This window comes from Cygnus olor, chromosome 14, assembly GCF_009769625.2.
Source record: "Cygnus olor isolate bCygOlo1 chromosome 14, bCygOlo1.pri.v2, whole genome shotgun sequence".
Taxonomy (NCBI): Eukaryota; Metazoa; Chordata; class Aves; order Anseriformes; family Anatidae; genus Cygnus; species Cygnus olor.
In genome coordinates this window covers 3,772,683-3,916,861 of record NC_049182.1, presented here as the reverse complement: position 1 = coordinate 3,916,861, position 144,179 = coordinate 3,772,683, and the positions used below count along the sequence as shown (strand labels likewise).

At 44.4% G+C, this 144,179-nt stretch overlaps 3 protein-coding genes and 1 long non-coding RNA gene across 6 annotated transcripts in view; 1 reads left to right on the top strand and 3 right to left on the bottom strand.

Annotated features, from left to right (window-relative positions):
- LOC121078141 overlaps window positions 1–1,770 on the bottom strand; it is a 9,455-nt gene extending 7,685 nt beyond the window's left edge. The window contains exons 1-3 of the long non-coding RNA XR_005824459.1: window positions 1,607–1,770; window positions 752–1,076; window positions 266–313 (exon numbers count right to left, since the gene is read on the bottom strand). This is a non-coding gene — a long non-coding RNA (uncharacterized LOC121078141). The remainder of the gene's footprint in view (window positions 1–265; window positions 314–751; window positions 1,077–1,606) is intronic.
- Window positions 1,771–16,999: 15,229 nt separating this feature from the next.
- On the top strand, window positions 17,000–20,008 carry SMIM32 (small integral membrane protein 32). The gene has a single exon (XM_040573935.1). The coding sequence runs from the start codon at window positions 17,865–17,867 to the stop codon at window positions 18,183–18,185; it is 321 nt and encodes a 106-aa protein (XP_040429869.1). The 5' UTR covers window positions 17,000–17,864; the 3' UTR covers window positions 18,186–20,008.
- A 7,095-nt stretch (window positions 20,009–27,103) lies between these two features.
- On the bottom strand, window positions 27,104–109,839 carry SMAD5 (SMAD family member 5). 3 transcript variants are annotated; one of them, XM_040573225.1, is made up of 10 exons: window positions 109,711–109,839; window positions 69,545–69,651; window positions 68,939–69,022; window positions 67,999–68,607; window positions 38,814–39,440; window positions 37,370–37,621; window positions 36,029–36,148; window positions 35,174–35,395; window positions 32,405–32,661; window positions 27,104–31,133 (listed from the first exon to the last, which is right to left on the bottom strand). In XM_040573225.1, the coding sequence occupies exons 5-10, from the start codon at window positions 39,214–39,216 to the stop codon at window positions 30,990–30,992; spliced, it is 1,398 nt and encodes a 465-aa protein (XP_040429159.1). In that variant the 5' UTR covers window positions 39,217–39,440; window positions 67,999–68,607; window positions 68,939–69,022; window positions 69,545–69,651; window positions 109,711–109,839; the 3' UTR covers window positions 27,104–30,989. The 3 variants fall into 3 exon arrangements, with proteins under 3 accessions (XP_040429159.1, XP_040429158.1, XP_040429160.1); XM_040573224.1 differs by lacking the exons at window positions 67,999–68,607; window positions 68,939–69,022; window positions 69,545–69,651; window positions 109,711–109,839 and adding an exon at window positions 48,787–48,949; XM_040573226.1 differs by lacking the exons at window positions 67,999–68,607; window positions 68,939–69,022; window positions 69,545–69,651; window positions 109,711–109,839 and adding an exon at window positions 46,167–48,016.
- A 636-nt stretch (window positions 109,840–110,475) lies between these two features.
- TGFBI (transforming growth factor beta induced) lies at window positions 110,476–132,641 on the bottom strand. Its single transcript, XM_040573340.1, has 17 exons — window positions 132,349–132,641; window positions 128,369–128,467; window positions 121,659–121,723; window positions 120,784–120,941; window positions 119,818–119,982; window positions 119,180–119,326; window positions 118,362–118,503; window positions 117,588–117,800; window positions 117,276–117,413; window positions 116,882–117,027; window positions 116,405–116,541; window positions 115,731–115,861; window positions 113,751–113,875; window positions 112,691–112,793; window positions 112,245–112,324; window positions 111,649–111,673; window positions 110,476–111,501 (listed from the first exon to the last, which is right to left on the bottom strand). The coding sequence occupies exons 1-17, from the start codon at window positions 132,468–132,470 to the stop codon at window positions 111,446–111,448; spliced, it is 2,052 nt and encodes a 683-aa protein (XP_040429274.1). The 5' UTR covers window positions 132,471–132,641; the 3' UTR covers window positions 110,476–111,445.
- Window positions 132,642–144,179: the final 11,538 nt, after the last annotated feature.

The window sequence follows — 144,179 nt, the reverse complement described above, 5'->3', positions numbered from 1 at the left end:
TATTTGCTCACTAGTTGTAAATGGGCTGAGACTGACAAAGACCTTTCATACACGTATAACCACCATATGTTAATTTGCAAACAAGTTATACCAATTTATTTCTCATGAAGCTTAAAAGGCAGCTTAGAAACATCCTGGCAGCGCTGCCAAGAGCTTCCTATCATATCTGCTGCAAAAGTACAAGTTGAGTTGTTCTCTTCTTTTCTTGAATCTCAAACACAAAGCATTTAAAGTAGCTCTCCAAAGCCCAAGAGCCATCACCTACCTGTCGCCAGCAGGTCCTGCGGATTGCCCTGGGCTTGCATCCCACCGCCTGGATGAAAACATGAAGATAGTCAGGGAAGCTCTGATACTTAATTTTTGTATCTCTCTAACCACGTCCCTTCCCACCAAAAAAAAACTATTTAAGAGAAGCAGAAAAGAATAAAGCATCAGGGAGCTAATGTGTCTGATTCACGGTAGTGTTTCTCCAGATTCAGGTAATTCCTCTCAAAACTCTGCTTCATAAATGCAGAAAAACTGAATATAGAGACCAGCAGTATCTCCAGGGAAATGAGTCTCCAGGGAAATGGATTGAGGAACTGAGTTCTCAAGGACAGTGAAAAAAATGCCAACAGATGCCTAGCCCTTCTTAGGTCCTGCACTAGGTCTAGTGCATCCTAAGCACTAGAGATGCTTGGGGAAGCAAGGAGGTGAGGCTACCGGGGTGACCTACATGGGCACAGGTATTGAGGGGATATTCTGGACTCACCTTCCTGGGGGTGGAGGGAAGGGCAGGCAGCATGCCCCCAGGCTCATTCCTCATTTGCAGGTCATCAGTGCCCAGGGGTAAATAAATAATGCTTTGGTAGCTGCTTAGCTATGTCTTTCCTGCTGGAGAAGTCAAAGTGCATTGCAGGTCCTGTGGGACTTTCAGCGAGGGGCAAGGCAGTACGCAGGAGGAGGTGGATGAGTGGGAGCTGAGATGCCCTCAGGGGCAGGAGGGACCAAAACTGGAGCTAGCTGGATAACTGGGGTGCTTCTCTGGCTCTTCATGCATACAAACCCTTGTGGTGAGGGTGGACCAGTTGCAGAGACTGAAACAGATGGACATTTATGGTTAATGAGCTTTCTGTCTGAGGATTAAAAAAGATCTTTGAACAGCAAAAGGGGCAGGAAGGATGGCAGAGACACCTTCCTGAGGAAGAACAGCACAGTACAAAGTAACTTTGTTTTCACGTCAAGAGAGGCAGAGAATTATCCAGCTTGAGGGTCCCACCGTACCTGCGGGTATTTCCAAAGGAGCTGAAGAAATATGGCCTCATTTCTTTGCACAGCCAGGGGATTACTTGTTCTGACTTTGCAGCAGGGATGAAACAGCTGTGTACAGAAGTATTTTCTCTACTTTTCCAAATGTTCTCACTAACTCTCCACTGCAATTCGAGGGCTGCATACTGAACCCTTCAGGTATGTTGCTGCCCAACTGTACACACTCCAAATGACCCATAGGTCAGGACGGTGTTAGAGAGGGTAGCAAAGAATCCAGTCTAGCATCTCATGAGCTTTATGATAAATGCTTTTAATAAGGGTTAGACAGAGGCTCTGTACAACACCGCACATAGCTTACCTGAAGCAGGAGTCGGGAGGGGACAGGAGATGGGACATCCTGGAGGGTCCATGCTTGAGGCAGCTCTGGGACAGTTCACACAGACTCTTGCATCAGTAGAAATGTGGGGAAAAGAATTTGGTTATCAAAACACCAAACCAAAGCAAGAAATCCACCGTATGTTACCTGAGCTGACTCCTGTCTCTGATTTTAGCCTTTTAGTAAGAAAGCCCCCAATTTCTCAAAAAGAACCTGAAGATGAGGAATTCAGCAATAATAAATGATAAATAGAAAACAAGTAACCTGCTTGGTGTTAAGTACATTAACTACAATCCAAATAACAGCACTAAAATGAAGGTAAGGAAAACGTGGCAGATCCCACGTGTTCTCCAGGAGCTACGTGCATAAAATGGTTCCTTTGTTTACATAAACAGTTTTTCCAAAATTTTTTGACATTTTTCAAATACATACTGTGGTCACCCGACACACTTTCTTATTCCTGTGACTTGGTCATGACAAGAGGAACTGCTCTGACTCTGCCTTCCATTGATCCACAGCAGCCATGCGATTCCAGCTGCCAAACATCGCTTGGGAGTTAGAAGAGTTTATTGTTGAGGAAACACAAACATATACATGGTTGGTTCATTAGGACTCACAAGCTAGAAAATGCTTTCAAAACACCCTGAATAGAAATATAGATTAGAAGAAGAAATGTCATAAAATGCCTCTTTGAACAATGCTGTCAATGACCCAGTAGAACAAATACTTTTATGATATGTTTGTTTGTGAAAGAGACTGTGAAAGTCATTATTCTGCAAAATTCTTCTGCAAGACAGTATTACACAGAGGTATGAATACAGGCCCAGGAATAGGAGCAACCCAGATTATCCTGAATATCAAAATGTGCAATTGTGCAGTGCCTGCAAAGGAAATAAGGATAACTTGTTATTGCATAACTATAGCCTTATTATCATCATGACTCATTTATTATTTTTACAGCATAGCTTCTTCTAGTGTCAGACCCACAGTTATCTCCAAATAAGAGGCTTATATTCAAGTTCTTGTAAATCAAACTTGGAACAAAGAAAATTTTGCAAAATACATTTTGTTGACCTTTTGCTGGTGCCTCTGTGTAGTCTGTCCTAGCCAAATCCCTACGTGCCTTCTTGGACAAACAACCAAGCTCCTTCCCCAAAAATTACACACTCATTTTGCAGACTCTTTGTTTTTAGTTATTCCATTAGAAAGCAACAACAACAACGTAAGACTTAGCTGAACAGTGACCCCAAAACATGAGAAACTTGCAACCTCTTCTCATACAGCCTATGAACTGAAAAAGGGTTCAGTTACTTGGCTAACAGAAATATTTACCCAGCTCTAGGGAGAACACTCAGCTGAGGACCCACAGATTGTTATCTAATAACTCCTCTGGTGATAGCTTAATATGGAATTTGGATGCAAAAGCATAGCTGAATTTCAACAAAAACAAAACAGAACAGAAAAAAAAAAAACAAACAAACATTGAAAACCACTTCCTTCTGGCCTAGAGATACTTTCCTTGTTTATGGTATAATATTCTCTCAGTGTATACAAGATTACTCATATTTTATGTGTTTATAGACATAGGTCCCAACACATACACAGGTATTGTGTGCACTGCTGAGATGCAGAAGAAAAATATCTGAGATTTTGGCATCCTGGGAGAAGTTTTACCCAGCTCCCAAATGTCACATGGCAGTTAAAATGGAACTACACTCATGTTTTTATTCAAATAACTACTCTAAAATTACAAAAGATAACTACTACCTTTCAGCATGAATAAACTTGAATACATACTAAAAATAATCTTGCATTAACTCCTGAAGTTACTGCCTTCTGGAAGGTGTAAATGGGTAGAGTTTGCTATTACATGCTTTACATAACCATATGTCAAAAAAATCAATAGAATGAAAATTGCATATCCAAAAAGGGGATAAGTGGATGTGCAGCATTTTGAGAGGCATTTACACACACACACACACACAATTTAACTCTCAAGTCTTCTAGCTAAGCCCAAGCTTTATGACACAATTTATATATTCTTTTTTCTCTTATCAGTCATCATAATTTTAGGGAAAGACAAAGCGGTCTTTTAGGGATTAGGATATGGTCTTCTCCCCTTTAATTACAACAGTTTGCACACAAGAGAGCAAGTAACCTTGGTGAAATCAGTGCACACGTTTGTGGAGTAAGGCAAGAAGAATCTGACCACTAGTGACAAATGAACTCTAGTGGCAGACCATGGTTTGAACTATGACCCAGTGACAGGATCCTTTTAAAATCTTTTCTTTTTTTTTTTTTTTTTTTTTTCATATCACTCCTGTTTTTTTTTTTCCCTGGGCCAGCTGTATGATGGATGAACTATTTCCTTGAGCACCTCTGGGTGAAGTTGGCCCTGGGCGGTGCAAAGAAGAGGTTCCCCAGCCACCACACCCCCTCCTCTGGCACCCTCCTCACACCTCGCAGCTGGTCCTGGGAAGCCAGGAGCAGCAAGAGCAGGAGGGGTCTGGTTCTCGTCCCCCCACCCCCATGCCACAGTGATACCTCCCGGTCGAGGAGCTCCATATTATTCCTCACTTAGAACAGCAAAGGACGTCCCCGTCTGTCTCTGCTGGCATGGAAGATGCTGAAGCTCCTGCAAGTTCAGAGAGGATTTATTTATTACATGCCACTTATTTATTTTATATTAAGTTCTCTCAACACAAAGTGTGGCAACAGGAAGAAGTACAGAGCATTGAAGGAGAGATGCACCCCGCACCTGACACTTCAGCAGTTTCTTGGGGGTTCCCTGAGGAAGAGGAGAGCTGGCTCGCTTTTCTTTCTCAGAACTCAGAAGCAAATTTTCATTCTTGAATCACGCATTATTTTCAAAAAGTACAGCTGCTGAGATTCAACAGGAGAATATTTGAAACTGTGAATAATAAAATATTTATTGAAAACAGTACAGCAGAGTAGAGCCTTTTATTCCTAGAAGATACCATGCAGACAGCTTCTTCCTACATGCAAAGACGAGTTCTGTAGATCCAAGTAAAGCAGTATTGCAAGAAGGCAAAGTGTAATACAAAAAGAAATCATAAGTACTAAGAGTCTGAGCATTGTTGCAAAGGGTGACTTCAGATCATTTAAAGCATGGAAGACTGTACCTTACTGTAACAGAATACTTAAGGATTTGGGGGGGGGATATATATTTTTAAAAATGCTCTAAAAATAACTTGACCTTAATCATGCCATTTCTGTACACCTCTTTAATTACAAAGACACGTGTTATTTATTTATTTATTTTTAATAATGGTATATATCATTATACAATATTTCTACTCCCCAAAGATATAGGCAGTGGTATCCGAACTTTCAAGGGCTTTCCCTGACAGAGAGAAATGTCTGTGATCCAACCTCCTGAGTGTCACAGGTGATGACACCCAGCCTTCTGTATGAGATAAGATGGATGTTAAGTTTGGTGCAAAATCACATCCTGAAAAGCATCCAGTTGTAACTAAATGAAAACAAGACCTAAGGACCATTTTCTTAGTAGTTTGTTCCAGTTGCTAATTCCCCAGGTTTTAAGGATTTGGAACTTGGAAAAGGCCATTAGCTCTGGCAGGTACTTCTTCTGGCAGGTGGAGAAGCCCTTCAGTATGCAGCACGTCTCCCATGAAGGTGTACCTAGAATCACCTCCCAAGCTTCTTTTTGCTAACGAACCAGATCAAGCTCTGAAACATTTTTCTAGCTGACAAAACATTTATTTAGCTTCTGACTGTAATGATTCTTTGTGGCATTAAAACCTAACCATTTGCACCAAATAATAAGCCTGAGCATTGTCTCAGCAGGTGACAACGCTATGTCTATGTGCTGTGATCAGTACCTTTGGTTATGAGTCAGAAATGCAAAACCTGATGGACAAACTCAGCTTTTACGTGTGGGAGCTGTGACGCTTAACTAAGACAAGTACCATAATATCTCCAGTACAAAAAGCCAAGGGATGCTGCCTTTGCCATATAACAAACTTGAATTTAACAAGTTGTTAGATTGCTCAACAGTTTAAAGGGTTGTGCAGCATTGGAATAGGCAGCCCAGGGAAGTGGTTGAGTCACCATCATGGGACGTCTTCAAGAAACACTTAGACGTAGAACTTAATAGCACGATTTAGTGGTGGACTTCAGTACTAGGTTAAACATTGGACTAGGTGATCTTAGAGGTCTTTTCCAACCTGAATGATTCTATGATAAGTAGACTGTATGCAATTAGTTGAAGAGCCAAAAAAACATGGTACAGTTAAGGACCTTTATCACTGGGAGCAGTCGCCATCACTATCCAATTCTCTCCACTCACTTGTCTTAGCAAAGCAGTATGAGTTTATGTCTTATAAAATATAGACTGGATAATTATCATATGTTCCATATGTTGTAGGTCATTCCCACAGCTGTTGATGCTTAATCTCGTGTCTCCTCTTTCTCCATGAAGAGGCATCCTACCAATTTTTGATGCATATCATATATTGTGTAGAGGAAAAGGATTCCTTTACTATAGTAAAAAATACAAATATATATATATAAATAAATAAATAAATTAAGAGAGAAAGAGAGAGAGAGAGGGAAAAAAAAAAACACATTTTGAACAGCACAGCAAAACATTTTAATTGAGTTAATCCAAAAATAAGCGCAGTCAAAAAAAGTACCAAATTCTCTCATGAAATGGCAAAATTCATCCAGCTCTGAATTTGTGGGGTGTACGCTGAAGCAGAGATAAGAAATGATACAAACAGAAGCAGTATGAGAAGGGAGGGTATTTACAGGAGATGTGATAAGCAGCACAGTGCCTGCCAGACTGCTTCATGAGGAAACCATTGCAGGATCCTTCGGCACTGACTGCGACTTCACAATTTCAAACCCAAGGTGACAAATTCCTGGGGCTTCGACAGCCTCATGTTTGGGGGAAGGTAACAAGAGCATTTTGTTAGCAAAGTAGGTCACAGTTCGGTGGGAGAGGCACGTTGTCACATTAAACTGTGAAGATTCATAGCTTCCAAGAGGGTTTCAATTTTTTTTTTTCCCTGATGTTATTTCATTTAGCAAAGTAGAATCCATATTTTAAGCAAAACAAGATGGTTGCAATTTATGGGTCAGCCCATTGTTCTTGCAATGGCTTTGTGAAAGAAGGAAGATTGCACTGTCTTGTTACAAAAGACAGTGATTTTGGTAAGTAAGCTCAATGTCTGAACAATATTCTGCAAATGAGTGTAAAAAAATATATCAGAGAATAAAGTGTGAGTCATGCAGAATTACTCAATAAGAAGCAGTAAGTCAACTTTCATAGGATTTGGGTAATGTGGATATCTCTTGAAATTATGCCTAACTGCAGCAACAGTCATGATGGAAACAAGACCCAGAAAACAATAAAAATATCCAGTAGTTTCAAGAGTAACAAGTGGAAAACTTCAGGTGACAAAACAAAACAAAACAAAACTCAGCCAGGTCATATTTCGGATAGCTCACATGAACTCTGCAAAGGGAGCACAGAAATTACCCAAAGAGGACTGAGGAACTGTGGTGCTTTGCCCCTATCCCGTCAGGAACAAGAGACTAATGACAGGAGTGATTGAGGCTGGATTTTGACACTTGAAAGTACATAGAGTAGGTGTAGAAAAGATTTCAGTTATGCACACAGATGGAAGAAGTAGATCACTGGAGAACTGAAGTGTGACAGTATTACGACAGATAAAGTAATTTATTTTATAGGAAAATGATTATACAGTTTAGATTTTTTTTTTTTTTCTTTCCCAGCAGAGTGACAAGGAGAGCATATCTGATTTTCTTTCACATGATCCACAAGATGTGTCATGTGCTTCTGAAGGTGTCAGAGAGAAAGAAAATGGTTTAGTGAGTGGGCGCACATTTGGATTTCTACCTGATTGACAACGTGCAAGGCAGGGAATTGGCCCAGCATCAATGAGTGTCTAATTAATTTTGGCAGTAAATGCCACCAACACTGATGGAAAATGGTCATGGAACAGTTTCAGAATCGATACATTACCTTATATTTAAAAAGCCACCACTGAAATTAATAATACATTTACTAATTTCCTGTCCCAGGCTTCCTCTTGTCACATCTGGAGCTTCTTCTAGGCTTAGGAGTGATTTTTTTTCCAGTGTTTCTCAAGGGTCCATTCGATCTAGTGATGAAAATAAAAACCAAAATGCTGGGGGTCGCCCTCTGGGAGTTACCCAGATCTCAGTGCGAACATCCTCCCAGATCTGGGAAAATATGCTGTTTGGCTCTGAATTTCACAATTTTGTATTACTTTCCAGCAGTCGCGCTATGCATAGACCAGAAAATATTCTGCATTAGAGTACTAATGCTTCTCTCTTTTGCACCAAGTGAAAGCACAAATAAAGCAGGATGGATTTCAGTTTTCTAAATCAGAATGACTTGTAACCTGGCACACCAAGGGCAAATACTCTCTTGTAGCCAATCCAGGAGTTTCACATAAATAAAAGATCAGATCTGAAATTTTACTAGAAAAGGATGGAAGAAAAATCTTTATAGATAAGAATTACCGGGAGGTGGCTCAAAATTATTTCAGGAATTAATTGCCTTTGAATTGGCAATTAGATTTAGCCACCAGGTAAGCAATTCCTTCTTTTATAAAGTAAGAGCTCAAAGGTATTTGTACTTTAAAAATGGAGGGGAGAATACTTGTTCAAAATACATATTTTTTTCCTGCTAATCTTCCATATTGTTATCTCTAAAACACATGCAGACAGCACAAAGCTATCAGAGCCCTTCACATTCTTTTGTATATTCTTCCTCCGCACACCTCTGTGGGATAGAGAAATTAGGAGCAGAACAAATCATCAAAAGAAATGTATGTGCCTAAATTCCCTTCATTTTAGTAGTCTACGTATTTTCTGAGGATCTAAGTCCAGAGACAGCAGATGGTCGTTTTTCTCAGATATTTAGGCACCTACACATGCAAATAGGTGCCCAGGGGTATTTTCAAGCAAGTCCAAACACTTCGCTCTCTAAATAACCATTAAGAATATTGGTGCAACATTTTCATCCTACAAGATTTTTCTTAAATATCAAAGGGAAAAAATGACTCCGTGGAAATTTGTCAGAAATTGAAAGGATGTGTGCCTCCGGGCTAGAAATAGGGCGCCACATAGATTTGTGATGTTGTAGCCAGATGGCAATATGAGACAGGGCAAATCAATGGCCGTGGCTCTAGGAATAACCTGGCACTGAAAGAATTAAAAATCTACGTGAAACTGCTTTTAAGAAATTCTGGAAGTTCAGCTGAAATTTCCCCTATAAACGTTCAGCCATGAACCATCTACAAAAAGAAAAGACCGAGGCATCTCAGAAGGGAGAAGACCAGACAAAATAACTGTTAAAGAAAAATAGCAATGTTTACCCCCCCCTCCCATGAGCTTGCAGTGTGTGTACTCTTACTCCGGCAGAGCTCTCTACTCAACCTAGCAGGCTGTGCTGTGTTGTACTAAGCTGCATTTGCTTTTTGTGAGCCTTCCTTTCACGATCTTGAGTTGCCACAGGGTGCTGCACAAAAGGAGCATCTGCACCTTATGGCCACTACAAAGAGTTTGGTGCTGCCCACCTTGGCACGTAGTGAGCGTCCCAGCCTAGGGAGGAGGCCAGAGGTACAGCATCAAGGAGCTTCCCAACCAGTCACAGTATATATTAAAATAAATATGTCTTTTTCACTTGTGAACAGCATGCTTAACATTCCTGCACTCTCACATAAGTACTGGAAAACAAGACCAAAGGCAGCCCTCAGCTTCAGAGGTGTTTGCTGGGGACAAGGAGGAGTAGGGCGTTACTTTTATTCTTCAGAAGGATGTGTGCTTTTAAAGCTGCTCCTGCAAGAGACAGTTTTAAACTTAGAGATTTTTTTAGCCTCCTGATAGTTCAGCAAATTAGTTTACAGCAGAATACAAAGGGAGATTAGCTTGGGGAACAATTAGAGTTTTAAAATGAAACAAAAAGTTACAGGGAAAAGTCTCTTAACTATAATTCATATTTCTGTCTCAAAGGGAATTAACAGAATTTTATGACTTTGATCTTCTGAAAAATGGGTTTCCTAACTATATTAGTCATTTTTTCTCAATTTTAGATATGGATTCGATGAGAGATAAAACCTCAGCAATTTAAAAGGGACAGTTCCGCCTATATTTGTCACAATTTCCCTACTGAAAAACTCAAAAGTTCAGTAAAAGAGATTTTATGGCAGACAATCTGTTATAATTAATGAGTATTCATAATTAATGGCTGGCCTGATGTAGCCTTTGAGAATGATCACAACCTTTCTCTCTCCTTAAAAATTTAGCAACGGGTTAAATGATAGCAAGAGTTGGATAATTCCACCATTAATCAAAGTTAATAGCTTGCAGTTCTCTCAGACTGCACTAACTGTACTAATTATTATAAAGCATGAATTTTAATAACAGTACTGTGCTGTATTTCTCACAAGCATAGGTTCAAAACTAATTAAATACAACTGGAATGTATTTGCCTCTATATAGGCAAGGTACATGACTGAGGAACATCATCTTACTGCTTCGTCTCCAAAAGGAATAACTTGATAACTCTGCTTTCCTCTGCAAAGTTAAATGTCAGGTGAAGTTTTATTTTACCAACCGTGGTATAAAAGATGCAAATATTTCAAGGGTCTAAGATTTGAGGTATTTCTGTTAGCTTTATATTTCACGCACTTTTCCTTTTATGACCGCTGTTATCAATGTGAAAAGGATAATATTGTTATCCTAAATAATTTTGGTTATTGAGCTTGTCAAATGCATTTCCGTGAAGTTATAGCAATTGAATTAAAACCAATTTGTTTGCTCCGTGAAAGAGCAGATATTCCAGAAGCAACAAGATTTTAGATGATTAAAGTAATCTCTGTTACGGGCTGATGGGTTTTCTTTTTAAGTGTATTCAGTAAGCATATTTGTCCAGCCGTCTTTGCTGCATTTTGCATTTTACGTCTTTGGGGCATTTGACAGCTCCCCTGGGTGCTGGTCAGTGAACACCAGGCTGCCCTGTGCTCGAGTGCTGCACAGAGGAGCCACCGCCCCACAACGGAGCAGCTCTCCCAGCTGCTCTTTGAAAGCTGCTCAGCATGGCCACATGGAAAACAGCATTTAAAGCACCCCTGCCCTTGTATTACAAGCCTGGTGGCCAGAGCCACCTGGGCTCTGGACGTGAGGTGAGGACATGCAGGTTTTGCTACCAGCACAGCCTGCGTGTTGCTGCTGGGGGTGGCTGACCAGCTCTGCTGCTCCCCTTCTCGGTTCGAGCTACAGCCTCCCAAAGCAAGGGCTTGTGCCCAGCTCGGTGCCGCCCTGCCCCGTTTCACAGCTGGGGGCAGCTAGCTTGCCTTGACTAATAATAATTACAGTTTTAGGCAATGATTGCTGAGAGCCAATGACACCAAGCCAGGAAGCCACCGGAGTAAACAAAGAGGGTGAGGAGCCAGGCCCAACACGGCTAAGCCCAGCGGACAGGAAAACCAAGACAAATTTGAGTGCTTTCTTTCCCCTCCAGCAGACCTTGCTGGCTGGGCTCTGCTCTCACAGACCTCCGTTCCCACCTCTGCCTAGCAGCCAGGCTTTCCCCTCTCTCCTGGCTTATAAAAACCCATCAATAACCTAAACCAAACCTCAATTCCCATAAAGGCCTGACCAATAACCACCCACAGAAACAAGGAGACGGTGGTCCTAGGTTTAAATGGGAGCCTCATAAATCTGCAACATGAGGAAAGGGCCCAATTTCATCAGATTCAAAGCTGGGCCTGCTGCAGGCCAGGACATTTCATAGGCACTTATAATAAATTAACCTAAATATGGAACTCTGATAATGTACATCAAGTCCACCAAAAGGTGGCAAAAACAGACACAGAAACCTGGCCTACAAGGCTATGAGCCTTTGTCCTGCTTTTGGGGCAAATACATCCAGTGAACAATGCAAACATTTCAGCTCTGCTGTAGAAATTGAAACTACAACTTTACCCTCAAATCTTCCATCAGTCCTTCTCTTGTACATCTGTAAGTCTTTTTGGGAAGGGAAGAAGGAAAGGGGTTGTTTTTCTTACTGATTTCATTAAAAATAAAATAAAAATTGAAACAAATCCTTTTGTTTTGCCACCATCCAGGTGACTTCAGTCGGGGAGACAAGAGTTCATCTGATGGAAACCATGGGTGTGGAGTGGACAAGGCAGCCCCATCCCTGCTGCTGCCAGAGATGCTCTCGGTGCGCTGCAGAAGGCTTCTGCTTAACTCTGAGAAGATCTCAGAGCTACAAAGAACCAGCAATGTGATCTGTTGAGTCAGACCGTTATGAATGATAAATTAGAAATTATAAAACTGTTCTTCTTTATCAAGCAGCACACAAACAATTAAACATCAGTGCTCTTCCCTGGCCTGCTGAGGAACACTGTGTTCAGTTTTCTGTTCATTTTTTGCAGTCAGAGATGGAAATGTGCCTTAAAGCAGTAGCCACACAGAGTTTGGTACTTGCCAAACTAAAGTTTATCTAAACCTCTGAAGTTTATGCCTGCTCCGAGAAGGCTGATGTGCTGCTCTTACATTCGATTTAATTCCTGCCTCCAAAGGGCACCCAAGAACCCATGAGCGAGCACCATTTATGTGAACAATATTTCTCTGAGCTAACACGGTAAGCAGGCTTAGCTCACACCAAGACCAACAACAAAGAGTCGACCTTGAGCAATCCATTTGCTTTACTACCTTGCACAAGCAGGGAAACACTCACACCACAAGCCCTAACAGTGCTCAGAGGGAGAATTTCCTACGTGGGGCAGGGAAGCTGTGCTAGCTGGTTTGTTACTCCTTTTTTCCTGCATCAGAGCACCTTGCCACCTTCCGTGATCAGTGCTCAGGACCTCTGCAGGGTGAGGAAGTATTATCAAGCCCATTTTTCAACCTGGGATGTGGGCTGCAAAATGGACCACTTGTATAGAACCTGATCAGAGTGATAAGAGGCTTGGCGTGTGCGCAGGGAGGCTAGGCCGCCCCTTGGCTATAAAGGAAACTTTCATATTTCTCTCTGGGGATCACCCAGCTTTCAAAACTCACCCTCACTACTTGGGGTTGGCTCCTCTCAAAATTTAGTCATCGAGGACCTTAAAAAACAAACCAAAAATCAATAACTCGAGAAGAAAGAGAAACCCCATCTACCCAACCTGTCATTTACTGTCTGACAGAAACTGCCACAGCTTCCCATCACTGACAGATCATGCCCAGATGTCTGCAAAAAAGGAGGAACCGTTTCTGACACCAGACAAGCAAGAAGCAATGAATAAAAACAAGCTCCAATAATAAAACACCCCATGATGATCTGTGAAGCTTTCCTAGCAATCCTTGTCTCATTCCAAAAACCTAATGCTCGCAAGAGTAAGGTAGGGAAAAATAGGGTGATGCCAGAGAAAGAGGGTTTCTAGCTGGGAGTTCAACACTTTCTCAAAAGCTGGTGGGCACACGCAGTCCTGCCTGATCAGAATTCCCTACATGAAGCCAATGTTATGGTGAAATGGGAAGTTTTACAACGTACAGGTGGGATATGCAGAAGGAGGGCTACATGCAGGTGGGACGTGGTTTGTGCAGCAGCCTGGAGAGAGGCTTGGTCTATTCCATTTGAGAAGAGAGAGGTATAGAAGAAAAGAGATGAAAAATGCTGTTCCCCACAGCCTCCCCAAATACATGGGATGAATGAAGGATTTGGGCAGAGCCCTGATAAGATGCACACAAGCTCCCATCTCCTCTGGGTCCACAGACTTCTTTGGACACCTTCTAAATGCTTCTGTTTCAGCTGGTGAAAACTCACCCTGAGAAACATAATGTTAGAGCTCAGTTTTAAATATGAGACAAAAGTTCCTAAAAAAATAAATAAATAATATTTTCAGGCTTCTCAGCACTTGGGCCAATTTCTTCAGGCATCCAGACAGATCTGTGTTTAAGCACCAAAGGCAGCATCCCCTCATTAGGTGTCTGGTGATTAGCTTTAAGACCCTGCCTTTGAACATATGGTCCTCAATATTTGATTCCCAGGCACTTGGAAATAAGTGTTTTACTTCAGAGGGATTAAAAAAGGAAACAACCTCTGTATATTATTTTTATTTCCTCTCCTCTTTAAGGCTTTAAGGCTGCTTCTAAGTGACACTGGAAAATTACAGCCCATGATTTGTGATTTCTGGTCTGCTAACAGAAACAATCCCCCCGACTCCCACTTACTCCTCAGAGCAGAAGAATCGTAACGCAGATTGTAAATGGTTGCATTACCGAGAAAGATAATGCCTCTTTCCACTCTCATTTCCCTCGGTTGATATTTATCATGGTAGGGGTTGCGTAAGCGTGGAAGAGACAGATCATGCATTATTTACTGCTTTGGAAATGGGGAAAGGCTCCAGCCTTCCACCGCACAACCAAACCCCAAGCACTGGTCACCCTCTAAGATTTGCATCCTGTTTGTTTGCAGCTTGGCTGAGTGTTTGTTAAAGCAAACACGATGGCCCAGGCCACCCAGAGAGCTCCAGCAAATGGTGCTGAGGTTCACAGACACTGGTTTCCCTTCTTTCAGCCCTAGGGATTTTATGCCAGGTTTTGTATCAGGCTATGGCAAGACTGGGCCAAGCTTAGGCCGCAGCTGCCACCATGTCACCATGACCCTAAATAAATGGCCTGGGCTTAGCCGGAGGGACAACATCCAGGTGGGACACCCCAGGCTGAGCACCCAGAATGGATGAGCAGCCCCTCAAGGTTCTGAGCAAGGGGCTGAGGGGCTGGGCAGCCCCTCAAGGGGCTGAGCAGCCCTTTTACTTGGGCAGAACTGACTGCAGCAGAAGGAGCTGCTGGGCACGGGCACCCAAATGAAGAATTTGTGTCTCTCACAACACAGAAATGGTGCTCAGCCCTTCTTCATGACAGCAAGGGCCCACAGGGCCCCAAGGCTCATCCCAGTGATGCCACCAGGGATGAGGACGCTGGCCCAGCTTCCAGGCGTGCCAGGAAGCCACAGCGCTGAGGGGTTTATTGCTGCTAAACTCCAGCCACCACCAGAGCCTCGATGTGTGTCCTCACAGCACCACTTCCAGCGCACATTAAAACCTTACCAAAACAGGTCATTACGTGCTGGAAACCTTAAACAAAGAGAAATAGAAAACAAGAAACAATAACAAAGGTACTAAGTAAGAAGTAAGTTAATGAGGAAAAATTACAAGGAACTGAAGACTTTAAATGAGCTTCCAAATTAAGGGAAACAGAGGGAAAGGATCAGCTCTTATTTTCTGCAATTAAAGTATTATTTATGGCAATTTAGGTTTTTTGAGATTAAGCCCGGATATGGTGCTGTTGAAAACACATTGATTTACTCCCAGGGCTTCTCATCTGTTTCTCTATCAGCCTCAGACAGACAGCCAAAAAAACAGGAGGAGTTTTACACACTCCAGAGCCTACACGCACACAGGGCGCTTGTAAAACACCAGAGGATTTATTCCAGCACTGGCTGCCAGGTGCTTGGACCGTGACCATTAGCAACAGTCCTCAGCCCAAAGCGATGGTACTGGTGCTGCACAATTGCATCCTCAGGGCAGAAAACAAATATTTCAAGAGCACGAGATAACATTTTGTTGGAGCAAAAGGGAAAATATTCTAGCTCTGTGTCCGCGTTTGCAACCTGCATGCAAACAGGAGGGAAAGGGGAGGCTCAGAGCCCTCCTGGCAGTGCCACCTGCCTCTGGGGACACCTCTGGTGGCTCCCAGGAGCGTCCCCTGATGTGCCACTTTTCCCCCTGTATTTCAGAATTGGTAACGTTTGCAGACAAGCCTTTTTAATAAACTTTGTGCTAAAGTGGAACACGTAGACTCTCCTTGCTATTTATAGCGCTCAGCCCCCAGCTGCCTTTCTGCTTTTCCTCGGACTAACAAACTCAACAAAATAAATAAGCAAAGAAAGGACGCAAAGTTTGGTTAAACTGGACAGAAGTTCAGGGAGGAAGAGGGGAGGGTGCTGGAAAGACATGCAGACCTCCAGCCATCCACGTCCCGCTGCTGCTCCAAACCTCCCTGACTGCAAGGAGACATGATAGGTAAAACAGTTGCAAACTATATTAGCTTTTTTATGACTCTGTTGACTTTTCCAGCCCCTGTGCTGGCTGCCTGCCTCTCTGTCCTGTTCTTTGAACCCATGCAGAGTAAATATGTGTAACCACGGTTGCTCTGCAGGCAAGAGAAATGTCCCCAGGAGGAGCCGTGCCTCCTACTCCAGTGTTAAACAGACAGGGAAAGGAACCCGGGCTCTTCGGAGAGCAGCATGTGGGAGTCAGCTCGCTTTGGCTGAAAAGAGGAAAAAAAAGAAAAATAAAATAAAATAAAATAAAATAAAATAAAATAAAATAAAATAAAATAAAAACAGCAGAAACTGTAGAGGAACTTCTCCCTTTGAATTCAATTCTTGACTCAAGGCTTGGAGGCAAACACATGGGTAGTGGCAGGTCCAGAAGCAGGAGGACGTGGGCATGGGGCCATAGGGACACAGGAGCCATCCCCTGCCTCTGAGACGGGCTGGAGGCCCGCAGGACTCCCCCAGGCACTCACAGATTGCCAGAAGGTCAGGAAGATGCTGCACAAGGCCTTGGAGAGCGTTGCCTTTGAGCAGAGACTTTGTTTTCTTTGATTTAAGTCTGCTTGACCTGGGGATTTCTCCTCTTTTCATTCGCTCTCTCGTGGCGGAAACATTTATTATGCTAATTGAAATGTTTAACCTCCCTGGACCGTCAGCTGCAATGGCTCATCATAAGCAGCATTAATGTTTGCTGGGACTGGTACCCTGGGGATGGAGAGCGTGTTTGACACTTTCTTCTGTCAAGTTCCCAAGCTCTCCTCTCTTCCCTGCTCCTCTTCAGCCCCCTTTGCCCCCTTCCCAAGTGGCACTGAGCTAAACCAAAGTATTAACCGGGCTTATCTGATGCACGGGAGTGAGAGTGCGAGAGGGAGCTGGCGAGCAGCCAGCAGCTAATAGCAGCATAAAAGCAATTTGATGAAAAAAAAAAATTAACATGCTAATTGTCAGGCTGGAGAGGGTGCTGTGGCCCAAGTGAAAAAAAAAAAAAAAAAAAAAAAGAAGAAAAGGAGGAAAAAAGACATCTTCTATTTATGCTAGAGAGAGCAATTTTAACAATAGAGGTCTGAGGAAGAAAGAGATTTTGAAGCAATTTTCTTTCTGTCCCATCCCATGTTACCCTCCCCCGGCTCAGAACCCCTCAGCAGCGCCCCGGGCTCTCGCAGGGCTTTATCGGCGGATCTCTTCCCTTAGCATCATGTCACTGCCAGACACGGCAGACTTCAGAGCCCGCCGGCACCACCGTGCAATTCCTCCCTTCCCCCGGTAGCAAGTGACGCTGCAGTGGAGCCTCTGTCGGGAGGAAAAGTCCCGTTTGACACAATTCTGCACAGTCCCACTTCGCAGCGCCGTGAGGCAAGGGCAGAGAAGGGGTTTCCAAACTGCCACCCCCTCCAATTTCTGGGGAGGCTTTTTGCTCTTTCTTTTTTAAACGAAGGGACCTTGGTCTTGGATTTTTTTTATTTATTTTTATTTTTTGTCTCTCAAAGAAGCCAAAAGGAATGCCTAGAAGGCTAAAGCAGCAAGCTCATCTGAACGTTGGCTACTCGGTGTGCCGCTAACTGGGATTAAGGAAGTCCACCAATGCTTCCCAGCACTGGGATTTCGGCAGCGAGCAGGATCCCGGGGGAGCAACCGGCAACGGCAAGCCCAGCGGGATGCCAAAGCGGCAGCTGCCTCTCTCCACAGATCCCGTTTAACCCCGGATTTGCGTGCATCCCACTTCGGAAAAGCACCTGGAAGCCCGCTGTGCCTGCCCCTTGACAGAGAGCGAGCGACGCCCGCCGAAGCCCCGCTGCCCCCTGAGCGCTCCCATGCACACCCCGTGGCCCCGGAGCCCCCACGCCGCAGGACCGAGGTACCCGCACCGGTTTTCCTTCCTAGCCGGGGATGAATGCTGTAACTAGGAGCCACAGAGATTTAAAAGAAACTCCCTAAGCCGTGAGAGGGAATTAATTTGCTTTTACTCATAGACAAAATGTGGCTCGCTCTCAGCCTTTTACGAGCAGCAGCGTTATTCCCTTCCTATGCCAAAGAGTGACCGTGTGTGCTCTCCTTCTTTACTTCTACCGTGGAGGAAATTTAAGCAAGAACATGTATAGTGAATTGCTAAATTCAACCAGTGCCACTGAATCTCACCTCATCATTCAGACCAACACGCCCTACCTAAGCAGCACCCAGAGACCCGTGAGCTCCTCGGCGCTGTACATGTCGACAGCCAGGGTGTTAAAAGAAGGGGAAATAAATAAGCCCGACCTGGTGACTTACATCATTCTGTTTTTCTTTCTGCTCTTGACTGTGACGCTCATTGTGCTCTTCATAAACTGCCAGCTGAAAAATTCTTTTTTTGCTACTCTTCCTTATGACAGATCCCTCCGAGAAGCAAGGAGCCCGTGGAGGACACAAGCTGTCTGACACGAGAGAGAAACAATGTCTTACCACAGTAGCGGGAACCAGAAACCCTGTGCAATAAGACATTTATTATTTTTTTTTTCCGTATGTCAGTGAGTGGATTCAACCCTCTTTAAAATAATAGGCTGCATCGCAGGAAAAGATTGCTGAAAAAATATGCCATATGCAAATCAGAATAGCTGTAAATAAAAAGCTCTACTATGAACTAAAGAGGTGATGCTTTAGCAAATTTATACGGTTTCATGCAAAAAAAAAAAAAAATGCCCCTTGTTTCCAGTTTAAACTCTATATGTATGCAAATGTCATCATCACCCCATTCAGTGCCCATACAAGGATATTTGCATTAACAACAATCCCTGATTTGTGCATCTGGTGGAGCTTGTTACCCACGTTTATGAAGCCATAGCATTGAATGTAAAACACGGTGTATTTACCTAACGGCTCCACACCGAGCATGAGAGTTTACTTTCCAGACCTGTTTCTCTCAACTGCTGCTGAAAACGCTTGGTAATGTAATGGGAGTCACGCCTGGCAGCGGGAGAAAACTAAAAAGGTTTATTTAGGTTTTTGATCGTGATTCTGCTAAGGGTGGTTTTTTGATGTTTTACTGCATCTTCAAGGAGGTTTTAAGTCACTACTAGTTATGTGAACCACTAAATAAATATCTAGGTAACTTGTTTTCAACTTTCTTAAGCTACAAAGGAAATTATTCACCATGGCACAAAACCAAAAAAAAATCAGGATGGAGAGAGGGAAGGAGAGAAAATAAACATCATTAATCGTATGTAAACTAATGAAAGGAGAGAACAGAGTGCTCTGAGTTCAGTATAGAAAGCAGATAACTTCTGAAACCACAAAGCAGTTTTATAGGAGCAGTTGCTTTCGTGCACGGTATCTCCACTCCTTGCTCTTTCTAAAAGTCTAGAACAATTAGAATCATGCTTTATCTGTAGGGCAACGGCATGACTGATTCAATATTCGTTACTGGTAACACACTGTTTTAGATTAATTAGCAATCTGGTTTTGTACTAAAAGCTATAGTTCTGCTTCACCCTGTTAGCAGACATGCTATTTTATAGATAACATTTTTTAATAAACTTGCACTTACAGTGCCATAATTCTAGATCATGCAGCACAAATCCCAGAACAGTATTCATGTTTCCCACAGTGGGCAAAGGGCTTTTAAATAATAAAAAAAATAAATAAAACCACAGTGTCTCAACATACAGCTGAACTGGAGATAGCCTGAAACTCTCTTAAAAGAATTTTTTACTCCAATTTTTTCTAGTGAATCACCTATCAAAATAAAGGAGTTCAAGTGGTGTTAGAAGCTGTGCCCCTAAATGCATTGTTAACATGCAGAATACGGCAGAAGTGCTGTGTGTATATATGTACATAATGTATGTAATCCAAACAAGAAGATTGTACAGTGCAATTATGCATACATGCAGGCTTCACTCAAATACAAAACGTGGATAGCTGGGAGTCTGTCTGTAAACTCTTTTACATGGAAAGAAATTGCACAGTTGGTATACTTCCATGTCATTGTCTTGGTTACCATGTTTTATTATGCTCAAAAAAGTTAGTCTACTAGACAGCAGGCTTAAATATTTTATTCCTTGACAGGTGGCTGATTTTTAACTCATCTGAACCAAACTTAACTGGTGTAATTCCAAATAATTACTCTAATGTTGAAAGAGAGAATAAATTTGAGTGTGTTTATCTCAGCCCATTTTGAATAAATTGAGTTTTTATCAAATCAGGCATTTCTTTTATTTTTAAGTAATGACAGCTTTTTTTCAGCCACCAGCCATAATGAGCTTGGTCTAAGAATTTCTGCTGGCAAAAGCCTCAGAACCTGATGAAGCACGTGTAACATTGCACCACAGTGCACATTTCCTTTTACTAAAATGCTCTAGAATAACCCCAGAATAATCCCATCCACACCCCCCCAGCCTGAGATTTGGAATAGCACCCCCAGAAGAAGCTGCCATGCTCAGGGTGCTGATGTCCTGGGCAAGCTTTTAGGCGCACAGCCTGCGGTGCTTTCCTCGATACCCAGAGCCACTGCAGAAGAAAGCTCTACCAATGTCATTTTAACCTATGCATGAAATACACGCTAAGAAAACATTAGATATTTTCCCTTTTACCAGGCCCCAATTTCAAGCTGACCATAAAATCCACTTCCCGACCACTGGCATGCCAGGAGAGGCACCAAGAAGCGTTTGTTCCCTTATTGTAACCACATTATCGGGTGCATGACACCCACAGGGTCCCTAATGTACCTTTCATCCCTTCCCCTTGCCTGCTGCCTGTCCCATGCTTGCCCCGACCCAAACACAGCATTCACCGGGCCTTTACAGTGAGACCCCCTTCCCCACGTGCCTCTCAACGAAGCCTCTCCGTGCTCAGAGCCTTGCGAGGGCCCCCCCCCCGTGACGGCTCCGCTGCGAGGCGGACTGGAAGGCGACGAGCTCCCACAAGAAGGACAAGTGATACGCCACAAGTCCAGGGCACGCTGCTTTGGGAAGCGATGCGGCCCCATGCCAGAGAGGCTCTTCGTTCTGTGTTTTGCTTCTGAGGGACAAGTGGCTCCCATAAGGCTTGGAGAGCATCCGTACCCTTCAATACCCAGCCACACGCTCTGCTGCACTAGGACCCATGCTGATGGACGTTGCACCACTTCTTCCTCCGACCAGGGAATTGCTTCCATCCAGCAGAAGTGACACCTTTTGCATCTGATGCCACTCTTCCTATAGGTTATTATTCTCATTAGTTTTCAGTCTGCTGGTTTTAACCCTTCAGACCACGGATGGCTTGGAACCCAGTTGCCCAAGCTGGTGGCACAGATGCTCTCCGAGATGCGCTCCCCACCAGGGCTGAGCAGACACCGCCAGAACGATGCTCCGCTGCTGAGCACCCACTGCTCTGCCTGAACGCCAGCTGGGGCAGGCCAGCAAGACCCATCCTTCTTGTTTTTCCTAGGTGCAAAGGGGTTGGGGTGGGCGTTCACCTCCTGCTCTTCCCTTTCCCCCAAGCACTAACCAGAGATTGAGCATTTTCTACACCATGCCCAATGGCCATCAGGGCTGACACCTGGAAAGGACTCATCAGTAGGACACACAAGGCTGTCATAACAGTAAAGTATGCAGCAGGGCAACAGGCAAAGAATAAAATTCGTAAGCTAAATATTTAGTTTCCATTCAGAACGCCTCAGGTTGGTGCTGGATGCAGCGCTGTCTGCACGGCCGCACCATCCACGTGGTGTCAAACCACAGAGCCCCAGCAGTTTGTAACGGCACTTGCTCTAATGAGCCTGCTTCTAGTAACATCTTAGAAAGAATTGAAGAGCCCTTATCCCAGGACACCACTTGAGAACAGGAATCACCACGACAAGGGCTCCTCCACAGCTCAGCTCTCAGCAAGAGGAGGAAGGAGGGAGGCTGGCACTGGCACGAAGCTGTCAGCAAACGCTGAGAGCAGCGAGCGGTCAGTCACTCTGGAGTTACGCCCTGCAGAGGGGTTTTCTGGCCTTCTGAGCTCACAAAGATGAATGTCAAGGAACAGCTGGGTAGGGCATGATCCCAACTGCCCAGGGACGAGCGGTCCTGCTGGCCTGGCCATGTACATGGCAGCGTGAGGCCTGACACGACACCAGCGGATGGGTTCAGTGACGTTTGGTTCTGCTCTGTTCTGCGCTGCTCTGACCACGGTCTGTGTTCTCCTAACCCTTCTGAGAACCAGGAGCTTTTTCCACCTGGTGTTTGGATCATTTAAAACTTCAGCAACGAGATCAGATCGAGAAGAGGAAAGGAAGGCCCGTGGGGCTGTGCTCGCCGCACATGTGGCTGCAGCAGTTTGCTCTCTTCCTAGCCTGAGCTCACCAGGCCCCGAGCAAATACACAAACCAGAGGCTGAAGCAAAAAAGTTCTGTTTAAATCTGTTAATCCATATAGAACGTCTCCTGGGCAGCAAGTTACACAGCCATGTTTTTGCAAGTTCTTTTTCTCCCCTTTCTCATTTTCACCCTCCTGACAACATCACATCCCCCCTCTGGGGCCAAGCCTTTGCCCAGGGACCGAGCGGCATACCCCAGTGAATAATCTCTGTGGACACAACCTGTTCACTCCTGATTTCCAGGACCGAGACACTAATCTCCAGCAGAAAATTAGAGATTTCTTTCTCCAGACTTCTTTCAGAGCGAGACTGTTCAGAGACCTGAAATCTCTCCGGTCTCAGGACACAGGGCTCTAGCTGGCTCTCACAGAGAAGCTTCTATTTTGTCTTGCACTGTCTCTAAAATTTCTCCGCTCCAGCTGAAGTCTAACTCGCCCACACTGCTCTGAGCTTTCTCAAGAGGCTGATGAGTTTGCTGAGAGTCAGCTCGAGATTTAAGAGACTTCAGAAAATGCGATTTCACAGGAATGACTGGATTACACAGCACTTTGTATTTAGTCCTGGAAATAACAGTGCTGCTTACAATAGATGTACAACTTCAAAAAAAGAATGGAAAAAGCTTGTTTGTACAGAAGCACACCTGTCCTTAGAACAAAAGAGCTGTCAATTTTAAAAGTTTTTCTTTTTTAATGTTTTATGGAAATAAGGAGGAGACAGCAGCTACCTGCCCTGCCTTTTTTTTTTTTTTTTTTTACAGAACTGATCAAGCAGGGACCAGCTACTCTGCACCTACAGCTGCTCTGCCTTATCAGCAGTTTCCCTGTCACATACATTTAAGGGAAACATCAGGGCTAGCAAACAAAATATGTTGGATATAGGAGAACTGAATGTTGCACTTCTCATACGATTTATTTTTTTAATAGATCTGTCTTCACTTCTTGTGGTACAACGAATACTTCTAGGGTCCTAGAGCAGATGTTGGTGCAGAACTGCCTGCTGTAGGACTGCCCAGCTAGACCCGGTGTAACCATCTCACCCAGAAAACAGGACGCAGGACAGCTGCGATGCTGATTTCTTGCCTTCTTTAGAAGAGCAGCTGATTATCAACACAGCACAAATTTAAGGTAGCAGGGAAAAAAAAAGGAAAGTTTGGTGCCTGGCATACTCTACTGGGCTCTGGATTTCTTGCCTTCAGCTTATTAAATTAAAAGTTAATTTAATTTTATTTTTTTTTTGGTCAAGTTCAATGTTATGTGCTGGCTATGGCTGCTATTTTCCTTTTAACCAGACCCCAGATACCCTACAGCAGCATTTACCAGCCAGCAACGCCGCAGCCTCAGACACACCTTGGGAAGCAGAGAACTTAAGGACTAAGAGGATTGCAAGCCAGACCAGCCCTTGTGCTCGCACCCAACTAGAGCCTAAAAAATGTTGTTTACAAAAGTATTCATACAGCACACTTGACCATGTGGCCCTATAAGGCAGTTAACAAGAACAATATATTCAAAAAGAATTTGACGCAAACTGCCTGGAAATTGTAAAATGCTGCAGCACCCATCACATGGGCATTTTATGCATTTGCACTTCGGCCAAGTTTTCTTTCATTAAGGCTTGCTCCCTATTTTTAAATGCAAAAGCACCAAGAGAAGACAATCAGCTGAGGCTTCTTTCTTACCAGTGATCTTCAGGTCTAGTCCTTAGACTGTGCTGGACTCCAGAGGTCTCTGAATGGTTTTAGACGAAAATATTGATAAATGCAAAAATTTAGGACAGAGGAAAAACCAGCCTGCGTGTTTCAGTCTACCTGCAAAAACCAGCTGGCACATCCTCAATGCACAATGGGCTGTTTTCCCCAGCACATCAGAAAACCTGGGCAAGCAGTAGCTGCAAAAAAAATTCTGCAGAGAATTAAGGTTTCCTACACACTCCCCATGCACAGGTAGGTGGCCATGGCTCCAGTTCCCTTCATTTGGGTAGGGGAAAGCACACATAAAAGGAGGAAAAAAGCATTTTTATTTATTTATGGCTAAAGGACACTTGTTCTTTTTTATAACTTTCCAACTCCTACAAGTCACACCTGATCTGAACAGCTGGGAGCAGCAGTGAGACATTAGGGCTCAGAGTGTATTTTGGTGGATTTAGCGATAGCTTCACACTGTGGGGATAAATAATTTCCCAAATTTTAGTTTCTGTTTTGAAATCTGCTGTTCCTGCCGCACAATGAGAGGCCTGGAGACGGATACAAGTCCAATGACACGAGTCTTGTACCTCCAACTCTATACCATGTGCGTGTAGGCTGCATTTTTCAGTCCAGGTAAGCTACGTGCCAGCATACAGTTTCCTTCTGCGTTGCTATTACATTTGCCAGTGGCTGGAGTGCGAACCCAGAGTACAGAGCTACAGCCAACCACCTTCACTATGCCTGTATAAAAACGCACAGGATGACATTTCTTTACTTAGAAGTTTCTACACAGATACCCAAAACTTCAGGGGAATGATTACTTGTGCTGAATGTTATTAACCTAAATTGCTAATGCTGGCTGCCTACCAAACACGAGTCAGCACAAACTAACTCTCTTGCCAATACTCATCAAGCAGTAAGATGATGCAGTATCTAAAAATGTACATTTAACCGAGGGGCTGGTAATTTACAGGTACTTTGGGATTACTACAAATGCCTTAGTGCACACAGAATATAGCAGGCTCTGCATCCCAAATCAGAAGATAAACTGTTTAAGAATTTAGGATTAAAGCCAGTGCCATCAGTGAGCATGGTCCAATGATTTTTTTTATTATTATTTTTTAATGCTGGCAGTATTTGGAAAGCACACCAGGTATACACAGTGGAGCTTTCTAGTAACAGCAGGTGGAACAGATTCTGCTCTGACTCGTCTCACCCCTTGTCACACCATCAGCTGTCACAACACACAACCAAATACACCTCCTTTCCCCTCCAGCCCTCAGCTCACTAGTGTTCAGTGCAAAATTCAGTGATACAGGCATGTAATTAAAGAGGTGAGCTCCCTAGACAAAATTCATTGATTTCCTGTTATTTAGCTTCTGTGTAAAACTTCCTGAATGCTGATCAAGCAGGGGGAAAGTAAATATCCTGTAAATATTTGTCAACTGAGCTCTAAATTGCATAGGCCTATCCTGAATTTGGAAGTCAAACGGAATCAGCATTTCCACAACGCCAAGTGCTTCAGGAAAGCTGCCTGGAACATCCCCATTCTGTACACCAACTCCAGACCATCACCAGCATCCTGCTGCATGGATCCACAAATGGACAGGACCAATCTAACTAGAATATCTCACTTCCCAAATTTTCCTAACTTCTTTGGAACAGCTTTTCTATATAAGTAGAATTTCTTGGGATGGAGTCAGCCAAGGCAGGGATGACTGCACTAGACGAGGCAGGCAGATCTCTCTTGGCACAACACATAGGCCACCCAACATCTTATTACTCTAAACACCAGTTACATGTTTGCCTTTCTCTGTACACAGTGAACAGAAGCGGCCTCTGACTCACTTAACATACACCGCAGGTTGGGGTGGGGTGGGTGAGGTGGCGTTTGCCCAAAGCTTTTTCTTTTCTAAAAAATAATTTAAAAAAAAAAAACACCCAAATAAAACAATAATCCATTTCGGAGATTACTTTGGCTAGCTACTCACAAGGATGTAACCATCAACTGTTAAAATACTTCTAAATTTCCCAGACAGAGTAATAGGATTAACGTAACCTCTTAAATTCTATTAAATGTTTTAAAGCTATTAATAACCAAGATTTTTTTCTTACTTTATAGAAAGCTATTAACACAGATCCAAGTTTCTGGAAAACCAACAAGCCACTGCAACGTGTAATTTGAGAAGTTACTAACCTGCAAAAAAGCCTCTATCATGTGGGTAGTACTATCACAGTGAATCTTTTGTCAGCTTTTCACGGCCATTATTCTCTTGGAAGAGCATCAAAATGGGATGAGAAAAAAAAATTCCCCTTTCTCCATTACATCTCCCAATCTCAGTGGAAATCTCTCCTACCTGACTGGGTGCTCCTTAGTACAGTGCAGATGCACATTCATAGGAAAACCAAACCAAAATAAACCAAACAATTACTGAGGAGACTGAGAACTTCGTGGAATGTATCTGGAAGGTGGTGGTCTGCTAGCAAAACGAAGCCCCGAAACAGGAAGCACAAAGAAGAATCAGTACTGGTTTTGATTTGTCCTTTCTGTAGATCTTACATGGAATGGCAGACCCGCGTGGAATTGGGGTTCAGTATTTTTGCACTCATTCTACTAAAAAGAGGACTTCTTTTGACTCACGCACACCCTCAATTACTATTTCATCCTCTGTTTCCGTAGTATCTTGATAAACAAGCGAAATGTTTTCTTCTCCTCAGTCTTCAAAAGTTAGTCTAATACACAGTAAAAGAAAGTTTGCTAAAATGCTCCTAAATTTCTATTTTATTAGAACAGTAGTTGAATTTCAGGAGATATTCAAACAGCTTTCTTTTCAATGAAAAGGCTATCGGTCATCAGTCTAAAGCAATTCAGACATGATGAGTGGCTGTTTAAAAAGGTTATGGTCAGCCACAATGGTAGAAACTAAAAAAAACCCCAACCATTAACCACCCCCAAAACACACTAATCAGAACGTTACTTACAGATACACATTGTTGTACTACCGATGCAACTATTTTTATAAATATCAGCAAGTCAATATAACTCCTGCAACCAGAATTTTTGGCTGGCTGTATTCTACAAGCCCCACAAAAAAAAAAAAAAAGAGCTCTTAAATACGTGAACAAAATAATTTAGCGCTTCTGAGGGAACTGCAGCAAAAAGCTATAGGAAAACACTTTTTAAATTACAAGATCACATTTGTATTAGGAGGAACACGTACATGGTAAGGCATCAGCACTGAGTTGCAAGAACTCAATATAAGGCAACCCTTGTAAATAAGTATTTCAGCACATACTGAGATACAGATAAAGGAGATCAGAAAAATCTGTAGGTTTTTTTCCATTTGTTTATTGAAATATGAGCAGCAGTATGCAAAAAATATCTTTAAAACATAACATAGCAAAACCTAGTAATTTTAAAATTAACAAAATAAAAAGATGTTTAGAGTTAAATGAAAAACTCATTGCTAGAACTGTGTTTCCTACAATGTAAACAAAAGCATAAAGGTTATGCTTGCAACAAACACAGAAGCAGGTTTATGGAGCAGCACAATAAAGCAAATTTATGTTGTAATCTGATGGTTTGGTCTACTGATTTCAATTCAGAATGGGTTTCCTTCCTAAACAGAAACTTCGCAACTACAAGAAGTTAGTCACATTTTTGTCTTTTGATGCAAAACATTTAGCAAATGTTTTGTTGGTTTCTCTAAAGACCATCACTAGCAACACTTTGGGCAACTAAAACAATACACTGGAAAAAAATATTTTAAACTAAAGAAAAAAGCTTGACACATTTCAGTGTTTGTCTAGACTTCCACTACAAGAGTAGCTGTCCAAGAACTGACAACTTTCACACTGTAATACTGTGGGGAAAAAAAAAAGTCATAGCTTCAGGCAAAATCCAGAAGAATTCCAATATTTTAAACAGTTCCACACTGAATCGTGATGTGTAGGCTGTTTCATCACTGTTTTGACTAAAGGGCTGTTTTGTTAGGCTTGTCTCTCATCGGTCAGCCACACTAGAAGTTTCATTTTGGTTTCCTTTGGTCCTACAGATTTTATAACCCAATGTCAACTCTTCGTGTATAACTGCTTCATGCCTAACGCAATTAAATTAATGTAATACTTACACAAGGCACTGGATTGACTGCCAGCAAGACTGAAGTTCTTAGAGAAGGAATATCCAAGCTACTATCTTATCTTAGTGACTATAGAAGCAAACCCTGAAAACTTCAGCATATGCCTGTTTCAGGCTCTTTACTGGTATTGCCAAAGCTGTTAATTAATGCTGTGGTTGGCTGTAAAGTAGAAACATGACCCAAAAGGAGAAAATACTTACACTTACAAAAGCCAAAAGAGTTTTGACTGAAGAGTAACGTTCAGTCTAAGCTGGGTTATACTGGAAAGGCCCCATCTTCCACTACCACACTACTGGCTCATTCAATTTCTCCATCTAGGATGAGTGACTTATACACAAGTACGCTGCAAGAGAAGCAGCAACTCTGCTATCACTGCACTTGAAACATAATTAGTGTCACCCAGTTCTCATCCAACCCATCCATGCACTGATACCTGAATTTTGTATCAGCAGCATAAACTAAGCAGGATTAGGACCGCCATGAACCAGTAGCGCACACAATTTGCTAAGAGAAGCTCTCAAAAAAGTCCTACTTAAAAGGAACAGAGAAGCAGAATACAGGCAAATCTTTGTTGGTCTGCCCTTGCAAGCCTGCCCTGGCAAAATCAGCAGCCACAAGGATATCCCCAGCACTGCATATATTACAGATCACGAATATGTACACAAGCACAGAAACGCCAGAGTACTTTAGCACTTAATGACAGCATCAGAAGTGGGTTAACTAGAGAGTATTGCAGAAATTATGGTTCATTGCATGGGTAGCCAATCTAACCACAACACTAGCACTAAGCAGCAGCTCTGACTCACAAACTCCCACTTCAGCACCCATTCTTGACTCATTTAGTTGGCCACATCCAAAGAAGTGAACAGAGATGAAGCCAGGTGAAAAACATTTTGGATAAAGCAAGATCTTGTACCTACAACTGAGATCTTTCCTTAATCCAACGTGCCATGACATTTATTATAAAAGCTAATCCAGAAAAAAAAAAAATCTGTAGTGTCAGATATACATATTCGGCAACTTGACAAAAGCCAGGTCTGGGGAGTGGAAAATGCAAGTCTGATCCTGTGGCCAACTGACTTCGCATCTTATTCAATCAGCAGAACCATCTGCGGGCTGCAATCCCGAAGAATGAAAGAGAAGGCCCCAAAGATGAGTGGCAAATATTGTTTGATTTTTTTCCCCTTCTCCTGAGGATGCACTTGTCTGCTTTTAAACACACTGGAGAAACTGCTTTAAAAAAAAAAGAGCAAAAACACCAAGTAATATAGAAATTCCTGTACAAGAGAACATTAGGGTTCTGCAGAAGTGTTACAGTTTATCTTTATTCCTTTAAGGCATTTCATAAGAAACATTTTAATGACACGTAAACAACTTTATTCCTTTAAGATGATCTGTTACTTAGGTACCATATGATGCATGATTTCCACATTTGAGCAGAAACTGACATTCAATAGAAGACAAAAGAACTTGTGTAAGCAATCGATGTCTCAGGATTGCAGTAGTTAACTGCAGCGCATCTTTTAGTGAGTATTTGCATTTTTAAAGTTTTCAGTCTCTCCCCCAAACACTGAACTCTTTCCTGAAGAGGAGTTAGGGAAAGAGTAAAAAAGAAAATGAGGAGTTCTGCATGCAAAGGCATTTTGTACATAATTAACTTCTAATTCTCTTAGAATGTTTCTTTCAACCTCATTTTTTTTTTTAATTATTTTAAAGGGGAAAACTATGCATATGTTACTTAACTGATTTCTTTTAGTGTTTAGCACAGTGTTTAAATTGAGTAATACAACAGTACAGGCAACAGGATTCCTTACATGACAGAGAAATTTCATCATCATATTAATGCAGTCCTTGAATTCCATAAAGCTGCCAATTACAGTTTTGAGCCTTCTGACTGAACACCTGCCTTTAAGGTCAGGCTCAAGACCACTTTTCATGTAGGCTACAAAGAAGTGATTACTTTTGGTCATTACCAACAGGTCTGTATTAAATTACGTGATCTGGAAGCAAAAGCTTCTGCATTCAGTTACTGATTTGCTAAGCCACTCACAGTCTTCAAAGAGACTCAAACTCATACTGAAAGTGAATTAAATAGTGTAATCACTAATACTGCATAATGTCTACCGAGAGATTAAAAAGCTTAACACAGATCAATTCCAGACAGGTAAAATAAACAGCTAGAACACCGAAAAGAAAACAAAAAACTTATTCCTTCAAAAAAGTAGTAAGCACTGCCATTTACAAATTGTAGTGTTTATGTTAAAATAGAGAAAGGTACCTAAAAAGAAATAGGCCTTGGCAACCACATCCAAACGGCATGAGTGTAAATCAAAGCAAAACAAGAATTACTACTCCAGAAACGTGCAAGATGTTTATCTTGTATCAATTACTATTTAAAATGGTGGTTAAAAGCAATATTACAAAACTGAAGTGGGAAAAGGCTAAGAACTGCTACTCTGCATTAATATACAGTGTGTTTATGACAGCATTTTCCAATAGACAAGTGTTTTTACACCACTCCAATATTTGTAAAAAGTATATTTCATGTGTACACTTAAAAAAATCATTGTTCAATCTGAGGCAAATTAGCCATAATAGTCTAATTTTGCTTATGACAGATGTCAACCTTAATTTGTTAAGCAACTACACTAAAAATACAGCTTGCAAGCTGGAGCTGCACATGTTCAAACAGTTTTATAAACGTTTAAAAAAAATCCCAAACTATGATATGTATTTATTTTTCTGAAGTCAGTCTTCATAATTCTTGTCCCTACAGGACAAAGAGAAAAAAAAATTTCCAGTTAAGACATATGCCTGTTTAAGTTCTACTCCAAGTAGGGGAAAAGTGTTCTGAATTTTTCAATAGACTTTTTTCCCTTAGGGCTCAACTGTCACTTAAGCATCACAAGAACAAATTGAAATGTAAAACTGATCAGCTATACACAATGGAATTGGTCACAAAGGGATTTAAAAAAAAAAAAGTTAAACCGTAAGATCCATTCTCCATACAGCTCACAGTATCCATACTGGAAGTTTCTCTAGAGTTGGAGCAAGTTCACTAAAAATAATGCTGAAGATAGAATTTCAGCACTATGAAACAGATGAGATGGGATTAAGAGGAGAACCCATTTGTGTAAGTACTTTATCCAGCCACTGGAGGGGCCCATGAAGATGAATTTCTATCCAGCATGGGGTGCTCGTGACATCTTGTCGATGATATTCAGCTCCCCAGCCCTATAAAAATGAACAAAATGTTATCAATCAAGTTGAGAATATAATCACATTTTGAAATAACTGTACTAACAAGCGCTAGAAAGTAATCTAAGATATTTATCTGAAGGTAACTCACAATCTAACAACAAATTTTATCATCTTTAGATAAGAAAAAAACTCAGGTTTGGAAGGAGTGGTAGGGAGGCTGTGCTCAGAAGCCTTAATCAAGACCTGGAGTCATCACGTGAGCTCCAGAGGGACTCCTCGCTATAGCTGCATCTCTTTTCTGTTTCTCCCTCCTGCTCCCTGTCCTCCACACTCTCAAACTGAACATTGTTTATCACCATTGGCAAAACAAACAATTGTAAGATTTTGAGAAACGTGTCTCATCCTGTGCTTATGCAGTATTTAACTAGCTGGAGTTCATTTGGGTCTGTAGGCACCACTATGACATATACCTAAAGAGTAGGACAACGTATAACATATATAATGATATATCTGGTTAGCTTGAAGGAAGCAGGAGCCCTACCATGTTTACTAACTCAGGCCAAATAGCAAGTGCAACAGGTACAAAAAGATCCTTGAGGCAAGATCCGCAGAATTCCATTGGTTTTAACAAGTCAATTTATAAGTGGTACAAAGATTTCCTACTGCATTTCATTTTAACCTTGAATACATCGTATCGAGCTTTCTTTTTGGACAAAATGTGACAAAAGCTGGAGAGACAATCAATTCTGAGGAAACACGACTGTGAGAATAACAGGACAGTTTGATTTCATGAATTTAAATTATTTAATTTCCATATTACCAAATACGTAATTATGTAACTGTATTTAAAGTGTTAAACTATTTGAAGGAGTTGCACATTTTTTTATTCAATCACTTACGCTCCTCTCCACTCACATTCTTGTAATGCTCTTGTAGTTCATTTTGCTCAGATTTTGAGCACAAGCTCAAATCTCTTTTAATAACTTTAGAGTAACTACAATGATTAAAACCCTGTCCAGAATACTTAAGTAACTAAATACACAGCCAATATGCAACAGGCAAGCTGTGCTTAACTTTTCATGCACCGATATCCTAATTTCCTTCATTTCTCTCTCCTAATTCAGAATTTTCAACGTATTTAAAATCAAAATAAAAAAATAAAATATAAAAATAAATCAAAATAAAAAAAAGGAATCAAATCAGGTTCAGAACTGCTTTGCTACATCGCTACGGTGCTACTGTAAACTACTGCTGAGTACCCAAATCCACAGTAAGTTTAAACGCCCCCCAAATAATTTCTTTACCTTCACAAAACTCATTCGAATGGTGCACATTTTGGTGAGTTCATACACTGCTTCAAATCCGTGGTTGACAGACTGAGCTAAAAGCTGAGCAAACTCCTGATTGTTAAAAATTTTCAGACTGCATCCACTAGGAATCTTGCATACAGTTGTTGGATGAAAGCCGTGGTGGTAGTTGCAGTTCCTGCTCTGTACAAATATGCTGCTATCGCTTAAACACTCAGCATAGACTTCCCCACCAACATAGTAGAGATGAACACCTTGAAAAAAAGTTAAGAGAAAAATGTTTCTTTTTTTTTTCCAAAAAATACAGTACTTAACCCCCTCGAAATCAGAGACAACTATGTAAATTTTCTGTTTAACAAGCTTTTTGAAAAAGCTGTTTTGTCCCAACCGTCTTATGCCCACAGTATAACACATTTTCATTTCAAAATACAACAGGCTTCGTTATACATCAACCACTAGATGTCCTTCTCTCGTCAACTACAGAACAGAATAAAAAAACTACTTCCCATGTCAACAGCTATTTCAAGCTAGTTTCCTAGAGAACTTATGCAGATTTTAAAACTGCATTTTTAAAAAACTGTTGGCTTCCGCCCATGGGAATTCCAAAGGAAATAAAAGAGTCTTCGGTGCAGGGGTAGTGATAGACATGAATGAGAAAGTATATCCCTAGTCTGCTCAGATTTTCAGCCTATTTTTTCAAGCAAAGGGAGATGTGATTCCCATTATCTGTACAACTTAAATAACATCAGGTATTACAGACTTTACAAATCAAGGTAGACCCTAGATTTATTACAACTACCTGGTTTCAGCTACGCACATAAATAATTCCCTCTCTTTATATTCTGAAGCTCCTACTAAAACACTACACCTGACTCAAAATTTAAACATAAAAGCCATTAATCCTTTCAGTGCCTGACCATGGATTCCCACTGCCACTTTTCTGCCAGATCTTCTCCCTTTCCCCCACCCGCCACTGCCATCCAGTTGTGTTTTAGTTCAGTCTGGTTAAGTCTTGCTTGAAAGGCTCTAAGAATCAACTGCTGACTATCCCATCGTTTACCAGGTGAGGCTGTGGCAAGCCAACAGATGCAAGCTGATCTTTTAGACAGCAACTACGTTGTGAACATTGCTAGATCCACTAGGAACTAAGGTAGAATGAGGTTTACACAGAGGAACCCTTGGCTTGATCAACTATAAACAGCTGGCAGAAAATCTGGGTGAGCAAGAATACATCTTCACTACACAATCCTATTTATGGCACGGAGACCACCACCACTTGCTAGCTGAATTATTTTCGGTAAAGGCCTACTGAGGGATATAAAAAGAAGGGAGCTGTATAATGTAACAGTCTGAGAAGAACACTGATACTTCAAAAATAATCCAATGCACAATTAGAAATCATTTATACTTGCAATACAGTATGTCTACAGAAAAAGTTCAGCGAATAGAATTGGGTAGTTTTGGGGAGGCAAAAAACCCAAGACCTTCCAAACAAAAGCCACACATTATCTTTTATCCCAAACCAATCTGAATTTTTCTCAGGATTGCTACCATAGAGCAAAGTTTTAGCTTAATAACTAGTACTAGACACACAGCATTTTAAAGCTCCAGATTTACTCGCAGTCACTACTCCTCTATGTGATCTTGGATCCATTTTAAATTCAACATTTCTCTGCCAGTACCATCAAAAGTGGTCAAAGCAAAAAAATCTGACAATCATTTTCCCCTACTCCCATCCACCTCAACAAAATGAGTTGTTCTCCATTTATATTATTAACCCTTTTTAGACAACAGAATTGCAGAGATAAATTTCTAAAAAATATCAATATACACCTAGCAGTTTCCAAAACAACTGAAAAGTGTTGCCATGTTTATAGCAGTTTCTAATGAAAAGCCTCATAAGGGACAGGACAGACCTTGAAGATACACTATCAGCGATAGTGACTTGCATCTGGAAATCTGAAGCCCAACCACACCAAACAATTTTAGGTGCTAAAAAGGCCTCTGGATTGGTGCAATAGAAATCAGGTTCTCTTCTCAGGACTTCACCAGTTAATTGCAAAAAAGGGCATGCTCAGGAAGGGAGCACTACATTTTAAGATAATCCAAGCACATTCCATCAAGGATGAACACTGCGCATCTATACATGCTATCAGCCAAACATTACGGGAAAACTAGAAGATCTTGCAAAACCTGCTGTCTCCAGGAATCCCTCCCACACACATACACACCCATGGATTCACTCAGACAAATGAGCCCTTGCAGTTTTACATTAGCACTTCAAAGTCCTGCTGCCAACTTATGCAAGATATTTGAACATTCTGTAGACAGCAGTGCAATACCCTGCATGAACAACAAAAATAAAAAGTGTATCTTTGATATACTGTAAACTGGTATGAAGAATTTGATTTACGAAGCAGATATAAAACTTCAGAAGTGCTGCAGTGTGTTTCTTGGTGCTGAAATAAAAATTTCTACGTACAGAATATCATTAACCATAACAAAAAGCCCCTATGACACTATAGTTTGGTAAGAAAGAGTTAAACTTTTAAATTAGTAATAAAGAAAAACGTATGCCATTTCTAAACCAATTAAAATCAAACCATGCCTAAGTAACTTGTCTTCAGATACTGGAGAAGTAGATAATAAACCACAGAATACCTCAGCTTCTCTGTTCTGCAACAATGACTACTCACAAACAAGAACAGAAGAAGTAGAAACCAAGAATTCAGCTTCCCAATCATGCATAACACGACAAAGCTTTACCTTTCCCAATATGTCGTCTAGTGTTCTCAATTGTTGAGTTGCGATTAACATTTGAGAGCAAACCTAAGCAGAACCTGTTTTTATTATTGGAGGGATCTGTAAACCCATCTACTAAGACACTTGTAGAAGATGCATGAAAAGCCTCTCCAACACGATTATTTAATTCGTAATACACGATCGAACACCAGTGTTTGGGTTCTTCATAGGCAACAGGCTGAACATCTGAAAATAAGCAAAATGGAATAACAGTTTACATAAATGTCAAAATATTAAATCTAACACTGTAAAGCAAGTCTTCCAGAATATCAATAATCAATAGCTTAGCCAACATTTTGATGGGCAAGAACAGTCCTGATTAAAGTCTTAATTATTTTAACATATTTTCATGCATTTCAGCTAGTCTGTTGATTTTAATCACTTTCCTATTTTTAGTCTGATATCAAGAAAAAAAAACTACACAAAAAATACAAATGATTGATACCAGGTGAAACATTATTCTTCTCTCCACTTTTATTTTTTTTTTTTAATTATTGCTATTTTGGCAATTTTCAGAGCCTTTGTGCATATACAATTCTGACAGCAAGCAAAAGTAGCAGGAAAAACCCTAATTCTGAGAAAGAAAAAGTTCAGTTCATCATACGCCATACTACAGATCTGAGGCATTAAAAGCAAGAGAGGCAAATGAGCAAGGCAAGTTTTGCTTCTTAGTTCTTACTGTTACAACTCCAGTTTTTCTTGGACTACTTCCACTTATCAACACAGATTTATTGCATCATTTGAAGTTACGCATTCAACTCGGTTGTGAGTACTAAGAAGCCAAACAACATTACTTTTGCCCCATACTATACAACTTACCTCTGGTAGATATATTTGGCATGATCTGAGGGATCATTGTATTGCTTGTGTCCATAGACTGAGAGTTATCCTGCCCCATCTGATCATCAGGGGGCATATATGCAGGAGGTGGAGTATCAGCTACAAACAAGAAAAAAAAAAAGACTGAATAAACCTCAACCATTTCAATTATTTATTTATTTATTCACTTTACAGTCATAAACACATTAACATATTCTTTAATAGGAGATATTAAAACTTTTGGCCCAGTTTTCGAAGTAACACGAAGACAATACAGCCAGCTGTCTTTACAGCAAACTTCAACAGCTGTATTCTTAGTTTAGAAGAGACAAGGTTAGACAAGAAAAAAACTAAGATATGTGCCTTTTTTTTTTTAATAACTGCACTTCTGCAGCTGGGCAAAATGACTACAGCTCCCACTTTTTGTAACACAAACACTAGCGTTCGTGCCCACTGCTCCACTCTGTTCAAAAAGAAACAAGGAAGAGGTAGAAATACTAATGTTATTTGCTATAGCCTAATGAAGGCCTACACCACACAGTTACTTTTTCATTGCTTGTGTAGGCTGAGTTCATTGCACAAGTGTGCATCTCTGCATCGCTCCCTCCATTCAGCAGCAGTTAGTCTACTAACACACTATTATCCCCTATTTCTGAAATTCCCTCTAGATATCACCCTCTGGATATCATCCATCCTACTGATCTCAGTCAGTCCCCACTCAAGAGGGGTATCGTGCTCACTGGATACTCTTTTTGCAGCAATGGGCAGTCAGAAAGAAACGAGATAAGGCCACTGAGCTCCTGGAAAAATGAATTCTTTAATTCATTACCTTCACGTCTTTCTAAATCACACTAATAACCAGTCAGATTCAACATGGCTTCTTCCCTTTGCCCCTTTCAGTCAGGCTTCCCCCCCCCATTTTCACCCAAATCAGTTAAGCTTGTCCCACTGAGAATTTACTCCATTTTTTTCCAGTTAAATACCATATTTAAGTGTTCTCATTCACAGAAAGACGTTAAAAAAACTTTTTGCTAAGCCTGTTGCATCAGCTTTCTTTTCCATGCTTGACATTCTTCTAAAGCGTGCGTTGGTTATTCTACATTGAAGCTGTGCAGAATAACTCACTACTATGGTATCTGTGACAAAGAATATTTGGAAAGATAAAACAATTAACTCTAATCAGCAACAAATCCAAGATTAAAACTCCTTAACATGCAAGCAACAAAGCAATTTATTGTAAGTACCACGAATTCCTGAGTTAAGTCACAACAGGTCTTAGCACTGCAATAAAACCTTTCAATTACTTTTATTAAGTTCACATTTATGCTTACGTGTACTTACCTGGTAGCTGAAACGGACTAGATGGTCCAGAGCTAGCTGGGGAGCTTGGGTAAGTGCTGCTGGCTGGAGAAGGTGGATAGGGACTGTTTGGCGAAATGGAAAATGGAGTGCTGTTGGGTTGCTGGAAAGAATCTGGAAATGTCGCATTATGTGGCATATGTGGTTCGTTGTGGCTTAGGTTCCTGAACTGAACTAGTAGGCTGTGCTGTGGATTGAATTCACTATGTCTAGGCACTAACACTGGAGGTAGAACTGAAAAAAACAAGCAAACAAACAAAACCCAGAGAAACTTTGATTAAAAACTGAAATAGAAAGAAAAGGTTATAAACCACGTGCTCGCCATGGAGATTTCAATACCGGGATGTGTGGAGAGAAGAGGACTCATCTGTCATGACACCACCCCATCCCCTCTCCTTTATTTTTAAATCACACTTTATCATGGACTAAAACTTTACCCTTGCAAAAAAACAGAGCAGAAGTACACTTATATTTCATGCAACTGGAAGCTATTTTTTCATTAAAAGCAGTTCGCATGCAGTGGGTAACGAAGTACTGATTCGGAAGTGCAAAACCCACTGTATCTGCACGATCAAAGCAGTACAGACAGAAATCCAGACAACATTACTACAGTCAAACTATACAGCTACATTTAGACCTTTTCACTGAAGACAAAGAATCTGTAATACAGTATACAACTATTGCTAAATTGGAGTTTGAACTTTTAAATTCAAGAGTGCTGAAGTCTGGAATTCAAGGGCTACAGTAGAGCCCTTGAGCACAACAATCAGTTGCAGCAGAGATGCAACCATTTCGTGGAACAACGGAAGGCATTTTCACCACACCTTCCAGAGCAACCTAATTCTTCTCTCCCACTCATAACCACAGTCCTCCCTCCTCACCTTCTCCCAAGGCAATGTGTCTTAACAGCAGACTTGCAACCTGACACAAATGTGGTACCTACCTTGATCTAAGCGATCATTCCTAGTTCTGTTCAGCTTTGCTGCCTACTGGTGGGAGTCAACGTGGGGAACACCAAATCCCAGAATTTTTTTAATCCCCTCGGTTCATGTCACTCACTGATGAAATATTAAACCCCTGAAAGAATGCTACCAACCTCCATGCAAGGACTGAGGTTTGTAAACAAGCGTCTCAAAGAAAACAAGGTCTTTTGATTATTGCCTTCCTACTTTATGGTAAATAAGGTCTTCACCACTAACTTTTCAGGTAGCAGGCTGGGGGAAAAGTATGATTTGCCACCAAGAAAAACAGTACAGAATGGACAACACACCTCACCATAACCCTGCAAGAAAATTACACTTTTGAACATTACTCTTCCAAACTCCCTCTTACACCAAATTTAGTTCATTGTATAGTACTGAAGTGAAGAACACATGTGGCTCCTGGAGATTTTATCCAGCTTTCAGATAGCCATGCTCAAACATACCTGGGCTCTCCACCCTCTTATAGTGGTATGGATTGATGCAGACTTCCTTCTGTTTAGATCCAAAAGGAAATTCACAAATATCCAATGGCTTCAGCTCATGATGGCTTTGGAGATCAGGCCAACGCCAAACACGACAGTAAATTACATGGGGAAGGCCTTTTCTGTGAGAAACTTGAAGTCGTCCATCTAAAGAACGGGGGATAGTAACACACTTGCTGGGCTGTCCTGGACTGCTCAAGGCTTTCTCCAGTTCTTCCATAGCACCCTTTTTCTTTTTCAGCTTTTTTACCAAAGCATCAACAGCTTTTTCTGCCCATTTTTCTTCTTCATCTCCTTGTTTCCAGCCCAACAGACGCTTTACAGCTGGGCTAGTAAAGGAGAACAAACTGGCCATTGACGTCATTTGACACAAGTCTTCAAAAGGTTTGTTGGGTTTTGTCTGTTTTTTTTGTTGTTGTTGTTGGGCTTTTTTTGGATGTTTTTCCTCTTGTTTTCAAACAAATGTCAGTGTATATCAAAAGCAGTTACAGCCACTGATGAGCTGTGCTTGGACGCTGACAAACGAACATAGATGCCAGTGATGAAGTCTTCACATCAGAAATAACGATCAATTCTTCCAATTTAGCACTATTAAGAAGATGAGTAAACAGGCAATTAGTAAAGAATAAGGCAAAACAAAAAAGCAGATATTAAAAGAATTCCTATTTCAACCCTAGCCATTGCATCTGATTTTGTTTCAGAACAAACCCCCTAAACTATCAGAATCTCTGCCTAAAGCTGAATAAAGTAAAATGTGATCAAAGCCCCCAGCTGCTACATTTCTGATTAGTGGGAAGAGGGACAGTTAGAGGACCAAAGAGGCAGCATGGTTTCTGTCAACAATATTGTCCAACCATTCCTTAAATCCATGAGCTTCTTCCTAAAAACAATTTGGGAAACATGCTTTAAAACTTGTGTTACATCCCTGTCACGGTGCTTCACGAGAAGACAGACTCGCTACCAAGAAACAAGGAAGAGGCACGGTGGAAGGAGCAGTTCCACACCCATTACTCCAGAGAAATAATCAGCTTCTCAAATGGATCTTTATTTATCAAAAGGAGAAAATACTAATGTATCTACTAGTTCTTGAGCTCTGATCAGGTGTTCCATGTTTTTCAAAGAGTATTAAGACATCCCCAAGCCAATCCCTTATGAGCCATTCAGAAAGGTGGGCAATCTTTGCAGCCATGGCTATTTTTATGTTGCACTTCCTTCTATCTTCTAAGAAGAATATTTGAAGCACTGGATATTTTTAGCTGTTGGCAAAAAATAAAGAAATCTTTTCCGTTCCCCAGAAAAGAGGAGGGGGGAAGGCATGGCAGTTAAGTCCTAGAAACACGACCTTTACTACTGTGTGCCCCAGAAAGGGGAGAAGGAGCAGAACAATGCTGCGCAACTCACGCAGCGCTCATGAATGGCGGGGTTTTCTACCACTCACCAGCTCTCATGCAAATCCTTACAACACCGCCCCCCCTCCCAAATTAAGGAGTAAGGATGACAAGAGGAAATGATGTGCCGTGGCAAAGAACTGATAAGAACTTGTAAAATCTCTGGTGAATACTAAATAAGCAAGTATAGACAATGAGCAGCTGGCAAAAAGCAAGAGCAGAGCTAAGAGAAAGGATGTCAATAACAAAAGATGTTTCCTTTCTTGCTACAGAGACTGCCAAACAACACTGTCTCTCAACTTTTGATAAACCATGGTGAATTAAACACCTAACATACCTCAGGACACCAAATCTGCACTTAAGAGAAGAAGGGAGAAAGAAGAAGATTTAAGAACCTCTACGCTGGTTCCCTTAGATTCCTATATTTAATCAAGCGGATCTTTTCTCCTCCCATCTTTGATTAATTAAACGTTATCTGATAAGGCTTTCCTACACGTTTAGACATATTTAAAAACATGCTTGAAGACACAGATGGGTACTTTCCTTTAGCAAAATTAAGGACCAAAAAAATGCCTTTCAATAACCCTAGCAACTTACTGCCTTTTGGTATTGCAACCGCAAGACAAGTGCTGAAGCCTACACCAAAGCGAGCAGTAAGCATCACCAGCCAAAGGTACAGCAAGCACCCCCCGACAAAGCATTTGTACTGCCCCACGTATAATTGTTCTAGGTCTTCTACTGGCGAGGGACAAGGTGAGGAAAGCAGGGAACAGACCCAGGGACACTTGGCTATGATGAAAAGCTTAAAATCTTATAAATTATTTTCGCAGGAAAAATAATCCACTTATTTCAGCCAGTAGCTTAACTCCACTGGTGGTACTTTGATTCTTCAGCTTTTCTTCAATACTACGAAAAAAATGGGGACAGAAAAATGAACAAAAACAAAACGAAATTTAAAAGACAGATGCCTCTAACTGTCTCAGCAGTCCTTAGGAGAAGGTATTGCAAAAAGGAAAGAAAAAAAGCAATAACATACCACCAACTTCCTGAAGAAATATAAGGACGTGGCAGCATCTTCAGTAGAAATTTCATTCCCTAGAACAATTACACATGAGAACCTCTGCACCCTTCAAAGTAACAGGAAATACATAAAGGGAGAAACTTGGCCAAGAACACAGACTGAATTTATTCTTTTACTGAGGAAAAAAGTTTAGAGTTCTAAAAAGTAAAAGCTGTTTATGGTGACAATTAACTTACTTCCAAGCCCTGGGTACATTCAATAGTTGGAAGATTTCAGCAGCTGCTCACACCCCTAAAAAAGGAAATGAACCCACCTACAATCTTAAGACCAGCGAGAAGACAATTAAAAACTTCTATTTCTGTTTCTCAGCTATGCTTTCAAAGAATCTGAAGCACCATCAAGGCAGAACATACACTAAAAATTCCTATAGTTAAGCTCAAAATAGATTTCAAGAAATGCTTGTCTCCTGCCACTGGTCTATTCCATGACAGCTGCCCCATCTACACTATGCAATCAGGTTTACTGAGGAATGATTTTATTCTACAATAGTGTATTTTTTTTTTCTTTTAGTATTTCAAACGCAACAGTAACATGGAACAACAAGGAACGAAATTTTACTGGTTGTCTATCATTTCAATGTCATTTACCCACAACTATTCTCTTAGAATAAACAAGCAACTCAAAGCAAGGAAAGCTGGAACAGTTCTACTAAAGCAATCCATTACAATAACTGGTATTTGTAGGGCAAGTCAAGAGAATTTTGATAAATGACTGTCTCATAAACAATGATTTCAGAAAAAGTCTTTTTGAAGTAACATAATTAGCTCTCAAAACTTTACGTAAGTCTGAATCCCTATCAACAACAGCAAAGCCTAGTAAAACAAGTATTCCTGAAGCATCCTAACAATTTGATCTGTTTCATCTTCAGAAAAAAGTTTCCACATAACACACTTGTACTATGACCACTGAAAAATGAGACTGCTGAAGTTGAAAACATTAATATCATTTATAGTAAAACTGTTCTGTCCACCCATGTAGCTTTCTAGACTCTTTTGCTCAAGAGCGTTTTTACCTGTTCAAGAGCAGCGAGGGCAAAAAAGAAACCCTGCAACAGACTCCTGTACCGACAGGCTTCCAGAAGTGTAAGAGACACTGACTGTACCTCATTGTAGGCCCTCTGGTAGCTCATTCTGGAACAAAAAATACTGAAGGTTTACAGCTTTTTATTATGAAAACAAACTAGTATTAAGAAGCTTCATAAATTATTTGTAGACTAAAAGTATTTCCTTCTTCGAAGCCATTTAAGGTCACAAAGCAGTAGGTTCAGGAATTCATGTACAGGAACAAAACACTTTCATGTGGAAACTACAGCTCTTCTAGGATTTTAAAACTTCTGAATGAGTTAATACATTTAGAACATTTACTTGCATTTGATGTAATTCCGACACCTAATTACTGAAAGGTTTCTAACTAATCATGGCATCTGCTATGAACTGCTTCACCAGATCATCTATATTTACAACCAGTTTCTTCCAAGGGCTCACACATGCACATTATGAGCCAAGATTGCAGCACAACAGTGCATCACCCTCAGATGAAGGCAGAAAAATACGCTTTAAAGAGTCACATTTTCATTTGTAGTGTTGCAAAAATTGCTCATACTGCTGTACCTCTAGAAGCAACAGGCAAACAACTTTCACTGGCAGATTTCTTAAATTTCCTCGAGAGGCAGAGGGTCTATTACACATCACCTTTTATTAAATAACTTTTCAACCAAGCTACAAGTGAACCTTGGCTGAAAAACACTACATTGAAAAACAAACAACAACAACAAACATTTACAGTCTTTATAGACTAAAAGCAATGCATTCCATGAGGTGACATGAGGGGGCTTTGAATGGGCGAACATAGAAGGAAGTAATTGCTGCTCCAAAATTAAGACTTTAGGGCAGATGTTATTTGAACTTATAGAGTTCTTACTGATGAGTACAGCAAATAGAAGGAAACTAGTCGTGTGAACAAGTCCATTGTTTGAACCCCTTCTTAATACCTCATCATGCCATCTAAATACAAACAAATTTGGGTAACATCACAACGCACAAATGACTTTTCACTTGTGAAGAGGGGAAAAATAGACTATCGTTCATCTACCATCACAAACATGAAGCAGCAGAACTACGTTTTGGTTCCTCTTCTGAGATTTTCTTAGTCTACTGCTACTTATCCCAAACTACAAATTTCCTACCTGTAAGATCTGAACTTTAAATCCCATTCACCAAGTAGCCCATCACCCTATAGGAATAAAAAGCATAAAATACCTAACTACGTGATCCTCATCCTTTCCTACTGTCAACACTAAGCTTGCATTTCAACTGTACAAATGCTATCCTTTGCTGCTTCATTTACTAGTTTGCAAATGAAGCTTCCTGCAGCACCCGATCCAATCAGAAGTGCTCCTGATTAGAAGCTGCTTTGAGACTCAGTTTCACAATATAAACAAACCACCCCTTATAACTAGCTACACAATTGGTAGGTCGTTAGAACTGCTTCAGACTTGCCAGTTAAAACTGTTTAGCAGTCAGCTCTGGTGCCTAACCTCATTGCCCCTTCAAACTTAGAAACGCTTCAGTACTTTGCCTCCACGGACACATTAAAACAGTTTGTGTGTTCATACAGAAAGCTCCCAAACCCACTTACAGTGTAGTAAGTTTATTGCACTATACTCAGCTATCAACATATTTTTAAAACTATCTAAAACTACAACTTCTATTCACTTGGATTCGCATCAATTTCACTTTGTTTTAGTAAGATCCTTTTCTCCTTATAAATGTCTTAAACAGGAGCTGTGCAGGATTGTGCTTGGTTTTGCGATCATTTTCCAAAGCCTACATCTCACACTGTGGCCTAGCATACGGTCCCATGCAATGGCATTCATTAGTCTTTTCTTGCGGACAAATACAGAAGACACATTAGAGTTCCACAATTTTTCCATGCACATCACAGTTAAAATGAATCCTAAGGTCACACCTGGGCAACAAACTTCAAGGGCCTACGCATTCCCTGCCATCGCCACAGCTCTGGAACAGAAAAGACTTTTCTTCAATTATCCTGTGCAGAAAAGCTATCATGAAAAATGAAAAGTATCACCCATCATTTGGTTAACTTTTCTCCCCCCTCCCCTCAGGGGTTAGGAAAAGATGAAATGAGATTTTAGGAAGGATACCAACATGGAACTTGTGGTATTTCCATCAGAACTGGGCTTGCATATATAAAAAGACATCTAATTGAGTGAAACATAACTTCTTTTATACTAGCTCTAGATTTCTTTGCTTCAAACATGCCTTGTAAGGCAATATTTTTTAATTAATAATACATGTAAACAAGAACAGAAAAGAATTGTCTGGTATCTTCAAAAATTTTATTAACTGTGACTGCTCTCCCAACAAAAACTGTATTAACAACTTCAGACATGGCTTTCTCACACAATACTACTTCTTTTCATTTCCACATCTGTACATCATCTAACACAGCTTTAAAAAAACCTGAAGCATATAACTCTGTCAGCTGAGAAGTATTTAACTAGCACTGGTATAGAAACAACAAAAACTGTGAGGCCAAGCACAAGATGCAAGTAATGAATGGGACATGGAAGAACTGGTACCATAAAAGCCGTACAGCTCAGACCACAAAGGTGATGCCTGTTTGCCTCTTTTTTCTTAGTCTTCTCAAAATTCACTGCAAGAAAATAATACAAGTGATAAAGAACTGTATCTCCAACGAGGTACAGCCAGAAAGAGTTCACTAGAACTCCACTGCATTTCAAAATGGCAACTGATGCCAAGAAAACCTCAGGAAGAAGTGTGACCAAAGAACAGAAAGTTTTGAACGTGTTTTGCATCATGGTACAACTCAAGTTGAAGTGTGATACCGTGGAAAAGAGACAGAGGGGAAAAAACAAAACCTTCCCAGGCCTGAAAGATGTATCTATTTCTTAAGGCATCCACTTAGAATACAAAAATCCTGTGCTCACATGGCCCTGGTTTCCACAACTGCTCTAATTATTCAGCTTTGTAGAAGTCTCAAAACCTGCAAATTCCACCTTAGAACCCAAATCTCTCTTTTAAGTATTTTACCAGAACTGTGCATTTTCTCACACTCTTATTTCACCTAACTGGCATTTTCCAACAGAAGCATTAAGCTGAAAAATGCCATCATCAACTGTAGTCAGCACTTCTGAAAGTCAGCCCTAAAACTGCCTCATATTTTTAAGGTTATTCAGGATCTACTCTAACCACAGCAGATAACTACAAGTTAGCAGCCGTTTCTTGATTAAAATCACATACAAGGACATCACTAAATTTCACTAAACATGAAAGCAAAAGCTTATTCTTCCACTGGCAGGTTGGTGGAAATAGCCAAGCAAATGGGTATTTAAAATGGATTCAATACTCCACCTGAAAAAAAAAAAAGGAAAAAAGAAGACATGCTTATACTTTCCACAAGCCCTAAAATACATTAAGAAATTAAAAAACCTGACAAAGCCTTCCAAAAATGTAGCTGCTCACACCCAAAGCCTTCATTAAAGAATAAAATCCTAAATACTGCCACTAAAAACGTGAATTGGCAACAAAAAATGTAACTTGAAAGCAGGGACTGCAGACTTTCATAAAGCTTTAAAAGAGGGGAAGAAAAAATAAAGATGTATACGTGTGTGTATTCGCTTCCACTCCAACTGAATTGCATTAAGACTGTGACAAGTTTACAATGCCTACAGGATTTGGAGGGAACACTGACAATAGTAATTCAGCAAGCCTTTTTTCCCCCTTGCACAGAATGAATGAATGGCGAAGTATTCTAAATTTGTCAGTTTGTGACATGCGCTGACCCAGAATTCAGAGACACTACCTCATAGTTGGTGGATCGGTAGCAGCGTTCTGACAAAGATCCTCTGTCAAGGATGACAGTCCTGGCGGGCGCAACCTTGGTGGTAGGTCAGGAGGGATACGGACTTGGCAGGCGGCGTCCCGCACCTTGCCAACCCACCCTGGTCAAGCGGGCTGAAGCGCCGGCCAAACTTTTCGACGTGGTCACAGGAGCACCGCTGAGAAGGCTTCCAGAGAGCAGTGCAGGAACTCGCACCGAGACTAATGATAACTGCGAAAGTCTTGAATTACTGTTCAACTTGCTTTTAATGAGTTGTTTATCAATGTTAGCCACGAAACATCTGAAGTGTTCTCAGCTAACACAAGTACCTTTTAGTTCTGAGCGTGAACTGCTCTCTTTACTTGAACGGACTAAACCTGTTGCTATAAAAAATGATCTAGGGATCTTTTAAGGAATATTAGCACGTTTAAAATAATTTTAACAAAGCTATCACAGACATTAGAAGAAACCTGCATTTTAAACAACAAGGAGCATTTAACTGGCAGCAAAGTAAGGAATACGGACTTGCAAAGAATTCCCCCAGCAGTATGTCTACAGGTATATAATTTAGCTAAGGGCAACAAAGGAGTTTTTAGAGTTTTCTTTAGAGAACCATAAAGAGAATATAATAGAACATCTTCCTGAAATTAAAAGCGTCCTCTGGAAGACTAAAGATCACAATATAATTTGCAAAGGCCGTTTGACCAAATACAGAAATACAACATTTAACAGAGCATTAGCACCCTATCTTAAGAGATGGAATTTCTTCCAACTCAGATACCATTCTGTCATCCTGAAAACTCTGCAAAGGAGATCACCTGCTCAAGCTGTGAGATGAAGAATCTGACTTCGTAACAACAACCAAGTACAGGGTCCACAGCTACCGTTCCTTCAGGTTCCACCGCAGGTTAAAGCTCTAAACCTCAAAGGAAAAGCACCCACTACAGCTGTACGCTGCACACCCTTTTGCTGTGATCTTCCGTCATCAAGAGGAGAAATGCAAGGGAAGCCTCTCATCCTCTTCTTTTATTTCTCATCCTTACCCCAACTGCCCATCTTCCCGGGCTTCCACTAGGAAAGTTTTCTTTAGGAAAAAAAGAAAATTCCTCCTTTAAGTGTATTTTCTCCACTTTTGAAAAGGAAAGAAAGGTTTAACAATGGCAGGTACCCCAGCAAGCACAAGGTTTGCTGTGGTTTTCTTTTCCAAAATAAGTGCCATTAAACACTTACTGTCAATTTCAAGGCCAAATGAACAAAATTTTATATCAGATGTTAGACTAAACCACTATCAAACAGCAGGAATTAAGACATTAAATTCAGCAACACCCTACACAGACATAGCACTCAGAAGTTACAACATACTAATTATGAAACATCTTCAATTAAGTTATTTGCTTCTTCTATTAACTTCCACTACCACCAGCTGCCAATTTCGTAAAGCATTACAGCTTTTGAAGAGCACGGGCACGTGACTGAGAAATGTATGTACCATTTTTTTTCCCTTCTCTTCACTGGGATTCTCTCAGAATATCAGGAATCAGAATATCGGGAAGATAATCCGCGCAGAACTCCCATAATCGGGATGTGCACTGCACAACACCTGCTTCAGTCGTCAGGATTTTAAACCCACACATGACAGATAAATTACCTGAAATTAACGAAGGAATGAAAACCAGCAAGAGATTTCATCTAAAGCCATCACACACTGACAATCTAATTTCCCATGACAAGACAAAACTCACAGGCTAATGCAAACTTTGACAGTTATTCCTCAGAGGCTGCGTTAAAGCAGGGAGCCCACGTCATTCACTGAATAAATCATGTAAACCCATAGATTCCACCACAAGCTTCAAGGCCTGTTACTGAACCTTTGGGAAATCAGTTCTTCATTTTCCTAAGAAATACCTTCATTTAACTTGCTTTAAGTCACATCAAAAACTACACTACTGGAAGAGAACGCAGATCACTTGATCCCCAGTCCTGTGCTTTAACCACAAGACCATATTTCCTCTATTAAGTTTACAACCCACAGAAAACAAAAATTGCCCCTCTGAATCAATTCTGCGGCCCATCTGTTGTCAAGCAGCTGTCAATGCTGGGGGAAGGCTGGCGAGGCCGAGGTGGACCAGAGAGCCCGAGCGAGAAGGCGCCGCTTCACCAGCACGCCCGGGACACGGGCAGTTATCCCTCTCCTCTTTCACTTGCTCTGGCCTTTGACAATCTAAGAGCAGAGTTCCTCAGCTTAAAAAAGGGGGAGAAAAAGCAAACCTTTTATTAGTACTGAGGCAGCTCCGTGCACAGCACGAAGCATGGGTTTGTGGGGTTAGTGGGGCTGCTCCTCCAACCCCCCCACACCCCCCAGCGGCCCTGTGAGGAGGGTCCCGGCCTCAACCAAAGGGTCAGAAACTTCCCGAGGGGGGGCACAAACTTTCCGACAGGAGCAAAACCTCTCAGCGAGGGGCACAAAGTTTGCAAAAGGGGGCAAAAACTTCCTCAAAGGGAGCAGAAAGTTCGGGCCCGCGGCTCTCCCCACCCCCCCACCTCACACCCCCCTCCCGAAGCAGATAGCGCCTCCCCAGGCTCCCGGGCCGCCCTCACCCACCCGGCACGGAGCGCGGGCAGCCTCCCGGCCGCGGCGGACGTCCCCCTGAGGGCCGGCGGCGGCGGCGGCTGGGCCTGGGCCTGGGCCGCCCGCTCCCACCACGACGCGAGGGGACGGGGACGGCGGCGGCGGGGCCGGCGGGGCCAGCGCCGGGACCCGGATGTGCGCGGAGGGGCGGGGGGAGCCCCGCGGGGAGGGGAAGGGGGGGGGGGGGGGAGAAGGGGGCGGGAGCGCGCGGGCTGGCGGTGGCCGCGCGTGCGCGTTGCCGGGAGGAAGCGGCGGGAAGGGGCAGGGGCGGGAGCGCTGAGAGGAGAGCGGGGGAAGGGCCCTCGGAGGGAGTCGTGGTCCGGGGTAGCGGCTAAAAAAATGAAATAAAAATGAAGCAGAACCCAAAATTTAAAAAAATAATAATAAGAAGAAAAGAGATGGCCGTGTTGTCTCGTCTCAAATGTGGCTTGCCACAAGATGGAGGCATAAAAAGCTCTGCTCGAGCTCCCCGTTGGCCCGCGCTCACCTCACCACGCTGGGACCTTACCATGGCCTCCGCTGGACATGGCCTCACCATGCCCGGTCTGCTCGGTCCCAGCTGTGGGACATCTGCCAGCCCTGCCTGCCTCCTGCTGCCAGCCCACCATTTGGCGTAGGCCTGGCCTGGGCGTTCGGGGGACATTTTCTGGCACTGGGTTTTATGTGCAGTGCTGAGGTCCTTCAGGCAGCTAGATCTCACAATCCCCAAAAAATGATTAAAGTTTCAGGAAAATGTTAGCAATATTAGAATCATAGAATCGTTAAGGCTGGAAAAGACCTTCAAGATCATCTGGTCCAACCTTCACCATACTACCAATGCCACCAACCTTTCCTCAAACACCTCCGGGGACAGTGATATGAGGAAAATTCCACAACGGCCCATATGCATGAGAATCTTCGTGCTGGGTGTAACACCCGTGTAGGACAAACACCTACTTTTCTCACAACCATCCTCACTGCGTAACATGGAAATAAATGGAAATGGCCGCTGTTTCCTCACAGCCACTTGTTGGAAGGCAGAGAAACTCATTTCAGAGAGGTGCCTGGCCAATGCCACCTCCAAGAAGCCACAACAATGCCTGACCTTGATCAAGCACGCTGCAGCCTAATTGTTCATTTCTTGTCATTATTAACTATGTAAATCAGTGAATACGAGGGTAAATCAAAGAAGAACCGAGTTCAGCACCATGACTTGAAGTTACAACATTTCCATGTTTGAATATCCCCTCAACAGGCAACAGATATTGGGAACTCCAAAAGCCAGTATTTCAGCCGTAACTGAAGAACACACAAACTTCATTAAAATCAACAATAAAAATGAGTTGTTAATGCCTCTCATCATGAGGAAGGACTGGCAAAGTTTTGTTTCCCTCATGACAGATGAAATACATGAGAGGCCTCCATGAAGGCCTAACCAAGCCTAGTGCTGCTGTCCCGGCTCCTAAGCAGGTGGCACTGCTCACCACAAAGCACTGGTGAGGTCCAAACTGATGGCACGGAGAAACTTAGCTTCATATTCTTAATGAAAATATCCACAATGAGGGGAAAGTATTTTACGCTTCAGTCCTCAAAATGATTTTAAGAGGAAACTTTTTCTACAGGAAGACTACTTCAGAACCCAAAGGTGCCTGAGGCCTACCTGAGGCCTTTTCAGACACACTGCTGAACTTAGCTGAATGGTTGCCTGATCCACTACGGAAATTTCTAGAGAAAAGTTACTTCCCCTGGCAAAAATAGCATATGGGAAGGATATACTAGGCAAACCGATTCTTTGCATACAAATCTGTATTTCTGTTGCAGGACGTGTAACTACACCAGTTCTGAGCCATTAAAAACCTGGTGTAGCCACAGCTTACGGCATACCAACCGAATCTTGCTATTAAAATTCTTCCTTCAAAAAAACAAAAAAAAAAAAAAAACACCTAGAAACAGGGAAATGTAGAAGAATTATATATATACATATATACTGTATTTTATATAAATAAACCACTTATTTATTCGTGTAAATTAACTCCAGTTAAAAAAAAAAAAATAAGTAAAATAAAATAATTAAAAAAAAAAAAAAAAAAACAAGAAAGAAAAAGCAAGGTAAAGTTTGTAGAAATGGGGAAAATACCCAATGAGACAAACTGTCCTTGCCGCATTACATGGAAATGGCCACCGCTTCCTCACAGCCACTTGTTGGATGGCAGAGAAGCTCATTTCAGAGAGGTGCCTGGCCAATGCCACCTCCAAGAAGCCACAACAATGCCTGACCTTGATCAAGCACGCTGCAGCCTAATTGTTCATTTCTTGTCATTATTAACTATGTAAATCAGTGAATACGAGGGTACATTAAAGAAGAACCGAGTTCAGCACCATGACTTGAAGTTACAACATTTCCACGTTTGAATATCCCCTCAATAAGCAACAGACATTGGGAACTCCAAAAGCCAGTATTTCAGCCGTAACTGAAGAACACGCATACTTCCATTAAAATCAACAATAAAAATCAGTTGTTAATGCCTCTCATTGAAAGGAAGGACTGGCAAAGTCTTGTTTCCCTCATGAGAGATGAGATAGTTTACAGGCCCAATGAAGGCCTAACCAAGCCTAGTGCTGCTGTCCCAGCTCCTGAGCGGGAGGCACTGCTCACCACAAAGCACTGGTGAGGCCCAAACTGATGGCACGGAGAAACTTAGCTTCATATTCTTAATGAAAATATCCACAATGAGGGGAAAGTATTTTACGCTTCAGTCCTCAAAATGATTTTAAGAGGAAACTTTTTGTACAGGAAGACTACTTCAGAACCCAAAGGTGCCTGAGGCCTACCTGAGGCCTTTTCAGACACACTGCTGAACTTAGCTGAATGGTTGCCTGATCCACTACGGAAATTTCTAGAGAAAAGTTACTTCCCCTGGCAAAAATAGCATATGGGAAGGATATACTAGGCAAACCGATTCTTTGCATACAAATCTGTTGCAGGACGTGTAACTACACCAGTTCTGAGCCATTAAAAACCTGGTGTAGCCACAGCTTACGGCATGCCAACTGAATCTTGCTATTAAAATTCTTCCTTCCAAAAAAAAAAAAAAAAAAAAAAACCACCTAGAAACAGGGAAATGTAGAAGAATTATATATATACATATATACTGTATTATATATAATTAAACCACTTATTTATTCGTGTAAATTAACTCCAGTAAAAAAAAAAAAAAAAGTAAAATAAAATAATTAAAAAAAAAAAAAGCAAGGTAAAATTTGTAGAAATGGGGAAAATACCCAATGAGACAAACTGTCCTTGCCGCATTACATGGAAATGGCCACCGCTTCCTCACAGCCACTTGTTGGATGGCAGAGAAACTCATTTCAGAGAGGTGCCTGGCCAATGCCACCTCCAAGAAGCCACAACAATGCCTGACCTTGATCAAGCACGCTGCAGCCTAATTGTTCATTTCTTGTCATTATTAACTATGTAAATCAGTGAATACGAGGGTAAATTAAAGAAGAACCGAGTTCAGCACCATGACTTGAAGTTACAACATTTCCATGTTTGAATATCCCCTCAACAGGCAACAGATATTGGGAACTCCAAAAGCCAGTATTTCAGCCGTAACTGAAGAACACACAAACTTCATTAAAATCAACAATAAAAATGAGTTGTTAATGCCTCTCATCATGAGGAAGGACTGGCAAAGTTTTGTTTCCCTCATGACAGATGAAATACATGAGAGGCCTCCATGAAGGCCTAACCAAGCCTAGTGCTGCTGTCCCGGCTCCTAAGCAGGTGGCATTGCTCACCACAAAGCACTGGTGAGGCCCAAACTGATGGCACGGAGAAACTTAGCTTCATATTCTTAATGAAAATATCCACAATGAGGGGAAAGTATTTTACGCTTCAGTCCTCAAAATGATTTTAAGAGGAAACTTTTTCTACAGGAAGACTACTTCAGAACCCAAAGGTGCCTGAGGCCTACCTGAGGCCTTTTCAGACACACTGCTGAACTTAGCTGAATGGTTGCCTGATCCACTACGGAAATTTCTAGAGAAAAGTTACTTCCCCTGGCAAAAATAGCATATGGGAAGGATATACTAGGCAAACCGATTCTTTGCATACAAATCTGTTGCAGGACGTGTAACTACACCAGTTCTGAGCCATTAAAAACCTGGTGTAGCCACAGCTTACGGCATGCCAACTGAATCTTGCTATTAAAATTCTTCCTTCCAAAAAAAAAAAAAAAAAAAAAAAACCACCTAGAAACAGGGAAATGTAGAAGAATTATATATATACATATATACTGTATTATATATAATTAAACCACTTACTTATTCGTGTAAATTAACTCCAGTAAAAAAAAAAAAAAAAGTAAAATAAAATAATTAAAAAAAAAAAAAGCAAGGTAAAATTTGTAGAAATGGGGAAAATACCCAATGAGACAAACTGTCCTTGCCGCATTACATGGAAATGGCCACCGCTTCCTCACAGCCACTTGTTGGATGGCAGAGAAACTCATTTCAGAGAGGTGCCTGGCCAATGCCACCTCCAAGAAGCCACAACAATGCCTGACCTTGATCAAGCACGCTGCAGCCTAATTGTTCATTTCTTGTCATTATTAACTATGTAAATCAGTGAATACGAGGGTAAATTAAAGAAGAACCGAGTTCAGCACCATGACTTGAAGTTACAACATTTCCATGTTTGAATATCCCCTCAACAGGCAACAGATATTGGGAACTCCAAAAGCCAGTATTTCAGCCGTAACTGAAGAACACACAAACTTCATTAAAATCAACAATAAAAATGAGTTGTTAATGCCTCTCATCATGAGGAAGGACTGGCAAAGTTTTGTTTCCCTCATGACAGATGAAATACATGAGAGGCCTCCATGAAGGCCTAACCAAGCCTAGTGCTGCTGTCCCGGCTCCTAAGCAGGTGGCATTGCTCACCACAAAGCACTGGTGAGGCCCAAACTGATGGCACGGAGAAACTTAGCTTCATATTCTTAATGAAAATATCCACAATGAGGGGAAAGTATTTTACGCTTCAGTCCTCAAAATGATTTTAAGAGGAAACTTTTTCTACAGGAAGACTACTTCAGAACCCAAAGGTGCCTGAGGCCTACCTGAGGCCTTTTCAGACACACTGCTGAACTTAGCTGAATGGTTGCCTGATCCACTACGGAAATTTCTAGAGAAAAGTTACTTCCCCTGGCAAAAATAGCATATGGGAAGGATATACTAGGCAAACCGATTCTTTGCATACAAATCTGTTGCAGGACGTGTAACTACACCAGTTCTGAGCCATTAAAAACCTGGTGTAGCCACAGCTTACGGCATGCCAACTGAATCTTGCTATTAAAATTCTTCCTTCCAAAAAAAAAAAAAAAAAAAAAAAAACACCTAGAAACAGGGAAATGTAGAAGAATTATATATATACATATATACTGTATTATATATAATTAAACCACTTATTTATTCGTGTAAATTAACTCCAGTAAAAAAAAAAAAAAAGTAAAATAAAATAATTAAAAAAAAAAAAAGCAAGGTAAAATTTGTAGAAATGGGGAAAATACCCAATGAGACAAACTGTCCTTGCCGCATTACATGGAAATGGCCACCGCTTCCTCACAGCCACTTGTTGGATGGCAGAGAAACTCATTTCAGAGAGGTGCCTGGCCAATGCCACCTCCAAGAAGCCACAACAATGCCTGACCTTGATCAAGCACGCTGCAGCCTAATTGTTCATTTCTTGTCATTATTAACTATGTAAATCAGTGAATACGAGGGTAAATTAAAGAAGAACCGAGTTCAGCACCATGACTTGAAGTTACAACATTTCCATGTTTGAATATCCCCTCAACAGGCAACAGATATTGGGAACTCCAAAAGCCAGTATTTCAGCCGTAACTGAAGAACACACAAACTTCATTAAAATCAACAATAAAAATGAGTTGTTAATGCCTCTCATCATGAGGAAGGACTGGCAAAGTTTTGTTTCCCTCATGACAGATGAAATACATGAGAGGCCTCCATGAAGGCCTAACCAAGCCTAGTGCTGCTGTCCCGGCTCCTAAGCAGGTGGCATTGCTCACCACAAAGCACTGGTGAGGCCCAAACTGATGGCACGGAGAAACTTAGCTTCATATTCTTAATGAAAATATCCACAATGAGGGGAAAGTATTTTACGCTTCAGTCCTCAAAATGATTTTAAGAGGAAACTTTTTCTACAGGAAGACTACTTCAGAACCCAAAGGTGCCTGAGGCCTACCTGAGGCCTTTTCAGACACACTGCTGAACTTAGCTGAATGGTTGCCTGATCCACTACGGAAATTTCTAGAGAAAAGTTACTTCCCCTGGCAAAAATAGCATATGGGAAGGATATACTAGGCAAACCGATTCTTTGCATACAAATCTGTTGCAGGACGTGTAACTACACCAGTTCTGAGCCATTAAAAACCTGGTGTAGCCACAGCTTACGGCATGCCAACTGAATCTTGCTATTAAAATTCTTCCTTCCAAAAAAAAAAAAAAAAAAAAAAAAACCACCTAGAAACAGGGAAATGTAGAAGAATTATATATATACATATATACTGTATTATATATAATTAAACCACTTATTTATTCGTGTAAATTAACTCCAGTAAAAAAAAAAAAAAAAAAGTAAAATAAAATAATTAAAAAAAAAAAAAGCAAGGTAAAATTTGTAGAAATGGGGAAAATACCCAATGAGACAAACTGTCCTTGCCGCATTACATGGAAATGGCCACCGCTTCCTCACAGCCACTTGTTGGATGGCAGAGAAACTCATTTCAGAGAGGTGCCTGGCCAATGCCACCTCCAAGAAGCCACAACAATGCCTGACCTTGATCAAGCACGCTGCAGCCTAATTGTTCATTTCTTGTCATTATTAACTATGTAAATCAGTGAATACGAGGGTAAATTAAAGAAGAACCGAGTTCAGCACCATGACTTGAAGTTACAACATTTCCATGTTTGAATATCCCCTCAACAGGCAACAGATATTGGGAACTCCAAAAGCCAGTATTTCAGCCGTAACTGAAGAACACACAAACTTCATTAAAATCAACAATAAAAATGAGTTGTTAATGCCTCTCATCATGAGGAAGGACTGGCAAAGTTTTGTTTCCCTCATGACAGATGAAATACATGAGAGGCCTCCATGAAGGCCTAACCAAGCCTAGTGCTGCTGTCCCGGCTCCTAAGCAGGTGGCATTGCTCACCACAAAGCACTGGTGAGGCCCAAACTGATGGCACGGAGAAACTTAGCTTCATATTCTTAATGAAAATATCCACAATGAGGGGAAAGTATTTTACGCTTCAGTCCTCAAAATGATTTTAAGAGGAAACTTTTTCTACAGGAAGACTACTTCAGAACCCAAAGGTGCCTGAGGCCTACCTGAGGCCTTTTCAGACACACTGCTGAACTTAGCTGAATGGTTGCCTGATCCACTACGGAAATTTCTAGAGAAAAGTTACTTCCCCTGGCAAAAATAGCATATGGGAAGGATATACTAGGCAAACCGATTCTTTGCATACAAATCTGTATTTCTGTTGCAGGACGTGTAACTACACCAGTTCTGAGCCATTAAAAACCTGGTGTAGCCACAGCTTACGGCATGCCAACCGAATCTTGCTATTAAAATTCTTCCTTCCAAAAAAAAAAAAAAAAAAAAAAACCACCTAGAAACAGGGAAATGTAGAAGAATTATATATATACATATATACTGTATTATATATAATTAAACCACTTATTTATTCGTGTAAATTAACTCCAGTAAAAAAAAAAAAAAAGTAAAATAAAATAATTAAAAAAAAAAAAAAGCAAGGTAAAATTTGTAGAAATGGGGAAAATACCCAATGAGACAAACTGTCCTTGCCGCATTACATGGAAATGGCCACCGCTTCCTCACAGCCACTTGTTGGATGGCAGAGAAACTCATTTCAGAGAGGTGCCTGGCCAATGCCACCTCCAAGAAGCCACAACAATGCCTGACCTTGATCAAGCACGCTGCAGCCTAATTGTTCATTTCTTGTCATTATTAACTATGTAAATCAGTGAATACGAGGGTAAATTAAAGAAGAACCGAGTTCAGCACCATGACTTGAAGTTACAACATTTCCATGTTTGAATATCCCCTCAACAGGCAACAGATATTGGGAACTCCAAAAGCCAGTATTTCAGCCGTAACTGAAGAACACACAAACTTCATTAAAATCAACAATAAAAATGAGTTGTTAATGCCTCTCATCATGAGGAAGGACTGGCAAAGTTTTGTTTCCCTCATGACAGATGAAATACATGAGAGGCCTCCATGAAGGCCTAACCAAGCCTAGTGCTGCTGTCCCGGCTCCTAAGCAGGTGGCATTGCTCACCACAAAGCACTGGTGAGGCCCAAACTGATGGCACGGAGAAACTTAGCTTCATATTCTTAATGAAAATATCCACAATGAGGGGAAAGTATTTTACGCTTCAGTCCTCAAAATGATTTTAAGAGGAAACTTTTTCTACAGGAAGACTACTTCAGAACCCAAAGGTGCCTGAGGCCTACCTGAGGCCTTTTCAGACACACTGCTGAACTTAGCTGAATGGTTGCCTGATCCACTACGGAAATTTCTAGAGAAAAGTTACTTCCCCTGGCAAAAATAGCATATGGGAAGGATATACTAGGCAAACCGATTCTTTGCATACAAATCTGTTGCAGGACGTGTAACTACACCAGTTCTGAGCCATTAAAAACCTGGTGTAGCCACAGCTTACGGCATGCCAACTGAATCTTGCTATTAAAATTCTTCCTTCCAAAAAAAAAAAAAAAAAAAAAAAACACCTAGAAACAGGGAAATGTAGAAGAATTATATATATACATATATACTGTATTATATATAATTAAACCACTTATTTATTCGTGTAAATTAACTCCAGTAAAAAAAAAAAAAAAAGTAAAATAAAATAATTAAAAAAAAAAAAGCAAGGTAAAATTTGTAGAAATGGGGAAAATACCCAATGAGACAAACTGTCCTTGCCGCATTACATGGAAATGGCCACCGCTTCCTCACAGCCACTTGTTGGATGGCAGAGAAACTCATTTCAGAGAGGTGCCTGGCCAATGCCACCTCCAAGAAGCCACAACAATGCCTGACCTTGATCAAGCACGCTGCAGCCTAATTGTTCATTTCTTGTCATTATTAACTATGTAAATCAGTGAATACGAGGGTAAATTAAAGAAGAACCGAGTTCAGCACCATGACTTGAAGTTACAACATTTCCATGTTTGAATATCCCCTCAACAGGCAACAGATATTGGGAACTCCAAAAGCCAGTATTTCAGCCGTAACTGAAGAACACACAAACTTCATTAAAATCAACAATAAAAATGAGTTGTTAATGCCTCTCATCATGAGGAAGGACTGGCAAAGTTTTGTTTTCCTCATGACAGATGAAATACATGAGAGGCCTCCATGAAGGCCTAACCAAGCCTAGTGCTGCTGTCCCGGCTCCTAAGCAGGTGGCATTGCTCACCACAAAGCACTGGTGAGGCCCAAACTGATGGCACGGAGAAACTTAGCTTCATATTCTTAATGAAAATATCCACAATGAGGGGAAAGTATTTTACGCTTCAGTCCTCAAAATGATTTTAAGAGGAAACTTTTTCTACAGGAAGACTACTTCAGAACCCAAAGGTGCCTGAGGCCTACCTGAGGCCTCTTCAGACACACTGCTGAACTTAGCTGAATGGTTGCCTGATCCACTACGGAAATTTCTAGAGAAAAGTTACTTCCCCTGGCAAAAATAGCATATGGGAAGGATATACTAGGCAAACCGATTCTTTGCATACAAATCTGTATTTCTGTTGCAGGACGTGTAACTACACCAGTTCTGAGCCATTAAAAACCTGGTGTAGCCACAGCTTACGGCATGCCAACCGAATCTTGCTATTAAAATTCTTCCTTCAAAAAAAAAAAAAAACAAAAAAAAAAAAACACCTAGAAACAGGGAAATGTAGAAGAATTATATATATACATATATACTGTATTTTATATAAATAAACCACTTATTTATTCGTGTAAATTAACTCCAGTTAAAAAAAAAAAATAAGTAAAATAAAATAATTAAAAAAAAAAAAAAAAACAAGAAAGAAAAAGCAAGGTAAAGTTTGTAGAAATGGGGAAAATACCCAATGAGACAAATTGTCCTTGCCGCATTACATGGAAATGGCCACCGCTTCCTCACAGCCACTTGTTGGATGGCAGAGAAACTCATTTCAGAGAGGTGCCTGGCCAATGCCACCTCCAAGAAGCCACAACAATGCCTGACCTTGATCAAGCACGCTGCAGCCTAATTGTTCATTTCTTGTCATTATTAACTATGTAAATCAGTGAATACGAGGGTAAATTAAAGAAGAACCGAGTTCAGCACCATGACTTGAAGTTACAACATTTCCATGTTTGAATATCCCCTCAATAAGCAACAGACATTGGGAACTCCAAAAGCCAGTATTTCAGCCGTAACTGAAGAACACGCATACTTCCATTAAAATCAACAATAAAAATCAGTTGTTAATGCCTCTCATTGAAAGGAAGGACTGGCAAAGTCTTTTTTCCCTCATGAGAGATGAGACAGTTTACAGGCCCAATGAAGGCCTAACCAAGCCTAGTGCTGCTGTCCCAGCTCCTAAGCAGGTGGCATTGCTCACCACAAAGCACTGGTGAGGCCCAAACTGATGGCACGGAGAAACTTAGCTTCATATTCTTAATGAAAATATCCACAATGAGGGGAAAGTATTTTACGCTTCAGTCCTCAAAATGATTTTAAGAGGAAACTTTTTGTACAGGAAGACTACTTCAGAACCCAAAGGTGCCTGAGGCCTACCTGAGGCCTTTTCAGACACACTGCTGAACTTAGCTGAATGGTTGCCTGATCCACTACGGAAATTTCTAGAGAAAAGTTACTTCCCCTGGCAAAAATAGCATATGGGAAGGATATACTAGGCAAACCGATTCTTTGCATACAAATCTGTATTTCTGTTGCAGGACGTGTAACTACACCAGTTCTGAGCCATTAAAAACCTGGTGTAGCCACAGCTTACGGCATGCCAACCGAATCTTGCTATTAAAATTCTTCCTTCCAAAAAAAAAAAAAAAACCACCTAGAAACAGGGAAATGTAGAAGAATTATATATATACATATATACTGTATTATATATAATTAAACCACTTATTTATTCGTGTAAATTAAAACCACTAAAAAAAAAAAAAAAAAAGTAAAATAAAATAATTAAAAAAAAAAAAAAGCAAGGTAAAATTTGTAGAAATGGGGAAAATACCCAATGAGACAAACTGTCCTTGCCGCATTACATGGAAATGGCCACCGCTTCCTCACAGCCACTTGTTGGATGGCAGAGAAACTCATTTCAGAGAGGTGCCTGGCCAATGCCACCTCCAAGAAGCCACAACAATGCCTGACCTTGATCAAGCACGCTGCAGCCTAATTGTTCATTTCTTGTCATTATTAACTATGTAAATCAGTGAATACGAGGGTAAATTAAAGAAGAACCGAGTTCAGCACCATGACTTGAAGTTACAACATTTCCATGTTTGAATATCCCCTCAACAGGCAACAGATATTGGGAACTCCAAAAGCCAGTATTTCAGCCGTAACTGAAGAACACACAAACTTCATTAAAATCAACAATAAAAATGAGTTGTTAATGCCTCTCATCATGAGGAAGGACTGGCAAAGTTTTGTTTTCCTCATGACAGATGAAATACATGAGAGGCCTCCATGAAGGCCTAACCAAGCCTAGTGCTGCTGTCCCGGCTCCTAAGCAGGTGGCATTGCTCACCACAAAGCACTGGTGAGGCCCAAACTGATGGCACGGAGAAACTTAGCTTCATATTCTTAATGAAAATATCCACAATGAGGGGAAAGTATTTTACGCTTCAGTCCTCAAAATGATTTTAAGAGGAAACTTTTTCTACAGGAAGACTACTTCAGAACCCAAAGGTGCCTGAGGCCTACCTGAGGCCTCTTCAGACACACTGCTGAACTTAGCTGAATGGTTGCCTGATCCACTACGGAAATTTCTAGAGAAAAGTTACTTCCCCTGGCAAAAATAGCATATGGGAAGGATATACTAGGCAAACCGATTCTTTGCATACAAATCTGTATTTCTGTTGCAGGACGTGTAACTACACCAGTTCTGAGCCATTAAAAACCTGGTGTAGCCACAGCTTACGGCATGCCAACCGAATCTTGCTATTAAAATCCTTCCTTCCAAAAAAAATTACTAGAAACAGGCAAATGTAAAGGAATTTTATATACATATATATATAAATGTATATACACACATTATATTTTATATAATTAAGCCAGAAAGAAAGAACATGAAACCCCTTCTTTGTGTAAATTAACTCCAGAAAAAAAAAAAAAAAAAGAATAAGAAAAAAAGTGAGGTAAAGTTTGTAGAAATGGGGAAAATAGCCAGTGAGCCAAACTGGTTTCAATTTTAAATAAGTTTGAGCTTTGAATATTATTTTTTTTTTCTGGCTGAAAACCATGTGGCTTTTGATGTAAACAGAAGTTTTTAGCACCAGTGTACTCTGATCAGATCTATACAGAGGTCAATTAATAGACCAACAGGAAGGATATCCCTACTAAAGTTCATGACAAACAGTGAAGGTGCATGGGTTTGGTATAATTCAGTCAAAGAACAGAGCTAACCGCCCTAACCGCCTTTGGGGACTTCTGTGTATCTCTGCACCAGCAATTGTTCTGCTTTGGCCAGGCAGTCCAAAATATGGGACCAAAAAAAAAAAAAAAAGGCTGTTGAAGGCTGTTGGTCTTTTTCCAAATCTTTTGTGTAACTTAATTAATAAACCAAGTAACAAACAACAAATTGGCAGCAGCATTTGAGGTGTTGTTCATGTGCCAGCCATCATGTCTCTACAAAACAAAATGTTCTCTTATTAAGAAGTTACAAAACAGTTGTATGTTGTCAAGTGAAGCTACGAGACAGAGCTCTGATGTTCTTCCTCCTGCAGAGGTTTTAGAGTTTATGAGGAACTCTGCAGGTGTGCATGCAAGCTTACGGGAAAACTCCAAGTTTTCCAAAACTCTAAGTTGTGCAAAGTTCCCAGTTTAAAAATACAGGCAAGTTAGGCATGTCTGCTCACAACACACTACTCCTTAGAAAGCAGTGATAATCTTAAGCACAATATACAGACTATTTTGGAGTAGAGTAATAACAAATATAATCTACCAACTGAAAAATAGTTTTCCTCTTTTTCATCATTCTGCCACAGACTAATTCTTTGTCTAATGTTAAATGGCAAATGACCAACTGCAAAAGACAAGTTACCTGGTTCTAGTCAATGGGACAGAGTAAAGGATAAAGTAAATTACATCTGCTATCTCATGATTCAAGTCTGTTTATGCTTAAGGTCACAAAAAAATTAACACCACGTACACTTCTGTCGACTACATACAAAGCTGTATGTAGTCGACAGAAGTTGGTGTACTCTAGTAACATACAAACCTCAAAAACAGGGTTGCAGCAAGTAGACTTGAGGCATCCTGCACATAGTTTCTGGAAATCATGTGACTACATGAATTTGGGAAATTCATGAATTTCATAACTCATGAATCCATCCGTCTTCTTTTAGCATTGGCAAATGTACATTTTTCAAAATACAGACATGTAACTCTGATAATCTAAGGAAAAACAACTAGCTAACTTTCTACTTAAACATTTTAATTATAATAGCGTGCTCAGATTCTGCAGAGACAACTGCACGTGTTTATACATTTGCTCCGGCCTTGTAAAGTCAAGTAAAGTACAACTACCTGTTTCACATTCCTTTGCACACAGTCTAATACCAATGAAGACAGAAGATTGTCTTCTCATAAAACCTGAGCTGCTGTGCATGTTTATGTTGGACTAGCTATAACCTTACAGGCTGATCAAAGTGCAAAACAATCAACAGAAAAATTACCGCTGCTTTGTATCAGGCCTTGCATGGTTGAGAAGCAACTATGAAGTTCAACAAGTATCTTAAATTACATTATTTTGATTTTCTCACTAGATTTTGAATACGATCTCTACATTTTTTAATGAGATTTTTTGTTTGGTTAGAAATGAATGGTGTGAAAATTAAATAGATTGTTTGAATTATAAGGAAATAGTTTTGAAAAAAAAAAAAAAAGGTAGCTTTATTATGAAACTTTGGCCTTCCTGTGACTTCTAAAATGACTGCATTGTTCAACTTAATTCCCTATCAACTTTCTAAATTGCTGGGGGAGGTTTTTATTAAAAAAAAAAATACATGCAAAATAATAGGATAAAAAGAACATATATATATATATATATATATAAACAATTACCATGTCTCTACCCACATTAAACATTTGCAAGGCCACTTTAAAACTATGTCAAAAAAATCCTGCAGTGTGAAAGATGACTTGGATATTTAAACGAAATCCAGCTTCAAAACAAAATCGGGGGAAACAGATAGGATAGCTCCTGAAAGTTAGACTCTCACAGCTGTGTGCTGAGAAGAAATGGGGGAAGGGGGAAATACTGTGAATTTTTTTTTTTTCTTGGCAGTGGAGAGGGGAACATGCCATCCCTATTTGAAAATTTTCAGGGTGGGAAAGGCTAAGGAGGGGCTAACATACTATACATACTTTTACGTATATTTTTGAGGCAGAACAAGAGGGTTATGTCTGAGCAGAGTTCAGCCAGTGGAAAGGGAGGTGGCATTCACTCTGGCCATTTGGTCCTCTTAAATAGCCCCACAATTTACAGCATGCTGAGAACAAACACAATAGATGGTACGTGGCTGCCTCACAACAAGAAAGCAACACAAATGTTGTGTACATTACATCACACATGTAAGAAAGTTAAATCCAAATGAAAAAAAATTGCTTAGTGTCTGGAGGAAATGTATTAAAAGTGTTTATCTGCAGGGCCTTTGGTGGTGTGGGCTACTGTGAACTTACACTCGCTGGCTCCCAGCCACTGAGTTCCCTAGTATTGTTACAGCCACGCTTCTGGAAATCTTACATTGCCCAACTCACACAGCACTGCAGAGAAGGGGTGAGAAGGATTACTCTTGTTTCCTGAAGCTATAGATACAGGACCTCAACATGAAATTGTAGGTCAGGGGAGGGAAAGACAAGCTAAAGGTATACTTCCAAGAAAAAAAGCTGCCGGCTTTTTTTTTTTACTAGACTGAACGAATAAATGAGATCAAACTGCTGAGTGCTGCTACATCTATGAAGATGTTTGAACTAAAGACATTGTGTAAAGGTTTTTTTAGTTTAAATCAACATTGTCTTTTCACACTAGAGAAGAAAAATGTAAATATATTAGGGATGGTATATCTAGTTTAACAGATTTGAGAGTCAACTAAAGGTGCAAAACTGAACACGCAATCCAACCAATAAATGTCAAAAGAACAGACAAAAAAGTCAAAGTCCTAAGAAGGGTGAGAGGACAATGCAGGAAGAGTAAACGCATAAGCAATGAATAGAAGAGAACACTGAGGCCTGTTGCAAAGTCCATATCAGAGTGTGAACCCTCGACCACTGAAACTTGTGCATAGCATCTGGTCAGGGCAAAGTACTGCTAAATTGGATCTGCTTTGCAGAACGGGAGGCGGAACCTTCCTGGAGGAATGGAAAAAAAATTCCAGCTGATTAACGTGAAGTAATACACTGCTTCACAGAGGAAACGATAAATAAAAGAATTTAAAATGGCATAGTTCCTTTGAATTTTCCTCCACTGTTGCTAGTTTTCTAGACTGCCTCCCGGCTTGCATTCACTATTGCTTCAGCGGTACATGGACATACAGTACTCTCACCGGCATTCTTCTAAATTGGTGATTTTCAACCATTTCCAGAACATGACCTCAGATTGCAAGAACACTTTCTGGAGTCTGTCACCCACTGCTAAGCTCAGAGGGAAGGTAGCCCCCACCTCCTGAAAGCTGGCTGTAGCAACCGCATCAAAAACCTGTAGGCAGCAGGAAGATACATCATACGTCACTGCGAGCTTTTTTCTTTTGTGTAAACTATGCTCAAAATTACTCACGAACAAAATTGTGTTGTTTTCTTCTTAAAGATTTACTCACTTCCCTAGCACCTGTTTAACATCCTGCACGGTTAGCCACCCTCGGAGCCTTCTGTGTACATTCTTCCAATTTATTGCCAGCATGGGCTCAGTTTTTCCCAGGGCTTTTCACTCCCAAGGCCAAGTGCTTCCTTGGGAGCATGCTCCCTTTGAATGTGATTGGCATTTGGGTGGGACGCATTCTCTGTTTGGGACAGTGAGAAGATCTAACACACAACCTCACATTCAATACAACCATCTGTTGACACAGTCGTGAGCTGGAATTCCATTTCTTGTAGCAATAGTTGGGACCAACATCCACAATAACTCTGCACTGAAAAGTTGTATTTGTGGCTCCATGGCCAAAACCACAGGGAAGCTATTTTTAACACAGCAGAGCTCTAAATAGTGGAAGCGCTGAAAATTTAGCTCACATTATGGGCCAAATTCTTCTCCTGGTTACACCCACTCTATGGAGAAGCTTGGATACAATAAACAGAAACACTCTCAAAGAGAGATTAAAAAAAAAAAAAAAAAAAAAACCTTACTTATGAGTAAAAACAGTATTTTAAACTTTAATTGAAGAAAGGTACACATCCCACATCATTCCCTCTTAATAAAAGAAAGGAAAGGAAAAGGAAAAAGGAACAATTTGAAATACAAATGATTGAAATTTGAAATACAATAATTGTACCTATTGTGTTAAAGATAATGCTTCCCGCTACATGTGCCTGAACCTACCTATAGTTAAAATCTCTCCATTCATTATGCAGGCACTTTTGCCTTAGACCAGCGAAGAGGACACTGAGCTTTATCTGCATCTTGAGAGAAAACACAGCCGATGACTCTAGTGTATGAGTAACAAATCAGGTTATAATAGCTAGACCTAAGCTTAATTACTCATAAGACAACTTTCTAACAACACGTTATCACCCGAGGATTTCACAACACAAAGCAATTAGTGATGGCAATACAGACTACCAAAGCTTTCCCATGGCGGAGCTGACAGGACTTGACCTTCTGGGTGCATTAGGTGTATTTTCACCAAAGTCCTCAAGTTAAACCACACCGGGCCTTTACAACTCGTATTTAAATTTTGTGGCACACTTGGGAAACAAATTTTTTTTCAATCCTCATGACCAAATAGTTGGCTTTAATAATTTCCTTTACAGTATCAAGATCTGCATATACAAGCATAATAATACCTATCATAAAATTAAAGTGTTTTGGGGCAGTAGTATGGTGTAGTTTGGGACAGCATGATGCAAGTTATTTGCTTCTGTTCACAATAAAACCATTTCCACAGAAGTCTTATTTAAAAATAAATAAATAAATAAAAAGAGGAAAGGGAACTGGGTCATTTTCTGAAACAGAAATTAAAACTTGTGGGAGAAGCCAATAAGATGAGGAAATTTCTACTTTCTCATAGTAATAGTCAAATGTTATTTTTCATTCAGGGTTTTACCACTGATGGGATTTCGTCCACTCTTTAAGCACTGCCCTATGACATATGTTTGGAAAGGAAATAAAAGGAGGAAAATCAAAAGGCAAAGGATATATTTTCAATTTTGCTTACATTTTTTGCAAATCTGAAATGTTGGCATTACTGTTATTATCCCAACACCTTCATATTTCACATGGTAAAGGAAAAATTAGAAGGTCATAAACCTTTTGCTCCAACTGCTGAGATGGGCCCCATGTGAGGCACTGTCACTAAAGTAGTTCACAACCTTAATTACAATTCAACACAGCTTGGGAATGACAGAATCACAGAATCATTTAGGTTGGAAGAGACCTCTAACATCACCTAGTCCAACCTCTGACCTAACACTAACAAGTCCTCCACTAAACCATACCACTAAGCTCTACATCTAAACGTCTTTTAAAGACCTCCAGGGACGGTGACTCCACCAGCTTCGTTGCCCTTCTCTGGACAAACTATAACTTTAACCATACTTTGACTCTAGGACAGTGTTCGCTTTGAGTAAAATGCTTGAGTGAGATGTGAACTCACAGAGCCTGAAGTTTATCACCCCACACCTGCCTTCCCTGTGAGTTCATTGAAACTCCAGCCAAAATTTAGAGAGCCTTCATACGCTAAACTGATCTTATGTACTCGTGACAATGTACAAAATAGTACAGAGAAAAAAAACAACAAACACTGAGCCAAGAAGCATCTCTGAGGGAAAATGTATTAACATTTAAGAAAGCTAACTGCTGCAATGTAACATCATGAAGAACCCTGTTCTTTAGCTTTTAGTGTCTCTTTGGCTTTCTGTCTGCTGGCTTCTTATCGTCTGTTCCTGACTCTTGGACAGGTAACCACTTCAGAGGATTGCAGCAGTACATAGGCCACGGCAGGAGCGTTAGCAGACATGACATTTAGGACTCTCGAGGCACTTTCAGATCATTTTTAGACTGTGAATGTAACTTCAGCTGCTACTAAGTAGGTTTTATTTTGTACCAGATTTTAGCCTTTGGAATGTTATGTTTGGATTGAGCTGGAGAAATGGGAAAAAGTGCGATAGTTTGCTTAACCAACTGAAATAAAACTCCTAAAACAAAGCTAAAGCGTTTTGTCCTTTAATGTTCATATTCCAGTCTGAGCATTGGCACAAAGTCCCTGCTCTTAGATCTGGAAGTCCCCATTTAGATTTGGGAGGGGAGTAGGCAAAAAACCTCGCTGCCTGTTCTGACTCCATTAGTGTAGCTAGCGAGAATTCCCGATCTCCGTACGCATTAAATAAATATTTAACATTTCAGGATTTAATCGGAATCCCAAAAGTTAAACAATAGCCTCTGCTATCGGTGTCGCTATCTCAGGGGTTGTTTTCACAGCCGTATATTTAGATCTTGGCCACATCGCACAGTTGCATTACGAATAGTACAACCCCCCCTTAAAAAAAAAAAAAAAAAAAAAAAAAAACTCAGCAAAATATGCAAACTTTTATAAAGTGACGCCTTCTCAGCAAGTCTCCTTCCCTCTGCTCGAAACAAACCAAGCGAGAGGCAGGCTCGGGACGAGGAAAAAAAAAAAAAAAAAAGAAAAAAAGACAACAACAACTGAGCATAACTTTACCTTCAGGACATTACTGCCGCTCCATTTTCTGCCCCTTCCCTTTCGCTCCAGCTCCCTTGCAAGCGACGGCCAGCCCTCTGCCGTGCGCTCATCCTGGCGGCAGCGAGGAGAGGGGCGGCGCCGGGCAGGGGCTGAGCTGGGGCTGGTGCTGAGCTGGTGCTGAGCTGGGGCTGGGGATGGGGCTGGGCTGGGGCTGGTGCTGAGCTGGTGCTGAGCTGGGGCTGGGGAACGGGCTGGGCTGCGGCTGGTGCTGAGCTGGAGCTGGTGCTGAGCTGGGGCAGAGGCGTGGAGCTGAGCAGCCGCAGGCTGCGTGCATGCAGGGCAAGGAATTCACATTCCCGCTTTAGAAACTTTCTGCGATAGCGGCGTGGCAAGGCTATTTTTGCTTCCTGCCTTCATCCTGGAGTAACGCTCCTCGGTCCACTGCAATGCAGCCATCTTTTGTGCCGTGTCTCTCACGCAATCCGTATCAAAAGCACTTTGCCGGTGTAAATCGTGCCCGTGGCCAGCCTGGCTGATGGTTTTTGGTGAATAATTTATCCAGCACAGTCTTCTCTGTGTGCCAAACGGGAGCGATAGTCATCGCAGTGCGCTTTGCATTAGGTCGCTCTGCGCAAAAAGCATGACATACACACAGTCTGGATGCATTAAATGTATATATAGTGTGTAATACATGTGAATAGATCTATATGCATTTAATGCATTAGATTGTATGTGTATGCACAAGTGAATACACCCGCGCCTCAAATTGGGCCAGCTTAATTAGGATAATGGCCCTTTCCATATAAAAAATACCATTATAAAGTATGAATGATCCTCATACCAGGCCTTCTAAATTTGCATTTTACCACTCAACATGTATACATAAAGATGGCAAAAATAGAATGAGAAATATTTTAAAATGTAAGTCTGCAAAAGATAGGTCACTCTGTGAACTTACAGACACTACAGAAGTCGTGTTGACAGCAGAGCACGTAGAGGTTTCAAAGTCCAGTTAATAGGAACAGTCTGACAGCTGCACATCCTAGAAGAATCACGGAAAGCAGAAGATAAAATTCTTGTGATTAGGTGCTTGCAGACTCAAAGCATTTATTATTTAAGGAGATTATTATGATTATGCCTAATCATTAGCCATTGGTCTTCATGAAGATAACTGGGGTTGTGTCTAAATTATCAGCTCAGTCCTCTCAAACTGATTCTTAAGAAACTTTGTGTCTACCTCCCACGGGTTTTGTTCCCTTGCAGAGCTCCAGTTATCTGGCAACACTGGAGCCAAGAGCAGACAGGAAGGTTCAGACACTCCCGTAAGGCATTCACGGAGAAGGATGAGCATGGCAAAAGAAAGCTAGACCTTGCAGATCACTGCTGGAGTTCTTTGAAGGATTCAGCCAGCATGTGAGGCAGATATTTCCTTGCATTCTACTTGGATTTCTAAAAAACCCTTGACAATGTCTCCCACCGTTCTCAGGGAAGAAAATCTACCAGGGGAAAGGAGGTAATAATCTCCCAAGAAGGTATAACTACTGAAAGAAAACGAAGCTAATACCTGGTTACTGTTGACAGCAGAGGGAGGTGGAGTTTCACAGGCACAAGTGCACATATTGGTCCAGCTCAACCTATTCGTGAGTGAGCTTGGGAAGGGAGTAAGGCAATCTGTGGATAACAAAGTCGTTGGAAAAAAAAAAAAAAATTAAAAAAATAAATACAAGACACCAACCTCTGGCTCTGGAAGTTCCTAGGTTGCTAAGTTCCTAGGTCCCTAAGTGCTGGGAGAGTATTCTGTGACATTACTGCCTGCCCTGCCCTTACAGTCTTCCTCTGGGCGTCCTCTGTTGCTTGTAGTGAGGGGCCCAAAACTGAACACAGCACTCGAGGTACAGCCTCACCAGAGCTGAGTACAGGGAGACAATCACCTCCCTGCTCCTGCTGTCTACACTATTCCTGATACAGGCCAGGATGGCATTGGCCTTCTTGGCCACTTGGGCACACTGCCAGCTCATGTTCAGCTGAGCATCGATCAGCACCCCCCGATCATTTTCCTTTTCACAGCCTTCTAGCCACTCTGCCCCAAGCCTGTAGCGCTGCATGGGGTTGTTGTGGCCAAAGTGCAGGACCCGGCACTGGGCCTTGTTAAACCTCATCTCATTCGCCTCAGCACAACAGTCCAACCTATAACATTGTGTACAACAAAGAATATTATGTTTTCAAATGTGCCTCTGGTCCATCTCTCTTCCAGTGATACCAAAGCCATGTAATAAGAAAGAAGTTTCCGCTCAGTGCTAGGGAACCTAACTTCATGCTCAACAGGAGCAAAACCTGGCTTTTTTTGTTTTCTTTGAAGGCAAAATGGTGGCAAGGAAGAGAATCATTTGGCATTTGAAAAGTTTTATAATGGGAAAAAAAAAAAAAAAAAAAAAAAAGCTTTTAAAATCAGAGAAGAAATGAGGAACATTTAATGGAAAAGTCATATCTAAATATTTTGTTGTGACTGTGATTGCAGTTTGTGATGGGATTGCAGCTGAACTTTTCCATTTATCCATTTTCCTTCCCTAAGCTTGCAGTAAAAAAAAAAAAAATCCAAACACCAATTTGGTACAGAGGTTCTCGGGTGTAAAAACACAGCAGCTGCAGTTGCACTGAAGTTACCCTGAACACCGGCCTTTTGGAGATTTCATAGAACAAGTAGGTGTTATCGTTCTCTTTTACCAAGGACATGTTTCTGAGAAAGCCACACAAACTTGAAATAAGTTCTTCTTCTGCCTTTCTGATACATACATAATCACACCCAGATTTTAATGTTTTCCTCTTGCAAATCTACTCTGCCAATTTATTGTATAAGCAACACCTTGATCTTCATTCTGTGATACAAATTTCCTAGAAAAGCTCTGAAATTAGTGCCAGTTTTTATTAATGGGATAGTTGGAACAGCAGAGAGAAAGCTACAAACCTCAATTTTAGCAAAATAGTTATTAGTGCTTACATTTAAGTGTGAGAATAATCTCTTTTTTATTCAGCAAAGTATTTATTTCTATGCTTTACTTTACTGCACACTTAAATTCAATTACCTTCATTTTAATCATGGGCTTAAGTGGTTTGCTCTCTCAAGATAATAAGACCATTGGCATTTCATTTAGCTCGCTGAGCTTGTTTTTCAGTAAATCTCGTACTCTCAAGCGCAAACTGACAAACATGCAAATAAGAGTTACCTTTTTTGCCTAAAGACAGAAAATGATAAACCCAGTAGTTTTGCAGTCCATGAGGGGAAACACCTAGGCATGGAATAGATTTTCATTTCCCTGATACTATCATATTAATTGTCTGCTAGCGAAATACTGCCTCACAAGCTGAGGTTGTACCATCTTTGATCTGCTTCTGTACATTAGCAAGGGCAGACTTAACCATTATTTTCCATTAAAATGAAGAATGTTGTTTGCTGTTTGCTAGACAAAAGCAAATGTCTTTGAGACATTGTGGGCCATAGCTTCACTTGATATAAATTGGCACGTCTCTTTCATTCCAGTGGAATTACACTAATTTTACACCTCAGAGTACATCCCGGAGACTTTCCACGTCATGTATAAACTTGAATAGAGAGATTCTGTATCATGAGGTGAGATCATAATATTCAAGTGTTTCACAGACTTAAAACTATGAGGTCTGGGAACGCTTGACTGTAGCTAGTAAATACAATATGGTCTGGTAATTAAGTGGGACTGATTATTTATAAGAAGAATAAGCCAGTTTGTAGGCAGAGCCAAAAAGCAGTTTTCTGTGCCATGGTACTCTTAATTAACACCTTTTCCCCACCGAAGCAGTAAAATGCAAAATTATGGTCTTATTAAGTCTTACATTGCTCAAAAAAGACCTTTCAAACTTCATTAACGTATGATCTGTTCACCAGCAAAGTGACCGTTTTAAAAAGAAGTAAAAGAATAATTGCAAAATTTGAACATAAACCAACTTACACCACTGGCTAGAATATTCCTGACACAATTTGAGAACCGGCATAAAATAATGCCAATTTTCCACCATTCAATTTGAAAGGAAATAAATTATATTATGTTGTATCAGTTACTTCAATTAAGCTGAAATAAAAGATTTTCAGGATTTGCTAATACCTTTAATGTTTATGGAATCAGACCGAAAGCAAATCCAGCAAAACTGAATTGTCTGCTTTCCATGCAGTCACTACTACAAAAAGTGGTGTTAATGGAGGCTTCGTATAAAAAAAAATAATAATAATAAATTGAATTTATGTAGCATACTTACATTTTTATCTTTCGAGCATTACTGCAATTATTTTCATATACAAGAAAAAATATTCTTAGCGGAAAAACAACAATGCCGAACGGCTATTAGGAGAACTTTAGGAAGGAGGCCTGATACTACCAAAACCAAAAGTTTAGACAAAAGCTTTAAGTCTTTCACGACCAATGTGGAGATCTGAGAAACTGGATCAGCTCATGGTTACAATAGCTGAAGGCGGCCGTGGATAGGAGCGGGTGCCGTGGGTGCCACACGCAGCCAGGAGCAGGCCCAGCAGGGCAGGCTGGGCTGCGGGCGCCATCTTGTACCGCAGGCACCATCTTGTACCACAGGCACCATCTTGTACTGTAGGCGCCATCTTGTACCGCAGGCGCCATCTTGTACCACAGGCACCATCTTGTACCACAGGCGCCATCTTGTACCACAGGCACCATCTTGTACTACAGGCGCCACCTTGTACCACAGGCGCCATCTTGTACCACAGGCGCCACCTTGTACCACAGGCGCCATCTTGTACCACAGGCCTGGCTAGCCAGGGGAAGTGGGGAGCCCGGCCTTCCTCTCCTGCAGCCCTCACTGTTGGAGGAAGCATGGAGGACTGGTAGTGAAAGGAGACTAGGAGCAGCTTGCGACAAGCACTCGGGGTTTTCCCTCAAATTACAAAATGTCTGTGCTGTTCCTGGTTGCTCAGAACTTACAGACAGTAAAAACGTTGAATGGAATGGCTTTTCCAGGCCTTCCCCTTCACCTGACTGGCAAATACCTTTTTCTGAGTTGAAGAAATACTGGTTTGGGTTCGTGGAGGCCTGGCTTCTGGCTGACAGGTTCCTCAGCGTGCCTTTTTTCCTTTCCTCTTCCTTTTGCAAGCTTCGCACTGAGAAGAGCATAAGGCCATGCATAGGCCTGAAACATATTATTTAGTCCTTTCTTCCAGAAGGAAAAAAAAAAAATGTCTGGGGGCAGAATGATTTCAGGATGTTCGAATTCCTGACATGGAAAACCCTGTGGTTAGGCAAAGATAATCCTGTTATTTCCACCAGTTTTACAACACCGTAAGCATCGCTTCCCACCGGGTGGTTATGAAGCTACATCAGGGCTAAGGGAAAACAAAGTGAAACCATCCCAGCCTCTGAGTACAGAAGGGCTTTTGGACCTCCATAAAAGTTCACTTCCTTGCTGTAAGCAGCAATAATTCAGGATAATTCTTCTTAGGTTCTTCACGTTTAAACATCAAATAGGATGCACGGCCTCAGAAGTGTTTTCTATCTGCACTGCAAATCAGAGAAAAAGGCAGTAAAAGTTAAAAGCTTCTTTGGAACAAATTGTCATTTACAGCCAGCTCACCATTGATGTGTACCCGAACAATCACCTTGAGTTCATCAAGTTCAGTGAATTCAGTGTTATTTAACTGTCATTCTTATATATTAAAGGCCAAGTATACATATATGTATATAATTTTTTTTTTTTTGGCTGAAGTCTTGTTCGTTCTTTCTGAACAGGGCCTGATTAATGACAGCAGAATCCAGCCTCATATTAATGCACCATTCAGTGCCCCATTTTCACACACTGCAATACTACATCTGTGCCTGTTTCATGTTCTCAGTTAAACTGGAAGCAAAAAGAACAGATTGAAATGGTGCATTCCAAGTATCTCTCTCATAGCTTTGCTTGCAAGCTGAATGGACCTTTTTGTAACCAAAAGGACCAGAAGCAGCCTCCTTTCCCAACTGGAAGCCTTTTTAAAATCTGGCTTTTACATTTCTTTATGGCAGCAGAGAGAAAAAGAGAGAAAAAAGCATAGCCTGTACTGATGCTGTGTCTGCAGGTTGTCTTTCACAGCAAGGGGCACAGTGTGTTTCCCTAGCCGATGCATGGTTGTGCGAGAATCATACATTTTTATCACTTTCAGTTATTGTTTCCTTCCCTCACCACAAATATTTCCCACAGTGCCACTGTTTTCTATTGGCCTCCTTACTCAGCCAAGCTAATAGTTAGGGGCACACTGGACATTTTGTCATGCTTTTTTTTATGTTCTGGTAGGCATGAAAACACTCAGTAGGGATTCCATTATGTTTTAGCACTTGTGTTGAAGGGTGAAATAACTTCACAGCCTGTCAGAGTAGTGATGCATCATGAATAGTTCCTTCTTTATTGTACATTTCTACATATTTCTATTTAAACATTCTTAGCCATGTTTTGTAACAAGCTGCTTTCACTGTACTTGACTGTCTGGAGGAGGAGGATCTGTTTTAATTTTCAAATGACCATGAAAGATTGGAAAGAAGTAACAAACAAGAACATCTCTGTATTAAGTTATCAAACTTATTCCATGGATCTGAGGCTGGAGAGACAAATCTCAGCAAAAAAGTTTGTACCTTCATTCAGTGTTTTACTGCCCTTGTTTTCAGAAGTTTCTGTTGTTTTCTCCTGGGTATTGGTGTCTCAGACTTTGACAATTTTGTCTCTTCCGTGATTTATTTGAAGACTGAATCTGTCAGAATTTACATAAGCAGAGCAAAGGGAGAACCAGGGTCAAAGCCCACGAAGTTTGTGTTCATTTGACCCTTTTCACAGATAGTTGTCTTCAGAGCCTTGTCAACAGCAACTGCTTTTCCAACACCACAAAATGTCAGATTTGCTTTTTTATTGTGTTGCTAGAACTCATCTCATTCCTACATTCAGCTGAATAACTGCACCAAGCCCCTGGTAATGCACATCTCTGATAAGTTCATTTTCATGAAACAGCCAAACTATCTTTTTCAGTATCAAATGTGTGAAGGTCGTTTAGCTGCAGTGAGGAGTGCTGCTTGGAAGGGACTGTGACTGAGGTCAAGGATGTATAGCATCAGCATGGGAGAAGAGGAAAGGGCATTTCTCTGCTCACATTGCTCCTCACAGTGCAGTTCAAGCTAGAAGTCACTGAGTATTCCCAACTGTTCCTCAGCTTTTTAAGACAAGAACGTCAGTGACGGAAGGATTTTCTGTACTCACAAGATAAATGCAAGGCAAAAAAACTCTGCAGTATCTTCTCAGTCTGGCAGTGTCCTTCTGACTCACCACAGCTCTCCTTTGGGTTTACTTTTGGGATCTCTCTGGGGCTGGCCAAAGCCACCAAGCCAGATGGTACATCAAACTGGGACGACATATCAACAGTAACACAGCCTCTGTTGTGTTCCCCTATGTGCTGACCCATGCTCATAGGTAAAATTTCTTGAATAGGCCATGACAATATATGTTCCCTAGAGGACCACCTTTAAAAACAGGTTACACACTAAATTCTAGAACATTAAGTTGAAAACATAGGAGCAATTTCTTCGCGGTACTTCAAAGGGCCCAATCAGGAGCATCTGCTGTAGCTTTGCCCTAAACCCCACTGATGGTGAGCAGGACACGTGCTGCCGGAGGCAGGCTGAGAATCAGGTCGTGACTCAGAGCGTTGTTAGTCTTCCTTCCTTAGGGTTTCCTTCCTCCCTGTCTCCAGGAAGCGGGTCCTACACCAGCTTTCTGCCTGGAACAAAGGGTGGCCCCTCCGCAGCATCTTGGGCTAACCTCCTGCAAAGGAAAGGAGTTCACTGCGCACGCAGTCCCATCAGTTCCTGCTGACATCCAAGGAAAGGCCGGAGCTGCCCGGCTGTGACTGCTCGCTTTGATGCTACCCCTGGTGTGAACAGAGCAGCACGTCCAGGGGCTGCTCAGCAAAGCCAGACCTGGCCACGTTCAAGCGCTCTGCGCCAGACCCTTCATTTCACTCGGCACCCACAGCAGCAGGATGCTGAGCAAAACGTGGCTGTGTTGTAAAAGGCGGGATGTGAAGTACAGAGACCGTAGCAGTGTGCTGGCTCGTGCCTCGCCAGAAGTCCCAGGCTGTGCCCACCGCATGATCCCCTCCCGGGATCTGCAGACTCGTGTCCCCATGCTGAAACCGAAGCCCTGCTTCCCAGCCCACGCACCATGTCAGCTGCACTCTGGCTCGTACAACAGATACCAGGGGACTTACGTGCATGGCAAAGTCAAGCTTCAAATCCCATCCTCTATTCCTAAAATAAAATGCAGAGCGAAAAAAAATACTTTAATCAGTCCATTGCACTTCTAAAAGTATGGGAGCGAACTGGACTAAGACAGCCCTCACTAAAGGGAAAGATGAGAACCCTCTCTCTAAACCTCTGTAGTCCTCTGTTGATTTACAAGTCCTAAAGACAAAGTTCATTAACAGCATTTCCCTTATGACTTGACCTGGGTTGGAAATATTTTTTCACCATTAGCTAAGAATATATCCTAAGAATGGTAACACAATATTTTCCTATTGACCCAGCAGAAAAAAATTCAGGATCAGTTAAAATAGATGGCTGTATGGATTCAGCTGTGTAGCGAGCTGCGTAAACTAAAGCAATTGCACCAAAATTATAGCAAGAAATTTTAAATAAGCAGTAAAACATTTTGGCTCTGTCCTTATGTTCAATTTTCATTGATTTACTATAATGGGATGCATTGAAAGGAACCTTCTGCTTAAAATCCATAGTGAGCTATAACAAGGTTTCTACGACATGATGGCAAATTTGAAAAAAAAAAAATTGGAAAGCTCTGCATCATGAATGTAGACTGGCCTTTTAAGGATACCACGTAGTGCCTGGGTTTTGCAGAAGTGATTCAGTAAATTTAACAGCCCAAAGTCAACAGCTTCTTGTTCTTTCAGCAGTTATGTGGTCTTGGGGAAAGAAAAAAGAAAAAAAAAAAAACTTCCCTTTGTCTCAATTTTCTCAGAATTTTGAGGTTTTTTTCTGCCTATTTTTTTAAATATAAATCAGCAACTCTTTTACGGACCCATTTATTGCAGGAATAACTGTAAACTGCAGGGTAAAACTGCTGGCTCAAAGAACTCAAAGGACACAAAGCAGACTTCGTGCTTCCTCCTGCCTCGCAGACGTTTTATCAGCTGGAGGAAAATTAATAACATCCCAGAAGTGATTTGCATTCACAAGCTCAATAAAAGAGAGGCAACACAGAAAAAGTAATCACACGGGAATGCAGAGAACATTAAAACCAGCAGGAGAAGACAGCGTATAGTCAAAACACAGGTGCTTCATCGTCATATTTTCACTCGAGTGGCAGTATCTTCAAATAACCTGCAGAGAAATCCCTGGAAGAGGTGGTGGTGGGAGGACTGTAGGGGATGCAAGAAACGATCTGTGGAGGGCACGGAGCGGGCTCTGCCGGCACCAGGGGATCAGAGGCAGCAGAAGAGGCTGCGCTGAGCTTCTTCTCAGTGACCCAAAGATGCGAGGGCACAGGCTGGGCTCTCCGGTGGGTTACCTGCTGTTTTCTTAGAAGAGCAGGTAGGCCCCATGAGTTACACTCATAACAATTTTAGTGGTTTGTGAATAGAGAAGGAAAAAAATACACCCTTTGGGTCTGCCTGGCCCAGATTTTTACAGGTGGTGGTTGCAAAGCGGGTTAAGACACAAGCCCTTTCTGGAGAAGGGGAGAGCAGAGGGCAGGGCTGCGTGCCACCACGCATGGCGGTGGCAGCCACCATGAAGAGCAGTGTTCCTAATGCCAAACGTGTTGGCACTAAATCACAGCAGAACAGACTCCAGAAGTCTAAGAGCATCTGCATGCACATTGTTCTGGTTACGTGCTGCCTTCATCATGGCAAGAAAGGTGCCTGAATAGCCAGGGCTGTAGAAGAGCAGATGTCACGTTCACTATTTTACCATCCTGATCAGAAGGAAGGAGAGAAACCATGTATGCTTACAATTAGAAGCCAGGGGCCTGATCCAGAGTCTATTGAAGTCAACAGAAAGGTTTCCATTGACGTCAGCGAGCACTGGGATGGGCCCCCAGAGCTTCGCTGCATGCTAACAACATCTTGACTGTTGTCAGCTGGGGCTCCGCAGGGTGAATTTCAGGAGTGGTTCGGATGCCCCATCTCCCTCGCCCTGTGCTATGGGTACAAGGGCAGCCTGCAAGCAGGGGGCCGCAGCTTTTAGGCTGGTTCCAAACGCAGACCAAGCAGCAGCACACTGTGCAGCAGCCTTGGGCTGTGCTAAATTAATGCCATCTGCTACTGGCCTTCCTCCCCTCGCCTCCTCCCACCTCCTCCCTCAGGGGGCTCCTGACAGTGGAGAATAGCTGGAGTACAGTCACAAGCCTCACGCCTCTTCCTGTCCCTAACACACCCTTTACACCCTTTGTTTCTCTCTAAGTGTCATGGGTGGAGTAGGATCCCAGTACGCTGGCTCCAAACCAGCTGGCAGCATCTGGCCGGCCTCGGCCCCATTCCTCCCAGGCTTGGAGGACCTGAAGCAGGCAGAGCCTCAGCTCTGTAGTCTCTGGGGGTTAATGTTTTTTTCTTTTTCTTTTTTCCCCCATCAGGAGAGGAGTTATTTTCAGTGACATCACTGCCCCCCTGGCTGAAAGCTTATGAGCTTTCCAAACGCAGAGGAGAATTGCAAATGCCGCGTGAAATCTCCTCTCACCCTTGCTTGGAGCCTTTGCCAACAGCCCTCGCGGGGGAAAGCTCCCACTGCTAGTCTGAGAGTTCAAAAGGTAGCAGCCATTTCTCACCATGAGTGTTTGGGAAATGCAATTGAAAGTAAAGATCCTAATTACGTTTGGCATTTCTAATAGTCGGTCTCCCGCTAAACAAATGACATCATTTGTGGCATTGGCAGCAAAAAGAGCCCACTGTAAAGAGACTGTAAACAAGAGTCCATCCAGACTCATTCTGCTCTAACAAAAGGAAGGGGAAGAGGGGTGAGTCTTGCTCAATGACCACGATGCTCACATTTTTCTCAAGTATTAAACATGTTCTGATACCTCTGCAAAACAGTTTGGAAATGGGGAAAAACACGCTCAGAAACGGGGACTTTTGGCAATCAAGAAAATCGCCGCGCTCGGCTGTGCAGCTGCTCTGGCCGGGGCATGGTGGCTTTTCTGGATCAGAGCCTTGTCAACGTCAAAGATCTGTGAGGCTGGGGAGAACCTCCTCTTGGTTATCGAAAGCTATATTTGACATGTTGATGGGATGCCTTTTCCAAAAAGAGGACTTACATTTGCAATTCCCCTTGAAAAAAAAAAAAAAAAGTTGTGCATCAGAGCTTTCTTTCTCATACAACACTGCGAGCTCTTCGCCCTTCACATGAGGGTGTCACAGCTCACATCTCCATTGAAGTTGCATTTAAACCTATAGAAAGCTCCCTCTAGAGAGGAGCAAAGAGGCTTTTAAAGAGGCTTTTCCCCAACATGGAGGAACTCCCTACGGTTTCTGTGCAAAAATGCATCAGCACAGCCTTTCGGGGGAAATACCAGCAAGAGAACGCAGAAGCTGTGCACCAAAACATGGTTAAGGGAAAAGGCAAAAATTTCCCCTTATTAAAAAAATTAAAAAATCAGATGGCTGTATTTCAGTCTCAGTTTGGGTATTTTCCAGAAATACCCACAGCCTGGGTCTAGTGCTCTGTCCTGTGGCTGTGCTGGGGTCAGCGCAAGGCAGGAGGATCGTTCGGAGCTCTCCTTCCCTCCCAGTGATCCTGCTCGACCCCGCTGAGTTTGTCATAGTTGAGGGCATCCCAGCATGAAGCGGTGTGAACACAGAGCATTAATTGTAACAGGATGTGGTTAGAGGCTTTTTGATATCCGCATGCCCGTAACTGTAACCCGTATTCAGCTGTTTTCAGCCCTCAATGCAAATAGAAGTAACATTTGCATCCAGATTGCCTTCAGTGCATAGATGTGCTGGGTGATAAGTTAAAACTACAGCGTAAGGGGAATGCCTATCTTTTCCATGTCAAATTTATTGTTTTTTTTTTTTTCTCACCAGGTGCTGGAGATAAGCGCCCTCTGTCAGATTTCTTTTTAGGCAGTTGCACTCACTGCTGCAGAAGAATAATGTGAGTTGAACCGAGATCTTAATCCTTTCCCGCTGCTCAATTTTTGAAATTGCTGTGCTTTGACCAGCTTCCTTCCCCTAAGGAAAGATCTCGGCCCGCTCTCTTTTTCCTTTGCACAAGTCTGACATACACTTTTTGTCCAGGCGTATGGAAATATCCCCTCGCCTGCGAAGTGAGATGGGTTCATAATGTTCCCTTTTCTTATTAGTTGGGTTGCATGACACTCTCTGAACCTCATGCGAGCCCTTTCACAGTAGTTAGGCCTCATTCATGGGAGCACTCGCCTTGCTGAGTGTGAAAGAGGCCATTTATGCCTAATAATGATAATAACCAGCAGTTGGAGGCTGGGAAAAGAAAGGAAAATAAAACGCCACAGAAGTTTACAGGAAAGGCCGCTCAGCGCTGCCAGGAGGGTGAGAAGGTCAGACATCTGGTGCTCGGTCCTGCTCTGGATCACAGGCAGGAATGCACGGCTGCGGCAGTGGGGCTGGGCTGCCTGCCCCGGCTGGGAAGCTGGTGGCCGGCAGGGCCTGGGGCTTGCTGCCCTGGGACCTCTTTCATTTGGGGTCCCCACAGCCAGATCCTCCTGCCCGGCCAGGCTCCCGGCAATGAGAAAATTTGGCACAGAGGAGGAAAAACACACCCTGAAAAAGTCACGGAGAGTAAGCTGGGGTGAAGACTATAAAGGAAGTGTTTGTGAAATCCCTCAGAAATCATGCTATATTTATCTTCATGAACCATAAAAAAAAAAAAAAAAGATTACAGTGACCTGTGTGCCCTAACTCAGCAGTCCCAAGCTTTCTGGGCACAGGCTGCCAATGTTCATATAAAAAGCATGTACTTCTGGGAAGCCAGCTGCAAACCACCTTGCCCCTTGTAGGTTCTGCTTTAAGGGGCCACAGACATTACTGCTTTATTCTGCTCCAGCAAAGCCAAAAATTGCAAATATGCGGAAACTGTATGAAAACCATGGCTCATTCTGGATACACGGAGCTCGCCCAGATGTTGGTATCTGGACCTCTGCACGTGTGGCACACAGACCGGGGTGAAGCTGTTTTCAGTTTCATGGTAGAATTTGCAAATGCAAATCACCAAGCAGTGCCCTAGCATCTTCCTGCTGTGAAAGCAACAGGAGAGACCTCTCATGTAGGTGCAAGTCACTGAAACATAGAGAGTAGCAGGACCTACAGTTTCCTAAAACCTAGAATAACGCTTGAGTTTAACCTTCAAGGGCTCAGCAATCCACAAGAGGAGGAGTATCTTATTACCAAACCCTGCAAGATCTTGGAATGTTTTTCCTTTGATGCTGCAATTTCAACACCTCCAGCATTTATTGTAAGCTATCTCAAACCTTCACTCTGTTGTTCAGTTTACGTTCATCTCCATCTATTTTTAACGAAAAATAAACTCAAAAGCACATTGGAGAAGTATGGTATTTCTCCTGAGTATCATAAGACTGCTTGATCACATCTTTTCCTGGCACTTAGTTCATTGGTTTATGAATTATTTTGTTACACTGAGTGCATAGTTGATAGTTTAATGGTCGAAAGTGATCGTTCTTGAAATACGGATGGAGTTGTCATGGTAATACATTGCCACGAAGATTAAGGCATGCTTAAATTAAGGCATGCATTGAATTCTCAGTTGTTTTAGCTACTCTTTCCTTGCCATGTTTGGAGAACATCATATCTAGTGAAATCCTCCAAGACATCTCACTGGATTACCCATCCAGCAGTGACTATCCAATGCCTTGAGTCACCAATTTGCCATCCTTGGAGCCAGGCCAGTCACATGCAGCGTGCGCCCTGGCCCTCTCGAGCAGGCAGGACAGCCATTGGGCTCCAGCACTGTCTGTTTTGCAATACCAGGAATTCTTTCCACCCCCTTTGAACTAAATCTCGAGCAGATGAATGCTCCGCTGGAGCATTTGACTCAAAGACATGCAGGAAGATTTTCAAGAGCAGAGAAGAGTTCAGACAACAAGGAGAGATGGGTTTTGAAGGTTTGATTTTATTTTTTTAAGGAGCTTTAAGAACATCACTAGCAGTAGATGGGGTTAAGAAGGCTTTCAGAAACACTTGTTGAAAGCATCACCCTCGGAGTTGCCTCCTACACACCTTATGCAGCAATTTGTTGAGGAAGAAGTCACCACAGTGATGATTTCTATCAGAAACTCTGACAAAGAAGATATTAGTCAGGTGTAGAGTATATTTGATATCCTGATAGCATTTCTGACTTGAAAGAGATCAGCTGACACCAGTTAAATGTCTGGTCATGGGTGACCTGTCACTGGGGACTTTTCGTGCAGCGTGTCCTCCCACTGGTTCACTGACAGGGGCTGGGGGGAAGGATGAAGCATCGTTTCCCCAAACCTAGCTCTCTGTAACCAGCCTACTCCAGCGTTCGTGGTAGTTCACAAAGATTTAGTCTGTGCCTCCCCATCTACGCAGTGGTGAAAAACATATAATAAAGTCTTATCTTTGACAAAATTTGTATGGGAAAGGAGCATTATTGCCAGTCCCATGCAGGGTCTCAAATCCATGCTGGTATTTGAAACACAAGTAAAGAGAAACCTCCAGGCATTCAAACTCAAAAGAAGAAAAAAGAAAGAAAGAAAGAAAAAGGCCTAGTCTATTAATACGTGGAAATACAATTTTCAGAATTGCCTAAGTAAGAAGAAGCCCTATATTTACTTCTAAAGCTCCTATCACTTTGGAGGAAGCAAATCCACAGCAATAAACATTTGCAAAGAAAACTGTTGTAAAATCCACTAATGCACAGTAATAACACATTGTGACTGCAGTCAACACCTTTCTCATCAATCCAGCAAATAAATATTCACTGCCCTGTACGTGATCTGCAGCTTGCAGCAAAGATGACCCCAAGCACATGGGAAAAGGATCAAAACAAAAATCACGTGATGATTCTTAACAGAAACTGCATTATCCATGGAAGAGACAAACACACATGGCCTTCAGATTCTCGTAAAACAATACCAGGGCTGCAACAGGACTGAAACTGGGAAAAGCAGATGCTGCCCAAAGAAGAATACGCTGGAGATGTTTAACATGCACAGCACATATCAGGAAATGATAGTGCTTTCATGTGAGCTGAGAAAAGCTCATTGCAAGCTCATTTCCAGATAGCATCGATGAACCTAATAAGGGAGAGACTCAAGAGGCAGAATTCTGAGCATGGGCCGTAGGCTTGCTGGGGCTGGCTGAGTGAGCCCTTTCATTCACTTCTGGAGACAGGAGCAAGCTACAGAAGTAAGGCCAGCCTTAGGATCAAGAACTACCAAAACAAAATCATAGGAACAGTTCTCCAGCATTTCCTCTTAAATGACCCCATTATCCACAGCAAGGACTAGAAAACTTCAGGTGGTGCTCGTTCATAGAACAAGAAAGACTCGCACAAAGCAGGAGGGTCCCTGAGACACAGGGGAGAGCACTCCCCTGTCCCCCAAACTGCATTTTTGACTCCTTCAGAAATATATTGAGTTTAACCCTTGCATTTGTTTCTCTAAGTGTATGAAAACTATCTCTAGCTTCTAATAGGTACCAAATCCATTGTTTTAGCTAGAAACTCATATTAGCTTTGGTCCAGGGGAACAGACTAGATGATCCACAGAAGTCCTTTTCACAGTGGTTTCCATAACTTTATAAACTACCTGCAACTCTCATAGACCTTTAGAGTCATCCAAGAGCAAGTTCTGTACTGTACAAACCTGTACAGATCATCTGGAAGCTAGCAGTGTTATTCCAATGGACAAGTACATCTTAATTCCTTTTGTTTCAGTAGGAGAGCTACTCCTGATGCACAACAACAGACATGGAAAAATTTCACTGTGCTTATGGCTGATATAGAACTAAGACACTTTCTGACTCAAGCATGAAGAGGTGGCAGAGAAATAATATTAGATAAAATTGACAAATATTTGGGGTGTTCACATGGGGTGTTCCTGGAGCAGGGTGCGGAGCTTCAGGTGTGTGTGCAGTTGGGCATTCACTGTTTTCCATGTGCACAGTTTGCAAATGGGAGGAAAAAGAAACCTCCATGTTCAACCACAACTACCTCCAGAATGTCTGTTCACCAGATTTCAACTCCTCCATTCTAAGAACACAAAGGCCACCACAATTTCCTCAACTGTCATCACCGAGTACAAAAAGGTGATGCTTGGAGTCCCAGCTCAGTACAGGCGTGCTGCACCCGTGGCCCTCCAGGCACATCCACCAGGCTCTTCCAGAGACACTGCAGTGCCACGTGAACATCAGGTGAACAATGGCAAAACTCAAGCCAAAAGTGACAACAGAAACAGCTGGGTCCTACGGAAGGGAGGTGACTGCGCCAATGATGTTGCTGTTGGCCGTGGGCCCTGCTGCAGGGCAGCTGCAGCGCCTTCTGGGGAGCGCAAAGGCCACAGCTGCCTCGCTTTTAGGCTGCAAACTGTGCCTGTCAATGTGAAGGAAAAGCAGCTTGTGCCCTGAGTCTATTCTCACCCTTCCTTCCTCTTAAAGGAGGAAAAAAAAAATCAAAAACTCCCCACATAAAAAAAGAAAAACAGGCGATTAAAATGTTGGGGCTGACACTTTGTCTAAATTTTTGTTGTTGTGTTTTTTTTTTTTTAAAAAAATCTGGTATTTTAAAGTAATATGTCAGGGGTTGTTAATTATCCTATAGGCATCAGATGAAGCCCAAACCCCCTCCTCACCAGCAGTGTGAAAACATGCTGACAAGCACCATTCACACAGTTAACGCAGCGCTGGCGTGACGTGCGAGCTGCCTGCCAGAGAAACACGTGAAGCAGCCACTTGAAAAACAAAATTCCCCACTTTCTTGTGCATGTGGAATGAGCATGATTTATCTGGGAAGGAATTTGCCCTCAGTGTTGATCTCCTTAAAAGAGACTGCAACTAAAATAGCTACAAGGCTGTTCAAAAATTAACCAGTTGTTGTGTGTAGGGGCTTTCACAGATTTTCCCCGCGTCATGAGCCAGGCTCTTCCCAGCACTGCTGTCAGTGCCTCATGAGCCCTCATCCCACAACAGATGGCAGCAGTGGGTCTGAGTGGGGTAAAGAAATCACCACTTTCAGGTGATTTCTAACACAGGAGGTCCCAGCCAAGAGCAGGATCCCAGCTAGAAGCAGGCCGCAAGGGCCCAGGCCTTGGGCAAGGCCTGTGGTGGTTTGGAGGCAGGGCCGGAGCCGGCTGACACAAATCACTCCCCCAGCCAAACGAGGAGGATCGCAAAGCTCAGGAAGCAGGATTAGAATCACAATTCGTTGGCACAGACAGCATTGGCTTCGTAGCATTTGCAAAACCTAAAGTGAATTGCTGGGGGGCACCCAACCAAAAGCCTCCCAAACAAAACAGTCTCTCTTTTGTAGGTTCAGCGTACAAACTCTCCCACACAGCCAGGCCCTGAGCTTTGGGCCAAGCTTGGCTTCCATTTCCAAAGCAAAGCAGCAGCAAGGCAGGGGTCAGGGCCGGGCTGCTCAGTGACCATGGGCAGGGACAGACAGACCATGTTCCACCCCCCCTCCCCCCAGGCCCGTACCATGGTGAGACGGATTTCACATCCTTTTACTCCTGTTACTCACAAAAATGTTCATTTTGGTCTCTTACATAGAAAAAATAGGAGTTCATTGAAGGGTTTTAATGAACCTTTAAAGACATCACTGCGAGGAATGCTGAATTAACCTGCCAAAACAGCATTATTGAGCTCCTGGAAATTCATGACAAGGAAATGCATGTTTAATGTACCTCATTTAAGCCATATTATTCAGGGGAATCAGCAGGTGTATTGCTCTGAAGCACACAAGATGCTATTGGAGACAGCGTGCAGTCATTCACCCTGTGCCTTTCTAGAACTGAAGAAAAACAGGAAAAAAAACACTTTCCTCTCTTCCAGAGACAAAGGGGGCTTTTAGTCTTTTTTCTTTTTTTTTCCCCCCCCCCACACACAGGGCAGGTCTGTGTGTGAAGCAAGGGGTAGCAGACTAGGTCAAGTCTCCTGCCATGCCAGGGACAGCCCAGAGCCCATCTACTCCTAGCATTTCAGACCCAAACCACGACCCTGAAAGCCCTGACTTCCCTGCTGCCTCACACCTAGGAATCACTATGATGCCATTGAGCCCTTAAAACTTCCATGTGCCCCAAATTGCTGCCAACCCCGCAGCCTTGCTTTCCCTCCTGCGTGAAAAAGTGGGAGGTAGAAGATGTGGCTTCCCAAGAGAGTGTCTGCACCACCAAACTATCAGCAATTATTTCTGAATGCATATTTTTTCACGCTGCAAGTAAAGGTGCACAGACAAATTACTGAAGATTCACTGATGCCGAGAGCATGCTGCTGCAGCACGCTGCCAGAATGGAAGGGGAACAATTCTGGTCTTTACTTCCAAAACTGCTCCATCTGATGGCGAGCTGATGTAAAACACAGCCAGAATTTTAGAAGCAAGAGCCCAGGAAGCTGGCCCTTTGCTACTGACATCCACCTCAGGTCCCAGCTCCTTTCCTAGCATTACAGCATGGAGCAAATGCTTGCACCCAACAACTCTGTCTTCTTCAACAGCACTGATTCACTGAAATAAATCCCTCTAAATTTAAGTTCCTGACATCTTTATGCCATCACTGCTTCTCTATAGTGAAACCTTTCTAACAGTGTGGACAGCACATTCTCCCTGAAGACATATTTTGCACAGAAACAGCAAAGAAATTGCCCATCTCTCCAAGTGAAAAAGGAGTAGGAATAGCTACAAGTTGCCTGTCAATCCATCTTCGCTGGCATATAGAAAATTGCTCCATTGTTTAGGAGGCTGTGGAAAACCTGCCCGGCTACTACTGAGATGCTCTTATCAGAGTGGCGTGAGTGCATAGAAAAGGAATTGCATGAAATTGCCTAAATGCAACCACATCTGGAAATGCCTGCAAATAACAGTGTACTCCCCAGACTTTAGAAAAGAGACATCCTCCACAGAAATGTTTCTGGGCACATGAGAGCCAGAGGGGTGACAGTGCAGTAAGAAGTAGATCTTGACCAGCTTCACAGCTATGGAAGACAGAACTGGGGATTTCTCACCAGTTGGCCTCTGCTCACTGTCCTGCTGGCAGCAAAGACTGGGATTTCAAACAGAGCCTCTCACGTGCGCTGTAATGTAAGATGATGGAGACAGTTGGAAGAGATAAGAAGGGGATTATTCTCTTATTTCCCATAATGTGAATGAAGAGATGAGGACACCTGTAAGTACAGCAGCTGGAAGCAATAACACCATGTCCCCCATTTCAGACTTCCGTATTCAGTACTGAAGAGGACAATCCTTCCTGATGCCCTGCAACCACACTGCTCAGTATTCATGCCCCCTTTTCCCCCACTTGTCTTCATTTCCACGCAGGTATTGGCAGAGCAGTGCCACCAGTGGGGAGGGGACAGCAGGAGCCTATGAGCACGAGCTCCCCAGCCCTCCATGCTGCGGGTTTCTGGAAACAACGTTGGATTGCTCCCACTTACTAAAACAGGCGCAGTTTTTACAGCACCATTTAAACGACTTCCTCAGGAAATTTCACAGGCACGCTGGCAGGCATTGATTTCAAGCAGAAAATAACCCAGCAGGAAACTCAAAGAGGAAAGATGTGCTGTAATTATATCTCTTCAGGGCTTGCAAGACAGCGGAAGACAAGACATAAACTAGCACATGCACCGAAGCTACAATGTGAAGCAATGCTGTAATTAATACAATCAAAGCTTTCAGAGTGCTTTTCTTACAATCGGAGTTTCGATGCCTAAGCACACAGTTATCCATTTGCTTACACACACGAGCTCAGCAGCGTCGTTGTTAATTGGCACGGACTGTCTCATCTCTCCACAATCCGGTTAAACAGACAAGCAATTAAATACCTGTGACGATTTCTAGCTCACAAAAAGGGCCTGGGATGCAGCTTAGGCTTTCACTCCAGTTCTAGAAATAAACGGTTTAACAGAAGAAAACAGCACAATGAATGTAGGTAACGGCTCTGAGATCTGAAACTGCTTCACACCGTCACAAGAACAGACGCTCCTTTTATGCAGCTTCTCTCAAATCACCTTTTCTCAGCCAGCTTAGGATCTGCACGCACACTCCCTCTCTTTAGCTAATTGAAAATTAACCTGTGGTGTCTTTTTGCTTCAAAGCACATGATTTACAAAGCACGGATGAGTTGTACGGTGATAATTACTTTCAGCATATCCAAGTGAAACTCTCAATGGAGAAATAGAGGTTGGAGGAGGGACTAAATTCACAACTATTTTTTTTTCATCCAGTTTCAATGAAATATATTTCAGGACATGTGCCAGAGACCCCAGATATCTTAGCATAGGTCCCACAGTGAGGCTGCAATGGAGCCCAGCTTTCCCATGGCCCAGGCAGCATCCTACCTGTTGGACTCCACTTTCTTTCTACAGCACTCCTGAGATGCTGATGTCCTCTGGCTGTAGAGGAGACAACAGCTTGCAAGTCTCTCGATATTAGCTTGCTCTCTGTCCCTCCGCTGAAAGGAAAGCCTCCTTACCACAAAGGGCCATCCCAGCCCTCCAGCACCCCAAGGCCACCCCATCACATGGAGCAGTGATGTGGACAGCCAGTCGGGAGTCAAACGGCACAGCTGCTTGTTTAGTGAGGGCCTAACCCTTGCAGCCAAGGTCAGGCACGATGAGGCTGCAACCACAGGTCACGTCAAATGTGCTGTGAGCCGGCACCAGCAGCTGCTGAACAATAACTGTTTTCACTTTTAGCCACCCAGGCTGCCCTTCAGCTTGCGCTGCAGAAGACAATAGCCCAACCCCAGCTCAGCCAGGCCCTCCCTGAAGAATCAAAACCAATGCTTTCACCCAAAGGAAGACTATTTTTTTCCTCTAGGTTTTGACTATATTATTGAAAAACAAAACAAAAAATTTCTACCCAGTTCTTGCATCTGAGAACATGTCAGACAAGCCTCAGATTTTTTTTTTTTCTAAACCTGATTTTGCAGGAGCATTATGTAAGCAGAAGTTTTTCATCTCCCATGACTATAATTTAACACCTATTTTGACTTTGCCACATACACCCAGGTACAAACGCAACGTTTGTTTACGGAAGGGGAAAACACTTATTATTTTACGTTTCTCCTCAGTGCAGATTTACCCATTTTGATTTGCAAGAAGAAAAGAAGAAAGAAAACCCTTTCTATTGGTGCAAACCCCGAGCCTGGGCACATTTTTGCACTTTCCCCCGCTGCCGCCCAGTGACTTCTTGCACTTTCCCCACCTCGGCGCAAAACACGAAGCAAAGCTTAAACACGAAGCAAAGCTTTCATCGCAAGGCTCGGGTTTGCGTTGTTACCAGCAGGGCTATTTATATTCCCTGGAACAATAGCTGACCTTGGCCCAGCTCGAGCCCTTGGATACCCCGGGCTCGCATTGTCCCGCGGCATTCCCACCCAGCCGCCTGCGGCCGCCTTCCCTCCCCAAAGCTGCCAAGCCCTTGGGTGCAGGGTGGGGACGTGGCAGGCACCATAAACAAGGCGAGGCTCCACGCTCAAGGCTCGAAGCCCAAAGGCGAGGAGAGGTGCTGCTTTCTCCAGCCTCCTGCAAGCGCGGAGGAAAGGTCACCACTTCCCCAGTGACCTCCGCCACGAGATAGTTTGCTTCGCTAGCAGCGATCGCTTCTCGGAAACAAAAAGCGAACCGTTCTCCCTAGCGGCTGGCTTCCTTTCTTTCTGGAAAGAAAGGAAGGGGCCCGGCGGAGCCCCCCGGAGCCCCCCGGTGCTGTACCCGGGCGTGCTCCTGCCGGCCAGCCGGGTCCCCCCGCCCGCAGCCCGGCGGCGAGGGCGCTGCTCGGGGCTGTGGCTGCGGAGGGGCCGCCAGAGGGACCTCGCGACCAGCGCTGGGGCAGCCGAGCCCAGCAGCGCCCCAACACCCCCGCAATGCCGCAGGACCCCCGGCACAAGGGGCAGGGCCGGGGGGCGAAGCAGGGTCCCCCCCCGTCGCCAGCCCGACGCGGCGGCGCAGCGGAGGGGATGCGCTCCTGCGCCTCCATCCCGGGCGTCTCGCTCCTCTTCTGCCCGCTGCGGAGCACGCTTTGAATTCACAGCTTACAGCCAGGCGGGGGGCACCTTTCATCCCTCACAGCAACATTTTTGAGTAGGAATAATTCCTTCTGAATTTGGGGATCTCCCCCGAGAATGAAATCAAATCAATACAGACGTATAAAAGCGTTTGAGAAACTGGGATCCCTGTCTCCGGGTAAAACCATTTCGTTCTGGAAACTCCCGACACACACCTGGGAGGACAGGCAGGTACCTGTCCGTGCCATCAGCCCCTTCCTGGGCAGATCCAGGGCTGCACAGCCCAACTGGACTTTATCAGAGCAGCTATTTAAGGCTGAATAATTTCCTCCTCCCTCTTCTAACAGCATCTTCAGCTGGCATAGGGCCCGGGGGCAGGAGGAACCTGCCAAGGAAGTAGTTCTGAGTTGCAGCAGCTCTGCTGGGAGATTTTAATTTCTCTCTAGCATGACTCTGAGTATAAATAAGGTCCAACAACAATTAGATTAGAGGTTAGATTGCCTCCCAAAGCCCCAAGAGAGCAGCAAGAACAACAGGGAGAGGATACGGAGCTGCCTGGTAGGCAGCTCGTGCCAGCACACACCTGCAGCAGACCCCAGCCAACACCACAAACAAAATCCATCAGGTCACATAACAGCAGGACACGTCCCAGTAGTGCCCAGAGCAGCCACCACTTCTTTGGGTCCATGGAAAGAGCTGAGGCAGCTCTGTCCGTGCTGCACAACCCCTTTTTTTTTCCTACCTCTGGGAAAGCCTCAGATTCATGCTGTTAGTCCAGGGCAGGAGCACTAGTCTCCAGCATGTCCTATGGCACCTCAGTTGGAAACAACTGGTTAGCCAGCACTCAGGTCTTGTGCAGAGCATTAATTTAGAGTTTAATAGCAAAAATGTAGGCATAAGGATTTTGTTACTTTTACTTTTTGTTTTATGACTTATTCTTTCAGATCAAAGATGCTAAAACCTTGGGAATGAAACCACCATGAGGAGCAAGAACTTTCCCTTGGAGTAGGCAGTGGAAGCAGAGAGGCTCCATTCTTGAGTTGGTTTTGGTGTTGTTGTTTGAACCACAACGCCATGGTGATAGCCGTGAGAAAACCTCCCACAGTTTGGACACAGATCCTACTGACTTAAGCAATTTCAAGAATACCCAGTGCATTTTTGAGGCTTGGAATGAGTGTGGCTGTGTTGAAAGTTTGTTTCTTTGTTGAAGCAGGTTCATCCCACGTGCCCGCTGGACCGCAGCCACCCCCTGCTCCCACGGCCATGCCCCATGGCCTCTCCTGCTACACCTGCTGGGAGGGTGGGTGGACTCTTTCTGTACATCACTCCCAATTTACCCCTGCACTTCCAGCCTCTTCTTTCCATTCACATTTTAAATTTTAATTTTTATCCCCTTCTGCCGAGTCTGAACATTGTTTTTAGAGATGCCCCCACCAGTCCTTTCCTCTGCCCCTGTGCTGCTGCGGACCAGGGCTGCCCCCCACCCCCCCCAGAAGCCCTTCCCAAAAGTTGCATTTTCCTTTTTGTCCTGAAAGTTCAGACGGAGAATCCAACCCAATTCAGTTTTTAAGTCATTATCTCCATATATTTTTATTACACTTTTCCTCCATTTATTTTGGTTGGAAAGATATTCCTGAGAGCAAAACCAAACACCTAAGACCACCACAAATACTTCATCCCAACAATATAACCCTGATAACACACTGACCTACCCCATTCTTACCTCACATACCCCCTCACACATTTCTGCACACATTATGATGCCTGCTTCTCTGGTAAGCCTCAGGTTTAGGCAGTGTTCTTGTATGCTTGGGAAAACTATTCCCATATTATTTAATAGATTCCATCAGTTGCTTTTTTGCACACCCCTGATCACACCACACTTCAAACGTGCTCTGAAAGAGCCATGAATCAGCTGTTGATATTTATTTTTATATGAGCAATTTCATTGTGGACCAGTTTTCAATGATGCTGTGCTGCCTTCAGCTCAGTTTAACCCCCTGCTCCCACCAAGGAGGAGGCAGCTATGCACATGCACCTCTCCACCTGGTTATTATTAAACATTGCGCTGACAACTGAAATCTTTAGTAATTATATGACAAAATTCCAACCTCAAAATCCTCCTGCAGCTTCCATAAACATCTCCCACTTTTCATGAGACAGCAAGGCCCAAAGCGAGTGGGGAAACAATGCCTGCGAGCTAAATCACCAGCGCTCTGAATTATGTGCAGATTAATTCTCGTATTGATGTTAAGGGGGTTTCCTTTCTTGATATGATCATTTCCTTTAACTGCTGAACTTGGAAGGGAGCCGTCCCCTTTGCCATTGTGCAGGACCGAGCCACACTGGCCTCCCCAGCCGTGTGCCTTTGTGCGTGCAGGGGCTGCCGGTGCCCCCGGGGCCTCTCCTGCCCTCCGGGAACCCGCACACCCCATCCCTGCCAATGCCACAGCCCCATGCCAATTCCCTGCCCTTCTTCTATAGGACACTCAAGACTTTTGCTGTTAGGTTTTAGTTTCCCTTCTCTCAGGCAAAGGGCAGCTCCGTGGCCTTGCCTGTGACCTCGGAACACCCCGTCCTTTCCTGAGCTGCCCTTGTTGCTTGTTCCAGACTCGTGCTCCTTCTCCCTGGTGCCATCCACAGGCTCTGGGTCCCTCTCCAACAGCAGAGCTTTTGCAGCAGCCTCCAGACAGCACCTCACCAACATCTGCTTTACCCCTGTTTTCTCAGGGCCTGAGACGTGGCCTCAGCACAAAGGAGAGTTTCATCATTAGCAGGAGCTACAATGCTCTAAAAATTACACAGCTGCCTCATCGCACTGCTGCTGATTAATGCACCGCAGCCATGGTGGAAAATTTTTGTTTAAAAAAAAAGCGCTACAGAGGGAAAAATACTCCCTATGGCCAAGTTGAACTCTCACTGAAATTCCCGTAACTCTCTCCTCTGGCTCCAGGGGGAACTGGACCAGATGCTCTCCAGGAAACAACCTATGAATAGATGAGATTTCTGTACAAGTCATCTATATATACACGCAGTCAATTCTAGCTCCTTTCTCCTCGGAGTCTTTTGTCTCATAAACAGCATTAATGTGAGAAACGCTGTCCTCCTGTCACCTCAGTCCCTTAATGCCATAAACCCGGATTCCTGCACATGGTGGCAACCACGGACTGCCACGTACGAAGCATCACCTCCTGACTTTGTTGCAGCATGGATTCGCATTTTCCTCTGTGTCAGTGTTTGCTTACAGGCATCAGTTCTGCAGCACTTGGAGACAGCCATTACCTGCCACCTGGGTGAGCAGCAAGGAGAGCAGTAGCTACACCAGCACCTTTGTAGAGCCAGGCATCAGGAAGTCATTAACCATCATTAACCAGTACTTTCTGTAGCTAGAGAGCTTCAGAATGTTTAAAGAGAAGTAAGCAGCCTTATCTGCTAAAAGGGTTTAAGCAAATTGAGGCCAAAAGAGCTCTTCAAGAACAACCAGAAAAGCAAGCAGACATGGGAAGTCTTCCAGATCCACCCTCATCTGCCTGACCAAAATACCCCACAAGTCCATTTCAGGGAATTTAGGAGCATCTAATGTGTTTTAAGAGGAGATTGCTGAAGACACTGGCAGAGAGAAGAAATGCAGTAATGACAGAGAAGCTTTAAGAAGCAATGAAACCTCCCTCACACCACATGTCTGAGACAGAGGAACAAACAAAAGCTGTAATTACTAGAAGAAAACATTCCCAGAGCCAACGGTTATCTAATTAAAATAAAGACGGATATATACAGGATGGACCTGAGGACAAGCAGCCAAGTCCATGTCCCCAGACTGCCCCCCTATAAACAACACTTTCTGCCAGAAACCAGGCTTTCTGGTGTCTCGCGGCCAGAACCTAAACCACACCATACCAAGGCTTTTAGCAGCCACGTCCCTCCCCTCCCCAGGGCCTTGGTAGGGCTGATGACTCCAAAGACTCACAGACCCTATGCAAGACAGGATGCTGCCATGATCACGACTAGTGACACCTCGAGGCAGTGTGATAGAATCACATTCTGAAGAGGAAAAAGATTTAAAAAACCACCAAAACAACAACAAAAAAAACCTTCACCTGCTTAGTATACATTTTTCCTTTTGGAGAGAGGAAAGTTGGGTTCAGATGGCCACCTCCCACAGCTGAAACACATGCACCGGCCCTTAGGACCTGTCCAAGCCTCATTGACTGCATCACACTACATTACTTGGTGTGGTTGGCCAACAGTAATCTTAGGAGGTGTTTAATTCTCACATTGTCTACAGCCAGCAGCTTAGCATTAAGGTCAGAGATGGTCATAAAGTGCTGGCTTCACACGACGGAAATGGGGCACGATAGCTTGCTACTGCCTTCCAGGATCATCTTCCCAACGTATCCCAGTGCCCTTGCTCTACATCTCATTTCTTGGTATTAGAAATTAAATTGTCCTCACTCTGAAAAATGAGAGTACAGATTTTATGGTCTCTGTAGTTAGGAGGGAAAACAGACTAAAACAAACACCGATGTAATGTTACCTCTAGAACTGTGATTGAGCTACAGCTGCTTTTTCCCCAATGTAATTTTCAACTTTTCAAAATTCCATTTAATAAACTTCATTTATTGCAACAAAATTAAAATCTAGATAACTAGGGAAATTTCCTTTCATTTACAATTTTTCTGCTTTTTTAATTGCTTGGCCCAAAAGCAAGCATATCTTTTCTTATCAGCCTTCCATGCTTATTGTTAATTTTCTTCTATAAACTGAACTCCAGACGTCTTCCCAGTAAAAGCATGCCAGAATTTACAGTGGCACCAGGCTAAAGCAATAACTCCTGCAGAAACTAAGCAGATTTCATTACTGTCAGCATGTTTTTCGCATCAGAGGAAAAGGTTGGACAATTCAAATGTCACATAAAAGGTGGGATCAATTTACTAGGAGGGAAAGCTGGAAGATCTTGGTCCCCATGGTATTTCAACAGCTGTAATTCCTCCTGCAAGGCAGAGGAGGAAACTGCAGAATTCTGGAGACAAAAGACTGAAACAGAAGCTCTCTCAATTTCAGCAGAATTTGGACCAGCACAGGTATGTAGAAATAAGCTTGTTTTGAGTTTCATTCAGCTCCTACTGAAGGTATTGGCTCCTATTTCAGCTGGAGCAGACTATTGCTGCGTAAGAAAGGTCTGGAAGGTAGTTTGCCAAAGCAATGAAGAAGCTAACAGACCTTCGAAAGAGAAATCTGTCCTGTAGGCCAGTGTCTAAACTCCTTGTTAATTCTCTAGTTGCCTTGTGCAGCAGCCCCCAGGAATTCAACCAAGTGCTCTGGGGTATCATATTTCTTTTTAAATCCTACCAACACCCCAGTTATTATTTAAAATAATTCTTAAGCAGGTCTCCTTTTTTTCTTCACTTTTCTCTAAATCTTCGTATTTTACTCCTCTTCCCAGATGAGTTGTTAGCCAAGGTCAAGCCCAGTCATGGCTTCTTCCCCAGTGAGGCCCAGAGGAGAGGCAGGCAGCCTCTAGGAAAGCCTGGAGGACTTTCATATCTTTGGGCTGTTTCCCTGCAAGAACAGCCAGAGAGAAACAGGAGATGGACACAATGCTTGCCGAGATCCTTGCCTTTGTCCCAGAGGAGAGGAGGTTGGCAGCAAGAGGCACCCATCTGAGGCTTTTGGTTACAAGCAAGAAACTAGGCCCGAGGAGCGAACCTCCATGGTGTCCTCCCAACCTGAGAGAGGAGAGGTGACCTACAGGACATAGCATTTTATTTTATTTTTTTGTTTGTTTGTTTGCCAGAGAAAGAGTATTGTCTGAGTAAAATCAGAGAAATGCTTTCTTCAAGACCTTAGGACCAAGCTTAGGTATTTTTGACTACAACTAGGGGAAGGAAAAAAAGGTGTGGCCTTAAACAGCAATAACAGTCAAGAATCCTAATAATTGTACTACATTGCTTTTGGGTTTGACAATGAATAACTGCTCCTCATCTCAACACAGAAGTACTTTTTAATTTTAATTCAAAATTAACTGGAAAAGCATCAAATTAATATGCAAACCATTAGCCACATCTTTGCACTAACACCACATTCAAAAGCTTTTGTCTGACTTCACCCCGATGACCTCACTGCTTTACTATCTGTATGTGTTCAGCATCCAGATACGTCAGAGTCCTGTCCCTCCAGCCCCTAAGGGCCAGCAAGAGATAGATGGGCTTTTGCAAAAGGAGAGCTTAGGACTCTTTCCAGGAGGCTGTGGAGAGCTGCCCCTGCATGAAGATCCACAGGGAGCAAACGCAACAGGAGTGGAAAGAAAGATGCTGTGCTCTGTTCAGGACCCTGTGGAAAGTTAATAGGAAAGGAAGTCTCCAGCCATTGCCTGCCCTTAAAGCCAGCCCTGTGGCCACCAGCTCTGCAAGGCTAGGTGAGACACAGCCCAACCTGGGGCCAGGTTGATCTCTTCCTTCCTGAAGGTGACCTGTTTGGATGCCACCAACACCTCCACAAAGAGCAACTATGGCCTGGAAGCAGAGGTCTTGGGTCAAAGCCCAGTGAAGATCAGCCCTGATTTTGTAGGGCAAAGGAAAGGCACTTCTGCTACTTCGTATGAAGCATTGGTTATTGAGGAAACAAATCATGACACAGTAGCACATTTTAAACCCCTTTGCAGATGGTGAGTAGGCTGCAAATGAAAACCCAGGACACACAATGTTATAGACAAAGTGAAAGCTTGAAACAGCAATAAATTTAAGGAAATGATTTTTGAAATCTCTAGACTGTCTGCATACAGTCTGGCCATATTAAAGTGACTGTGCTCTTTCCACAACTAAAATACTTGACATGCCTGAAGAAGCCTTATGCAAACAGACAAATAAACATGCTTATGTTTAATCTAGCAAGCTGGCATTTCTTGTGGCACTGCGTGTTGGCACAAAAAGTTTTTAAAATGGAACAGAAAAGCGGAACAGGCAGTGGGAGAGACCCTCCCAGGAAAACCACACAAAACCATGCAAAATACCCTGACAAACAAAGCTCTGCAACACCTACCTTGCCTGCTCTGCTTCTATAGGAGAAGCCTCAATGCCTGGAAAGAACAGCCAGTGAAAAATCTACTGGTATTCGCTCTCAGATTACCTCTCTGGAATAAGCCAGAAATCATTACAATCCATTGGGCTGTGCACTCCTTGCCTCCCTATTCCTTAGCTTTACAACTGCTCAGAGTTCTTCTATACCAAAAAGCAATAGGAAATTCTAGCTTATTTGGTGTTACAATTTGCAGTTTTGCAATGAAGCATCTTCATTATCTAAGTGCTTCAGAGAGGCATTCCTTTCCAATTAACCACATACAATTTGCAGGAGATAGTTTCTTTGGAGAAAGCAGCAGCATGTCAGAAGCACGTCCAAAAGGCTATGGTTTGGACATCGATGCGAGAATGGAATAGCTTTCAGTATTAAAAAGACATTTTCCATTAATATTTGGATGTCAAGTGAGTAATTTCAGCATGTGAAAGCTACTGCTGGGGAGGGATGCCCATGTGTTAATGAGCAAAGGTCATCTATCCCGTGTAGCCTCTGGAACAGACCGGCTGCTGGAGACGGGACAAGTGGTGCTTGATTCAAAATAATCATGGCCTCAACCCAGGCTCTGCTAATGAGTCATTTTTGTCTGGGAACATTTCTTCAATGCAGCTGCTTTCAGATCCTAGTGTTGACATGCATGGTTGAAATTGGTTGAAGTCTTCAGAGACACAGGGAATTCGGGCACGGCTTCCAACACCCCTCAAGAACAGGGAGTTCTCCAAGCATGAGGCTCCATGTACAGAGCCTTTTTGCTCAAGTGCCATGAGTGCATCCACGGATATTTCCCATGTTGAAGCTTAAGGAAAAAGTGAGTGTGGGCAGTGAGTGCCTTAGATGCTCAGCAGAGCTGAGGACTTGGCCTTCTTTCTGTAGTCAGAGGCTCAAACACCAGTAGCTCGGCTGCACTCCAAGCTCCCCACACTAGTACATGGCTGTGTTGGGCAAGGCAGCCTGAAGTAGCTTCAAAGATACTCCCCGTGGCTCCCAGCATTTGAATGTTTGGGCTGAAAGTTGCTGGTGGCCACATTGTGCGCTGGTGGCTGCTGAGAGCAGCCAAATGGCTTGGGGAAGCCCCAGGACCCCAGAGCAGCCATCCTGGGACAGTAAGTCTGTCCGCAGGATCTCTGGAAAGAGAGGAGTGCCACAAAAACCATTAGCACAGCCAATTGTCTGTACCAGACACACAAGGGAGACTGAGGATCTGCTCCCAAGCAGTAAAAGATCCCTGGGGACCCCAATGACCCATTTTAAAAGAGCTTTGGAGCAACAGAACAGTTAGCAGCTGCTGACAAAAGTCTGCTGTACTTAGTTTGACTTAAGTATTATTATTTTTTGTTTTACCTTTCTTCCCATGACTTAATGAATGCAGGAGTAAGAGGAAAAAACCCAAGTGCCTCCTACATTCATCCAAACCTTCCATTTGCTTTGACATTCCTCCTTTCCCTTTTCCCTGTGGCCTCACAGGGACAATAACTTTTCCATGCCATGAGCTGGAAACAATTAACAGAGACAACAGAAAAACATCCTTTACAGATTAGTTCACATAAGTAATTGCATTAGAGTTCTCAGCGAAACCGTGTTGAAGCCAAAAAGCTCCTGGCTTTAGAGCGTGCAGGTGGTTCCAATTATAGGCACCTTCTTGCAAGTGAAATCACAGGCTTGCTTCAACTGACAGCAGCTCTGTACCTACAGTAATTGTGTGACACTTGTGATATATTTGACTGCCAGAAACATGGCTGTCTAATCTCCAGAAACAGATTACCAGAACCAGAAAAATGTGGATGGAGTCTAGAGTAGACAGAATTATACTACTACCTTACAGTGGTGGTTTATTTTTTCATAAAACTCATAAAATGCAAGGCATCTGTATGTGCAAAATGTAGAGGGATGGAGAAAAAAACCCTCATTAAAATCCAGCAGATGAGGCACAGACAAATTCCAGAGGCTTTGCCAGTATTAAGCAAGCAGTACTTAAAGCCATGGGAGACTAAAACTTTACAGACGTCTGCATCCCATAAGCACATAGTGGTAAAAAGACATGTAATCGTTCACAAATAGACCCTGTGCCATGGTTTGAAAGGCCATGCTAACATGAACGTACACTTATTATCTGAACGGATCTGCTATAGATGTAACATTGGTGTTATACCATATTATGTATTTATTTAGGTACTTACATTAGGTGTGTTAAAATACATATAAAGTGATGTAGGCAGTTTACTCAAATGGAAAGGCACAGCTGACATTAGCAAAGGCATTTGCAGCTCAGCTTCAGCATCACGCCAAGCACAAAGCCAAGGTCTGCAGGAGAGCTCGATGAGGTTGGGATGGGGAGGGAGGGATGAAGCCAGGAGCTGCCACTAGGCAGAGCCACTGCTGTCACTGGAGGGGCCACGGGCAGGTGTGCTGTTGGCTAGCTCACACTTGCATATCCTCAAGTTCCTGTCCTGGTCAAAAATAACAAGGGAAACAGAAGGTACAGATTTCTCTCCATGAAGGAGTGGGCTGAGAGCAGATAACTCATGTACACAGAGTGTTACATCTATGAATAGGTACCTGGTGGGCAGATCTCTTTTGTAACAGCAGAACTAATAAATACATATTTTGTATTAAATATTTATATTTTTGTTTTGTTATGGCACATACAGATCACCACAAGGCATTAACATCCAGGATGTGTCAGCCCAGCAGTGTACATACACCACAATTCATATAACTGATGATAAGCCCAGAATTACCAGGATGTGGGTGTTCAGGCTGCTAACTTGGGCTGATGGCCACAGTAATCTCATTCTGCTTTTGTTCCCAAGTCTCCTGTCCTATCCTACAGCCCATGCTGCATGCTGTTGTAGGGATGTGAGTAGGAGCAACTGCAGCAGAGCCTTATTCTTTCTGATGGACCCAGTTCTGAGAGTCTAATTGATTAATCAAGGCTCCTATAAGGTAAAATCTATTTCAAGATGCTATCCCACTTGCAGCAGGACAGACTGACTCAACTAAAGCCCCCAGCAGAGTAGAAAAAGCCATCCTTTGCAGAGCAGTCCCCAAACCAGGAGCTGGTCATTCCTCTTCTCCATCCCTCTCTAACCAGCTGCCATCCCTCGTGAGCAGCCAGTACTGATACTCCCCAATGTTCTGTTCTTGGAGCTTCCCAAACCCATGCAGAGAGCTGGGACACCTCCTGCATCTCTCACTGGAAGGACAAAATGTATCACTAATCTGCACCCGAGGTGTGGGTGAGCTCCTCGAGCCTAAATCCAGCCTAAAATACCAGCAGCTGTTTCTCAAGCTCCAGTGGGAGTTGTGCTGTGATGGTCTCCATCCCTCGTACCACAGGTGGGCTATTAGGTACAATGAGAACGCTTGTCTCATTTTACTTTTCACCAAGCTATGGTTTCAGCGAATCCGCATTTCCCAGCAAAGAAAGGTTTCACTGGATAATTCCTAAAGCAGATCTAATTCTCTCCTAAATGTCATAAAAATTCCAGGACAGCTCCTCCAGTGCTGTAAGCCCAGCGCCCAAGGCATGGTGGAACAATGCCACCTCAGCAGGGACCTGGCACACAGGGCTGTGGCCAGCTGCTTTCTTCCTACTCTTATGGACATTTCAGTTTGCCTTTACCTTAAATAACCCAAGCCACAGTGGACAACTGTAATATTAGATGCGTAGCTCGTTCCTTTATTCGTGTCTTGCTATCCAGGCTGTCATGGTGATCCCTTACACTGAACCATCTGTAAGCTTGTGTTTGGCAGTGGGCAGTGCAGGGCAATGTATTCATGAGTCAGTATTTGTTGTCTGGAGCACTGGTTTACTGTTGTCTGCAGCTTTGGTTTTGGGGACATGGTTACCTACTTCCATGTGGGTTTACCCCGCCCCCCCCCCCCCCCACACACACACAAATGAAGGGGCTCTCAGCCTTGCTGTATCCCTGTCATTCCCTAGTAATCATGGCAAGATTGAGAGAATAGGTATGACAGTATTATTCTGATATTTCCATTAAAATAAATAAAAAGATGGGGAGGGGTCAGGCAATGCCCATTCAAGCTGATGGGCAGAGACTTAAAAGCAGTCTACAGCCCCAAACCAGACAGCATCACAGAGCTTAATGTAGGCAGCCAGATTTTTTCTCATAAATTATGCAGAAAAAGGATTTCATTGATGGCCTTTCAAAACTAGTGAAGGGACCTCCTCCTTACCACAGCCCTGGTGTCTGACCTCAGCTGAATTGCTTTGTTTTACATGCGTGTTGCTGAATCTCTGTGGTCTGGGAAGGAGCTGCCCCAGGAGACATCTGCACACAAACACGGGTGACAGGACAGCGTGCTACAAAGGGACAAGGCTGTTCCGGCAGCACTGATGCATGAAAGCAGGGAAGCAGACATTCGGTCATCTCATCTACACATGCCCGCGAGATCCATGTCAAGGCTTTGACCTACCACCGGGTAAAACCATCACTAAGGCTTCTGGAGAGCCACAGCTCTGGAGGGAAGGTACATGGGCAGCAGCAGCCAGCTGAGCACCCCAGCCTAACACCAGCAAGTCTCTGTTGAAGGGAAGATGAAAGAGCAAAGACAGCAGCAGTGAAATACCTTAACCGCTTTCACAATCCTCACCTGGTGACACCTGGGGCCCAAACACTAACTAGGAGACAGACACAAAACATTTTTCTCTACTATGCTGTGCCCCTCCTGCCTGCCTACACATCTGCAGAAGCTCAGAGGCACACTTCATTCCCACCAAGTGTCTGCTTTGTGTTAGACTTGTTCCAGATAGCAGAACATGAAGAACCTATGACTCACACTGCCATGCCTGGCCCAGGGAGCTGGGTGTCTCAGTCAGGCGGGGAAAGGAAACCCAGGGATGCTTCGGAGGGGATGGCAGGAGGGTGCCACAACACAGAGCTGCCAGGGGGTCTGTGCATTGCCCACACCCTCAGACAGGACCTGAAAGCAGAAATCAAGCTTCTGTTACAGGTGATGCAAGGTCTCAGGTAGATATTCACTGTATGCAACAGGACAAACACTTCTGGACACTTCTCAAGGGAAAAATCACTCAAGCATGGCAGGCTTTGCAAACCTTAGCAAAGCCCTTAGCAAATCTGCATGCTGAAGGAGATGCAACATTAAAGGGAGCTGCAGGATTATGTGGTGACAAACAACTACCAAGCTAGCCTGTTTAAAACCCCTGCAACTGAGAACATTTCTGTGGATACTGTCCAACCGTCCCCACCTTTGGGCTTGGCTCCTAGGGTATCTTTCCAGCTGATGAAAAAGTTTTGTTTTCCATATAGTATCTGCAGTGACAGCATAAAAGTAAAGAAAAAGCAATTGCACAGGCCTGTTTTCTCTCGTGCACCCAGCATTGCCCACCTGGGTGCTCTAGTTTCCTCCCAGGACTGAACCAGATAGCTTTTCTACTCCAATGCACTCTATGAATAAATTTGCTGCAGAGCTCCGTATTTTATACTGTAATAAAGCCTTCCTGAGATCCCACTGCTGTTCGTTGCTGGAATTTACAGGAATCCTTAAAAGTTCATTTCCTTTTACAATTTTTTGGCCTCTTAACAGGCATGCTGCTCACTGAAAACCACCCAGACAATGAAGTGCAACTCAGCCTGTGCACTCCTCCAGCCAAGCTCACTGCCCACCATTGACTCATTCAAAAGAAAATTAACTCAAATCATAGAAGTGGATGAGGATTTGCTACCAAGAGAATTTAAAAGTAATAAAGTCTCAGCATCAGAACAAAATTTTAGAAAACTCTTCTCTTTCCATTATTGCACCATAATAAGAGCTCACTGCTGAAGCTCTTAAAAATATCTAAATATGAAGGCTGTAGCAGGGATGGAGGAGGTTATTTCAATAAATACTCCAGTTTATAGCTCTGTACTTCTCCTCTTCATTTTGAAGATGCTTGATTTGAAGAGTATGATTTCAAAATATACAGAAAGGACATTGGAATCATTTCATCTCTACGTCAACACCTTTGACTATGAAGTGACATAAATCACTTTTTAAAAGCTTGTAACGCCTTTTGCCTGAAGATGGAATTTTGTGACTTCATAAATGGTAGAAGCTGTTTAAAACAATTCCACAAAGATTTGGTGTTAGATTTTTTTCCATTTCATAGAGCTCCAAAATATCATCTCAATACCAAATAATGAATGAGCAGAAACAAGAAAATCCTAGAAAATAAAAAGCTTCAGGGGAAAATAAAGCCCCAAACACGAAGAACCAGATATGAGCCCAAAAGCGTTAATTTCCCTCAGGTGTCTGCTGCTCACACTGGCCTTGTCCCTGACTCACTGCTTTCCATTCAAATTCTTCATTGTTTTCCCTCAAAAGTACATTAAGGGCTTGAAAATGCCAGTCCCCTGAGATGGATAGCTACCATGAGAGCAGGTACAACACACATACCATTACTGAAAGCTTTCCAAAAGCCCTTTTCTGGCCACAAACAGCCCTAACTTAAAGATTTTATCATTATCCAGCCTGTCACATCATACAGCACAACTGCTAACATTGAGGTATAACAGCTTTTTTTCCATTTTTTATTATTATTATTTTTTAAATTAAGATAACCTCCTTCCATATTGCCATGCAGACATACTGCGTACAGACAATGGGCTGTCTGGAAGGGACCAACACTTCAAGAATCATGAACTGTTTTGAGGCTATGGAGCAGTGGAAGCCTGTTGCTATTTAGACTTTTTTTATTATTAAAAAAATAGATCTTAGCTACAGTTTACTTTCCCCACTTAGAAACGTGGAAAAGTTTGTTCAGCTTAAAATTTCCTGTTTGGCATTAGCAGCTGCTGGCTATGGTATTTATAAATATTGCAGCAGACATTTCTAGGGGAATCTGGTTACAATTAGGCGGGGAGCGACACGGCTCCGCAGCCCTCGGCTCGCGGGCAGCCCCCGTGCCACAGGAGGCAAGGGTCACTGCTGGGCGAGCATCAGCAGCCAGGGCTGAAGCTTTAGGGGGCCTGTTTTCAACCAGGAGGGTGAAGTCACTCGCTTGTGGTGTCCAGATATAGTAGCTTGGGAGGAACATTTGGGCGGCAGGCCCGGGACCACCTACTCCGAGCGTTACTCATCACATTTCCCTGGCTCCCCGGTGCCCTGCAGCATCCTCAAGTTGTTTGTGCGGGGCAGAAACACGCATCCCCCCCACCCATCAGCCCTGCACATCCCAGCGCTTTGTGCTCTCCCTGGGTATGCCCAGCCTCAGTTTCCCCTGATTCCCATTATTAGGACCTAAGCGTCATATTAAAACAAAGCATCAGAGAACAAAAGGCAGTAGGAAGAGCCCAGATGAAAGCAACCCTTTGATTTCCCAGGCACGTCCTCCCACAGCTTTCTGAAGCTTTCATCCCACTGAACCAAAGGCCTGCTATTTCTCCCCGGCAGCCACCACCTCACTTCAGGGTTACCCATGGCCAATTTCTTCCTAGCATTTTTTTAAAGGCTCCAGTATGATGTGGACTGCTCTGCTCAGTAAAAGAGCCCCCAGACATCTCAGCATCACCTTGCTTTCTGCAAGGCTTTATGCAGTGGGCACAGAGCATCCTGACGAGGCACTTCTGACCCTCAGTGCCATCCCTTGGTGACAGGCAGAGGAAGAGGGACACAGCTTCCCAACAAGCCAGCTCACTCAGGGGAGGGTCAGGAAACCCAATAAACAAAGAGGCAATGGCATTGCTTCAGAAACTGCTAAGCTGGAAGCGAAGCTGCACTTTGTACTGTAAAGGTACTTAGTGGGGGCAGATTACTCAGAGAAGACGTATGTCAGCACATTGCTTTTCCCCCGGACCACCTGGTTTCTACCTCCCTAAAGACAGGGAGGCTCCCCAAAAGACGGGCACAGCTCCACGGTGGCAGCAGCCACACAGCCAGTGGTGGCCAGCACTCATGGCCTTGTCTGTGAGCCCCATGCAGGCCTTCTGCCAAGCCTGCCCCAGGAGCTCTTTGGGCCTGCACAGCTCCGCCATGGCTCACAGTCAGCACTGACGTGAACAGAACTGATCTGAGCTCCTGGCAGCGTGGCAAAGCTGCAGGGGCCTGCGGGGGACATAGGGACCAGTGAGCCATGGGCCTGCACACTCGCTTTGACACCTTGCCCGAGGTGAGCGGGTCTGAGACAAGGCTGTAGGGGCTTCTTGCTACAAAGAAGGTGAGCAAGAGCATCCTGCAACATCTCCCCAGGGTCACCCCCACACAGGTGGGAATCTAGCCCTGTCTCTTCTGTGAGACTCTCAGTCTCTGTAGACACACTATTTTTTTTCCTAGAGAAAGGAAGGGTTCGTTCCTGTGTATGTCAATGCAGCAGCCTGCCAGACCCTGCAAGTGAGCACCGTGGTGCAATGCTGCCAGTCCTGGGGGGCCTGGATGCTCTGGCACAGCCCCTTGCTGCAGAGACCCCAAGCTAACCCAGCTCAGAGTCCTCTCTTTTGTAACTCAACTCAGGCCTCGGTAGCTTCACAGGGATGTCAGAAAAGCTTGGAGCACACACCATTTTATCACTGCTTCCCCAGATTTCAGGGTAACAGCAGCACAAGAAGGTAAAAAGAGCCCAGAACAAGAAAACAAACAATTCTGCAGTCGAAATATCTTATGAGAAAAGTAGCTAAGTTCCCCGTTTGCTGGTTTTACATAAAAAGAGAAAAATATGCTGAGTAAATGAAAGGCACAGCAGCGCCTCACCCCCAGCCTGTTTCCGGCCATACCCAGTCACACCATGAGCTTGGTGAGGAGCAGCATTTCCTGACCCTCAAGTGTTCGCAGCTGGTGTTGTCCCAGAGCACTTTCTGCTGATGCTCCTCGGTTCCCTTTGCCTTGCGTGACTGCTCTGCAGCTTTGCTTTGTTTATCCCACTTCTTCCTGCTCTTTAGTTACGAGCTAAGGAAAGGAACCAGCCACTTGTGCTCGTTTAGTTACTTACTGGTGCCAGTTCACATGTGTGGGTGATTAATGGGGTGTGTCACTGTCATCCACAGGAACCAAAACTGCAAAATCGGGTCCCTCTGAGTGCGGGGATGGACACACCACTGTCAGGGACCCATCTGTAAGTGTTGTAGCCAAGCAGTCTGGGGTCTGCAGGATAAGAAGGCTGAGGTTCCCTGTCCAGTTGTAGGACCAGACTTGGTAGGATGCCCTGGCCAGCCCCAGGGTGCCCAGAGACACCACGCTGGAAGGCACACCACCATGTGAGCCTGACCAGTGCCCAAAGCAGTGAACACTACTGACAGCACTGCATGCACACCGTGCCAGTTATATGAAGTAGGAAGCCTACTGCTTACAGCAGCTTACAGCAGCTGGATGCATCCTCAGTCTGGTGTTATAAAATGAGCTCGAATTATAAGGTCAGGACTGCTGTGACCGTCACTTCACCTCTCTGCAGAGCCATCCTCAGGCTCCTTATGGAGGCCAGCAGCTCTAGGAGTGCTGTGTGTATGTGAATAGTGCTGCCATACTTGCAGGGTGTACAGTTTTCCACCTAACAGTCACTGAAATAGGTCACTTATCCCCTTTAAACCAAAGGCAGAATGCTAGAAGAGCTACACAGAATCACTGATGCAAGTCCTGAAATCTGAGTTCATCCACCTGCCTCCACAAAACCAAACATTGAACGAGCACCCTCAGAGGGCCTCCAGGTTCTGCACAATTATTTTCCAAACCGGAGATCTTGATTCTCCTCCAAAAGCAATGGTCAAAATATAACCAGCTTTGCATTTGTCACAAACAACAGAGCTTGATGCACAAGTGGCGTATGGAAAAAACAGGTGTGCCTTCAGAAGTCAGGCAAAGTCCCATTGGAAAGAACCGACTGAACAGAGAGAGAGAAGACAGGCTGCAAGCTCGAAGCCTAGGAGGAAGCCAACCTGTGAAAAACCACAGACACGTCAAGGGTAAGCAGGAAAGAGACGTGCCTGGGCCCACTTGTGAACTCTGTAAGAACTTTACCAGTGTCTTGAATGGCCATGTTCCTTCCCAGGAGGAAGGAACGGATCCTTCAGAGGGCTGGGCTGCCTCTGCAGGGGATATCCCCATGCCATGCAGGCTCACTGGATACCTGCTACCGCTCTGTGTTCACAGCAGGTGACCTTTCTGGGGAGCAGTGCTGAACTTCTGCAAAGCACTTAAACATTACAAAACATTGAGGCATCAGTAGCTGTTGGAAGGAAAGTACCCTCAGATATTTTTATTCGAGGAATTTTACAGATTTCTGCAAAGTCTCTCAAACGTGTCATCGAAAAGCACTCCAAAGGAAAACCACACGTGTTGCCTGAGCCGCAGCTGGCTGCCTTGGATCCCGATGGCTCCTTCGAGCCCACCCTTCCCCAGCACTAACCTCACCCGGCATTTTCCTTTGCGCTCCCTCTGAGGCAGCAGCCAGCAGGTGCAATGGCTTCCAGCAAGCCATGTGTAGCAAGGAGCACTTCCGTACAGCAGCAGAGCAGGGAGCACATCCCTAACAGCGTGTGGGTGGCTTCCCCCTGCCCTCAGGGGTCGTCCTGCAGCACATCTGGCTGCGGCACCTCAGTGGCGCTCAAGCCGCTGCCTCGCTCTGCCTGGCCTTGGACACAAAGCACACACTTAAAAGCTGTACTTTTCCTAACTGGACTTCAGCATACATTTAATTATTTTGTTGAACGGGAGCCACTGAAAGTACACAAATTATTATTATAAAGAAGTAAACAAGGGAGTCTGCACATTCCCAGAAATATTCAATAAAAAAAAATCATTTATTTTTTCCCCCCTTTTAGACTTAAATCTCCTTGAGAAGGCTCATACTTACTCTCATTTTTTTATTTTATTTTTCTGGAAAAGAAAGAGCCCTGAAAAGAGCTCCTGTGGAGGACAGCTCTGGTTTGAATGGCCACATGCACCCATCTGCTCTGTGTTTTGGGTGGAAATACTCTAACTGAGAGAAAGCAACATTGCTGGTGCAGTACGTCCACGTGCCAAATACCCCAAGGGTGTTTGCCATGAAAAAGCCAATCCCAAACACCGCTCGCTGCTTCTCTGCAGCACAGGTAATGATGCCCAGGATGCTGCTAGGAGCATCCCTGCCCTGACACATGCAGAAATAGCCTTAAAAAGGCTTTTTTTTTTCCCCCTCTCTGCCCCTATATTGTTTCTGCCTGGTGACCCCCTGGAGCCACCAGCAGCCGGGCAGACACACGGGGTAGCAGCACAGCCCAGGGCTGGGACATGCCTCCACCGCCCCCCAGCAGCCTGCAGCACCCAGGCAGGCCGGGGGGAGCTCCGTAGCCTTCCGCCAGCACTTCCCCAGAGCAGCTGTGTTCCTCCACACCCCCAGCAACTTCCTTCTGCCTTTCACTTCCACCTCTCATAACATTGCAAAAAAAAAAAAAAAAAAAAAGAGAGAGAGAGAAACCCTCTTTAGAAGATGGCATATGAGTGGGACATTCCCATCGCCTCAGCACTCCTCATTTCCTCATCTCCCAGCTGCTCGCCTCTCGCTTCCCCCTCCTGGGAGGGGGAGCAAAAACATCTCCCCCCTGGGGGCAGCTGCCTGCACCGCCCTGCCTCTGGGAGTGGAGGGACCCCTGGGGGAAAACACCCCCGAAAGGAAGCAAGAAATGCTGCTGATCAACTAAAGCAGCTCAACTGTCATCTTCAATCTGGGTTTGCCCCTCCAGAGAACATTGGGGTGAGAAACCAACGTGGAGCTGGGAATTAGGTTGTGTCCAGAGTTTTCACCAGCACAAATCATCAACTGGAGACACCAAAGCACAGAGGACTTCTAAGAACAGAGCTCGTGGGAAGGCTCCCTGGGACAGCTTCCCAGGATGTGGGATCCCAGGGAAATTATAGGGGAGACAGAGCAGGGACATGGGCCCTGCGGTGAGCTCAGATGGAGCAGGAGGTGTGTGGGAGGGAGCACAGTCATGGGGATAGAGGGGACATGCCATGGTAGAGGGTGAAAAGGGAACAAACAGGGTTGAAAGGATAATCCTAACAGGGAAGACTGTCCCTGGAGGCCAAGGGCCTGTGGAAGGACTTCTAGCACCTACCAGCTGCTGTGGAAACCTAAAGCCAACAGTAAGGTTTCAGAGCCCTGTATGTGGTAGGAATCTGCACCTCTGCCTACTGCAGGTGTTGTTGGGATTCACAGGTCTGGTGAACTCCTTGAAGCAAGCCAAGCAAAGTCAGACCACGTACCAAACACAAAGACCATCACTGCATCATCGCTATCCTCAAGGCCTGCCCACAAACCAGGCAGCAGGATGCCAGAGCTCTGCCAGCGGAGGGGACATCTCACAGTCACATCTAAGCAAGGCTTGTCCAGTCCCACCCTCTCTAGGGGCTTCATTTTTGCAAAGAAACACTCCACCAGCCAGGTCAGATACAAGGAAGATATCAGCAAAAGGCACTCACCTAGGCGAGGAGCAGATCTAGCTTCCAGCTTTGCAGACATCAAAGGATTTCTTAGTGCTTTTTCTTGAAGTGTCAAGGGAAAACAAAATGAGACAAAAATAAAAAAGAAAAAAGCCCTCTACAACTGAACATATTACTGAGCAAGCTGCAAAAACCTTTTTTCTTTCGCTCTCTCAGGCTTTTGTATGAGTCATTAATTGATTGTCCTAATTACAAAGGGCTGAGCCTTCCCCAGGAGCCTGTCTCCTGGTGCAGCCCTTTCTCCTGAGGCTGCTGGGAACAGGTGGCTCAAGATGTTCCCCATCACCTCTCAGGGCTTACCTAACACAGGGCTGAGCCACAGCAGAAAAATAAAGAGATGGGAGGTTGGGGAGGGGAAATAAAAGAAGAGGCTGGTTATTTTTCACACATTTGAATTATGCCGATGGCATTTCAATTTGGGCTTTTAAGGGAAGAAAAGGCATGTTTCTCAGCCAGGGTGGCCAAAAGAATCTGGATTTTTATTTTATTTTATTTTATTTTTTAATTCGGCACTTGATACCTTTATTCTCTCTTTTTTTTTCTCTCTTTTTTTTTTTTCTCTTTTTTTTTTTTTTTTTTTTAACCCAAAATATTATGTGAGCCCGGGATGAGAGAAGAGGGATGTTCACTGTTAGGTCTGTAAATACTGATGTGCCTCACGCCACTCCCCCTCCTCAGGTGGTCAAACTGCACCATCAAACAACTACACACAAATGAACAAACAAAACCAAGCATTACCAGCACTTCTCATATTTATATTTTTGATTTTATTTTTAATTTTTTTATTAAAAAAAACAACCATTATTACAAATGAACCATTTACTGGAAGGCTTCTGCCAGGGAGAACTCGCATTTCAATCTTCCTTTGTGAATAAAAGGCAGCACAGTTAAAACCCATAGACAATAAACAACCCACCAAAAAAAAAAAGAAATAAAAAAAAAAGAAATAAAAAAAAAAAGAAAAAGAATGTTTCAAACCATAGCTTATAATTATGCAGTTTCCTCAATGTCAATAGAGAGGCTTTTGTTAAAAGCCTTCAATTCATAATTGTGTGGAAGACTTTTAAAACACAGGGGAAGAAGGAAAACAATGTTTGTTTCGTATGTATATATGTATTGCTTGGATACCGTTAGTGAATTCAACGAATTTACTTCCTCCAAAGCAACCACCAGACATTCAGTCGGTCCTGAGTGACGCATTTGCCCAGAAAGCTGAGCACACACAAGTCATTCTGGCCAAAATTTCCCATTTCTGGCCCTGGTTTGGAGGAGGGTTTTCAGTGAGCTCACACCTGGCTTCCCACTTTGGGAGCCTGGATTCCCAGAGATGGGAACCTGGAAGAGGGGCTTTAATTCATCCTCTTCTGGTGTCCCCGAGTGAGGTGGCCCCAAGGCGAGCTCTGGGCAGCGCTGAATTGAGCCCCTGCCCTTGTACATCGTAGGTATCAAGCCCCAAACTGGGTATGTCAAAAACTGCAAATTAACAACTACTTTGTAAAAACAAAACGAACAAAAACAAACAAAAACCTATCCTCAGTGGGGGAACTTTAAGGTCAAAAACAAATAAAAATGGTCTTAAAATATATACATATATATATGGCTTTTAGTTTTTCCTATCCATTTCACTGGAAACAACAATAAATTTAAGGGTGATATTTGGTTTTTTCCCTGTAGCGTTCAGCAGGGCGGGTCGGATGGAGGCGCTGGCTGCAGCTCAGAACCCGCCCGAGTTCTCCTTCATCTTTGCTAGTAGCCTGGAGTAGACGGGAGCTGCGAAGGAGAAGAACGAGGTGGGTTGGACAGACACACAGACACCATCCCTGCCCGGCTATGCTGCATCTTGCTTGCCGCAAGACAACAGAATAAACTTTTCTTTAAGGGACAGGACATACGACAGAAATTAGAAACAAGCCTTACCTAGTCGAGGATTCCTTTGAGAAACCTACATGGAAAGAAAATATAAAGTTTGAATAAATACAATAAATCTCCGGCAGCTATAAGATGACTTTACATGGCAATGTGTTCATCCTTAATCTCCAAAAACTATCCTGGAAGGTGCTGGGCTAGAGTCAAGGAGCAGTGCCGAGCTGCCTCCCCAGTGGCATCTGTCTGACCTGCGGTTACACAGGATGGCTTTAATAGAAGAAAGCCTTCTGTTTCAGACATTCAGGGAGTCATATTCGCTGCTTACTAGTTCTCATCCCGACACTGTCAGAAGTGCTGATGGATGAATGGCCCTTCCATGCCATAGGCATTATGGAGGTTGACACATACAGTAATGAGCCAAGGCTGCATCTACAGTGTGCTGCAAATTGTAGGCTTCATGTTGCAAAAAGCATTATTTCTTATATAATTTAATCGCAAGAGAGGATTGATAAGTCCATGAAACACATCTGCTTACTCTCTTTGGAGGTCAAAACCTGAATGTGATGTTATCTTCAAATCACTATTAGCAAAATGTAATTTCTGTAGTTCTACAGTGACAGGTTTTTTGCTTTGTTTTTGGTTTTTACCTTAGATAATGCAGATGCCTGTTTGAAGATTTCTAACGCGGGATCTGCAGGCTCGTCACCTCTTTCTTGCGGCCTTGAAGCTAAAGGTGGGACATAGACAGCACTGAAATTACTAGGTGCGCAGATATACAGATGGCATTCAAAGCACACAGGATGCTTCCTTCCAGCATTTCAGAGCACGTGCTGAAAACCCCATAACAGATTAATCCTCCTCAATAAACTGAAGGAACTGCCACATGTCACCTCCCCCTCCCCAAGCAAGGACAGAGATGATGCAAGTTGGGACCAAGGTGAGGCCACAGCTCCAAACATGAGCCAGCTGCAGCCCACGGCCCTTCCTGTCCCCTCTGCTCAGTTCCTTGCTGTTGCCCACATTAAACGAGAGGGGTTTGTGCTGCCAGCTCTGCCCTGGTGGTGCAGCTCTGAGCATCCCAACCATGACCTACCCTGAGGCTGCAAGACGGAGTTGACGGCGTGAATCACACCGTTCGTGGCCATGATATCGCTCTCTGCAACAGGCTCTTTGTTGACGTGTATTATGTGGTTTTTCTGTTCAGGAGAAGAAAGAAAAAAAAAAGAAAAAAAAAAGAGAAAATGAGAAACTTTTGTCATTGGTGCTTTCCAATTTTGTCTAAAAAAAGAAAACCCTCACACCCTCACTTTGCATTCATTCATTGCTGGCTGGCTGTAGGCATTTTCATCTTTTCATCTCTCTTGCCAGTTGAGAAGGGCATAACACCAAATGATAGCTGGAGCAGTCAGTCCCCGAGCAGCCAGCAGGTTTTGGAGCACAGACTTCCTACGTGGGCTGGGTGGGAGTGCTGTGCTGCCGTGGCAGAGCCCTTCCATCAGCATCCCAGTGCTGCTGCTTGCACAGGCAGGGATTGCTACAGAGATTGTGGCAAGAGTGAGCAGCTCGGGGCTGGACGTGGCAAGAGCCTGGCACAGAAGCTGGCCAGCTCGATGCATTTTGAAGCACCAGCCTTTCCATTTTTGTCCTGCTTTTTCTTCCTTGTGCAAAGAGCGGGCCATGAGTTATTTATTCTCTGAAATATATATTTTTTTCCTCAGCAGGGGATCCTGCATTCTCTTAATGTAGTGCAGAATTTCTGAGATAAAATTGTGCATCTAAATAAATCCTGCTGTGCTAGGGGAGCCCATGCAGAGATCATTTTCATTACACTAAAAAAGACGTGTTAGCTGAACAAGCTATGCATCTAATTTATTTATGTTTTTTTCCCCATGACTCAGAGATAAATTTATAACAGCTCCTGGAAATCATTTGCAATTGGTCTTCTGGGGAGAAAGCTGAAGAAAACCACATTTCAAGGCTGCCAACTCGCTGAATTGAATACATGGCAAGAGTCTCTCCACTACAGCGCTGAAAACACTGCCGATGGGGCCGTACGCGTGTTTAGGAGAGGTTCCCATAGCACCCACATGAGCACTGACATTCTTTGCTCCCCGACACGGACATCTAAACACATAACAGAGGCAGTGACTCACGGTGCTGACTTCCAGTTTGTCTCCCTGCATGGACTTCAGCCTCACGAGCGCGCTGACCGCGCCGCTCACCAGGATCTCGTCGGCCATGTGGAACCGGAGGATGTTGCCAAGCTCCTTGGCGTTACCTGGGGGGAAAAAAACATGTACGTTTGTGAAACCACATCAGAGCTTGCTTCCCGTATTGCATGTGCTGGAATGACATTACGTGGAAATACCATAATTTCCTAAAAGGGCAAGGAATCAATGAAAAATTAAAAAGACCGATCAGAAGCACCTCAGTTGGAGCTGGTTAGGACATGGGGGCTGTTCCTGCCTGTACAGGTCAGGATCCCAGTGAGTCCAGGAAGGATGTTGTCCCAGTGTCCCACCTTGGCACACATCAACCCTGCCCTACACGTGAAATCCCTATCTCTTGGTTATTCTGCAGTCTATTCTTTTTCTTACTGTGCATTATATTAACTTTCTTCTGTTGCTGCTTTCACTTTCCAAGGAAGTTTGAAGAAAAAAAAAAGAAAAAAACAAAGAAAAAAAAAAACTTATGTGAAATAGAGCACCCCACACTTGCAAACATCACTATTTTCACCAACACCAATGACACTTTACATGGCATGATTCCTGGGTAGGAAGGGGAAGAGTGCAGGAGAGATGTCACTGATGGTTTATAGACTGCCGGCCTGATCCCTGCCTCACTGAGTCTCTCTCTGCTCTTCTAGCTGTGCTTTGAACCAGATCTCAGGAAGACAAGAGGCTTCCCCTTCACCACCTGTTTTCCAGAAGAGGCAGTGATGTGCACAGCACGGGCCAGCAGCCCCGCTCCGTGTTCTCCTTTAGTGGCTGTGACTAAAACCCAGAGCAAAACCCAGAGACAGGTGATAGGGAAGAGCTAGTGTAAAAACTGGCCTTCATATAAGAAACCAGAGAAGCTACAAGCAAGGTGGACTTCTCGTTTTGCTGCCCCTATCTGAACACGCTGTGAGCTTTTTTTCCATTACCATTTTTCTATCGTGGCCACAGCTCACACTGCGTATCCTCACCAGCATGATTCACTTCTTCATCAGAAGCGTAAACTAAATATTTGCGTGAAAAAACAAGAACATCTGAAGTGCCCACATCTGGGATACTTCATTCCTGCAGCCGTTTATAATAGCTACAGAACAGCCCTGAAATATTTATACATTAATCACTAGGCTGGGTGTGCAGGCTGATATTACCAATTCCTTGTTCATGCACTTAAAAGGATAACCAGCCACCATGGACAGATGCTCCACAAATTATGACGTCAATGTTTGGTTGGGCTTTAATGACGAGAAGACGTTACACTCAAATACCTGGCATTGTTTCCAACCACAGCCATTTTCCAACACGAAGAAAACAAAAAAAAATCCTGCAGCTTATCCCGAAGAGGGTTACTAAACATTCCCATGCTTTTTTTTCCACAACTGGCCTACATGTCTGTGCTTTTCAGGATATTGGTCTCTGTTTATGCTAGACCGGAATATTTGTTGTCTTCTCAGGATCAGGTTGGACTTCCTTCTTTGTCCGTGTACAAATAGATGGAACAAGAGCTCCATCCTTTTACTACTGAAATTCCATACAGTGTAGCTTGAGTCTGAATGCGGGCCATGTTTTCTGTTTGCAAAACTTATTTTAGATACCCTGATCCTATGTTACCGACATCCATTTTCACTTCTCTCATCCCTGACTGGAATTTCATAGCACACACTCCAAACATTTCGTAGCACACACAAGCACAAGGGAAGTATAAACCCATGCCCACAGTTTTTGTGAGAGTTCAGTGCCACTCCTTTCTGTGCATCCTCAGCTTTATGCTGGCTAGGGCTTATCCTAATCCGTTTTGTAGGATGTCCATGCAACCAGAAGACAGACTCAAAGAATACGGCAGACAAACTGAGCCATTCCTCCGGTATCATGCCAATAATACACAGCAGCTGTTCACCTGAATGCTCTAAAAATGCTCACCCATTAGTTTGTTCAGTTCCCCTTGTGGCATGGCTCGGAAAGCTTCATTTGTTGGAGCAAACACCGTGTAGGTACCTGGCCTGTTCAGGTTCTCCGTTAGACCTGCAGACTGGATAGCAGCCACCAACGTACTGCAAGGCAAGCAAACGTACAACATTAGTGGCTTCACCACAAACTACATTTGTTGGTTTTTGAGCAATAACCTCTTGTGTTCAAGAGAGTTGTGAAGTTACAATTGCAAAATCCTAAAAAATCAATTAACCCGAATGTTGATCGGGTAGGAAACCATCCCGTGAGGTCCAGCCAGAACATGTGAGAAATGGCAGAGCCAGCTGGGGATCCTGAATCCCTGGGGACAAAGTGGCTAGTGAGGAGACACAGAGGCTTGGCCACAGCACTACTGATGGCAGAGATGGCTTCAGAGCTGGCTTTTAAATGTGCTCACAAGGGGACCACACACTCTTGGCTCACACTTCAATGAAAGGTTACTGAAATCTCACTCCCTATAATTTAAGAATGAGACCGTGGTTTTGGGTACTCTTTCCATGTAAAAAAAAATAAAATAAATTATATGTAGTCATGACTACAATCCGTAATAAATAGAATAACAAATAGAAAGCAGAACAGCAGCTCTTCTGCTCCTAGCTGGCACCTAGGAAGAGCAGAAAGGTCACCTGAAGCGATGGTCTGCCTTGAGAACATCCATCACAGAGCCAGTTGGTGGGGTCAGCATTTTGTCCACACTGAACAGGGTCCCAAACCTTCCTCTCTTGTCATGGGCAGCAATGCAGGCATTTTCAATACATAGGTTCTGCAAACACAATCACAGAAAAACAACCTGATTAGTATGTACTTTGAAAGAGAGATATTTACACATTTCATAATGCTGTTATACTTTTTTCATGTTAACTGTACCAATACAAGATGTTCAGCCTGCAGAATACTTGTTACTTATGGTAAGGGATAACAAAAAACAGCTTAATCCCCAGGTCCTGCTCACAATGAAGTGGTCATTTAGAGGCAGTGGTTAAACTGACCAATTTTGAGAAATTCAACTGGTTTTAAGAGGCCGAGGCCAGACCCCCCCCCAGACCGGGGCTCCCCACACGCTGGAGATCCCACCCAGAGCACTGCCAGCTGCAGGCACTTACGTTGCGGTACACAAAAACTCTCAGCTCCTTGTCACCCAGCGTCTGCAGTTTCTGCCCATGGTAAAGGTATTTAGAGGAGAGCTGATCTTTAACAATGTGGTTCAGAAGCAAGTTCTTCATGTTGCTGTCAACAGAGACAGGTTTATCTGCAGCAAAAAAAAGTGTGGAAACAAGCAGTGATTCACTTAAAATGACCAGAGACACTAAAAACATCCAAACACAGATTATTTCCCACACCAGGTTTTGATTTTGAAGCTACATGCCCCTGTCTGTAGCTGAGGCATTTAAGGGAGAGTTTGCATGTTTGCACACCGAAACTCAGCCAAAGAGAAACTGTCTGAAGCAGGTCTGTGGCCCACACTGATAGGAGAGAGGGATTTACTCCCCAGTTTACCTTTGAATACATCGTTCACTGGGGCAAGGAGGGTCACTCGCTCATTGCCAGTTAGATGAGAACTGAGCCCTGCTTGTCTGAAAAGGTTCATGGACTCAGAAACTTCAGATTCTTGGGCCAACTCAAACAGGGTCTTAGCTGAAAAAAATAAAATAAAATAAAAAAATAAAGTAATGCATAGTAACCTTGCATTAAAGGCAATTCATCCATTCCTACAAAATACATATGTCTTCTAAATCCATTATTTTTTTGTCAAAAAGAATAATAGACAAAAGAAAGGCAACACAAAGAGATGCAAAAAGCCTCCAATACCTGAGTCAGGGATCAGCAGCTCATTAACAAAATGTACAACGCCATTAGTAGCCAGGATGTCCTTGTTGGCAATGATGGGCTTCCCGTTGAGGGTCAGCTCTTCCCCACTGCAGCCCACATCCAAGGTGGTCCCTTCCAGCGTCTCCATCGTGAGGCCAGCGATGATGGCCTCAGCACACATGGCTGACTTCAGGATGTGGTGGTTCAGCAGGTCTGCAAGAGAAGCAAGTGCCTTAGTGAGCTGGAAAAGTCAGACATAGAGTTAATGAAGATTTAGGGGCCCTCTTCAAAGGGGAAGGCCCCCTGGATGGCATTGCACAGGGCTCTACTCTAAGGGGTGTGCAGTCATTTCAGATTGTGCTAGCTTTAATTCAGCAGCCTGTGAAATGAAGTGTTCCAAAAGAATAATTTTTATACACTTGTCAACTTCGGTTTTGTGTGGTCGTTTGATTCATTTGTTAGGGGAAGCTACGCTGGTAAGTTCTCTTCTGTCTTTAGGTGGATAGAAATCAGCATCACATACAGGAATGCTAAAGAAAAGGGACTGCTCCGGCTCCCTGCTCCAAATCTGGTACCACCCTGTGCCACGTTTACACGCCTTTATCCCAAGAGCTCTGGGCTGTCCAGTTTTAAAAGATGGAAGCCGCCAAGCATGTTTACTGCAGCTGTCGTCAGATCATGTCAAGGAGCAGCTCAGATCTATTCAAAAAGGAATTCAAAAGAAGTGCAGAGCTCTCTTCAGTCTTTCACTGGCCTTGGCAAAGAGGCGCTTACCCCTCAGGGCTTCAGGGTCCCCCAGGATCCTGTTCAGGGTCTCTCGTGGGATCTTCTCAAAGGCTTCGTTGGTTGGAGCCAGAAGCGTGTACTGCCCTTCGCTTTCCAGCAAGCTGTTGAGGTCAGAAGCAGCCACAGCAGCCTTCAGAGAAATGAGGAGAGAGGGTAAAACATGTCCAGCCAGAATGCAAAGGTCAGCAGCTTTGTCCAGGCAGTCACTGAGAGCCAGATTTATTACAGCTTTTAGAATTTCAGAGCGCTTACAAAAATCCTGAATAGCTTCTTTCAGCACTTTGGTCCCTTTATAAATTTGGCCTGGCCCTGTGGTTCTCTTGTGCTCCAGAAATCTGAGTACAAGAGCCTTTTTTTGGCCAGCCTCGGAGCCAGTTTGAATACCCTGATATGCCTGGAAAGGGTCATGGTAGTTCCAGTGAATAATTCAGACCAGACCCTACTGCAGAACCCCTCTGCTTTCTACTTTTTTTCCTTAACTTGGCAAATACCAAAGCAAACAAGTTGATACTCATCAAATCGGAAGAGTTAACATCTCCTAAGGCCAAGTTTCTGATACAACAGCGAGGAGCCAGACTCCGTCTACATCTTTTTACTGACAACAGTAGCAGGGTGACAGTTATTCTCACAAAACCCTGCTTGCACTGATACCAAAAACATCTCTTCCTAAAGTAAAACAAGCTATATTGGTACAAGGATTTTATCAGCAGCTTTAGTCACGGCACTTAGGCACTGACAAGCTTCACTGGGAATGGGATGAGTGAATATCTTTAGGGATCCCTGGAGCACACGTGGGTTAGACTCACCCGAAGCGTTTCCAGGCTTTCCTCAGTCTCGACAATGTGCTGAATGCTGTTTGTGGTGGTGGAGATGACTTTGTCAATGACGTGAACCACCCCGTTGGTGGCGTGGTGGTCAGCTTTCAAAAGCCTGGCACAGTTCACAGTCACAATCTGCAAAGGGAAAGATGCAGGGGACATTATGTGCACTGAAACAAGAAGGTAGAGCAGCCACTGCTGCTTGTCTATTTCAAACGCAGTGAGCGCTATAATATTGAAGCAGCAGGAGCCAAAATGTGGTTTAAAAAAAAAAAAAAAAAAAAAACATAAAGAATGAGAATGCTCTATCAAAAACCATTTGAGTGGTATCATGTTTAAAGAGCTTTGAAAGTAATCAGTGGTTTTGTCTACCCTAAGAAAATATGCAGCATCAAGCACTTCCCCAGTCACAGTGTTGTACAGCAACACGGGCAACTTCCCTCCAACAGCATCTATGAAACTAGCCTCTTAAAAATACTCTTTTCAAGCTCCTTCTGACCATCTATCCTGAATCAGGAGTTTTCAGCCTAAACATGACATAGTCCTGGAGGTCCACGGACAGTGCAGAGGTGCAAGGCAGCAGAAAAGGAAGCCCCTGGTGGGTAGGTTTGTTGCAAACATCTTACCCCGTTGGGATAGTGGTGAATCTGGATAGGCAGGTTCTGGTACATGGAGTTAAGCGTTGTCCCATGCTTCAGGTCATCCGTGAGGACCCTTTTGTTCACCATGTGGTAGCGGAGGGCGTTGAGCAACTCGATGTTGACATTACTGACCAAGGAGTCCAGCGTTTCCTGAAAATCAGCAAAATTCGTTTTTTGTGCTGAGCCTGTTGGTGGGGAGAGTACAGAGGTTTGGCTGCATCAAAGGTCCCTGTGTGTTAGGTGAGGTGCTCAACCTCATGCCACCAGTGCAGCTCTGACTTCCATAAAGCTGCATCTTTGGCCTTCAAGCAGCAGCGAGCAGCTCTGGCAGCCCTGGCCTTGGCAGACAGATGGGCAAGGGCAGCAAGCTCCAGTGTGGGGTCACTGCATTCACGGGGATGCTCCATTTGGTGCATCAGAGGACAGTGGCGGCAATTTCAGGAGTGGGAATTTCACAAGACACAGAGTGAGAAAGCTGAACCCGATGTTAAGGAGATGTAGATGTAGCAGAGCAGGGGAACTCACTGATGCAAGGAGGCTGCGGGTTTTCAGAGGCTCCAGTTGGGACTGGGTACTTGTACCAGTTAGTAAGAACAACCGGAGTGGTGAAGTAGGGGCCAGCCAGAAAAATAATGAAAGGGATGGAAAATCTCTTGCTGTGGTCTTATTGCAATCCCTGACATTAAGAAACAGGGAAAACTGAATGAGGTGACTTCTACGTCCACCCACTGGGGAGCACCCACACCTCTCTCCAGTGCTGGGCTCGTTCAGAAATCAGGCCCTGGGGCTGATGGACCGGGACAGCGATCCCCATCTCGGAAACTCGCAGCCCTCCCTGCATCAGGACCGTGTCTGTTCTGCCAGCTGGGGCTGGAGTCAGACCCCTGCAGAGCTGGATCTCCACTAGAGAAAGCCAGAGGAAGAGGGGAACGAAGAGGATTTATATCTTACAGCAGACAAGGAAGCCCAGGCCTCATTACTTGGGGCAAAAATTGTAAAACTTCCAGGTCCTTCGATTTCTGGCCGTAGGTTAGACCGGTCGGAGTAGAGCTGCGTGGTGGCAGAGCCAACAACTCCCAGGGTTTCGTAGATGTTTGAAAGTGGCAGCGCTGAAAGAAGAGAAGGTTATGTTCCCGACACACCACTCATCCTGCTCTGCACTGCTGACAGTGCCGACCTCAGTCATAGCGGTGTGATCCAAGATCTAGTCTGCGGGCTTTGCTGGAGTCACACTGCATGTATACAGATGTAAATGGGGGAAAAGCAGACTCTAACTCTGTGTACCTGGCCCGATACACGCCGCTGCTCACTGCAGCCCTGTGGCTGAGTGCCAGCACCCAGCTCGGGGACAGGAAGCGCTGGGACAGCAGGAGCAGGAGCCTTGCTTCAGCAGAGCCACCAAACCCGCTCCCAGCCCGCCAGCAGCTGAGCTGTATTTGCTATTAAATGAAATTTTGCTCAACTCACCCTTGCCAAAACAGAAATGAGCAGAGACTGGCAGAACAGTCTGCTGCTTTATCGCTACCTTGCATTGCGTTTCCAACACAGCTCTATTACTTGTTGGACTCGGTAATTCCCCACAGCCCTCCCGTGCTTGATTGACTTTAATTATATCTGAGGTTTTTACGGTGTCTGGGACTTTCTGCATGCTTTGGAGCTGAGCTGGTGCTCAGCTGGTGCTCTGCTGAGTCCGTTTTTGACTCGTTCAAAGCAAGCTTGTGCACAAATTGCAAAAATCAAATCCACTTTGAGCAATTTTCTAATATTTCCCTTCAGTGGGCCGAGGTATAATTTTAAGAAGTGTAAAAAATGTCAAATGTCTTTACCAGCTGGGCAGCCTTTCTCTCCAGGAACTTTTTCATATCCAGGACAGCATTCGTAGCTGATTACTCTGGAACAAGAGATGGATACGGCAGATTAACTGATAGCTCCTCACTGCTTTTTCTCTGTTAGCTACAGTCCTGTCTGCGTTCGTCCCTGTGTGGTGAGCTTTCCGAAGCAGCGTCTTCCTTAGAAACATACACTTGAACAAAAGGCAAACCACAGTTTTTATCGCCTCCAGGGCTGCGTGTTGCCAACCTCCCCACAGAACAAAAACAGACAATTTATTTTCAAAACCACACTTGCCCAGCAACTTTGTCAGTCCCTGTACAAACAGTGGCTGGAGACCGATGCCACGGTCCCAGCAGATGACCTGAGCAAGGCAGTGAGCACAGCACAAGCTTGAATCAGGACCTACACAGCACAGAGAGAGGCAAGGCAGAGACCAAAATATCCAACATATCTGAATTATTTATTTACTTAGCTTCAGGGGGAGTCCAAGTCATCGAGTTCAGCCTCTTCCTCGGGAGGATTTGGGGTTCTCCCAGTGTTACAACCTATCATGGTTTGGGCAGCGCACTGCAGCTCCAGTACGGCTGCCCTACAAATCCGCCGAGCATCCCCCTGCGTTTCACCCCATTCTTGTCTGCCACCAGAAAATATTTACTTATTTAGAGCAAAGTTGGCATGACAGGCCTGGAGGCAAAGGGGCGCCTCTGGTCTTGGATGCCCTGGCCCCAGGACCTGGAATAAGCCCTGCAAGGAGAACTTTGCTGGGATGCCTGTGCCTAGGTGGGTATCCCAGGGGGTGATGCTGCACCCCTGGCTTTGCTACCAGGGGGCAGGGGTCCCCCTCCTGGGGACACAGGGAGCCCCAAGGGGGTCAGATGCTAAAGAAGCACGAGCTGCCTGAATGCTGCACCCATTGTCCGCAGCTGGGTGGGAAATGAAAGTCGTCTGATTCTCAAAGCTGCCCTTTAAAGGGAACATGTTTCCATACAAACAGGGAAAAAAAATAATAAAAATCAACCCAGAAGTTGCCTGCTTAATTTTCACAAGGGTTTCTTTCTCTTATTGCTTTTATGCTTGGTGTGAAAGGAGCGAGGCAATCTGGTAGATGGGCAGGGACAGCGAGGCACTAGGTGTTCCTCCCAAAGACAAGCCTTTCCTCTGTGCTCCTGGCTGGATTCGAGACAAGCCCGGTGCTGTAGTGCTGAGCCTCAGCGTACTCACTCAGAGAGAAAGGAAAATCCTCAAACTTCAGATATTTGTCATCATTTTAACACTGTTAACAAACAGTGGAAATGCCTGGGGTTTAAGAGGGAATTCTTCAGGGTAATTAAGAGCCAGTAAGTGAAACAAATACCTGCTTTTCTGTGACAGAAGCAAATAAATTCTGTGTCACGGTTTCCTAAGAGAATTACAAAGCAAACCCAGACTGATTGTCTAGACATTATATATTCCATGTGGGAAAGAGCTTGCCTAAAGCAATCCCTTCCTTTGACTACTGGAGATCTTAACACCCTGCTGCTCCACTTTCCCCAGCCCCCGGCTCATGTTCATTAGAAACGCACACTTTCTCCCCCCACCACTTCCCTCCCCGACCTCCAATTTTTCTTTTTTTCACCCTAGAAACTAAATCCAGTCTAGACAGTTCCCTCGGTTCAGACCTGTAATCAAAGACGACGAGCTGATTAAAAAGAAATCGTTGCAGAGTTCAGCATAAATAATTCCCGAGTGCTGACGTGGGCTTTAAAAGGCGTATTTATAGATCGATCGGAGATTAATGAGCCGCGAGGAGGGGCAGGACGGGGCGCACGCAGGCTGTGGCGCGGGCTCAGGGCTGATGCTGCTCCAGCAGCAGGGTGAGGGCAGCGGGGCGGGATGCAGGGACCACACCGCCGGATTTTTTATTATTTTTGGGGGGTCGGGGAGCATCTCCGGCACCACCCCACTGGGAAGCCAGTGGCAAGAAGCACCAAGGCCAGTTATGGGGTCGGTACAGGCCCCAGTCTCTGAAGCTGACCTACCAGCACCGCCTGGCTCCCTGCACCACGTATGCCATTCCCACCCTCACCTCCCTGTTCCTTCTTCCCATCTTGTCCTGTATGATCTCAACTGTGATTTTTTAATTTTTAATTAAAAGAAAAAAAAAGGACCAGGTGAACACGGAGGTGCTCAGGCAAATGTTTGCGCCTACAAGGAGCCAGTCTCAGGGATCACGAAACCATCTTCAGCTTCAGCCACTTGCTCTCCTGTGGCTGTGCCTTGGTGAAAGCACAAGACCACACAAGATATCCGGCCCCCAGGGAGCAGCATGGCCGTGGCTGAAGGCTGCTCCACCTCATTTTCAGGACTTGGTACCCTACACCTCCATAAGGGAGCACGGCTGCTCCTTTGACACATGCTCCTCCGTGAGGCCCAGCAGAGAGGGGCTTTCCCATGCCAGAGGTGGCTAACCTGGCCCTGCTGTCCACGGGCTTTGGCTGCACCAGGAGAGGGATCAGAGGGCAAAGGATGCCCCACAGCACAGCCCCGTATGGAGACGTCGCCCCACCTGCGCTCCCCTACACCGCCAGGCAGGCAGCACCAGAGGAGCTGCGTGCTCAGGATCAGAGCATCAGCCGGGGGGTTGCTCTTAATGGCAGGGGGAAACAGTGAAGGGATAAAGCCCTAAAAGCTCCCTAACCACGCAGCAGATTCAGCACAAAAGCCAAGCCAAGTGCTTAGAAACACTGTACTGCTAAACGTCCCCATGTCCTGGTGCAGAAGCAAGCTCCCTGCCTTTTATTAGTCATTGTCTCACCACCGCTGCATTCTTAGGGCCTGAAATTAAAATTTAAGTGCATTTTTCAAGGTAATAAAAACTAGCTAAGGCATGTATTAGTGAATAAAGATCCATTTGTAATAATTTCCTGTAATAAGTCCCATATGTTTTGGTTTTGCAAAAAGAGTGCCAGGGCTCATATTTTTTCCTGAATAGAGGAAAGTAAATCAGACAAAAAAAAATGTTGAGGAGAAGAAAAAGAAAGTAGTAAGGGGCAACTTACTGCTACTAGTTGTTGCTCAAAGAAAAAAAAATAAGAAAAAAAGGAGGAGATTGTTGCCTTGTTCACTACACAAAAAGAGCGCGTGTGGGAGGCAATCAACTGCAAACCGCTCTTCTAGAAGAATGAGTCCAGTGCATAAGGGAGACAGAAAAATATAAAAAGCACAGGCGCAACTATGAGAATATACCCTAAATAAACTATTTCTTTGGCCTTGGAATAACCAACAGTGGAAAATTACCTAATTACCAAAACAATCTTGTTTCAGTGCTCATTAAAATCAAAGCAGTGTCGGACTTCTTGCCAACTGCCTTATCTCACTTCATCAGAAAGTAATGCAATGATAAAATGTACATAAATCCTCTATCTAATTTCTCCCTAACCGCATGAGCCAATACTTTAGCAAAGAGAAGAAAAACAGTGGAAAAAGAAAAGCAGATAAAGAGGTGGGAGTCCCCTTCTGATCCATGAGTTGAATTTTCCATCGCGCACATCCAGTTCCAGCGGCGCACTCCATCCCGATGGACCCAAAGATGCCAGCGTGCAGAGCCTCAGCACCAGGTCTCATGTTTATGGCCATAGCTGATTTCTTTCTGGATTTCTTTCTGGACACAGATCCTCTGCACCCCAGGGGCCCCGAGAGTGAGCCTGGAGCAGGCACTGAAGGGTCATGCACATGGGGACAGGACCAAAGGCCAAGCACATCCGAGCCTCTCGTGTCACTGCATGTCTCTGGGCACAGGATGCAATTGTCCTAGGAGCATCCTATGACTTACTGCTGTTGGCTTGCAGCAACTTTTCTGCCCTTCTCTCTCAAAGCTGAGTTTCTTTTCTCCCAGCCAGCTCTGCGGGTGCTCACTTTGCTTCTCTGCAATACCTGTTCTCTCACTGACCTCTCTCCCTGCTACCTGTTTGAAACACAGCTCAGAGCAAGAAAAGAAATCAAAAATCAAAGCAGTCACAGCTGTCTTCCTAGAGGCAGGTATTTGCATCTGCAACTCACTTCCAACCTGTGGCACCACTGGCCCTTTAAGCAAATAAAGAGGATAACTGGTCAAAAGTGAAGTAGGTGAGATGGGAAAAGCATCTCCCAACCCAAGACTGCTCCTCTCAGAGGTGGAAAAAGCCTTTAGGAAGAGGAGAGAAAAGACCATGCTTATCCACAGGTGTTCCAGCTCTGGTGGGAGATGGGCACAGCGTCCCCTGCAGGGCTGCAGGAGTGGATCCAGCCACCAAAGGGAGGACCCAAGGACACAGCTTCGGGAGAGGGCTTCTGCCCCCAGGTATGCTGCCAAACGTGCCAAACCCTGACTCTTTCTGGGATTTAAAGGCATGCGGTGCTCTCAGAGGCTCTCCCAGCACCACGCAGAGGGCCAGTTTTGGGGTTCATGCTGAGCACCATGGACTATGCCCATGCACTCTCCTGGGAGCCCAGGCACCAAGGATGGAGCAGCACCAGGCCCCCGACACCGCTGCAGGAGTCTGATTGCTGCAGCATAACGCCTAACATCCCGACCGGCTCCTGATTGCTTCCAGACGCCGGGAGCACCACGTCCAGTGGGAGCCATCACCAGCAAACGCCTGTAATCAGAGCTGTGTCCCGGGGTCCTCCGGAAAATCTGAGTCAAGGCACGTGTCCTTTGTTCTGCACAAGCACTGCGAAAGGGCAAAGTAAGGCACAGGCTCCAAAGTGACTAGGAAAAAAGGAAAAGACAGTAAAACCCATTGTTGAGATGATGCGAAGTGAAGAATGGTGAGCTAGTCCCACGTGCAATGGGAACATTATCTCATAGGTTAACACACAGGTTAACGGTGTGTATGCTTCATTCTCAGCAGTGCGTCACTGGAGAAGACATTTGGGGAAAAGCAGAGCAAGAGAGGTTGGAAGAGATCACCCCAACTCCCCCGACGAAATCCAGAGGTACAGCCAGATGCCAGGCCTTCCGGCTCCTTCTGGAGATAAGCAGCTGAGTTTGCCTCTGCCAAATACAGCTGCAGACATGGGTTGCTTGACGCTTAGTTTCTGATCTGCTTCCGAGCTGAAACAATCCTGGGGTGGAGCAGCAAAGCCACCCCATGTCCACAGCAGAGTCACATTTTGCTGGGAGGCCTACCAAGCAGCTCTGCTATCTGAAGGGGCAACAATGATACCACATGGCCATGCCATAATCTGGTCCATTTTATGTTGAAAAAAGCCACTATTCAACCAAGATGAGTCTGAACTCTAATCATCCATGTTAAGTCTTACCAGATTTTATGGTTTTATAGAATTAGGGTTTGGAGGAGAGTGTTTGTTTCTTTTCACAATATTGCCTCTCTCTCTTTTTTACAAAGAAAATTGGACTTAAGGGAAACCTGCCCAACACATGGTACATCCTGCAACGCATCCTCCTGAATTACAGAACTGTCTTATTTGAGATGAACTCATGGGTAGAACAATGAAAGGCCACGCACAGGGCCAATTTTACCTCCCTCCTCACAACACCAACGCAAAACCCACGAAACTAAATCTGATAGCCAGCAAGCACAGCTAAACCAACAAAGGCAACCAAAATAAAAGCAGCCCAGCTCACCACAGCTAAAGATCTGCTGTTTACTTCACAAACATGGCTTATTTAATCCTCACTAAAGAACAGCATGTTCCTATAGATCCAATTACAATTTACATTGGACCACACCAGACGCACACTGGCTGATTTCTGCTGCGCGTCCTAGATCAGCGGTTTCTTGCAGTCTGTGATTTCGGCCTAGAAGAAATCTCCTGGACTTTCCTTGCAGCTTTTGCTGTCTGAGGAGGGATGGTGTGTGGCCGGGGTGCCACCACCTCCTGCGACTTGTGTGGAGTCCCCAAAGCTATCTGAGAGCCATGGGGCCGGGGCCGGCAGCAGTGGATAACGCCGTGTGTGTGCTCAGGCCAGGGCCAGCAAATGTCCCCGAGAGCCCTGGTTGGCCTACACCAAGGAGAAAGCTTCCCCCGTGCTGCTCTACAGCCTGGCAGGGAGTCAGGCACGTGATTATCTGCTGACTGCATCGCTCAGAGGAATGTCCCGGGGCTGCCCGCACGGCTACGTTACGCGACAGCTACTTGAATATTTTTGTTTGCGATCTTAGATGTGGAATTGGCCTGTAAGTGTAATTAACTTTCCTGGTGGAGTCATCAGAGTGCTGGCTAAAACTGACACTTCTTTCCCCTTATTTCTCTTTCCTCTTCCAAAGAAAACACGTGTAGGTGAATTTTGTGTTTTCTCCAATAACCATCAGCTCCGGGTTGCCTTTTTTTCTTTTTTTCTTTTATTTTTTTTCCAGCGAGGCAGCATTGGGCCTAGCAGTGAGAGAGGCACAGCTAAGTACTAGAAACCATCTGGAACCCACTTCATCACAGCATCGAGAGCTATACAAGTACATATAGAAATGCAATTAGAATAAATCACCAGGGTTTGAATTTACACGGTATTTTCCATTCTTAACATTGAAGTGTTTCAGAATCATGTTTGTCATTTGGAAAAAAAAACAAGACAATTTTTCTTTGGTAGTGAAAGACTAAAGCAACCCTTAGCACACACAATATATAAGTTCACCCAGTGTCTGTTGCACCATTCGTTTTCCCCACCCAGCAGCCGCCTCCGCTTGGGTCTTGGGGCGACCCTGGGGGGCTCCCGAGTACTTACGTTGACTTCCCGCAGATCTTCCTCTGGTACCACTGCTTGCAGTTCGTGAAGTATTTCCTGTTCGTGCCGATCAGCTTCTGCACCGCGCAGACATTGGGGCTGCAGGGAGGGACAGAGCAGAGGAGGGTCTGAGAGCCTGGAAAGCCCCACCGTGGGTGTGACGAAGGGAACTCGGAGCTGCGAGCTGACTTTCCAGGTCTCAGAGTGAAGGAAGCAGTGAAAGAGACCTCTCTACCTCTCTCCACTCTGCAAGGTTATATCTTCCTTCACTGAATGCAAAGCTTGGCTTCTCTCCATGTTCCACTCCTCCCCAAAATATAAAGGAATTGAGTTAAAGATAGCAGTTCAGTCGGGATTTCTATGGTGAACACCAACTTCTAATTTGGAGTCCTGAGTGAAACCCAATAAATTTCTGCAATATTTCAAATATTTCCCCCCAAACCCATTATTTTATTGTTTAGGACCTAAAAAAGGACATATTTATCAACGCCAAAACCAAGATGGGCACTTTTGCTGCCTGACAGACTCAGCCTATGCTGGACACAGACGTGAGCTACTGAAGGGGAAGACGAGCAAGCGGCACTGCCCTCCACGGCTTCGATGCACTACGCATGGTGGCTGTAAGACCTCAGCCTGAGAGGCACCGATCGCTGCTAACCCACCAGGGAAGCCCATGCTCAGCACCACCCGTGTGACTTGTCCCACTGGAACCTGGCAGCAGCCTTCCAGCTGTCGAAGAAGTGGTGTCATGGGGAGCAAAGCTGTGGTCAGACAGGAGCTGACTCGCATTTTTGGCCAGCACACCATTCCCAGCTCACCGTCTCCAGTTGCCAACCTCCATGGTTTGTGTGCCAGCAGCTCTGGCCACGGGTGTGGGCAAGGCAGGGGGCTTGAGATGTGATTTTATAGACCTGGGCTTCAAACAGAGGTGCAGCAAATGCCCCAAAACACTGCAGATGCTCAGCCCAACTGCCCCTGGCTTCCCAGCACCAAAACCATGCCGTCATTGCAGCAGCGGCACAGAGAGTATGAGCAGAGTTGGCTGCCAGAATGATAAGGGGAAAATAAATAATTGAGTAAAATACACAAATCATCACTTTGGAAGCGCTCTGCTCTGCACCTTCCAAGGCACAACTCTGGATGGGGCACGGAGCTGCTGCTGTGGAGGTCTCACTGACCTCCTTCAGGAAGCAGACGGACATTTGTCCCCATTTGGCTGGGACACTGCCACTCACCTGCCCCAGCTGCCAAAAGCAGGCTCTGCAGCCCACCACCAAGTCCTCCTGCAGGCGTGTTTGCTTCGCACCAGCATCCCAAACCCAGCTCTCTCAAACAGGTCACCCTGCCCATCCTTAGTGTGAATTAATATGAGGGTCTCCTCTATGTTGGTTAAATCCAGCATCAGCCTCAGCAGGAGCTTGGCTTGCCTTCAGCAAGCTTTTGCTGATGTGACTGCAGCAGGGCCCTGCGGTGACAGGATTTGACCCTGCCAGGCCCTGGCACTGCCACAAGGGACAAAGTGGGGACCCGTGGGACCTCGGGGAATTAGGCTCGCTGCATCCCTTGTTACTGCCTTACCCAGTAAGGGTAGGTTGCTGCTGCATGAAAGCATTTAACTCCCTTTCTATACATAAGGTGAGGGACAAGGAGAAAGAATCTACTGAGAAAAGGTAGAAATCACAAAGCCAAACTTTCAGCTGGTGCAAGCTGGCACCGGCTCAGCAACTTCCACGCCAAATCCCGGCTGAGAGACATGTCTGTGCTCAGTGACTCAGCCCACCTCGGCTCCTCCGGCCCCGGCGCGCCTAAATGTGGTTCCAATTACACTGAAATTCCAAATCTTGCCTCGATTTCAGCGTCTGGCTGACGGCAGTGGACAATCCCTCTAATATTCGTCTTGACAAGCCTGGCTACTGAAGGACTTGTTTGATCACTTCCCCCATATCCCTGGGAGCAGCCTGCCAAGAAAACTCCTGGGCAGCCCCAAACCCCCTGCTTTGCCCCCTCCTCCCTGCCCAGGACCCGGCGCCGCCGGGCTGCTCGCTGACTTATTGGGAAAACTTTCCCCGTTTTAACCCCGTGCGGAGCAATCCCCCCGAGGGCCGCGTTATCAATGATTCCCACAGGCAGGCTGTAGTAGCGGCTCCCCGCCGTGCCTGTTCTGGTGCTTTGCCCAGTCTGGCTTAAAATGAATTTGTCAACACTCTCCCCGCTCCTCGTTGGAGTTCATCACCTCTGCCATGCCGTTCCCAGCTGACTCGCGGATAAAACCGCCCATTGTTCGCCTGCATCTGAAGCCTTCCCCTTGGCAGGCAGCAGCTGGGAGCTGCCGGGGCAGGGGCAGCCCTTGGGAAGGGGCACCAAAGAGCAGGACCCCCGTATGACCCCCCGAGTCCCGCAGCAGCTCCCTGCCGTGACTGCACCCACGCACCCAGATTTTCGTCTTCAGATGTTCATACTCCTCCCCACATGCTTCTCATCTCGCCCCCCCAGCACCTGAGCTGATTCACTTAAAAATAATTAAGCTGTATGAGTTTTGCTGCAGAGCCAAGCCCTGCCACCCAACTCGTTCCCAGCTCAATGGGAGCATTGATGGTGCGGGGGGATGCTCAGAGCAGAAAGGGTGGCATTCCTGGTCGCACATCCCTCCGGAGCTCCTTCCTGCAAGCGAAACAACACGCCTCACATCCCAGAGCTTTTGGGCTGCTTTTCTGTTGCCGTGTCCCTTGGACACATCATTAATCAGCGTTCAGAATTTAGTTTAAAAACTCGCTCGGGATAAATTGCTCTCCCCATCGGAAAGCAACCAGCGAGCCAAGCGCTGCTGTCAGCTCTGCCGGGTTCATCTCGGCAGAACTTCTCATCTGTAACCCCGCCATACCAACACCTCGTGCCTCCTGCAGCTCTCAGGCACCGGCAGGGAGTGAGTTCACATCCCACCCCGTGCCTCCCGTGGTGGCACAGGGACCAACAGGCTGCTCCTCAGACACAGCTGCACTGATTTACACCAGGGATATCGGCAGAACGGGATATTTACTTTGTTTCAGATCATGTACAGATGGATAGCAGCACTGTATTTGTGTGTAAATCCCTGCAACCCTTTCGGTACTGAGATTTTACCAATAGGCGTCTGCTCAGAATTTGCCTGTAAGGTTCTCCGTCCGGTGAGATACCCAAACAGTGCTCCCCTTCTTGAAAAGGGCTGACCTGGAGCCCCACCAGGTAACATATCAAATTGCAATATTTCAGCCTGGTTTTTTACAACGCGATTCGTGACCCTGCCCTCAGCAGCCCATTTAAATGGAAGCTGCAGCTCAATCGATGTCAGCACCGCCGGAGACAAAAGCCAGCTGAAGCGTCTGTCATCGTTCACTCTGCCTATTCCCCATGCACTATAAAAGCAGGGGGGGCAGCCACTAACAGCTGGCCAGCTCTCCACCTATCAATAAAAAGAGTCAAACCACACAGCCCCTAACATAGAGACATACAGAGATGTCTACCTGCATTTTTGGGGTGCTCCTTATCTCAGAAGGTGTATGATTAAGTAAGGGATTAGTTTGCTCAGGAAAACTTTCAGGACTTATAGTTAAAGACCAAGTTGGTGCTTACTCCATAAAGACACCCGTCTGCCACTGAACCAAGTTTCTTTCTTTTTCTGTAAACTCTTGAAAAGGGGAACTCCTTCCACGAAACGCTTAAGTGAAAATCTGATGATTTTTTTATCCCCTTCACGGGGATAAACTGATAAAGAGGGGTCTAAAACGACCACTGGAGCACGAAGCATCCTGAAGGAAAGGAAGAAAGGGGAAAGAAGGAAAAGCCCCCGGGGGTGGGAAGCCCCCGGGCAGAGCGCAGCGAAGGAACCCGAGCCGCGACCCCAGGAGAAAAAAAAAAAAAAAAAAAAGGTTTGGGGGGTGTTTTATTTTTTTTCCCCCTCCCCTCTCCCTTTCTCGCCCCGGGGGCGCGCAGCGGCCGCTTACCCGTGCTGGCGGCCGCGGAGGCGGCTGTGCTGCAGGACCTGCTGGTACGGGGACTTGGCGGCCAGCCCCAGCCCCAGCCCCAGCCCCAGCCCCAGCGCCAGCAGCAGCGGCAGGCGTGCCATGGCCGGGATGGGCCGGGACGGACCGGGATGGGACGGGACGGGACGGGTCGGGATGGCTCGGGACGGGCCGGCGGCGCCCGCGCCTCCCGTTAAATGCGGCGGCGGCGCGGGGCGGGGAGCGGAGCGGCCCCGCGGGGGGAGAGGAGCCGCCGGGCGGCCCGGCCTTGCGGGAGGGGAGGGGAGAAGGGGAGGGGAGGAGGGGAGAGGGAGAGGGAGACGCCCCCGGGGAGGGCATCCGTCCACCCACGCATCCATTCATCCACCCACACACCCACTCACTCACCCATCCATTCACCCACCCATCCATCCCCCCGTCCATCCATCCGTCCACCCATCCATCCATCCCCCCATCCACCCATCCATCCATCCCCCCATCCATCCCCCCATCCATCCATCCCCCCATCCATCCATCCCCCCATCCCCCCATCCATCCATCCCCCCATCCATCCCCCCATCCATCCATCCATCCATCCCCCCATCCATCCATCCCCCCATCCACCCATCCATCCATCCCCCCATCCATCCCCCCATCCATCCATCCATCCATCCATCCCCCCATCCATCCATCCCCCCATCCATCCATCCATCCATCCCCCCATCCATCCATCCATCCATCCATCCATCCATCCATCCATCCCCCCATCCATCCCCCCATCCATCCATCCATCCATCCATCCATCCCCCCATCCATCCATCCATCCATCCATCCATCCATCCATCCATCCCCCCATCCATCCATCCATCCATCTAACCCATCCATCCACCCACCCACCCACCCACCCACCCATCCCCCCGTCCATCCATCCCCCCATCCATCCATCCCCCAGAGCAGAAAGGGGCCAGGGGCACCCCTCATCCTCGCTTCCAGCACAGCATTTCACCCACAATCTCTCTTTCTTCTTCTCCTGGGCATTTTTCTCTCCCCACCTCCCCTAACTCATGTCCCTGATGCGCTCCGGGGGTCCCATCTGATCCCAGCCCCCGGGGAGCTTTCCTGCCCGCCCCACAAGCATCTTTGGCAGCCACCCCATGCCGCCTTGCCCGGCACCTTCTCAAATACCTGCAGGCATTGCAGCCCCCTCCCCTGGGTCCTTCCAGCACTGTCAGGGGTCACACTTGGTGAGGGGTTTCTGGTTTCCCTTAAACCACAGCAGGAGCAGCAAGGCTGCCGTCAACAGGCCCCGCCTTGGGCAGGTTGCTTGTTAAGCCCCAGGGTGAATTCAGCAGCGAGCCACATGGGAACCCCTCGCTCTGAAGGGCCACAGACACTCAGAGGTACCAGCCCACTGTGGCCAGCGTGACAGCGCCCTGGGAGCCAGCCCCAGGCATTGTAACAGCTCGCTTGGGAAACCTCCGGTCCTGTCAAGGGCACCTCGCTCCCATCTTTGCCCAGCCTGATGCACCACAGCATCCCAACCGTGTTTCTAGTGAACTCGCTCCGGCTGGACCGACACCAAACTTTATGGGCTCTTTTCTCCTGAAATCTTCCTGGAAGGCAGAAGGAGTCCTTTGTGGCCACTTGCTCTCAGGGACTGACTTCTGCGGAGGCTTGTGAGGATTTGCAGGCTGCAGGAAGGGCAGCTGCTCAGCGAGGGACGGGAATTGAAATGTATCCAGGGAGCAGCTGCTGAGCCAAACAGAAGGTCTTTAGCAATAATAAACACTTTCTATTTACAAAGATATTTTCCCCCCTGCAGTAAATAAATCCGATTAGTGTAAACAGCATTAACGCTTCTTGGATAAAATACACAAACCCTTCCCCAGTGTCGGGTTTCCTCTCCCTGGGAAGCGCCTGGCTGCTGCCTCCATTACGGAGATGAATCACAAAGCCTTACCTGCAGAGGCTCATGACTCCAGCCCCAAAGACGAGAAACAGAGATTTCAGGTCTTCCTGAGAAAAAGGGGAGATTTAGAACTCTGCAAGGTATTGCTTAACCCCAACCTTCCTCATCTGCAGCCCCACAAAATGGACGGATTTTATGACTGCTCTCTGGGGAAGGGCAACGAGCCCCTCATTCGCACAGCAGCCTTGTAGAGCCAGCTGTGAACCCCGGGATGTGCCCGAGGAGTCAGAACACCAGATCCTGGGAAGAGCATCTCCTTCCCCAGGAGCATGGGGCTAGCGGTCCTACCATGAGCTCCAGGGGCTTTGTGGCACTGCCGAGCTCACCAGGATGTTATAACCCTCCAAAACAAGACCTGATGTCCTCACCTGAGACCTGATATTCCACCCACCCAGAAGGCAAACTCCCCATTTTCATCTACCTCTGCTGGTTTTCTTCCTCCCCGCCTCTCCCTCCCTGTCCCGCCGCCTCCTCGTTCCTCTCCGGTGCGTCCCCATTCATTATCCCCCTCCAGCAGGACTCTCTGTACTGAGCAAGCCTTCAATTAGTTTCTGTGAATCTTTTTGAGAGTGCTTCAGCTGTTTCAAAGAAATATTTAAATAAATTAGACTATCAGACTGTGACAAACTTATTTGTGAATGGCCATCACTTTCTCTTGCACTTGTTTTAACCTCTGCCTTCAGACGGATGTTTAGTTTGAAATGAAATCCATTGGCAGCGGGCTCCGTGCACACTCATACAAATACTCAAAAATCAATCACCTAGAAAATCGCACTTACACAAATAGACACTTCTGTACACAGTTCAGAGTAAGCAAGAAGCAGAAATAACAGCTGCTCCACCAAAAGGGAGGAATCGCGAGACATAACCCAAAGCCCAACCAGAAAAATCTACAGCAATAATAAACATCTATTATTTAAAGATTTTACTGTGTAAACAAAGCTGAAAGCTGAAATTACTGAATCGTTAAGACCATAAATATTTTTACTTTGTTCTGTAGCTGCATGGGGAGGCCAGAAGGAGAGCTTTTAAACAACCACCGCCTCCCCACCTCCCCAGTAACAGCTTTAGGAGAACTGATCAACTGCATGAAATTTAAAGGGTTTATATATATATATATATATTTGCCTGCCATTTTAAGTTTCTACTGTCTTCATAACAGCATAAGCAATGATTGCCACGATAAAAAGTTCTAGCTACATTTAGTAAAAGCCACATCCCTGGGAGAGGCTGAATCTCCAATTAATTTCAGTCTCTAGGTAATGAGCTGATGCTCACGTGTTAAAGACATGGCAGATGCTCCTTCATGCCACACTCTTGCCTTCACACCGCCTTGTACAAAGATCCTGATTCAGACCACCTAATCCTTGTTGTTTCCCTTTGTAGGCAGCTCCATCTGATGGGTCTGGAGCCTGCGGAAAAAGGAAGAGGGTTAATCCCGCTTTCCCCCGTAGCTCTGACATGCATCGCATGCTGCTGCAGGGAATTCATGGGCTTTATCTCCTGGCTCTTCTCACGGCTCTGTCTGAAAGGCACTGGGTATGGGTACAGATCTCTGCACAGTAACATCTCACTCAGCAACGCGAAGAGCAGTGGGCAACACGAGCTGGCTCTGAAGCCTCAGATAAGCCTACAGCCTGTGCAGCCCTCTAGATATGTGACATACAGTGGAAATTCAAACCAAAATAAAAATCAGGGTTGTGTTTGGAGAGGTGGGAAGAGTATAGAAAAACAGAAAAAAGTCTGGAACAGAGAATAATAGAAAGAAGCAAAAGAAGACATGCTTTGGCTAACAAATTTAGTGCTTTGTTTAAGCCCAAGAGACAGAAACCTTCCTGCTTGCTGCTGTGGTGGTAACAGCAAACTTATCTCCATCAAAAGGCATGAAACTCTGCCAAATCCTTGGTCTACAGCATCCACACGGGGCTTCCATCGGCTGGTTTGGGTACCCAGCAGTGCGCAGACCCGGCATCTTCCTGGGAAGAGCCACGATGCTCCATCACAAGGCCAGTTCCGACACATCCTCCCAAAAGCTGCTTGGAGGAACTCAGGTGGGGTTATGGTTTGTTTGGCCTCTCCTTTCTTGTTAAGAGCAAAGTTATTGCTGAATGCCTTGTTAGGCCTGGCCAAATTAATCTCCCAGGAGATTAAACGACCTCCCCACAAGCACGTAAGAGGGTAGCTGCCATGCGTTCGCTCGCGAGCCCTGAGAGGCACCCCGCCGTCCTGGCCTCGGGGAGCGCCAGCCAAAAAGGCAATTACACGCAATATTCTGCTTCCTTTTAATTTATCACTGTGTTGGAAGAAGTACGTTTTATCTTCTCTGGTATAAACAAAACAATCCTCTTACCTCATCGTACAAGCTTGTAATTGTCTTCCCACATTAGATACTTTGAGATAAATCTTTTTAAGAAGCTCTTTGCACTGCTTTCTGCTTCTCCCGCACACACCAACAGGCATAAACAGAAAATAAACCCACTGAAACTCCTGAGCAGTGCTACGGGGCCAAGCTGATATCGCCGCATCTGTTTTCTATTTCCCCCTGCCCCGTATTGCAGACATACGATACGGTATGATTCTGGAGCAGGAAGGCACAAGAAGTAGCAATTCAACCTTCAAGGAATGATTCAGTGTCACTTAGTCATATTGTCTGTATATGAAAAAGAAAAAAGAGATAGAAAACAGCTCCCACAAGACGTTTCTAGCTCTCACATGTTCTTATTTTATTCCTTATCCTGCAATTTATCTTCTTGTTTTCAGCAAGCCAGCAACAAAGTAGAAAAACCCTAAGAAATCCTAGTCTGACGTATCTTTCTAGGGAGTAGTCATTTCCACACATAGCTGCATAAGCCATGGAAAAGTCTGTGCCATCACTGGAGAGCAAACCACTTGAAGAGCAGAGTCTACAGACCTTAAAATGGATAAAAGCAAGTTTCTCCTGGCCTGCTTCTCCTGATTTAAAGGTCTGATAGACGCCCAATGTCAGCGTGGTAATCTGCTGAGGTTGGCTGGGGGCCACTTTGTACTGCAGGAAGAGAGCAAACGTTTGAGCGTCCTGAGCCAAATTACAACAGACTGTTATTTTGGGATGCTGAGCTTTGAAATCTGAATTCATTTAGTTTATTATGATATATTGGAACTTTCTTAAAAAAAAAAAAAAAAAAAAAAAAAAAGATACTAGTTAATTTCTGTTAAATACAAGAGGCAGACGAAATCATTCTCTGCCAAGAAGATACAGAACCTATCTTGTGTCAACAAACCATCTTGCAACTGGAGATGCGTAGCCAGAAGGTGCTTCTGTTATCCTATAGACTTTGGATGACGTTCAGCTCACTGAAAACTCTGCCTTCAGGACCAACCTCAGAACACACACACACACACCCCCCCCGCATAGCTCAGCACAATAATTTCTTCAGCAAGATTTAAGGAGCCGTTTTCTTCTTTTTTTTTTTTTTTCCTGGTTATTCCATTCTTCAGACAATGGCCACCTCAAGCACCAAGGGGAAGCAGGTACGTAACAAAGCACAGGATGGAAAACCAAATGAAGACCACCTTTAGGAAAACCGGGTCCTAACAAATTCTCCCCTTTTAATGAAGAGAGCGCAAAGTTCAATGACATTAAAGGGACACCTCACAACACACCAGGTCATGCCTTGTGCCAGACCAGTGCCAAGGTCCATCAGACCCACAGCAGCCCCCCTGGGGACCCTGTCACCCTTCTCCTGGCTCTGCGGACGGCTCCGACCCACCACAGGGCAGCACGCTCACCGGCGTGGTGTCGGGAGGAGCCATAGGGCCAGCAGGGAGCCAACTGAGCAACCCCCCCTCTTGGCACCACAAAACCCCACTGGGCAGGGTGGGAAATCGCCTCCCTGGGCTTTCAGAAACAACTGGGACAGCCGCCTGCTGGGAGGGGGGGACTTGTGCCAAGCTCAGCCCCAGGACGGGGAGATGGGCGAGATGACCTGAGCTGTCAGTGTGCATTAGGGCCGCTTACAGACTCCCGGGCCAGCCTCTGTAAAGTTCAGCGTTGCGGCTGACTCGCCCCACAAAGGATGTTTTTTCATCTGCCAGGTGCCAGCAACTCTCCCTGCCTCTGTCACCTTGCACGGTGCTAGAGGGCAGCCAGGCAGCTCCCCAGGTCCCCCAGTAGCAAGGGACAGCTTCCCAGGTCTGGCTTCCCGTTGAGTTCATGACCTGAACCAGCTCCTCAGCAATCAGATTGCTGCTGGGCAGCAGGCAGGATGGTGCAGGGAAGTGAGCAGCCCCAGCAGCAGCAGACGACTTTCTCCGGCTGTGAAGCTCTGTCCAATGAAGGTGATTGCATACGTTATCAGCTCCTTCATGCCTGGATTTTACCTTTTCCTTCTGCTTCCTCGTGACTAGAAAACTTGTGTGCCAAGAATGAGACATCCCCATTCTCTGCCACCTGCGTTGGGGGCTGTACGCCAAGCAGAGCTTCACCCAAGCCCATGACTCTGAAGCATTCCTGCCTGCACACATGCACACATACATGGACAAAACCACGTATGCACACACACTTATAACTTAGGTCTTGTGGGCTCATCATCACCCCAAGGAACCAGGGAGGACATACAGCTTTATTTAGTTGCACTGGTTTTGTAGCTACAGCCGAGCAGATAACAAGACCAGGCTAGTAATCGTTTCTGAGGGAATGATTTAGTAACGCAGCCTAGAGAGCTTGTAAAGGCTCCTTGATAAAGGGCCAGGGAGAGCTGGAACAGTTTGGATCCATTTCCTCCCCGCTGCTGAGAACGAGTGTTGCAATGTGTTAGGAGGCTTGAATGGAAAATAATTGCCTTCATTATGCAAGCTCAACGTACAGACATATGTTCCTGGATAAATGACTTCTGCGACCAGCCAGGCCCACGTAGCTTATTTTCCGTGAAATACAAAGAGCAGTGTTTTCTACGGGTTTCAGCCCAGCGCCAGGAGCAAGCGAGCACTGTTTACCCAGCGGGGCACACACACGTTTCTCAAGTTCACGTGCACTCGGGTCTGTTGCTTTTTACAGGAGATACAGGTGTGGGAATAGGTCTGGTAGGGGACGTCTGAACACGCACCCAGACTTTGGCATATCTAAAGCCGAGAGAAAGTGGAGACACACATTTTTATAGGAGAGACAGCACATTGTAAAGCAAGATAACTTGGGCCCAATCCAGTTGCTCTTGTTCAGGCAAACTGACCTCTTGATTTCAGTGGTGCTTCTCACTCAGGCAAGGTAAACAGAAACCGAGCTTTTGGCATTTATGGGAAGAGTCAGAAAAGTTATTTCTTTAGTGCAATACAATAGGACTTTGTATTAGAATTAGCCCCAAGTGCCTGGAAATCTGGAATTCAAATGAAGCAAAACCTCACTACAAATAAAGAGCTGCTTAAAACCAAAGTTGTTTTCACCACTGCTTCGACAAAGCAGGGTTGCCAGCTACTAAGAGCATGAATAAGTGATGCTCTAACCTGGTAGGATTCCAGCAGGATTAGTCTGGCAGTTGCAGCACAATCAAGACATACTAATTTCTTCATTATTAGTTTTTAATCCTTCTACGTCTGCTTTTCACAATGGTTTGGCACCGTTTGCACTCAGCACTCTCCGACTCCAGAGCTGGCAGGCGGACACGTTTGCTTTCTTCTTTTATTACCCCAGAGGGATGGGCTAATTTACACGAGGAGAAGTCCGTGAGCCTGCGGAGCTCCTCGGGAACCCTGGAGCTGCGGGAAGCAATGCTCCCTCGCTCCAGCTGCTGCAGGAGAGACGTTTTGTCCATGAGCAGGAACAAATATTTATCAGACAGGCTTTCCAGTCATATGGTCCTAATCCTTGCAGCAATGCGAAACTCCCAGGATGAGGTCATGGTTGTTTAATCCCAAACGGTACTTTTTTTTTTTTCTAGAGGCCAGATCAGGTAGGTAGGAGGTGGCGGAGCGCTGAGAGCAAACCGCAGGGACGTGGCTATGTGCAGATGTGCACCCACCAGCATGCACGAAGTCCTGCTCCAGGGCACAGTGAGGCTGCCAGGCTGCAATGTAAAATTTCCACCATTGGGTTCCTGTTGCTCTGAGTTTTCAGGACTCATCAAAATTCAAATAGTCAAGCTCCCTGAAAGTTCTTTTAAATTAAAAAAAAAAAAAAAGTGAAAAAATATAATAAAACATTTTTGTAAAGGTCATCAGAGGATCATCCTGTCTGATTACTTCTGGGAATACTTTTTTAGGTGTTTGTGTCTTTGGTCTGCTCATTAGCCTTCCTCTGGACTTTGGTGATTTACACTTTAAAAAATGAACCAGGGAATTCCCCAGCTCCTTTCCTCCGGGGACTTCTTGGATTGGGAACTGCCAAATTAGGAATTGTGTCTGAGCCGTACCAAGGTCTGAGCTAACAGGCTGGCTCCTGAGTCCCAGACAGACCCTTATTATTTTAGCCCAGATGGTACTAAAAAAACACCACCTCAAAAACACGAGGCATCCCACAGCATATTTTAGGACAGCAAGTTAAACACATGGAGCAGCTCTACTCCTTCAGTCCCGTTGTTACATACAGAGAGGTATGGCATGCATGGGATAATACTCCAAATCTTTTGTGATATTAAGTGAAACAGCGTAAAATAGGCGGCTTATCAAAGCTCAGTGTATAGCAGCATGCTGCCTGAGAAGCAGGCTACCTCGAGCGGGGCCGAACCAAGGGCCCGAGCACAGCACACCTCAGCGGTGCGTGTTGTGTTTTCAGCTGGAAGGCTTCCCCGGCCCCGGGCAGGATGAAATCTCGGGCTCTGCCAGAACAACCTGGCAGCCAGGTCATCGAGGAGGTTAGAAAGTCGGGTCACGTCCCTTATTTTGAACCATTTTGGCTCTGCAGTTTTATGTAAGACTGAGCAACCCCTGAGAGCCCCCAGCACGGCACAGCCTGCTGCCCCGCGGCCTGCTGCTTCCCGAGAAGGGCACTCGGCCTCCCACAGCCCTGGCACGCCAGCTTTGGCTTTGAGAAATTTTTCCCTTTCTGCACACAATTTTTTCCACATGCCTCAGTTTTCTGTCACACCAGAATGAAACCAGCAATGAAAACCTCCAGGTTCCCGTGGCTCTCAGCGGCAGAGGACACCCCCGCGTGTCTCAGGTCAGCGCCCTCCTACACGGGCCACGTTGCTGAGCAGACGCTTGAGGCCGCCAGGCCAAATGCAGGGGCCCAAATGTACACACAAAATCTGGATGAGAATTTGCACCTGGTGGTGGTCTGGGCGTTAGTCGAGGCTCTGCTCACCACCTCCCCAGGACGAGCACCGCTGAGCCCCAGGTGCTTGTTCCATGAGGGGAAGGGGCCCAAGGGGAGACCTGGAGCCCCAAAACCCTGCAGAATGGGGACCCTGAGGGGCTGAGCACAATCAGCACGTTGTGGTCACCTCCAATAAACAACAGGTGAAAGGAAAAATCAGGAGAAAGCAGTCAATGCTGCAGACCTGGCTTGTTTACTGTCTTTCCTGAGTAGCTCCTTTATTTATTTCACACGTGTCGGGAATCAGCCCCCGAATCTTCAGTTTTCTTTTCTCTTTCTACCTTATTCCCTTTGAATCCATCAGCCAGGGTGATTAGCAGTGTCCTAGGAACCAGACCTTTCTGCTAAATCCCTTCCAGATGTCCAGAGCCACAAACACGTCAATCACTGACAAGAGCCTAATGACGAGTTGCTCCCTGTTCGTTAGCGATGGCTACTGTTTCCTGCCAGAAAAGCTTGGGTTTGCCCCCAGCAGCTTCTGAAAACAGATTTTGCAGGATGGGGTTCTCCTTCCTTCTTTGGACAGACTGCCTGCGAGAGCTGCTCCCAGCACTGCCACCAGGCAGGCAGCACCAGACCATGGTCGTGGAGGCATTTGGGGATCTGCAGAGAAGAAACAGGCACCAGAGCTGGACACAACCAGGTTCTCCACCAGCCTGGTGGCATTAGGCAATGTTTTTTCTAAGTTGGCACTGCCAGCCCCAAGGGCTGGTTATAACCCCCAGGAGGCAGCAGGGTCAGGATGGCTTTGGAAAAGCCAAGCAGGCAGGTCAGAGGGCTTTTAGGGAGCAGTTCAGGATAGCAGAGGGCAATCATCCAGCTCCTTGCGCCTCAGCAAGGCGAGCCATGTGGACAAGGCCAGGAGCTGCACATCAAGGAGCTCTCAAGCCTGGGATGCAATGGGGTTTTGGATCCAAGCCTGGAAGCCAGATCGATCCTTTCCTTTCTGCTTTTGCACAGACATCTTGTGATTTTCTCAACCTGTTGCAATACTCACAACATTAAATTTCACACCAGTCTTCCAGAGCATTTTGAGCAGTCCATGACTGCTGTGTTGGATTTGTCCTGTATCCCTAGCTCCTCACAAGCTCAGGAGGTACTTCTTGGGGCTCTGTCAATCTCAGAAAAATCAATACTATTTATTATGGTGATTCCTGATATTTGTCTTTTTCCCTCCTTTCCATTTTAGTTAACAGATACAATTAAAGTGCAGCAGGCCACGAAAGACTGTTTCTTTCACAGAAAGCACCAGTATCGCTGCTGAGATGGGTAGGCAGAATGGACTGATGCAACATCCTTTGCCTTGCTCCCAACCACCCCACCACAAGGAAATGATATTCAGCAGCTCATCCCACCTTGGCACAGAAGCTGCAGTGAGACGCCAAGCCAAAATTTGTGCTGAAGTCTCCGAGAACTGCTCATTTAATGTAGCTGCTTATTAACGTGACCCCAGTTGGGGAGATTTCTTCCTTTATCCTTTGAATTACAAAAACCATTTCAAAACTTGATCCCCACAAAGTTTGGGCATCGTACCAGCTTTAAGAAGCTGAAAACAGCGATGGGTTCTTTAGAGTGAGCAAAAAAAAAAAAAAACAACAGTCGGAGTCTGTCATTTGGATTTATGAAAGTAAAGTCTGCTCTTTTGACATAATCTTAGTGATTTAAGCTTGTGGTTTCTGCACACAGATTCCATTAACATTAATGTAAGTCATCTGGGCAAATCTCTCCCAGGTTGACAGCACAGGCATTTTAGGTTCAACCCATGGAGCTTTGACTCTTGCTCCTGGGTTCAAGGCTCACCTGTGCAGGATCCAGCCTGGGCTGCAGCCTCCCATCCATGCTCAGTGGGAGCTTCTGTGATGGGGCATGAGGTGCCTGACCCAGCCACCTGAATCACCACGGAAGGTTTGCAAATGGCTCAGGGACCTGTTAGGTGAAGCACAAAGCTCGCCTCTTGTGCTGCAGGTGCTGGGTTGATGTGTTCTGCCCGGGGTGAGGCCAACTCCAGCACCAGCATCGCTCCTGCACCAACATACTGCAAACAGGGGAGGTGGGAAATGGAACAACTCGGCTAAACCCCAGTGTGGGAGGTTTGGTTGCAAAAATAGGAATAGGTGCTCCAAGAACCGAGATATCTCAAAGACATTACAAAGAGATGTCTCAAAGACATTGTCTCACTGTAAGTCAAACAATGTTTTACAGAGGATGGCTCACATCATACCCATGGGAAAAGCAGCTGGAGGCTGCATCCTGCCCACATTCAGGTCATCCACACAGCCACCAGGGCCAGCCCAGGCAGCATTGCTTGAGGACCAGTTCTCCCAATTCCCCCAGACAAAACCACCAGAAGATGTAGCTTTGTGTGACAGCAAGGCCACAAGTGCTGACACAGCTCATGGCCTCTCACACAGGTCCCAGAGTGGATTTTTTCCCTTTTTCTCCAGTAAAACCACATCCTTGAGTCCGGGAGAGGACTGCTGGCTCTCTCTAAACTGAGAGCTAGCTCTGCTTCCCAGCACGTTACACACAACACTTGCTGGGCACACAGATGTAGGGTGCCTCATATTTCCCTGGAAG

Excerpts from the sequence above, each read along its gene's own strand:
- SMIM32 (XM_040573935.1), top strand. The coding sequence starts at position 17,865 with ATGTATAGTGAATTGCTAAATTCAACCAGTGCCACTGAATCTCACCTC.
- SMAD5 (XM_040573225.1), bottom strand. The coding sequence starts at position 39,216 with ATGACGTCAATGGCCAGTTTGTTCTCCTTTACTAGCCCAGCTGTAAAG. Across the intron at positions 37,622-38,813 it reads TAAGAGGGTGGAGAGCCCAG|TTCTACCTCCAGTGTTAGTG; the intron begins GTATGTTTGAGC and ends TGTTTTTTTCAG. Across the intron at positions 32,662-35,173 it reads TAGACGACATATTGGGAAAG|GTGTTCATCTCTACTATGTT; the intron begins GTAAAGCTTTGT and ends CTTTTTTTCAAG.
- TGFBI (XM_040573340.1), bottom strand. The coding sequence starts at position 132,470 with ATGGCACGCCTGCCGCTGCTGCTGGCGCTGGGGCTGGGGCTGGGGCTG. Across the intron at positions 119,327-119,817 it reads TTCACCACTATCCCAACGGG|ATTGTGACTGTGAACTGTGC; the intron begins GTAAGATGTTTG and ends TTCCCTTTGCAG. Across the intron at positions 116,542-116,881 it reads GAGTTTTTGTGTACCGCAAC|AACCTATGTATTGAAAATGC; the intron begins GTAAGTGCCTGC and ends TTGTGTTTGCAG.